The 123749-nt window shown below is 35.2% G+C and overlaps 3 protein-coding genes and 1 long non-coding RNA gene across 10 annotated transcripts; 2 read left to right on the top strand and 2 right to left on the bottom strand.

Moving 5' to 3' along the window:
• Positions 1-11754: 11754 nt before the first annotated feature.
• LOC139816217 (leukotriene A-4 hydrolase-like) lies at positions 11755-15906 on the bottom strand. The gene is made up of 11 exons (XM_071783618.1): positions 15544-15906; positions 14960-15072; positions 14729-14877; positions 14533-14644; positions 14391-14459; positions 13846-14134; positions 13121-13431; positions 12717-12965; positions 12330-12625; positions 11978-12251; positions 11755-11809 (listed from the first exon to the last, which is right to left on the bottom strand). The coding sequence occupies exons 1-10, from the start codon at positions 15590-15592 to the stop codon at positions 12014-12016; spliced, it is 1875 nt and encodes a 624-aa protein (XP_071639719.1). The 5' UTR covers positions 15593-15906; the 3' UTR covers positions 11755-11809; positions 11978-12013.
• A 4457-nt stretch (positions 15907-20363) lies between these two features.
• LOC139816149 (uncharacterized) lies at positions 20364-30746 on the top strand. The gene is made up of 2 exons (XR_011732950.1): positions 20364-20499; positions 30451-30746. It is a non-coding gene; the product is annotated as an uncharacterized lncRNA (long non-coding RNA).
• A 2370-nt stretch (positions 30747-33116) lies between these two features.
• On the top strand, positions 33117-64389 carry Cnn (phosphodiesterase 4D interacting protein centrosomin). 5 transcript variants are annotated; one of them, XM_071782530.1, is made up of 16 exons: positions 36161-36280; positions 37068-37142; positions 44956-45011; positions 53043-53311; positions 53762-53933; positions 54084-54223; positions 54888-55298; positions 55648-55869; positions 55940-56266; positions 59695-59802; positions 60461-61714; positions 61911-62198; positions 62271-62495; positions 62576-62776; positions 63151-63370; positions 63535-64389. In XM_071782530.1, the coding sequence occupies exons 1-16, from the start codon at positions 36240-36242 to the stop codon at positions 63744-63746; spliced, it is 4221 nt and encodes a 1406-aa protein (XP_071638631.1). In that variant the 5' UTR covers positions 36161-36239; the 3' UTR covers positions 63747-64389. The 5 variants fall into 5 exon arrangements, with proteins under 5 accessions (XP_071638632.1, XP_071638634.1, XP_071638631.1 ...); XM_071782531.1 differs by lacking the exons at positions 36161-36280; positions 37068-37142 and adding an exon at positions 33117-33263; XM_071782533.1 differs by lacking the exon at positions 62576-62776 and having other exon boundaries at positions 36156-36280.
• Positions 64390-64575: 186 nt separating this feature from the next.
• On the bottom strand, positions 64576-121187 carry Lim3 (Lim3 homeobox protein). Of its 3 annotated transcripts, XM_071782535.1 has the most exons (8): positions 117022-121187; positions 104603-104647; positions 73060-73234; positions 72070-72272; positions 71575-71767; positions 69739-69905; positions 68409-68624; positions 64576-68008 (listed from the first exon to the last, which is right to left on the bottom strand). In XM_071782535.1, the coding sequence occupies exons 1-8, from the start codon at positions 117302-117304 to the stop codon at positions 67794-67796; spliced, it is 1497 nt and encodes a 498-aa protein (XP_071638636.1). In that variant the 5' UTR covers positions 117305-121187; the 3' UTR covers positions 64576-67793. The 3 variants fall into 3 exon arrangements, with proteins under 3 accessions (XP_071638636.1, XP_071638637.1, XP_071638638.1); XM_071782536.1 differs by lacking the exon at positions 104603-104647; XM_071782537.1 differs by lacking the exons at positions 104603-104647; positions 117022-121187 and adding an exon at positions 74073-75158.
• Between the last annotated feature and the right edge of the window lie 2562 nt (positions 121188-123749).

Raw genomic sequence — 123749 nt, 5'->3', positions numbered from 1 at the left:
AAGCATTTTCCAAAGAGTTCCCGACCCTGGCAATGTCGTATGATTGTTTAAAAAATTAATACCGCTCAAAAACCGAGTATTTAGAGAGAATGGGATGATTTGCTGTACGAAATGTCGCAGTTCCGGTTTATCTAAAATATTTCTCGAATAGTTCTGAACATACTAAAGCATTTTCCAAAAAGTTCCCGACCCTGGCAATGTCGTATGATTGTTTAAAAAATTAATACCGCTTGAAAACAATCATTGCCAGGGTCGGGAACTTTTTAGAAAATGCTTTAGTATGTTCAGAACTATTCAAAAAATATTTTAGATAAACCGGAACTGCGACATTTTGTACAGCATATCACATTATTCTCTCTAAGTACTCGGTTTTTGGGCGGTATTAATTTTTTAAACAATCGAACAACATTGCTAATGTCGGGAACTCTTTAGAAAATGCTTTAGTATGTTCAGAACTATTCGGGAAATATTTTAGATAAACCGGAACTGCGACATTTCGTACAGCATATCACCCTATTCTCTCTAAATACTCGGTTTTCGAGCGGTATTAATTTTTTAAACAATCATACGACATTGCCAGGGTCGGGAACTCTTTGGAAAATGCTTTAGTATGTTCAGAACTATTCGAGAAATATTCTAGATAAACCGGAACTGCGACATTTCGTACAGCATATCACCCTATTCTCTCTAAATACTCGGTTTTCGAGCGGTATTAATTTTTTAAACAATCATACGACAATGCCAGGATCGGGAACTCTTTGAAAAATGCTTTAGTATGTTTAGAACTATTCGAGAAATATTCTAGATAAACCGGAACTGCGACATTTCGTACAGCATATCACCCTATTCTCTCTAAATACTCGGTTTTCGAGCGGTATTAATTTTTTAAACAATCATACGACAATGCCAGGGTCGGGAACTCTTTGAAAAATGCTTTAGTATGTTCAGAACTATTCGAGAAATATTTTAGATAAACCGGAACTGCGACATTTCGTACAGCATATCACCCTATTCTCTCTAAATACTCGGTTTTCGAGCGGTATTAATTTTTTAAACAATCATACGACATTGCCAGGGTCGGGAACTCTTTGGAAAATGCTTTAGTATGTTCAGAACTATTCGAAAATATTCTAGATAAACCGGAACTGCGACATTTCGTACAGCATATCACCCTATTCTCTCTAAATACTCGGTTTTCGAGCGATATTAATTTTTTAAACAATTATACGACAATGCCAGGATCGGGAACTCTTTGAAAAATGCTTTAGTATGTTCAGAACTATTCGAGAAATATTTTAGATAAATCGGAACTGCGACATTTCGTACAGCATATCACCCTATTCTCTCTAAATACTCGGTTTTCGAGCGGTATTAATTTTTTAAACAATTATACGACATTGCCAGGGTCGGGAACTCTTTGGAAAATGCTTTAGTATGTTCAGAACTATTCGAAAAATATTTTAAATAAACCGGAACTGCGACATTTCGTACAGCATATCACCCTATTCTCTCTAAATACTCGGTTTTCGAGCGGTATTAATTTTTTAAACAATCATACGACAATGCCAGGGTCGGAAACTCTTTGAAAAATGCTTTAGTATGTTCAGAACTATTCGAGAAATATTTTAGATAAACCGGAACTGCGATATTTCGTACAACATATCACCCTATTCTCTCTAAATACTCGGTTTTCGAGCGGTATTAATTTTTTAAACAATTATACGACATTGCCAGGGTCGGGAACTCTTTGGAAAATGCTTTAGTATGTTCAGAACTATTCGAAAAATATTTTAAATAAACCGGAACTCCGAGTTTTTGGAAAATTAGCAGATAATTTTTTCAGTGGACTTTTTTTGGCAAAATCAACAGAACTATTATTAAAAAGTATCAGGAACTATAGAACTCGACTGCATGCGACAAGAACTCTTTTTTATTTTTGATTTGCTAGAAAATGATCTGCTACGGGAAGTTAGCAGATCATTTTTTCGATCGACTGTTTTTTGGGTAAAATCACCAGAACTATTACTAAAAAGTATCAGGAACTATAGAACTTGACTGCATGCGACAAGAACTGCCTTTTATTTTTGATCTGCTGGAAAATGATATGCCAACTTCACAGACACTTCCACCACGTGGTAGAATGTTTTACCACGTGGGAGAAAAACATACGGCACATACACGCGTGCACGAACATTAAAAAAAAAAAAAATTGCAAAATTCAAATCGCTTACGTTCGCTACACTTACGCTACTTTTCTTTCAATAAAGAAAGAAGGAGAAGAAAAACGCTCCAAAGCATTTGTAGCGCCACGTTGACCGTAGCCTAAGTGACTAAAACCTTTCAAAATGTATTTTTTAATTTATTTAATGTATCTTTTATCTCATTTTTTGATACAGATTAAGATAGCGATCTAACGATAAGTCGAACAAAGGATCACACAGTGAATAAAGAGAATTACCATTTAACTCGGAACTGAATCAAAAAATTAATCAGAAAAACTAATTTCTATCGATTGTTGTAGGTACTACTTACTGTGTTTATCAACAAGGCAGACTTGATCTTCTCTATGTAAAATGAAAAAAACCATGAAAGAGAACAAATGTTGGGACATGCGCGGTTTAGTGAATGAATACTCCTTCTGTGCAGGTCTACATCTATATTATATACTAGACTGCCAACTCACACAAAATACATGGTCCTGAAAAGTATTAAATCGGAACTCGAAACTCAGGAATTCAGGTAAATTACTGGAAAGCAAAGGAAAGACTAGCTAGAGGGTGGAAGTATGGAAAAACGCAAGCGCAGATAGATACATGTAGCGTTTTCTACTAGAAAAACTATCCAGACAACACATAATACTAAAAAAGGCTAGCCGATTTCACAGTCTCCGATTAATGTGATCCTCCGATTAAACTCACTCTGCATCTCTTTCTAACTGTCCCCCTAGAAAGAGACGAAGAGTGAGTTTAATCGTAGGATCAAGTTAATCGGAGACTGTGAAATCGGCCCTATTATAAGTTCGTCTTGACGCTTTTAGCGCTGTAAGCATCATTTTATCTTCGTTGCACATAGAATATCAAACGAGGATAGAGCGATGCTTTCAGCGCTGAAAGCGTCAAGACGAACACAGCCTAAAAAATAACGAAAAAAATGTTTTTCTTAAGTTATCTTTTTGGTAAAGCAAACAGACGTGTGAAAAACATCTCTTGAGCTTATTGGAAATGTCATCAAAAAAAGATACCGTTTTATCATTTCTTTTATGATGTCTTTCAATAAGAACAAAAGATCATGTTAAAAATATCCTTACGCCCAATCAAAAATAGTCATTATTTTACATTATTATTTAATTGAATCATCAAATTTTTTATCTCTTATTTCTACTTGTAAAAAAATAATTTGTAATTTCTATGCTTCAAAATAGTTATTCTTTGAGAAATATCTCAAGAATGTTGCTAGTTCCAATTTATTCAAGATGTATATTTTAATACAGTAAAGTATAATTTTAAAAAAGAATTTAATTAAAAAAAAAAGAAATAAAATATATCGATTTACATTGCATATAGAGATATCATATTAAAATACCATAATTCACTCTCTCTATGATGACTCGATCTGTGAAATATATGATCGCTAAAGCGGTACAAATACCGTCATGGCTTTCGATGACCCACTCTCATCCAATCTCTCGCCTAATTTGCTTAAGGCATTTTAATCTTTCGGACTTTCTTAGTCCGAGTATTGTGCATGTTGACGAATAACTCATCTCGTTGAGATAATCGTCGTATTTGGTTAAACTTACAAGTTTCGCATATTTTACACACAAATCACATTGTGACAGACAAACAAAACACATGATTATAAATGCGCTTAATTTATAAGTTTTAATAGTAAATAATATATAATTAATAATTTTTTCCACAAACACAGCTTATTATAACATATATCTACTTGCAGATAAGTAGGAGGCAAATTATATTTAACTATTCATAATAGCATAAAATTTAATATTTATATTTATATTTACTGTTTATTTATTTATTTTTATATTTATACATTTGTTTTGTGTATCGTAAAAATTTCTAAAGTAAATTTATTTTTTATATATAATATATGTATAATGATAAAATCAATAAAGTATAAGCTCTGTAATTATATTTGCCAAAACCTTCTAAAATTTTTCTGCTTATTTATTGATCTATTAAATGACAGTGGGGAAATTACGTACAGTTCTTATGGAAATACAGAATGAGTCTCTATAATACTCGGCTAGATGCAACGTAGACGCTTATGTATTGCTGCAATAGATCATCTCAGCATAAGCCGCTATGCCGATCGATAGGTAATTCCCTTTCTTGGAAATGAATGATATTCTTAGTTCCTTTTTGTGATTGTGTCGTATATGAATAGCAATGTGTGTACTTTTCTTCTTACCTCCATTAAATAAAAAATAAATAATAAAAAATTATTCTTCACACACATAAAAAACAATCTTGAATTTTATGTGTTTATTTCTTCACATTTTATTATAGTAACAAAGTAACATATTAGATTCGTATTATGTTTAACACAATAAATTACTCTACTACGATAATTACATGTAATTTCTGTATACATTAATTATATGATATTCTGTATATAAAAGATATGTTTTCTTTTACAAATATAATCTTTAAATATAATAATCTATCGACGATTCAGTGGAAAATTCGTCATGCATTATTGAGAATTCAGCTATCTTCTATCGTTGGCACTACAACTCCTAAATGAAATAAACAACTTTTTAAACTTTATTGAAATTGTCTTACAACACACGCGTGAGAAATTTGTCTTCGCCAAATTTATTTTATAATCATTTTTACATCTTTTAAGAGTTTTCTTTATAATAAAAAAATAATTTTACATTACAGTTAGTAATGAATTACCCATTAAAAATAAAATCAGGCTAATTGTTGCAAAAATAATTACAAGTTTTGGTGTAGAACTTGGTCTATTTTTTCCCGGGTTTTATCCAACATCTTTCCTTTATTACGATTATATGTTTTACGCATCTTCACGCATTTCCTCTTATTCGTACAAATGTCGAAATATAGGACATGCATAATTTAGCAAACAATGTTCAGTAGCAAAGTTCAAAGCTAGTGCAACTTTGTCAGCCCATCAAAATTTAATGCACAATAGCAGCCAAAGAAACCTGTAAAGTACTTGATGCACTTAACATTAAGCAGTTGCGAATCAATTTAACCTTTGTTGTGCACACCTCTCCAAAATTACGTATTGTGCACAGGGGGTATATTATACCCCAGTCACTTAATTGTTTATTACAGACGTACAATTCGTTATTTTGACTCAAACAAAATTGCTGGCTATTGTTCAAAGCTTTCAAAATAAGGTCTAATAGGTTTCATTAATATCTTGCAACATAAAAGAATTATAAATGATATGTTAACTAAAGAAACCGAAAAATGGACTTTTTTCACTAAAAAATGCATAAAAAAGGTCCCGATCCGCATTGTACGTATTAGAAAAACGCGTTTGAAAATACGCTGAAGTCTATTTGACCCCGTGTGCACAACAAAGGTTAAATGGGGATATGCATATTTACTGTATTTTTCCGTTTTTTATATTCTGGAAGAAACAATAGTAAATACAATACAGTGTTTTTATATGGACAGACTCCTATGAAAAGAATGTAGGTTGTTTAATAATATTATTTCCTCAACATTACAGCGTTTCCTATCGCCTGTTGTCACAGAAGGAGGTACTTTAGGAGGGAGAGAACACGATTATCTCAATTAATCTATTTTTGAACTAATATAGAATACTTTATTTCCCACAAGGACATTTGCGACAAATCCGGCACGATAGGTGTAGAAAAAGTGTCATTAAACCACAACTTCCAATCAACACCATCTAACATCTGAAATCAACAAAGAAGTTATTATTTTTAATGTTAAACATATAAATACTGATAAAACTGTTGTTTGTATAATGTATGAAAAAGACGATACTTCCTTTATTGTTAGAAAATTGTTGATACAAGTATTTTTTAAAAACAGTATAGTATTAATACTTCTAAATGCAAAATCATTAAAATAAGATTTAAGAAATGCCTGTCAGTCCTCCTAAAATATTCTCTAGATGACATAAGAAAAAATGTCCCCTCTCGTAAGGCGCATATTTAGTAACTGTATGAGGTGGCAAATCTTCCAAATTGGGTAATAAGCATTTTAGCCAGCCGACATTTTTGGGTTCTTGGACCTATAATACAATTTACACAATACAGTTTCAGAAAATAATCCAGTAAGAATTGAGGAATTGGATATGTGTTTATGATGCATACAATGTAAAATATTATTAATTGATAACATTATTTATTACTCCATTTCTTTTACCTAATCATAGTTAATATCTTACCAAACTATTCAGGTTCTTTAATTTTTCCCTTTGAAGAAAAGCTTCTATCTCTTCATGATACAAAACTCTGCGTTTAATTTTTCTGGAGATAAAAATGCTGAAACTCTTATTTAACCACAAATGCTCATAATTGCAACATGTAACTAAATTTCTTGCCCAGCAAATATATTCATTGTTTTATTAACTTTTTTTGTCCGTAATGAACCCATAGCAATAACTACCGCATAAGATGGTACCGGTATCTCTTGACGGAATTCATATACGTCTAGTTTCGGACCTTTGCGCATAAAACTGTTCTATCAAGCGCGTTTGTGACACGTCTTATAACAAGTCCGAGGTTATTTAAAATCTAGTCATTCAATATTATTTATTAATAACTTACTATACAGTCAAAATTTTTACTCGTTATGGAAGGAAATGTCTACTCACTATCTAATTAATTGAAGGTTTCCTTATTATAGTCACTCTTCCTTTAAGAACTTTTTGATTAAAATCCACAATCAATTCTAAATGAATATCGGTTATACGTGGCTCTTCTAATAATAATCAGAAAGATACAGAAATAAAAAAATATAAGTAATAAATAATAATATATAAATGTAATGATGAGTAATACACGACAAAGAATGATATATTTTAATTAAAATTATTATTAAATTTGCATGTAATATTATTTATAAAATGCAAACAATTTTCAATTCTTTATGCTAGATACAATATATTTCATGCATTTAAAACGAGGCTCAGAATGTCGTCAGTTAATAAGAACTGTGAGATAATCTAATTTTAAAAACTGTGTTTACCATAGAATTAAGTATATGTGTAGCAATTTCGATTTTAAACATCTATTATAATATGAATTCTGCACAAACTTTTTGTTTTGTAATTTTCTTTTAGAAAAAAGTAAATAACTAAATTTTAAGTATTTTTTTTGCTTATTTAGCAAATTTTATATAATTGAAATACCTGGTAATGTGTGTGTGCAAAAAAGTATGGATCTTTAGTACTTTTAGCAGATCTTGAAATATTCATCTTAGGAGAGTGACGTTGTAGCCTCTTCAAACGATTTGCGATAATAGAACTGTAAATATAAATTGGTAGCACAAAAGCACATTATTCTTTTTAACTTTTATCACTTTCTTTTGTTTGGCAACATGTTCTGTTTATTAGAACGTCAAAGTGACCGTGACTTCTCGTGCATAAACATATTCGAATTAGTTAAATTTGGTACATAAATAATAAAACTGTTACATACTTCGGAACTGGTTTTCTTTAATTATATTTTCTTTAGTACGCCTCTTTTTTATTTTTAATACTCAGATACAAATTTGCTTTATTCTAAATAAGCAGAAAGCATAATCGGCGCCCATGGAGTGGCAGCAAGAAGAGGTACGTAATATGTCCTCTCTGGGGGATTTTAGCTTTTTCAATTTAGAATAATTATATAATTGACAATCAGATAACTTTCTATGAAATTTATACAATTAATTATAAAAATCTGCAATATTTTTTAAATATTGTTTAAAAATTTGTTCGTCTGGCAAAGCTTTACATAAGTCATAAATATGCATGGAATTTTTTTTTTTTTTTTTTTTTTTTTTTTTTTTGAATAATCGAACTTGATCGACAGATGGCATTTTATCTTTTGAAGGTTATGAGGAAATTTAATTACTAAAGTATCTAGGGGAGACCAAGATTAGTTTTTTACATTTTTCAAATACTGATTTTTAAAACAATGTTAGCAATATTTTATAATATTGTATACTACTTTATAATGTAGCTACATCCTTTAGATGTAAGAAAAAAAAATATATATATTATATACACAACAAGTTATTTAATTCTAAGCAAAACCACGCAAATGTGACATTACCTCGTACCCAGGGTTGGTTGTCACATGACTCTGGATTGGTTGTCATGTATCTTTCATGTAGAGGAAACATACGACAAATAGTTCCCGTTTTAAGGTGGTTCATGCAGTACTTGCAAGTCAAATAAACAACTATTTTTATTAGTGATAAATAAGTGTGATTTTTGTCCGTAAAAATCAGCATGTAATTAGATTTATTATTTATGACATCTTTAATGTTATACGACCTCTACATTATTAAAATATTGAGACAACAGTCACATTTTTTGTTGTGAGTCGTGTGAATATATGTATATACAACAGCAGCGCGGCAACGTTATGATAAATAGAATAAACAATGCATGTTAAAATTATTTGGACATTTTATAACCTCATTGTATTAAAACTTGTATTTATTCAGTATTGCAGATCTTGATCAAACTTATCTATTTTTGAAGTATTGTAATTTTTGCAGCATAAGCGCTTTAGCCTCGTTTTTCGCAAGAGAGGCTACCCCCCCCCCCCGCGTTAAATTGGCAAAGTTTACGGACATATATCTCCGAAACCAAACGGTTAAAAAATCCGAAATTTTACAGACACACTCTAGGAACGTTAATCTTTCATTTCCTATCACATTTTCCGGACTAACTGCATTTGACCTAAATGCATGAACCACCTTAATATTTTATTAAGGTTAGTGCCAGTTTTTGGTAAATTTAACTTAATAATATATTGCAGCATGAATTAAACGAAAAATTAATCATTTTTATAAACTTTAATTGTAATATAATTCTCATAAACTTAGAGTAAATGAAAAAATAATAATTCTCATAAACTGTATAATACTTTCATAAACTTTAAGTAAATAAAAAAATAATTCTCATAAACTTTGAATCCCATCTCATTTGAGACAACTTACTTCGAACAGTCATTTTGAACAAAGAAAATTATATAAACTATGTTGCAATGACGGTTAACTAAATACAGGAAAAATTATCTAAAACTATAATATTTCTTATGACCAAAAAGAAATTACGACTAGTGTAATTCCAAAAATTGGAACAGTAAAAATAGAGGCAAGAAAAATTTACTCACAACCTCCAATTTTTAAAAAGTGCTCGTAATTATCACATACGATGTTTTTGAAACGAGCTATTTCGTACATCCGACTAACACAATAGGAGCAACCTACACTATAAAGAAGAATATTCCACTTAATCTGTTAAGTGAGATATAAGCTTTGTGACAACTTATCCGTGTGACTATAATAGCCCCGGTCTCCCCTACGATTTAATTTATCAAAATTTATTAAATCTGTTCACTTTTGTGATTTTTTACTTTGGTTCAAGATTAATCAACCTCCTGGAAGTCAAGAAATTCAAGACATTTGAAATTTGCTTTTTCTGAATAATTATTTTTCATTGTTTTGTAAATACTCTATAATTTGTAAAGTTTTTTTAGTTTATACCAAATTAAATATCTTATTTCTTAACTCTCAGTTCTTTACAACCTAAACAAAAATGGTATTCTTATAAGTATAATATTAGCATTCTGCCCTCCCCTTCTCGAAAAAAGTTGTAAGGGCGCCTCTGACAGAAAGTGAATGAATAGGCGATAAAGAAGCTATTTTTCGTATTCGTCTACATAGTGCAACGAATATAGTTAGCTTCCTCGTTAAGTTTTCAACTCCTTGGGTAAAGGAGCCGCTACTACCGCGTCTGTTTGTCGTATTCGTGGGAGAGTTCTAATCACCGAAGAGCCATGTGATATCATGGTGTACCAAAAAATAAGCACTCGACCTTGCCAGGATATGCGCACACACACATAATCGACACGAAATATTTAACATAATAGAGTAACATAATAAAGTATATAAATGTCAAATATTTTATTCAGTGCGTTCACAAATTAATTACTAACAAAAGGTTTGATATGTTGCAGTTCTTCGTTGCTCACATCGCTTGCAATCCAAATACGTACACATAATCTGAAATTATTTGGAAAATATATGTTGATGTAGATGATGTATAATTCATCTATATATAAGAACCCACAAAGTATTACATTCATACAAATTCCGCAAAAAAGATATACTTATATTTTTTATTAAAAATTTTCATATAAAAAACTGAATATTCTGAAAATTATTTCTTTACATGCTCGATAAGAGTGTTAGTAGCTTAGTTAATTGAATATACACGACAAAAATTAAGTTGCTTTAATTAAACGTTAACGTTACGGGCTGCCACAAGCATAAGTAGTTAATTCAAATGGATATTATTGGACCAAATATTTAAATTATTAAAACAATTATCTGATGTTTTTTGTTCGTTAATATTGATGTTGCATCAATAAATTTTATTTCGATAACACTGATGCTGTTGGTACAAAAAATGATGCTGTTAATACAACATTATTTAATTTCCGTGTATATATTGGAATATTAATTATCCATTAAAATGTACCATGCTGTCTTGAATGACAAAACGGAATGTAATATGCTGTCTGCCGGTTCGAGTTCCGACGCTTGTCTGATTGCAATGTTCTTTTGATTTAATAACTTGTCCAGCGGAAAAGCAAACACAAGGTCAGCCATGAACTGTTACGGTCGAGAAGCTTTTAACACTTTGTAAAATAATTTTAGATCGTTTATTCTCTGGTCTTTTTATTGAAAATTACGGATGTAACTTTTGCAATATTTCGTGTGCTTAATTTGACAATCCGTATACTATTCTAGTCTTAATTTAAGTTTGAGTAATGGATTATGCTAATGCATGTAGTCACAAATTTAGTACATTATAAAATTTGTTATAAGTTATAATTATATAGTTTTTACAAGAAATTAACAATCGCGTTCATGAATTCTGCCATTAAATAATTTATAATTTTCATCTTTGCATTTAGTAAAGAAAATTGAGTAATTATAAAGCGTTACGTATGTTGTTATTATTATAAATTAAATTGCTAAATAACTTATTGTTTAGTTAGTTTATAACATCTGCAAGTACGAGAATAGTACTAAAAATAAGATATAACAATTAATTTTTTAACTAATTCATGAAATATAAACAAACGGTTTTAATATGTTATGTAAGTTAAGTCTGTCAATATACCTATAGAATTTTGTTTTTGTTTTTTAGTTGTCAAATAATCAACAATTAAAATGTCGCGTACGCTAGAGTTGCACTCTAAAGTGAAAATAATTCGTGCTGTAACTCGATCCTTTTTTAAATGTGAAGATGCGAAATTTTAGTGAAATTCACAAGGAGCTTAGAAAAGCGATGAAAATCAAGAGACGTGGAAGGATATGTCTCATAGCATTATTCTTTTGCCGGGTGGAATAAGGCCGCACCTGTCAACGCAGACGACGTTTCTTGTGCAAGAATTTTGCCGGGAAATTTACATATATAATTTAAATTTGTAATATATATATATATATATATATATATATATATATATATATATATATATATTACAAATTTAAATTTAATCTATCGTCATGCATCATATTGCGAATTTAACTACCTTCTATCGTTGGCACTGCAACTTCAAAATAAAATAAATAATTTTTTAAATTCCAATGAAATTGTTTTACAACAAACGCGTGGTATAGAAATTTGTCTTCTCTAAATTCGCATTATAAATATTTCTATATATTTAAAAATTTTCTTTATATTAAGGAATTATTTTATATTATAGTTACTAATGACTTACCCATTAAAAACAAAATCAGGCTAATTGTTGCAAAAATCAATTTGGGTATAGAATTTTGTCTATTTCCTCCCGGGTTTCATTCAACATCTTTTCTTTATTTTGATTATACTTTTCCATCATTTGTTTACGCACATCTGGCCATTCGTGGCATTTGTACAAAGATTGAAATATAGGACATGCATAATTTGGCGAACAATGTTCAGTAGCAAAGTTCAAAGCTAGTGTAACTATGTCAGCCCATCGAACTTTAATGCACAATAGCAACCAAAGAAACCTGTGAAATACTCGATGCATTTTACATTAAGCAATTATATATATATATATATATATAAATGAGGATATGCATATTTACCGTATTTTTTCATTTTTGATATTCTGAAAAAAACGATTGTAAATACAATTCAGTTTTTCTATGGACAGATTTCTATGAAAATAATCTAGGGTGTTTAATAATATTATTTTCTCAATGTTACAGAGGTTCTTCACGCCTGCTGTTGTAGGAGGTATATTACGGACATCCAAACTGACCCATTTTTCCGCGAACCTGGAACACCTTCTTTTCCATAAAGACATTTCCGGCAATTCCGGTATGATGGATGTAGAAAAAATGTCATTGAACCACAAGCGCCATTCAACAAGATCTAACATCTGAAATCAACATAGTCATTATTTTTAATGCTAAACATATGAATATTGACAAAGCTGTAGTTTGTATGTATAAAAAGGATGTTACCCCTACTTTGTCAGGAAATCTTTGACGCAAGTAGTTTAAAAAATCTGTAGTGTTGATGCTTTGGTGTGCAAAATCAATAAAATAAGATTGAAGAAACGGTTCGAATAATGTGGGTCCTCCTAATATATTCTCTAGATGACATAAGAGAAAATATCCCCTTTCGTAAGGCACGTATTTAGTGGCTATGTCAGGTGACAAACATTCCAAATTGGGTAATAAGCATCTTAGCCAGCCGACATTTTTGGGTTCTTGAACCTATAATACAATTTACACAATACAGTTTCAGAAAATAATCCAGTAAGAATTGAGGAATTGGATATGTGTTTATAATGCATACAATGTAAATTATTATTAATTGATAACATTATTTATTACTCCATTTCTTTTACTAATCAAAGTTAATGTCTTACCAAACCATTCAGGTTTTTTAATCCCTCCCTTTGAAGAAAAACTTCTATCTCTTTATGATACAAAACCGAGAAAACTCTGCGTTTAATTTTTCTGGAAATAAAAATGCTGAAACTCTTATTTAACCACAGATGCTCATAATTGCAACATGTAACTAAATTTCCTGCCCAGCTCTGTGAGATGTTCCGAGCTAGCGAATAACTGACGTAAGAACGATCTCCTCCAAGTAGAGTCGGCGAAATAAATGTCACGCATGGACATTCTATTTCGAAATGGGCGATACTTGGTGGAAGCACGCATATATCGTATCTACCTAGAGATATCATTTGAAACGTAATAATATAAACAAAAGAAAGATATTGCACTGCAAATCCAAGTGTGTTATTTTTACACGCAAAAGCGTCTAAAAATGACACATTTGATTGACGCTCTTTTTACATGCTTCTCTCTTCATGTGTTAAATTACGTTATTTAATTATATGAAATTAAAAGATAATACGTTCAATCGTGTTAAGCGACGTGAATTAAAACTGCAAGAAATGCATAAGAAGAGTTTCAGCTAAAATAACACATTTGAGTTTGCAGTGTAATCATGCACAAAAGCAAAAATTTATTACGTATATATAAATTTAAATAAATATATCGAAATATTTTTAAACAATTTAAAGAAATTTATATTTGATTGAAATTAAATAACTAATATTAAAAAATCTAGTCAATACTTTACCCCACACATAAGATCCACACAATCTTTCGGCAATTTGCAACATCTTTTCAATTACAGTGCAACAAAAAATATTGATATAATTGGTGGTCTTAAAAATGTTTTCTTCGGCAAATATATTCATTGTTTCATTAAGTTTTTCTGTCCATAATGATCCCACAGCAATGACCACAGCATAAGATGGTACAGGTAAATTTTGACGGAATTCATATTTGTCTAGTTGCGGATCCTCGCGGTCTATATTATGCAAAAGTGCGGACATTAGAACTCTAAAATTTTTTGGTACCGAAATCTAAAAAATAAAACATACAAATACAAAAAATAGATATGTATTTTATTTTAGGTTAACTAAAACAATTTAAAAAAAATATAGACACATTTATGTTTAAAAACGTTTAATTTATTTTTTGCTAATGCAGTCTATCTCTTCGTAAATCTTATTACTTTTATCAATAATGTCAATAATAATTAATCAAATGTCATTGTATCTATGTAAATGAATAAATGCTGGAAACATACAAATACTACTTGTGTTTAAATTCTTATACCTTAGCAGAGTACGTAAATTTGACAGACGGAGTGTCCTGGCAAGGAAACCATCTTCTAGCGTACGTTAACTATAAAAAATATAGATTTTTATATACTCTACATTTATATAGAAAAATATCTTTGTTTAGTTTTGTCATTTACCTTGTTGTTAGACAATAAAAAGGGATGTTTACCATCGGCAGTTTGCGCAGGTGTTAGCCAATATAATGCAGATGAGTATGGATTTGTTTCATATTCAATTTGAATTTTACATCTAAAAGTATCGTATTTGTATTTAATTCTTACATCAATAACTTTTAGTAAATATATTTCTTTAAAAATATCTTATATTTAATACTCAGGATTATAAATAGTGTCGATAGTTGGTGGTAAGTCTACACAAAATGAAATTCCAAAGGCAGGATTAAATGCAATATGATGATGTAAAGGTGTTCCATCAAGCACGTTTGTGATACGTGATATAACAAGTCCGATGTTATCTAAAAACTAATTTTATTCGATGTTATTTATTAATAACCCACTATACAGTCAAAATTTTTACTCGTTGTGAAAGGAAGTGTCTACTCACTATCTGATTAGTTGAAGGTTGCCTTATTATAGTCAAAATCACTTTTCCTTTAAGAACTCTTCGATTAAAATCCACAGTCAATTCTAAATGAATATGGGTTATTCGTGCCTTATCTAATAATAATTAGAAAAATACAAAAATTAAAGATATTATGTAATAAATGAATATGTAATAAGTAAATACGTGACAAAAAATGATATTGTAATTAAAATCCCTTATATAAAAATTATTATAAAAACTGCGTATAGTATTATTTATAAAGTGCAAACAATTTCCAGACACCTTTAGATACTATATATTTCATATACATTTAATTAAGAAGGTGCTCAGAATGTTGTCAGTTAATAAAGAACTATGAGTAACTGTGAATAATCTAATTTTGAATACTGTACATTACTGAAGAGGTAAGCTTTGATTTGATAGCAGCTTTGATTTCAACCGTCTATGAATTTTGTCTATAACAAATTTCTTATTTTATTGTATTCTTTTTTAAGAAAAAGAATACAAAAAATAAGTAAATTTTAAGTATTTGTATTATGCTTATGTAGCTAATTTTATATATTATATATATTTAATTGAAATACCTGGTAATGCAAAAGAGTGTGGATCTTTAGTAGCTCTTACAATATCCATCTTAGGAAAGTGAAGTTGTAACGCCTCTTCAAGCGACTTGCGATAATAGAACTGTACGTCTAAATTGGGCGCACAAAGGCACAGTAGTGCTCTTAACTTCTATCACTTACTGTTGTTTGGTAACATATTCTGTTTATTAGAACGTCAAAGTGACTGTGACTTTTCGCGCATAAACATATTCGAATTAATTACATTTAGTATATAAATAAAACTGTCACACACTTCGGAACTGGTTTTCTTTAATTATATTTTCTTTAGCTTGTTTTTTTTTATTTTTAATACTCAGATACATATTTGCTTCTGTTAAGAATTATTTGCTTCCCGTGCAATGGTATGGATGAGCGTATGCGTGTGGGTATGGAAAGAGCTCAGTTTCGGTAGTCGGGCGCGAGGGAGCAAAGTCCAAATTCCCTCACCTCGCGCTTTTCTCGCGTTCCGCGATATCGCCGGCTTGCGACAAGCGTCGCCCCTGTACGTGCGAACCTTGACAAGAGAAAGTCCACATAATAAAGTACGCGTGTTCTTAGTCTGCAGAGAGAATTTCTTCGCATCCCGTCCCGGGGGTTGTTATACTATCATTATTAATAACAGTTTTATTTTAAAAAAGCAATCATGGACACCCATGAGATTGTCACCCAGATTTTCAATTTAGAATTATTTTATTAATTGACAATCAGATAATTTTTTTTTTTAATTTATACAGTTATAGTAAAAATTTGCATTATCTTTTTAATATTGTTTAAAAATACGTTTGTAGAGTTTTACATAAATAAAAAAATATGCATAGAAACTGTTTTCTTTTTCAGAAAGATCAAACTCGATCGCTAGATGGCATATTATCTTCCGTGGGTTATATGGAAATTTACTAGAATATCTACGATTTAATTTTTCGAAATTTATTAAACCTGTTCACTTTTGTGATTTTTTACTTCGGTTTAAGATTATAATCAACCTTCTGGAAGTCAAGAAATTCAAGGAAATTTGCTTTTTCTGAATAATTATTTTTCATAAATACTCTATATAATTTGTAAAGTTTTTTTAGTTTATACTAAATTAAATATCTTATTTGTTAACTCCCAGTTTTTTACAACTTAAATAAACATGATATCTCTAAGTATATTAACACTTTGCCACCCCTTCTTTTGAAATAAGTTGTAAGGACGCTCACGGCAGAAAGTGAATAAATATGCGATAAATAAGGTTTTTCTTGCATCCGTCTACATAGTGCAATAACTAATACATAGTTAGCTTTTCCGTTAAGTTTTAACTCCTTCGGTAAAGAGCCACTACCACCACGACAATTTGTCGTACTCTTGAGAGAGTTAAGGCCGGAACACAAACAAAAAGGTACAAACAATAAGAATAGGGAATAGTAACAGAATATAGATTTTCAACCTATCGGAAGCCGTATATCAATGCATTCTGTTCTTATTCCCTGTACTTTTGTATTGTGCTCCGGTGTTATAGTCGACAAAGAGCCATGTGAAATCATCATAATGTTCCAAAAAATAAGCACTCGACTTTGCAGGATATATGCGCGCGCGCGCACGCACACACACACACACACACACACACACACACACACACACACACAATCGGCACGAAATATTCAACATAATAAAGTAGCACACATAATCTGAAATTATTTGGAAAATTATACATTTATAGAATATTTCGCGTGGAAAGTGCAGTATGCGTGAACTATTTCGACATATATATATTAGTCATTTATGGCTTCCAATACTCTTACATGTACTTAAACGAGCCTGTAAAACGCGTCATAAACCCATGTGATATGCATAATATGCATAATATGCATAATACCACAATAAGTGATATGCATTATATAAGTATACATACGTTTAAAATTCGCGCACTTTTGCATGCGCGTGCGGCAGCTGAGCGTGCGCATGTGGCCGCAGGGCATGTTGAGTGTCGATTACCGAGATAATTTTTTGTTTTGAAGACTAATAATAAACCAACAAACACTAAAATTAGACCAACAATTATCAGCAAACGATTACGCATCGATTAGGCTTTTTTGAAATTAAAAATAAAATTTTTCCGGCTAACTTAAGACTAATTTTTCTTTTTTAATAAAAAAAAAAATTAGGAACCAACAAACGTTGTAATTAGGCCAACAATCACCAACAAACGACCAACAAACGATTAAAAAAAAAAAAATTAATAAAGTCGAAGTTGACCGGCTTGGGCCGGTATCACAGGGCCGGTATCACACAGTCTCCTTTAACGTGATCCTCCGATTAAACTCAGTCTTCGTCTCTTTCTAGGGGGACAGTTAGAAAGATATGCAGAGTGAATTTAATGAGAGAATCACGTTAAGGTGATCCTAAAGCTGTCTGTAATACCTACACTCGTTTTTAACAATATTTGCTTCGTATAAAAATTCTACAACTTGATGTTACAAAATGAGGGTGTAGTAGGTCCATTCAGTTTCAGTAGACATCAAGGAATATCATACCGTTTGTAGAATTAGGCTGAGACTCCAAACAAAAAAGTTAAACGAAAAGTTACGATAATGTACGTACATTACGTTCACGCGTAATCGTACTTTTCGTTTAACTTTTTTGTTTGGAGTCTCAGCCTAATTCTACAAACGGTATGATATTCCTTGAGGTCTATTGAATGAACCTGCACCCTCATTTTGTAACATCAAGTTGTAGAATTTTTATACAAAGCAAATATTGTTAAAAACGAGTGTAGGTATTAAGTCCAATGTCCACGCCCGGGAAAAAATATTCATATCTGACAGTATATATTTATATATGAACATGTGAAACTTATATATGTTCATATATGTTCATATATAAATAAGATATGAACAGATATAAGTTTTACATGCCCATATATAGAGCATATATAATCATATATGGTTATCTATTGCCATATATGATCAGATCGTATATTATACATGACACAAGATCTGATCATATAAGTTCATATATGGTCAGACATATTATTATGTGTAGCAGATATGACACTATACATAATCGTATCTGGCCTTACATGATCGTATATAAAGAATGTTTGGCCATGTATTATCAGATATAATTATATATGGTCATACATAACTATATCGGCACTGTACATGATCATATATGACAAGACGCGATGTATATATGACCAGACTGGGATATAATGATATAAAATGTCCGGGAAAAATATTCATATCTGACAGTATATGAACATATATAAATGAGATATGAACAGATATAAGTTTTACATGCCCATGTATAGAGCATATATAATCATATATGGTGATCAGAATCATATATGGCGATAGATAACCATATATGATTATATATGCTCTATACATGGGCATGTAAAACTTATATCTGTTCATATCTCATTTATATATGTTCATATACTGTCAGATATGAATATTTTTCCCGGACATTTTATATCATCCCGGGAAAAAATATTCATATCTGACAGTATATGAACATATATAAATGAGATATAAACAGATATAAGTTTTACATGCCCATATATAGAGCGTTTATATATATATATATGTGTTTTAAGTCCGACAAAGTCCATATTGACACGCAGTTTAAAAAACTGAAAAATATATTTAATAATAATTTATATTGTGAAATATTATTAAGCACCCAGATCCACTTCGACCAAAAACGGCATCTCATTGCTTGTGTTATTTTAAATTTTTCTTTTTTTCTAATTTTGCAAAGACACTTAATCTTTTTTAATTGACATATTAATTTTTATCAAATATTTTTATAAACAATGAAATTTTACCTTCGTGAAAAAAACTGTTATATAATATATATTATAGTTCTTATAAATAAATATATTAATCGTATTATTTTGCAAACATAATATCTTATAATTTAAACTGAAAATCATATATAATCATATATGAACTTATATAGTCATATAAGATTATATATGATCAGATCAGATATTGCATCTCAAAGTATCCGATAGATGGCATTCGATGGGATCTGTTTCTCGTATTTAAAATTTGACCAACAGTGTTATAAGAATGGTATCAAAAGACACGACACTGTCTCGCGCTATGAAGCGGCACAATTTTTGTATCAGTTGTATCGTGGAGTCCACTTTTATAATAAAGTGGCACACTTAAAAAATAACTTTTGAAAATATATAACAATGTTCTGAAACTTACTTAAATATATATGTCCAGATTAAACTGTGTCAGTTCGTATCTGATCATACCTGATCATATCTGATCAGATATTAACATATACAATAATACCAGATCATATATACTCAGATCTGGCCAATTTCCATATCTGACCATATATGGCCAATCATATATGATTATATATGATCATATATGAATATTTTTTCCCGGGCGATGCAAGAACTGGGTCCAAGTTTCGGTTTAAGCCAATGAAACTTCTGGTTTTCTGTAAGAGCTGCAAGTTGATTGGCTTAAGCCCGGTGTCCACGATGCAAGAACTGTGTCCAAGTTTTGGTTTAAGCCAATGAAACTGCTACTTTTCTGTAAGAGCTGCAAGTTGATTGGCTTAAATCCGGTGTCCACGATGCAAGAACTGTGTCCAAGTTTTGGTTTAAGCCAATGAAACTGCTACTTTTCTGTAAGAGCTGCAAGTTGATTGGCTTAAATAGAAACTTGGACACAGTTCTTGCATCGTGGACACCGAGCATTACAGACAGCTTTAGGATCACCTTAATCGGAGACTGTGATACCTGTGATACCGGCCCTTTTATAAGTTACGGTACGGTCGGTACGGGAGCCGACGGTAGTAGCAGAGAGAAACCTGAGAGCGGCCATCCCGCTTCGAGGGACGCCTGTCCTAATCTGCCCTCTGAGAAAGTGGACGTCAACTACGGCGTTACGCTCGGTAACGATCAGAGAGAACTCGGGTAACGATACATGGGTTCGTATCCGTGCTATGGTTCGTGTCCGAACTACTCAGATGGAGGGGATGTGGTGGTCGCGCAAGCCCCTCCTCTGTCAGTGTACGCTCGGCACTCGGCAAGCTTCGCGCGGGGAGAGAAGGGCAGACATACGATCTGCTGTTTCCTTCTCTCTTGAGCTGTTAGAGGCCACGCATTTCGGGTATCGCCTCTCGTGTCTCGACGAGTGCCGAGTCTCGAGTTGGCAAATCGACGATGCGCTATGTTACATTTATGTTTATATTTACGAGTTTTAATTGTTATATTTATAAATAGTGCAATTATATTTACAAAAAAATTGCAAATTAATAAATAAAATTTATTATACATAAAATCGCGTATGATCATGTACTTCCGTAGTTTTTGTACCGTTAAAATTAAACATAAAATTAATTAATTAAATAAATATTTATAAACATAAAAACTAAAATTCGTAAATGTAATGTATAGAAATTCCCGTTCTGGCCAATATGCTTTTTTATCTAGAAAAAAAGTCATATTAAAAACATTAATTTTGGCATAATATTTTTTAATATTTAAATGCATAATAATAGTAAAATATTAACTATCAAGAAAAAAAGGTAGTTTATAGTGTTCTTTTTACTCTTATTAAATTTGCCAAATCACGAGCACCAAAAGAGGGATATTGGATTAAAATAAAAACAATTTATTATACAAATAATGCACACGGTTAATGTTTCGACTATAGTTAGTCTTCTTCAGAACGGATTATTACGAAAGAAGAAGATAATAAATATCAAGAAACATGATAATTAATGTTCATTTTAACATACTAAAACATTAAACATTAGTCTAAACTAAAACATTAAACAATCACCTATCAATATAAACAAAATAAACAAATAATCTAATTGAATCACAAATATAAAAACGCCGGAATAATCGAATGAAACCATGGCAAGATAAATTTATATTTATATTGGGAAGTGGTAAAATCTCTTCCGTCAGTAAGAGAATGTAAAAAATTATTAACGGGGGTATTTTGATTTAAAAGATCTTAAAATATATATTTTGCAGGAATTTTTTATAGGGAAACGAAGAAAGTGAATAACGTTAAACTTTGCATGTTTATTTCACCTTATTTTAAATTTTTATTTTTATTTTTTAAGTAACAAAAATGCTTTTTTATTCTATTATATTATAGGTATTCTGGAAGGATAAATGACAGACGGTGTAAATAATTCTAGCTGCATGTTCTATAAGTATCTGAAACGCAAAAAGCCAAAATTTTTTATTCAGAAGAAGTATATGTGGCTTTATATCGTCTGAACTAAAACTAAACCAATATTTCCATTCTAGGCAGCCTTTTTATCAAAAATATTATTAATCAATATTAAATAAACAATTTACGGTCTGAGCTTGGATTTTATAGTAACCTAATTATATTTTTTATATACTATATTTACATATTTTTTTCAACCTTAATAAACTACGCGCCGACTAAGGGCCAAAGCACATATGACAATCGTAGTCGTGGACGTAAGTAACGCACAAGCTTTTGCGTATCCTAATTTGTCAGGTCGAAGACTACGACTGTCGTATATCGCTACGCCATGTTATGTGCTTTGTTTTTTTTTTTTTTTTTTTTTTTTGTTGATCCGATGTCCACGTTGCGGTACCCAGGAACTAGCCTACAACCCGCATATAGCATAAACATAAATAAATATATAGACAAGTAAATCTTGGAAGTACGTTTCATTCCAGAGTGTAGAGTTTGGGAAAAACTTGCAAAAAAACCCATGTCAAGCAAATTTAGTAGGAAAAGAAGGGAGTGAGGGTGAAAGGGAATTAATATATCAAAGAATATATTACATCTAATTATGTAAGAAATGCTTGGGCAATCTACATCTTATTCTCATAGGAACATCTCCAATGTCGTAATTGCCAACGTCACGGATAAGCGGATTATCATGCTCCGGATTGTACGCTTTATTAACCATATCGGTAACAACTTCACTAACAGGCTGAATTTGAGCCTGAACATGAAGGTCAGCGACCCGCGTGCTCCGAGGCAGATCCAGAATAATTCGAAGAAATTTGTTTTGCAAAATTTGCAAGCGTTCAAAGTAGGTTTTGCCTACGGGGGCCCACACAGGAGCAGCGTAGAGCAAAACCGGTCTGGCACAAGTCTTATACAAAAGCAGTTTATACTTTAATAAAAGATCGCTCCCTCTTGCGATAAGAGGGAAAAGCCCCTTCATAGCGCCATAAGCTTTAGAGACTCTATCACTAACCGCAGGACCCCAGCGAAGACCCGTATCTATTTTTACTCCCAGGTATTTAACCACCCTGGACCATGGAACGTCAAAATTTCCCATCTTAATCAATGGAGGCAGCGGGAATACCTTGCGGGTAACAATAATCGCCTCAGTTTTCTCATTGTTGATGACCATCCTCCATTCCCGAAGGAATTGAACGATGGCATCAACATGCTCCTGCAGCCTAAGGACAAGTAACGCCGGACACCACGACGACGTGTAAACGGCGGTGTCGTCCGCGTACACTGCCAAGCTGGTTTTAGGATTTCTAGGTATATCATTGATGAAGATGTTAAACAACACGGGTCCCAGGATAGAGCCCTGCGGTACCCCAGTAGGGACATCAAAAACGGAAGACTGACCCCCCTCAAAGCAAACAAAAAAGGAACGATCCTGAAGATAAGAACGTAAAATCTTAATAATAAATAAAGGCAAACTCAAGAGATTTAATTTATATAATAAAGCCTTATGCCAGACAGAGTCGAAGGCCTTCTGTATATCCAACAGCACCATGGCTGAACTGCGCTTTTTATTAATTTCCATTGCGAAAGCCTCCGTTACTCTGAGAAGCTGCTGAACAGTGGAATGTCGTGGTTTGAAGCCAAATTGTTCATTGATTATAATTTTATTTTTATAGAGAAAAAAATTAATTTGAGTTAACAAAACCCTTTCATAGATTTTACTGAGCGCGCTCAATAGGCTAATTGGCCTATAATTAGCAGGAGAGGATTGAGATTTGCCAGGTTTAGGAAAGGCAAGAACTTTGGCCGTTTTCCAACAGGATGGAAAGTAACACAAGCGAAAAGAGGATAAAATTATGTAGTAGATTTGCAGGATAATTTTAAAGGATGAATTCTTAAGCATAGAGGTGGTGACTTTGTCAGAACCGGGAGCTTTATTGTTAGGGAAAGTTTTAATAATATCATATATTAAACGGGGAGTAATAAACTCAAGATTACAGTTAGGAGAGGAATCATCCAAACTATTGACGAATTCGTTAACCACAGCTTCATGAGGGGAAGTGAGTCCGTCAGCGTCCTGGTAAACTTTATGAAAGTTTTGAGCCAAGAGCTGAGCTTTTTCACCGGGGTCGTAAGCAAACGCGCCGTTATCCAAGGAAAAGGGAGGCGCAGGAGTTTTATTTCTTTGGGGAGATTTAGTTAAACTCCATATACTATTATCACTAGTTTTGGCTCTCGATAATCGTTCAGACCACTTCTTGTTTTTAGCGTCCCGTACCATATTGTGAATAATGGATGTGAGAACATTGCGATATCGCTTAAATTTTTCTAGACCAAAACGTTGAAATTTATGACGATAGTAATTACGGAGCTTAATAAGTTTATTAAGATCCGCAGCCACTGTAGGATCATCAGTGATATAATTTAAATTATAGTCTAATAATTTAGAAGATTGCCTAGACGTGCGACAAAGGAACTGTTGTAAATTATTTATACAAAGATTAATTTCAGATTCGTTAGATAGATTATAAGTTATTTTCCATTTCGTAGTAGAAGATTTAAATTTTTTCCAGTTAACTTTATAAGATTTAAGAGATTTTCTCTCGATGGTGGAGTTATTAAGAGCCAGCATGATAGGAAAGTGATTGGAGGATAGGTCATTTAAAGTGAGACAGGAATAGTTATTGTTAACATTTTTAGAAATGAAAAAATCAATGTTCGAAGGATATTTGCATGGGGCTTTATGGGAATAGGTTGAACTGTGAATCAAATTAAAGTTGTTATTATTAATAAAATTAAGCAGATGAATACCTCTACTGTTGTTCGTAAAATTATTCCATGAGCGATGCTTGGCATTAAAATCGCCACCAAGCAATAGTTGATGGTGATCTTTAAAAACATCTGTGAGAAGATCAACATCAAATCTAACGCTGGGAGAGATATACGTTACACCCAAAGTAAGATTTAGACCGGACAATAACCTGATCAGCAGCAGCTCACAACCATTCAGAACCGGAGCAGGCAGCGTATGAAAGCGCAACGAGTCGCTGACGATAATGGCCAAGCCCCCACCCTTAACACGCGGGGAATCTAAGCGCACAATTTTATACCCCGAGAAATTTAATTTGGTACTGGGATGCAGCCAAGTTTCCGTGACCATAGCAACATCGACATTGTTGGAGAGAAGAAAATGGTGAAATTCCGCGTTTTTATTATTTATGCTTGTGGCATTCCACAAGCAAATCTTAAGAGGCTCTGTGAGCGGAGGCATTTCAAAGGCTCTCCGCCGCCTCAACAAACGCCTGTAATCTGCTAAGGCCATCGGAGCAGGAGGCCAACTTTTTGTTTAAATCTCTAATAACTGAGAGCATTGTTGTAATGTTCACTAATTGGCTAAGTTTCTTAATCTCAGAAACAAGGTCATTAAAATTGGCCACGTCCTCCGACGCATCAGGGCGTGCATTATTATTCAAAGCCTCAAGGTATGTTTTCGGAGGTAAATATTGAGTAGGTTTATTTATCTTAGGGGCAGACGAGACATTTGAAAGCAAAGGAGCCGTTATATTAGAGGAGGGGAAAAGAGCGTGCAAGTTTTTATTGTTAGCATGCGGGTTGTTTGCCAGATCAGATGGTCGATTCAAGGCCGTTCGCTTCTTGAGGAACTTCAAATATGACGGGCATTGAGAGTAACTAGCCGGATGATCCCCGGAGCAATTCGCACACTTGGCCGGTGAGTCCGGATCCTTCTTACAGCTTGAAGTTATATGATTTTCGGCACATTTGACACAACGAGGCCTTTTATAGCAATTCGTAGAGGTGTGGCCAAAGGCCTGACATCGGTAACATTGTAGTACTATTTTTCTATTAATGTATTTATCCCAGTAGATCTTTGAGTAAAAAAGGAATCTGATTTTCCGCAATTGAGTCAGAGAAAATTTAGAACTCAGGTTAATTTTGTAAGTAGCATACAGGCTATTCTCGTCATTCAACATCGTGCATGAGTTGATCTCTATTCCGAGCTTCTTTAATTCGTTTGTGATCGTGAGGTTAGGGATGTTAGGCAGACCCTTTAAGGTGACCGTGGTCGTTTTCTCCTCCGGCAGAGAGTAAGTGTGAAAGGAATATTTACTAGCAATTGCAAATTTCTTAAAAGCCGTGAAGTCGTCGATTTTGAGAAACTGGATTTTTACTTGATTTCCAAGGAATTTTACATGGAAATTCTCTCCGACATCCATTTTTAGTGAGTCAATAAAAGCGGTGTAATTCGTTATCCTCGAAGCAAGATAAATAGGAGGAGGCTTCCTAGTTGCTTTCGGTATGGTATGAGTCTGATTCGTCTCATCGCTGGCTTGATGAGCCTGCACACGATTACTTTCGGGGTCGGAAGCATGCAGTCCCGAGCAGGACTCCCCGGCCTCGTCATTCAAATCAACCGCATCAGCCAAAAATTGAAAGCGATTAAAGGTAACAAATTTACCTAGATTATTGGTGTCAGTATCCTCAATGCGAGGAAGCTTATCAGTTCCTGAGGATGCAGTCAGCGCCTCAGTGTCGAGTACCTTTCGCTTGAGCGAAGATTTCGTATTCAGCCTACCCTCCGAGTTGGAGGGGTGTCCAGGCGGGGAATCCAGACTCTCCTCCACGACGATGCAGAGGCCAAGAGCCACAGAAGTCGGGGAAGGCACCACCCGTACAGGAAAGTCTTGTAATGAGCACTAACTCAAATATCAGACGTGACGCAGCGAACTAGAGTATGCCCCACCGCAGCTTCTATGTGCTTTGGCTCTCACTTGTCAGACTTATAACACAGCTCCTATTAGAGTAGTAAAAACCCCTCACTCCCCTCTAATTAAATCGATTTAAATAATAGTAAAGAATTTACTACTCCAACGGGAGCTGTGTTGTAAGTCTGACAAGTTATGTCGGCGCGCAGTTTATTAAGGTTGGAAAAAATATACGTGTAGTACACAAAAAATATTATTAGGCTATTAAAATCCAAGCTCGGACCGTAAACGGCTTATTTAATATTGATTGATTGTATAACGGTCACATAAAACGGGGGGTCTTATTTCTCTTATATTATTAAAAGTATAACTTTTTTTAAAATTTTGTTAGTATTTTATTAAAAGAAAAAACTAATAAACGTATAATGTTTATTCTAGTTCAGACAATAACCACACTTATTCTGAATAAGAAAATTTTTTGTTTTTGGGTTTCTGATATCTATAGAACAGCCAGAATCATTTACTCCGTCTGTCATTTACACCTTCTAATGATCAGGATATAACATAGAAAAAAATAGCATTTTTCTTACTTAAAAAATAAAAATAAATTCTTAAAATAAGGTTAAATAAGAACATGCAAAGTTTAACAATATTCGCTTTCTTTGTTCCGCTATAAAAAATTCCTATGTATAAAAAATACTTATTTTTAAGACCTTTCAAACCAGAATACGCCCTTAATTTATTGTTTGTTATTAATATATTGTTATTAATTATATACATATAAGTATTAGAAAGCATATAATATAAAATAATTTCAATATTCAAATTATTGTAATAATAATAAAAAAATCAATTATTTACATTTTCTTCTGTGTGTGTATGCGTGATGTTATTGACAATATATAGTTTCTTTGCACGTTTACATTTCTTTTACAGATTTTTTACACGCTTAATTTTCACAAGTGTGATGTCAAATACAGACAAGATTTTTGTTTATCTGTTATAAGCGTTATTTCGAATGCAAGATTTTAATAATCAAACGTTTTTAATAATCAAACATTTTTAAACTGCAAACGAGGGACAAGCAATATCATCTACACAGCATGTAGCCTTAAAATATGATGATTTTTTCTAGCAGCACTATATAGCGTATAATTTGTCCGCCGACATTACGAATTTCTTCTGCAGCAACACATAAAATGTTGAACAGTTTCCTCGAATGGTTGTAACAACGTCTGTATGTCCTTGCATTATTAATTCATTAAGGTATTGTTCACATTCTCATTCTAAAATAATAATCCTATTAAAAAATGTTTATTCTTCTTTAAAGAAAATGCTGCCTCAAATGTTATTCTTTCAAAAAATTTTGACAGACTTGGAAGAAAGAGTTTATAGAGACAGAAACTTATCTTAACTTTTAAAATATATTTTAAATTTCTTTAATGCATTTAATGCGCGTGTGAGTATGAAAATGCAATTTGTTTTTCTAAATATGATAAATATTATTTTTTAAAAGCTTAATGACAATAATAATTAACGGCAAGACGTTTGTGTGTGATAAAAAATTTACAACATAAAAATACACAAATATATATAATTAAATGTAAAATATGTCTGTTTAATTAATAATATTCACGATGTTTAGAAATACAAATTGGATTTTCATATTCATACGCGTGTGGCCGGGGCGTATTAAAAAAAGAGGTGTGGCCTCGGAGGGTTAATGATGCAAGAGCATATATGCAGACGTTGTTATAATCATTCAAGAAAACTCTTCAATATTTTATGTGATTGTTGCAGAAGAAATTCGTAATGTCGGCGAATAAATTATACGCTAGTGCTTCTAGAGAAAATCGTAGTTATTTAAGACTACATGCTGTGGATGATATTGCTGGTCACTCGTTTACAGATTGAAAATGTTAAACGTTTGATTATCAAAATCTTGCATTTGAAGTCACGCTTATAACAGATAAATAAAAATCTTGTCTGTATTTGACATCACACTTGTGAAAGTTAAGCGTGTAAAAAATCTGCAAAAGAAATGTAAACGTGCAAAAAAACTTGTCAATAATATCACACACAGTAGAAACTGTAAATAATTGATTTTTTTATTATTACAATAATTTGAATATTGAAATTATTTTGTACCATATGCTTCCTCACACTTATATGTATGTAATTAATAACAATATGTTAATGACAAATAATAAATTACAAGGGCGTATTCTGGTTTGAAAGATCTTAAGGACGTTCTCCGGAAAATCGATTTTCTCTAGATTTTTTTTAAAACTGTAAATATACATTAATTTTTAGGTGTGCTTTATGCGTCGTATAAATTTCAGTACCTCTTACGGTATTAAAAATCGAGATATTGAGCTTCAAAGTTTCAACTTTTAACATGGAATTCCTATTCCGAGTTATTGTAAAACAAACATTATAATGAATTTTGAAAAAAGGTTTCTCTAAATGTTTTTGAAAGACTAGTATATGATCCATAAAAATAGAAATAATATGCGATGAGTGTCAATACCCTTGCGGTACGCGTTTTCGAGAAATACTTGTGTAAAGTACGCGATTTGATGAATTTTTCGCTCGGTTCAGGAATGACAGAAGAGGAGAGGGGACAGTTATTACTTGGCAACGCCGCATGAGTTCTCACGCGTGAAGTTAACTTCTTATTTTTTAGTTGTTATGTGTAATATTTTGTATATAAACAATGAAGGGTCAAAGCACATAACATGGCGTAGCGATATACGACGGTCGTAGTCCCCGACCTGACAGATCAGGATTACGCCAAAGCTTGTGCGTTACTTTTACGTCCACGACTACGACTGTCATATGTGCTTTGGCCCTAACTTTAGTAAAATAAATTTTTCTTTTTAAGCATGAATACAAGTTGAGCACGACTGGAGCCGGAGGTTTTTAAAAATAGGTATTTTTCAGAAATTTTTAATTAGGTGAACGAAGAAAGCAAATAACGTTAAACTTTGCATGTTTTTTAAATCTTATTTTAAAAATATATTTTTATTTTTTAAGTAAGAAAAATATTCTTCTTATCTATGTTATATCTCACTAAAAGACGTAAATAAGAGATGAAGTAAATGATTCTAGCTGTTCTAAATATCAGAAATGTAAAAACCAAAAACTTTCTTATTCAGAATAAGTGATGGCTATCGTTTGAGAACTAGAATAAACATAGTTTATTTGTTTTTTTTTTTTAATAAAATACTAATAAAATTTTGAAAAAAGTTATAATATTTTTAATAAAAAAGCCGCTTTTACACACACAGAATAGAAATATTGAGTTCAGACAATAGCCACACTTCTGCAGAATAAGAAAATTTTAGCTTTTTGTGTTTCAGATACCTAGAACAGCTAGAATTATTTACACCGTCTGTCATTTATAGTGACCAGGATATAACAGAAAAGAAGAGCATTTTTGTTACTTAAATAAAAATAAAATTTTAAAATAAGGTGAAGAAAACATGCAAAGTTTAACGTTATTCACTTTCTTTGTTTCCTTACAAAAAATTTCTGAAAAATATCTATTTTAAAGATATTTTAAATCAGAATACCCCCGTTAATAATTGTTTACATTCTCTTCCTGACGGAAAAGATTTTATCACTTCTCAATATAAATATATGTATATCTTGTCATGGTTTCATTTGATTACTCCGGCGTTTTTATATTTGTGATTCAATTAGATTATTATTTATTTTGTTTATATTATTAGAAAATTGTTTAATGTTTTAGTCTAGTAGACTAATGTTTAATGTTTTAGTATGTTAACTTAAACATTATCATGTTTTAATATTTATCGGAATTTACGTTGCGACTCTCAGAAACTTGTTATTTTATTCTTTTGACGCACTTAACATGTAAGTTCTCACGATGTACTTGCGATATGTCTCCCACTTTTTCATATTTTATATCTGACATACTTATATTGACATATTATTTGTTCTAGCGTGGCGTTCGCATGATGTGGTTTGGGCGCAACGTCTTGCGACGCATGATTTATTGTTGCGTATAATTATGTATAATCTCACTTGAGAAGGACCCAATCGGGGTCGAAACGTTGTGAGACGAATAAATACTTAGAAATTGGCCAGTTGAGTCGCTTAATCTCGATTATTTTAATATTTATCTTCTTCTTTTATATTCATAGTAATCCGTTCCGAAGAAGACTAATTATAATAAGTACAGTCGAAATGTTACCCATGTGTATTGTTTATTTAATAAAGTGTTTTTATTTTTATCCAATATTCTTTTGTTGTTGCTTGTAATTTAGCCGTAATTTGGCCAATTGAACATGCATAGGTAAAATAAATTTAATAAGAGTAAAAGAACATTATAAACTACAATTATTTCTCATAATTAATAATATAATTATTGGTATGCATTTAAATATTACATGTAAATATTATTATGCTAAAGTAAAGGTTTTTAATGTAAGACTTTTTTAGATAGAAAAGCATATGTATAGAACCGTGATTTTTATACATTACATTTGCGAATTTTAATTTTTAAGTTTATAAATATTTATTTATTTAATTATATTTGCAATCTTTATATATTTATAAATTTCTAATATATATACATATATATATTTATTTATAAATATAAAAATTAAAATTTGTAAATATAAACGCAAATATAACGTATAGCGCATCGTCAATTTGCCAACTCGAGACTCGGCACTCGGCGAGACACGAGACACGAGACGCGAAACCCGAAATGCGTGGCATCGTGGTATAGCCGGCGCGTGCTAACGGCAACGCCGCGCCGGCAACGTCACAGCTCAAGAGAGAAGGAGACAGCAGATCGTATGTCTGTCCTTCTCTCCCCGCTCGAAGCTTGCCGAGTGCCGAGCGTACACGGACAGAAGAGGGGTTTGCGCGACCAGCATATCCCAGCTCCGGTAACTTAGCCGGTCAACTTCGACTTTATTAATTTTCATATTTTTTATCGTTTGTTGGTCGTTTGTTGGTGATTGTTGGCCTAATTACAACGTTTGTTGGTTCTTAATTTTTTTTTAAATTTAAAAAGAAAAATTAGCATTAAGTTAGTCGGAAAAATTTTATTTTTAATTTCAAAAAAGCCTAATCGATGCGTAATCGTTTGCTGATGATTGTTGGTTTAATTTTAGCGTTTGTTGGTTTATATTAGTCTTAAAAACAAAAAAAAAACGAAAAATTATCTCACATATTAAAGTAATCGAAGATTGGCAGATAATTTGTAAGAATAGTTCTTGCTAAGAAGTGGAATATAGACCTGAGATACATATAGTACTTATTTATTGTAAAAGACATGAACATTAGGATCTATATGAAAATTGTATGAAATAATAAGGTTCTTAAAAAAAAATGACGTTTTGTTACTTCAAACAAATCTATAATTTTTACAGTAAAACACTTTCCACAAGTGAGAAACGGAAGCATACATTGGAGAAGTAGGTTTTTTTTCAAGAAAATTCTACTAGGAAACGTATATTCACGTATGAATACGAGAATTCTCTTCAATTTTATGTACATTCAATCAGGTTGAAGCTTATATTCTTATAAAATAATATATATTCTTAATGATCACACACATAAATAATCTTTATTTATAAAAATACAACTTATTTAAATTTCAGTTCTTTAAACGCAAACATAATGCGCATATCATGAAACACTGTATCATGTTTTTAAGTGATATCACATTTAGGTATGTATGATATACTTTATTCTATCATTTTTTTTTAGCACATATGGTAAGTTTGACATTTATTTTATACGTACTTTGACAATTAGGCGTCTTGAATGAAGAGTTCATGGGAAGAAAATGATAAATTCATAATTAATCCATTTTAAGCACAATTTTATGTTTAAAAGTAGAACTTATAAACTTATACACCATGTTTCTTGATCTTTTCGCGATTTTCTGCCGATGTTAAGGTCCGTATTCATGGCAGTTTTATAGATGTTAGCCTTAAATTGATAGAAATAAAGCTTAAGTCGTAGGCAAATAAACCAATCTTCGATTACTTCAATATTTGAGATAATTTTTCGTTTTTTTTTCGTTTTTAAGACTAATAATAAACCAACAAACGCTAAAATTAGACCAACAATCATCAGCATACGATTACGCATCGATTAGGCTTTTTTGAAATTAAAAATAAAATTTTTCCGGCTAACTTAATGCTAATTTTTTTTTTTAAATTTAAAAAAAAATTAAGAACCAACAAACGTTGTAATTAGGCCAACAATCACCAACAAACGACCAACAAACGATAAAAAAATATGAAAATTAATAAAGTCGAAGTTGACCGGCTAAGTTACCGGAGCTGCATATCCCCTCCATCTGAGTAGTTCGGATACGAACCATAGCACGGACACGAACCATGTGTGTACCGTTACCGAGCGTAACGACGTAGTTGACGTCCACTTTCTCAGGCGGCGCGTCAGTATACGTCCGCTGGAACGGAATGATCCCGGTGGCCGCTCTCAGGTTTCTCTCTCTGGTAGTAGTGATATTTCAGTCGATTGGCAGACCTGAAGGACCGCGCGACCACAAACGGACGGTTGGCAGAACCGAGAGCGCCGCGACAAATGGTGCGGCCGCCTCACGAAGCATCGTTTTGAAAAGTAACGGCGACGCCGAGCGGCTGAGTTGACTACGCGCGTCACGCGTCTCGACGCTCAGGATACGGTGTGATAGGATGCGGTGAGCCTGCCGGAACGATTCAACGATGACGGAATTCGAGGAGACGCTCGCACCAACGGCGGAGTTCGACATGTGAGTAAATCACGCTGGCAGTTTCGACACTCTCCGATCCCCCTTCGCCTCTGTTCCGTCGACCCCCTCCGCGCGTTTGCTCGCTACGAGTGCTACGACTCGCACGTGGGAGCCCTGCGTTTGTAAATATAAATAGACACATATATTTCTGCCCTCTCGCTGCTCTGTGCGATGCCGTTTCTGTCAAGACGCACCGGAGATTCGACTCGTTACTCGTGTGAATTACGATAATAAGTGACGTCACCGCGTTCCGTATTCCGTATTGTTTATAAATCACCCGGCCTTTGCCTAATCGATATTAATGGGTCTGTCGCTTTTTGAACCATTATGTTATTTTTCTGTGAATTCTCTTTGTCTTTCTATCGCCTTTTAGATCCTTTTTTATCATCGTATGAGTGAAGTTACAATAAGAAGTTCTCTCGTATCCAAGATAGAAGTTACTTGAGAACCAAAGTGTGATTTTTTACAAAATTAATATGGCATTTGATTGTTCGAAATTTGTTTATAGATAATTTTTTTGTTTACCTTACAAAACAATTAAAAGTAAACAAAAGAATCGAACAAGTTTTATCTGACACGAGTATCCTTACAAGTGCGGTTTTCTTTTAATTATATATGAATTACAATTGTCTATTATTTGTTCATATTTATCCATATAAATAGCCGTTATTTTTTATTTTTTTCTAGTTCCAATAATTGGAAAAAGATAAAAAGTAAGTTGAACTAAGATTAAAGTTAATCCACATTGACGAAAGGAATGTAAGAAAGTAAAGTGACATTCAGACGTTGTCATGTCACGTAATTTCGCAACATGTATTCCACAATAAAATCGTGAATTCACTCACTGTTTGCATTTAACAGTGGTTATCTCCCTGCGGGGTTAAGGATCATCTTACATATCTCAGCGGTTATCAATCTCTCGTCTGTGCGCCCGTCTGTCGATCTCAAAAGCAGCCACAAACGTCAAGGGCGACCTCAATCAGATTTCTATTAACTTAATTAAAAGATTAATTCAACCGAAAAAATTCGCTTACAGCGAAATTTCTGACTACACAGTTAACAATTCGTCGTCTTTTCTAATCTTAAAGATACTTAGGTAGCTCTACCTATGTTGACGAAATAATGTATGAAATAATATTAGTTGATAAATTAATCGCCGATTAAGTTAATCGGGATATGATCGAAGTTGAGCACTAAAAATAATTTTGTGAAGCTAAAATTACAATATTTATATTGTAGAATGTAAGAAAAGCAGGTACTGCATTTTTGCTTAGATATACTTGTGTGTACTCATAGAACTGCCGCATCTGCAGTTTTCTAGTAGTGGTGTTACGGAGGAAGTGATACCTTTATACAGGATGGACAAAATAAAGTGTGAATTTTTATCTCCAAAAATATTGTTTCTAGAAAAAAATGTTTCAAATAAAAGTTATTTGATTCGAAGGGGGACACGTTATTTCGATGTGAGTCATGTCATAGATGTCGTTTTCAAGAAATTTTAAAGGCGACTAATTTCTTAAATAGAATTTGATTTTTTCTTTAAGATAAAAGTTGCAGATCTCGTCGAGCCGTTTTTAAAACACTATAATAAATCTCTCTTCCGTTAAGAATTTCCTGATATTTTTTTTGTTATAATATTTTGAAAAAAAAATTTTTTTTAGATAAAAATTTGTTATGCTTTATTTTGTCTACCCTATATATAACGGTTGCAGCTACGGTTTTTTTGTTTAGTCCAATGAATTCCTCGAGAAGTGAAAAATGTCAGAATCAATTTATGACTCAAAATGTGAATTTTTGCAGATAACGGCCCTTTTCTTTTAGTAGGGCAGAATCACACTTGCAAAATTGTCATAATCGTTCGGCTGAGAAACCCTGACTCCTCGATCGACGTTAGATTCGTTTTCGTGTGTGTTTTTACGACCTTCCGCACTCCCCGTTTTCTGCTTCTGTCATTCACTGTTAGTTCGTCCGGGGCCCTTCGCATCTGCCCCTCTCGTTCGTCCTCCCGCGCTGTTTCTCCCCCCTTTCCTCGCATGCATGTGTGCGTTGCTCTCTCGTGGAGTCCCTTTTCCCTTCCGTTCTTTGATCTGACAGTGTAGCGGCGTTTACATTGGCTAGATTGCGTGCTGATTTACACGTTCGTCGATAACGGAGAAGGCGAGAAGGCCAGGGAAACTCGTAATAAATACAAATCGTATTCTTGATCGAAATTTACGAATACTCGTTTAATCACCGAACGAACAAATTGTAATTGATTTTGTTATCTAAATATAGGAGCAGCGAGATTTACTTTAACAGACATAATCTATTGTCTTTATAGAAAATAATTAAATATACATAAGTTTAAGTCCTACAAATAATGAACGTTCTTGAAAAAGAAGTCGTCGAGAAAAAATCGATTTTCCACAAAATAAATAGATATTATTTAAACCATATTGCTGGTTATTAAAATAGTATAAGTATCTGTCAAATTGTAGTACATATATGTTTAAATATAATATCTAACATAAGAAACAAGTATTTTAAAAATTAAATATTTTAAAATTGAATTTTATCTAAAATAGAATCTGAAAGAGATAATAAACTAGAAGCTGAACATGATTTTTACACACAAAAATGCGTGGAATAATATTTAAGATTTATGGCACTTCACATTCTTTAAGTTTTCAAGTTCCTCAGAGATTTTGCATTTTCCCCCGAAGTCTCGCCACGCCGGAGAAGTGATGCTGCCTCTTGCTTCTCTCCCCTCTCGTTATTCTACGGTCGACACGGCGCCGCGGCGCATCCCTCGCGTTTCCCCTGTTGTCCCCCGCGCCCCTCGCCTCCATCCCTCTATTTCTGCCCGACTCGTGTTGCCCGCCGTCAGTCGTTTTCGGTGCGTTGCGCGGTGCGCGAGTGACGTTTCGTAACACGATCCTCGTGGTACGTCGGAGGATTCACCGAGCGCTCGAGTAAAGGGAGTTGGACCGACTGACGATGCAGGACTTTACGTACGCGTGGATCGCGTTCAGCCCGAGGTATCATCTCGTCGAGATAAGATAGCGAGGGCCTCGTCACGTCACAGTCACGTCTCGGAGTCGTCGAGGAGAAAGGATTTTCATCCCTCTGCGGAAGGTCGCGCGCGACGAGATCCGCGGTCCATCGTGCGTAGATCGCGTGAATCGTCGCAGGATCATCGCCGACCGGTGACATCGACCGCGAACATCTCGCTCTTGTCACGCGACACGCGCGAGATCGGATAACGTCCGTGGGGAATTGTCTGATGCGTCATCTCGCGCGAGAGCTGATTCCATTGATCGGTCCAGCTACGCGCGGAGGAGCATAGTACGTTCGCGCTAACGCCGCCGCCTCTCTCGAGCAAGAGCGATCCCGAACTCGTTGTATGCTCGTCTCTCGCGCAACAAAGGGTGAGACGAGGGGACGGGGGGTATGCTTCGAGGATTTACGCGAGGATGTGAGTGCGATTTTGGCGGTTAATCGTCGCGGAGGATCGTCGTCGTGGTCCACGAGGACCTGATTTCCCCCGAGGAACACTGTCGTGTCCCCCGAGTCGTTTTTTTTAAGGGATAAAAGACGTTAGTATTTTTAGAATTTTAGAAGATATTGTATTTGTCGCGGAGAGTTGATTAGTACGCGTCTCATCTTGTTTTCGAGATTTTTTTTGGGGGGGGAGGGTTGGGGGCTCGAGCGATAACCGTGACATACAGTGTCGAGGATTTAGTGACGTTCACGTGGACAGATCACGTGTTTTCGCCTCGTGATCGTTGCCGAATTGCTGCGGAATATGCTTCTTGGTGGCTGCAGATATTCCATCCAGAGTCAGAATGTGCCGTCCACGAGGACCGGCGGCGCCTGGGGTCCTTATAATTCTTTTCGAAAGTGAGTGCCGTATATGTAGTTAATCCGATTGATCATTGATTTATTCTTTTGATTATCAAAATCAGATAGCCCAGTAAGTCTCGATATATTATATTTTTATTATTTAAATTTGCAATAATTGCTTCTATCTGTCTTAATGATTTGAAAAGACATCCTAGTCTTATCGTTAAGTTATAAAAATGTCTAACTTAGATTTGATGTTTGCAGAGAGAATTTTAATGTTACAAATATTTAATTGATGTATTCGCGAACAATTAATTTTTTTTTATAAAAAAAATTAAAATTTATTTTTCGAAACAGTTTATCGCGCTAGAAAATTAAACATACCGTGTTTTTATTGTCGAAAACGACGGATATTAGGTATACTTTCGCTGCGTCGAATGTATTATCGGCGTTAAAAGGGTTAATGCAGGTTAATGACGCTATCTTGCCTTCTTTGTGCTCTTTATCGCGTATCTTTTAACGTGCGTGCATGTAGCTAGCGTCTATTTTAATATACTTGCATAGTCTGATAAAAATTAATAGTGCATCATAGAATTTGATTATAGTTTGTACCAAATACAGGAAATATTTTTTAAAAAATTATTTGACGATATTTTATGACGTAGTAATATAATTATTATTTTGATTGTTATTTGATTATTATTATTGGCCAATTATTGAGAAATTATCGCGGTACTTTTACTTCACATTCAGAATGTAATAATTTTTTTCTACCGTACATAACCATCAGGACAGTCTGTCAGTCGCTATTGTATCGCATAGTGCATATGCATGAGATAATTTAAGATACATGGCATTAATCTACATCATACTTTAAGTATTATTCCGATATCTTGCAATGACCCCGAAAGAGACCCCTTCGTTTCGACACCCACAGAAGTCAAATAATTGAATAAAACATTGAGTAAAAAAAAACGAAATTATTGCCGTAGACAGCGGATAACTTATTCATACGGGCACATAGTCGCGACATCGTATCGTAAATAAAGTTCTACTGACAGGATCCAGCTAATTATTTAACTGCTCGGTCAATTCGTTTAACGAACCGTTAATTGAGGAAACTTTGCACGGCTGACACCTACGTGATAGTTACATGTATGGTAACCCCAAAGCAAAAGTCTGAATTATCTCGCATGAAAATACATCACATTCGCTGTTGTTTATTAAATGAATATTCTTATAGGTATTGCAACAAAACAATTATTGAGGTAACTTGGCAGAAAAGTGAGAGACTCGAGCGATATTAAGTACCGCGTATATTTCTCTTCGATCGAGCCAATATTATTGTTAATACTATAATTGTTTTACTTATATAAATTATTTAATATTAATTATATCAACGTCAATATTAGCTGTGATGAATGACGATGATTTACGTTATACATTCAATTTTAGCTTAATGTTTTTCATGTTTTATTCTTTCACTTTTCTTGACTTCTGCTGTTAGAGATTTTTTATAATTTAAAAAAAGGATGAGAAAGTTAATGTAAATCACTTAATAAGATGGTCTGTAGATTTCTTTTTGATAATGTTCTAATTATTAATATCAAAGATTGAGACGCGTGCCCATTTCGGTCCATGTGGCTGCTGCTACAACCGACTGTTATACACTCCGTATCGATTATCTGTTACATCCACCATGTTGTCAGACGATGATAACTGATGGTGCGCCCTTTCATCAACTATACTTCCTCTTCTCCGTGTGCTTACAAGCGATGCCTTTGTCTAGATTCTATTTGTCAAATAAGATCAATAAACAAATGTTACGAATTGCTACTCATTTTTTTAAACAAAACTTACATTTTAATATGTCGCATATTTTTTTATATATATATTTGATTTTTAATTTTATCTTTATTACGAACGTCCAATTCATTATTGTTATAAATTCTGAAACGATGACATGCAGAAGATCTGTAAAGTTTTAAATTTAAATTAAGCAAAGTAAAATCAGATACATGAAATTAAATAAAATTAAGTAAGATTAAATTGAAAATAATTAAAATTATTTACATTAGCAAGATATTTTTTCTCTAATACAATGGTGGCTCTAGTAATAGTAACATTTTTTATATAGTTTTGAATATAGTTCGCAGCAAAAGATATTAATTTTGGAAAAATTGGAATTAAATTTCGACAGATTGTTTCACTCTTCACCGTAATCTAAACTTGAATCATCTCACGATATGTCATACAAAAGCACACAAGTGAATCATATCGTTTCACGCAACGCGTATAATTACAACAGTGAACGAACTGCGTTATCGCATAATGCGCGCCTTGCATTTGTCTTTGGGACCCTTTAACGTCATCCGACACGCGTGTCCCCGGTAGAACTGTAAAATTCTGAGAAGTCCGTATCCGGAATGGTTAAACCTGGGTGTAAGGGTAGTGCTTAATATAACGGTGTCGCGGATGCACGCAGGAGTAAAGTTGAAAAGCCGCCAGTTGTGCACGTGTCCTCTGCATCCGCTGCTTGGGCATGTGTTAAAGAGAACTCAATTATCAAGTCGGAAAATTTCCTGAGCTGATAACTCAATAGGATTGATTTTCTTTTCATCATTATGTATACAGTATGTACATATACACATTGTAATATTTAAATACTGCAGCTAGAATATTAATGATAGTTTACAGATAACTAAATAATTTTTTAAAAATTAACACATTAAAATTTCAGAAAAAATATTTATATGTTTATAACAATAAGGAAATAAGATAAAAGTTCTATTTTTCTCGGGTCTGTAGCGCTCACATTAGCGTTTTGCTTACCGCAACATATAGGAGGAAATAAGATCCGATTTGTTTCTTAGAGGCCTACAAAAATAGCTTGAATATTATGTCATTCGAAAATAATCTACTGTTCGCGCCATTATTTGCTTTTTAATCTTTTATCCCATGCAGGCTTTTTATTACAGCAAGTTTTTAACGTGAGATAGATACAGAAATATAAATAAATAGAAGTTTATGATATTTAAAGTAGAAATATGTACTTTTTTTGAAAAATTCCATTAATTTACTTTGTTACACTTTATCACCTTTATCACCTATCACCTATTTCATTATTTTATCGTGTTTTGTTATTTAATTTTCTTCAACACCTAGGTTAATTATCAAAATCCAATAGAATATCCAATAGATATTTGGATTTTAAAATATCTATGATAATGTTGACGCATAAAATAACTTTTATGAATATTTTCGCGGAAAAGGCACTATAGTAAGCACGAGTACAAGTAATTACGAACGACACATGCGCTATTTGTATATCGTATACATTTGAATTCTCTCTTACGTAACAACCATATGAAATTGTGACATTACCTTCCTTATGTCTACCACATGTCTTTTATTTTCTAATTATAACCAAAGATTATGCACGAATACGACACACCCAATATGCTTTGTAAATGCAAGCTATTTTCTTAGTATTGTTACATTATAATTTGCACAATAATCTTGCCATATAGTAATCAATATTATATAAATATAAATAATTCTATTTGTATAATATCTAATAGTGTATCTGTAGAATAAGTCTAATTTAGATTTTGTAATTGGCAATTATATATATGTTGCCAATTGTATAGCAGCTGTGATTCTAGTTGAGATTAGACTCGTGAGTCTCGCTCTTCGGGGAAAGTGTACATTTTCCGTGATACCCATTATAGATCTTCTCGCATCGTGATCTTTAATGCTCCTGAGCACATTTTGTCACGGCCCTATATTACGACCGTGTGTTTCTCTTAGAATATTGCCTTTACTACGAAACGCGATACTCTTTGCACGGATCCTACTGCGCGTTATGATTCGCGAATGCTTCCCATGGCGCAGTTATTTCTAGCTTACGAGATTCGGTAGACGCTTCGCAAAAGAATCTGTAAATTGCCGTTTTTTGTTTTAGGGGAATTGAATGATTTTGTACATAAGATATTAAGAACTATTCTTAGAAATCTGCAAGTAATATTAGTATACTAAATCATGCTTAAGTAACGCCTTTCGATTTTTTAAACATTGGCTTATTATTTTTATAATTCCTTAGTTTTTTTATTTTTAAAAACTACTCTTGGAACAAATAAGAATATATGATAGAGAATATTGAAAATTATTTAATAACTAATAAATAATTTCTTCAGTTTTAAGATAACTTTTGGGACCTATATTTTACACATTTTTTGTAGATTATTTCTAATTTATTTTATTTTCTTTAATTATTATAACTGCCTTGTAACGTTTTCAATTCTTGCATTTCTTTATTATCACATCTAATTTATTTGTTATAAAATAATTATAAATTAATAGCATGCGAATGTAAGAAGATATTACTTTACAATTAATTACTTTGTATAGTTTTACCTGAAAAATTCTAATTGGAAGAAAGTCGTTACAAAAATAACATATTTTTTGCTTATTTTATACTGTACTAATACTATGATAAATAGAGGTTTGACGAGATATCAAAGTGACTCGAGCAGTCAAACATGAAGCTCTCTTACGATAAATAGTCTGTGTGTTATCTCCTGATTGAGATTAAGAAGTTTATATATACCTAAGTCTAACGAAAGGTAAGTTTATATATTCAGTTTTTTCTCAATGGAAATTTTGTATCAGGTTTATATATATTTACAGAACAATAAGCTTTCAAATAAACTATTTGATATAAATAACGCCAAATCAATAAATTAAATTTTCAAAAATTTTGTAAGCAAAGACTACGTGAGTCCCCTTATCGATTCTGTGTCACTGTGTGCTTTTAGCTTGTATTTCACACCTATATTATCATGTATTTACTATTTGGATATGTTCTTCCTGTTTACGCGAATGACGGAATCTTATGTGCTTTAGATTTTTATGTACTTTATTCCGCGATGGACTTATTTTTACACCGTAATTCGGTATTCATTATATTTTAAGATCTACATTAGTAATTATTTTCATTGCAAAATTATAGTATAAATATTTACTTTATGATAAAGATTCTCTATAGAATATGATTAATCTTTCGCAGCGATAGAACGTAATGTATATTAAACTATCGAAGTACATGTACACAGCATAATATATAGATTTTTTAATAATTTTTGAATAATTTTTTTTTTAATGAAATTTTTGTATTGAGTCATCGCTCTTTAAATGATTTATTGTATTAATCTTTAATACGAAGTATTAGCATTAAGAGATTGAAATTACTGCGGATTTCGGTAAAGCATAACGCATCTCGTTGAAACACTGAGAGAAATTTGTTGGTGATTAAAACTATACTCGTTTTGTGAGACGTAGCATAGTGAACTTGTATGCGATATGTGGTTCATACATCCAAAATTCTGATAACGGCGTCTTAACGCGTCAGTCGATATTATACAGAGACATTTAGTTATAGGTATCTAGACAGTTTGGTAATCTTTTCTAGACGTGTGGTACCCAGCCGTGTGATGCCGCGAGTCATTTGTTTCTCGCTAAGACGCTTTCTTTTCCGTCTTACTATATAGTTACGAACACAAAAGTTCATAATGAGCCGGCACTGGTTTCTGACATTTACCCGACATTAAGAAATATTATATCATATATCCAATTCAAAATTTTATTACTCTTTTTAAACTGAATTTGTTTCTTAAAATGATTTTTGAAAAATTATATATTTGCGCTGGTTATGACATATGTAGACTATATATAACGCTTACATCAAATTAAGAAGTAGTCTACCACGTAAGGCAGTTGGCTCACGATGCAGATGTCCCGAGGTCCCGAGTTCGAATCCCACCAAGGTAAGTGTGTTTTTCAAATACGAGAAAATATTTATAATCATAGACTGCATCTTAAGAAACAAATTTAGGTAAAAAATAGTAATAAAATTTCGAAATAAATAATTTTTTTTATGTTGGGTGAATAATTATACTAGACAGTTTGGTAAACATATCTAAACATTGCTGTAATTATAATCAGACAATGCGCTTACCAGAGAGTTTGGTATTATTAACTATATAGATGTCTTGTTACACGATTATTCACTACACTGTTTGGTAAACTGATTTTGAATTCTGGATAGCGTCACCAGAAATTTCTCTCAGTGAAGGGAAGGTCTCACGGTCTGTATTGGAGAGTGGGGCAAAGTGAGCACTTGCAATAAATTTTTATGTATTTATTATAAAACAATGTAATTTTTCATTTTTATTATTATTATCTTATACATTCCAATAGAAGTTTTAAATGCAATTATTATAACTTTATAATAATACATAAAAATTGATTGCAAGTGCTCACTTTGCCCCTATTGCCCTTATACATGCCCACTTTGCCCCACTTTCTTCTATTTGTTTATAAGTCTAATAAAAACAAAACTATAATTTTTAACCGCGTTATTCAACTGTTGTAATTCTTAGCTACTCTTACGATCTCTTCAAAGACAATTATACCAATTTTAGAACATCTCGCATATCCTTCTTGGATATCGTGCATCGGCTCGTTGGTGCGATTCGTCATGCAGTATAACGTAAAGGACGCGCGAAGCGTAGATTAATTATCCATTTCACGTTTCGGAAGACGAACTGAAGAGAGTGAGAGAGAAATAGAATTTACGTGAAATCTAAATAAAACCTTACTGGAAACCCTGTGGTTCCCTGCCGCTCTTTCGTCGCCCGAAAGAGCTGCGAGACGGCTCGGCTGCAGTGAATTAATATACTCTCGTAGCAAACACTGCGTCACCTTAAACTGTATCAGTAATGACTTCTAGGCAGAGCTTGGCAGGCCCGAACGAAATAAATTCCGCATAAACGATTACTTAATTTCACACAATAGGCTCTGTTCTGCAGCCATTACGAAAATGACTTGTTACGTTTCGTTATTACGTACTGAAAACTTTTGATGGAAATATTTTGTTAGCGTCAGAGTTTTTTTCTCATAAATACTTAACAATTATCTAATTGATTTTATTCAGTTGATAAAAATAATATACGTTTACCAATTATCATGGAAAATACATATATTTACAGAAGAATATAATGTGAGATTAATCAAATACTAATAATATAAATTATAAATTATTTATTTTTAAAAATAGTTTGTAACGAAAAATGTTACATTAAAATTCCTTCATACACGATTATGTATACGCATTGTAGTTCTTGCAATTTAGATATATAAATATAAGTTTAATACATGACAATAATACATTACTTTTAAATCTTTAATTATCATAAAAAGTTGCGAGCGCGATGTTTCGAAAAACTGCAGGACTATTAATAACTAACGTACTATTAATAATATTGGCAGGCAATCCTTATTCGCGCTCTTCGTGCTCCTGTAAATCATTGTCTACTCGCTTACGTGTCGAGGCTGGCTTTGTTATGTCAGTTTTTTGGCTTTAAACGTCCCATCGGAGTCCTGAAAATAGAACCCTCGATGCTCACTTTGATCCTTTTCAAACGTTTTGTCGTTTTATCTAATTCGGTCCTCGTTATATCTCACCAGAAGCACGTACCTTCTTACCATTTTTGGTTTTATTCCGGAAATAGCTACTCATTCACCGTTTTTCATTAGTTTATTCCATTCCATTCCAATAACGCTAAAGTAATTTGTCGTATGAAATTTGTTCTTTTCATACGATTATATTTCAGTAACACTCTTTTGCACGTATTAAGCATTAGAATCATTTAGTATATTTATAAGAAATTGATATAAAGAAATGTCCATATATGTATGTATTTACTTTTTACTGTATTCTATATTATGATCAAAATTAAGATGTTTTACTTATATTAATAATCGAATAATATTGTGACTAATTTTTTATCTATATTCTATTTTATTGCAGCACCAATATGCCGTTGCAGGACATCACATTGAGTCAAACCCTGCCATTGACGAACGGTGAGTAACATTTGTATAGGTATCTTGTCAAACTTAAGTAACGTGATATAATTGGTAAATCTTTATTGATACAATAATATTATGCCAGTCTTTAGCATAATAAATTTGTATCGCATTAATTATTTAATAATAACCAATTATAAAATCTCTAATATTTGAGCTAAGATAAAAATAAAAATAAAGCTTAAATGAGACAGAGGAGAAATAATTATAAATCTAAGAAGCGAAGTTCCCCAAGATCAGATAATTAAATCTTTTAAATTTTCCCTTCTGTTATCTATTCTGTGTGTGTCGTGCTTCTTCGATGATGCGTACAATTAATATTTCTTTCGCCGGGAAGAGCGTTCCTAAGAATAGCCGGATATAATTTTACGCTCTATAAAGGCGAAGGCGAGGCGGAAGATCGTAGCGATCGTATAGCGAACGATTACACTCGTATTTATTATTTACGACCTTGTAGCGGAGATTATATCATATATCGGCAGATATCTCGACGGATCGGTACGCCTCTTGAGCGAGTCGTCATCGATATTGCAGAGCACGATAGGGTGACTCGATTATGTGACTTTTTCCCCTGCACGCCTACCTTTATTGGTCATTTCCCTTAAGTAATTGAATCCCCCTCCGGTTCTATTCCAATTATGGTTGCAGATGTAACGTGCATGTGATGCTGTTGACCACACTTTCAATTATACTGCTCCTAGATAGCTACAATTTGTCCCGATCGCGAAATATTAGAGTTAATCTATTTTGATAGGCATTTATCTCTACAAGAATACATAAATTTCCTTATTATTTAACAGCAAATTATGGTGTTTATTATTTTTTATATAAATTTATTTGTAATAATAATTTAATCATTAATTCAATACTCTTCAAAAAAATTCAGAATTCATTAATAGATAAGTTTTATCTGTTTCTACTCTTGAAATTTAATTGAAACTCCCTAAATTGAAAATTTGTCAAATTTTTAAATCAATCTTTACTAAAAAACATTTAGGCAAAACAAATATATAGTTACAGAGAGAATAAATGTAGATTAAAATTTTGTCGGAAGCAATAGAATTCGAAAACTCAGATTATTTTTAATTTACAAATATTTTTTGTACACGTTACTATTTCTACCTAATTGAATTTCACGGGTTTAATATCCAAATTTTTGATCGGCGCGCTTTGCCCGTCCAACACAAACATGAACTATTTTCGACGCAGAATCCATAAAGCGCGTTTCTCAGCCCACACGTTAAATATACCTTTTGTGATCAGACGCGAATGGATCTTTTAAATTTAGAATAACCTCGGTATTAAGATGCATTATTTTTCTTCTAAATCTTCTAATCGGAATAATTTTGGAATGAGTATATCTCCAGTTTTTATATTCAAGATAACGCATATATCCTCTCCGTACTTCCCATCCGCTCTCAAACAACGAACATTTGCATTCGTCCGTTCAGAGGCCACGTGAAAATGCATAGGAGGTCGCCGCTAATTTGTGTGCCGCAGTATACAGTTCGTTACTCCCATTCGCATGATCTGCATTTTCCGCCGTTAGCCAGCGATTGTTCGGCATTGTTATACGGAGATTCCGTATTGTGTATGGATCAGGGAGAATATCCTGCATCCCGCAAGGATAACTGTCCCGCACAGTCATTTATAGGCTTATATTGTTAGCGAACCCACGGACCCGAGTTCAATACACTGCAAATACTTAATATACCTTTGCGCATTATACACTTTTATACATAGACATATTTTGTGAGCCATAGTGCGATAAACTTTTGAGGGAAAGTGAAGTATGATGCAACCTAATTTAAGAATAATGAGAAGAATGAGAACAGGAACAAGATCTACGTGTTACGCGTGTTTGATCTGGATGGAGCAGGATAGCGGAAGCTAAAGCTCATTTTTTATTTATATTTCTTAATTAAAAAGAAAGATATACGTAAGCACGTGACACCATGGCCGCGTAATTGTATCTCACGCCGTGGTGTGAGGCCAACGAACTTTCTCGCTCGCGGTTGTACTCGAGCGAACGACGAGTATAGTAACCGTGCGTCTCGCACTATGTAGGTACTTATCTGCCAATTTTTACGCTTCCGCGATCTCGTTCGTGAATCTGTCCAAGAAGACCGTCACTTTCGGAGAATCTGCTTGGTAAGAGTTGGCCTAGAGATCGATGTACAGAAAACTTGCGACACTATGTAAATTGTATGTGCTGCATAAGATTAATTTTTAAAGTTACAAGTATACTAGCAGAGATAAATTTAGCAATACAATATGAATTTTAATGATCAATATAAATTATTTTAATAATTATTTAGTGATTTAATTTGATCTTTTCTCATATGGATTTAATCTTTTGATTAAAGTTTATGGATATTATATAAGAAGGCACTAATCTTAAATAAATAATTCAATGAAGTGTTGCTAATTTTTGTCAATGATATAATCGAAAATTAGCCGATATTGATTCTCAAAGTTTTTATCTCAAATGTTTCAGATTTAAAGGGTTTGAAAGAGCATAACTGCTCGACCCAAATTTCATGATTTGTTCCACGTCATCGTAATAATCTAGCAGTGCTTAAATTATATCAATTGGACCACATCCGCACTTCGATTCGGTTCTCGAGGGGATCTAAAATGGTAAAATGGTCAAGGTCGAGTTGCATGTCGCTAAACGAAATTAGTGCATATAGGATATGGATGTCATTAATAACATTAGCTAGTCTTCTAATCCCGACCGAAATGATTGTTTGTATCATTGTCTGAAAAATGTCTGCCGCGATCTCGCGTTACAGGAAGCGAGCATTTATTTCGGGGGTCCAGAAGCGTGTTCGTGACGACGTGGTAGGGGAAGAAGAACCACTCGAACGGTACAAACAAAGTAGCGAGACAGAGCGTGTATTTATTTCTGAAACACAGGAGAAAAATATAATTCCGCATTTATTTCCACACTGAGAGAAAGGTTTTGTTATTATGCGTGACCAACCAACATTTTTTGCTGCGAGAGCTAATTTTGCAATAATAGCAAAACTTTTGTTGTTATAGCAAAGTTTTGTTTAACTTTGCTATTCCCACAAAAGGTTTTGTTATTATTGCAAAATTAATTAGTTCTCGCAGCAAAAATATGTTGGTTGTTCACAATATAACCTTTTTCTCACTCAGTGCAGCTTCCTGTGGTTTAACTTGCAGAAAGAGTATTTTATTTTTAATTGTTTATAATTAGAAAAATGGTTTCCTATGTTTGAGAGCATATAATTCTTATTATCATTGGATACTCAGCGCAAAGTTTTATATTTATTGTTATTTTCTGCATCGTGCATAAATATAAATTCTTTAAAATATACTTCATGAATTTTTACAATGTATTAATTTAGAAAACTACGAAAGCATTAGTATTAAAAGAACTCTGGGAGTTTCTTTTAATACTTTCATCAGATTTCGTTAAGTGACGGGTGGACCCAGTTATAATAATGATGATAATAATATGGATATGTTTAAGTTATAAAATACAAAAGTAAACAACATTAAAAAATCGAGAAGTTAAATGTTTGTTTCCAGAAAATAATCTGAAAAACTGTAATAATAATCTGTAAAACTGAACTGTTCTTCCTAATACAAGCTTTTCTCTCTTGATTATTCTACACGACGCTTTGAGTTATGCAATATCCTGTAAACTGAATTTTTCAACGTGACATCACATGCTTGGCGATGCAGACGTGTATTTCAACAGGATTTGTATTTCTATATAATATGTTATGAAATCACGCATGTAAAATTCATTTCTTGACTGATCGTGAGATGAACTCGATTTCACGTTCTGCAATCACATCCTGCCGATAAGCAGACGCCTAGTCTATTAGGGTGTCACACATCGAGTGTCGTCGAGCCACTAACACGTGGCGTCGCGCCCTACTAGTAGCCGGGCTCTCGAAATAAATTGGCAATATCGTTTGTTTCTAATCTAGGTCTACCGTAGGAATTATTGGCCCGTTTCTCGTTACTCGGAGATGAGCGAGCCAAATCCTCAGCTTCAATTTCGCGCTTTTACGAGAGAGAAGTGCCGGTCGTTCTAAGCCCAGCGCTCAATAAGAAACTATTTCGTGGATGATAGTAATGTAGGATGACTCATATATATTGTAATGTGATCATTGTAATGTGCCAGATGTAATGTATTAATAGGTATAAACTGCGGTATGAGAACCCTAAATAACGTGTTCAAAAAAGCAAATTTTTTCATGAAACTAAATTGATAAGTTTATTTTTTAAATTATGTTATAATTATAACAATTTATTTTGCTTTTTTATGACAAATTATATATAATTTGTCTATAAAATTAGTAAAATAAATTTGGTTAATTTTGCTTAATATCTGTCCGTGTTTGATCTATAGAAAGTCTATTAATTTATTTAAACTTGCATCGATTTTCCTATCAGGATACTAATAGTTTATTATTACTAGACCAATAGTCTAGAATTCTAAAATAGAATAACAAAAGTGATGAGATACAGCGCATTCGCTTTCATAAATATTCTCGTCGAGGCGAAATCGGGAGCAGCGTATAAGGTCTTTGGTCGGTGGTTGAGATTTTAATTGCCGTTCGGGGACTGACCAGAGATCGGAGATCTGGAGAGAGCAACGAGTGGAGGCCCGCGGAGGCTGACCTGCCAAAATAAAGATAGTTTAAACCGTTCTGGCCTAAATGTGTCATCTATAAATACGTGAGCTCGCTCTCTCGCTTCGCGGTATCTACTCGCTGGCGTGAATCGATATTACAGTTGCATTTCTGCCGAAAATCGCCCATTGCGAAAACAACACGGCCGACCGACCGACCAGACAGGAAATAGATTTGTTTTAGTGGGCGCACAAAGCTTTCGCGTCTCTTCTGCTCTTTTAAGTTCCCCAGGCTTTTTACGTCGGCTATTAAGACACGCGATGGCCTCCCCATCGATGACAGCTGAAAAACGAACTTATGCTTGACGTTACGACTGTATTAACTTTTGCGCCCATAACGAAATCCTCGCACTCGTAAAAATACCTTGCCTCGAGGAAAAGATCTGTCTGGAAAAGTTATTTTCTTTTGTTTTATTTATACGTTCATATTTCTGCATATTACAACGCGGAATATATAATTTTAAAGAATGTAATATTTATTCTCATATAGTACGGTACAGTATAGGTACAATGAATATGATATGAATCGGATTTTAACGAAAAGACGTAATTAGAATTAGGATGCTGCAGCGGATAATCTTCGTCAGCTGTTATTCAACGCGACAGCATGATATTTTGGCTACGAATAGTATGGAGAACCTGTACATCGTTAATTAGGCAAGATGAATCATTCGTGTTCTACCGGAGACGTTCCACGTCTACATAGCTTGTACATAGCTAATTTCGATATAGATTTGTCGCAAGCTTGCGATTATTGAACCACGTATTCATGCAAACATTTTAAATTGCTTTATATACTCTGGTATTTATTGCAGAAATGGTATTTTTTTTATTCTTAACTTTTTATTTTCAATCCTGAGCAGATATAACAGAATCTTTTATCACACTGTAATATAAAATATTGCTGTAATTAATAAAAATAAAGGAATACAAAAATCTCACATAAAATGATTTAAATTAATCTCTTATAAGTCTTTTAAAATTCTTTTTTTTTTTACTTATTTATATTTGCAGATTTCTTTGTATCGCAAAATTAATAAAAATTTGTAGAAAATGTCAAATTTGTGAGAATTATCCTCTTAAATGCCGAAGCAGTTTACCGCGAGTTAAAGGGCAGGATATTTCATTCACGCGTTTCAGAGGCGATCAATTGGAAAACGCACGTGGACGTCCGACCTTCGTGAAATCCATCTATATACGACACCTCAAACGCGCATTTAGAATATAATTTTAACCACAAGTTATAGCCTTGTGTCTTCGGTGCTGCTTGTTGTTCTGTCGCAGTTAGTGTTTGTGCAGCCGTCGGGTGAGTCTCCTTTGTGGTGAGGCGAGATGTCCCGCTCGGTCCTGTTCGCGATTTCGCTACGTTTAAAAATGTAACGACTTCAAAAACGCGCTTTTCGTGGAATGGGATGCGGTAGGTCGCAGCTGATCTTTTCTTCTCCCAGGGAATCTCGAGAGCGAGCCAGTAAGGATCGAAATCACGTTCGGTATGCTAGATGTTGAAGACTCATCTATTATCAATATATTATTGCTGATTAGAGTTGAATCGTTGTGGAGCGTGAGACGTGCACTGAATATTGATTCATCCCGATTTTGTGATTGCGATTGCTGTTAACGATACATTCATAAATTGATGCGATCAAGTCGTAGACATATTGTAGCGAATTGTAGCGCGACTGTTTGCTTTCTGTTTGCTATAGCAATTACTAGCAAGTGACAAATGAGGATAGCTCTAAAGATGCAATAGTATCTTCTCTTTGAAGAGAACGGAGAGAAGAAAAGAGAGAAGAAACGATCATTAACTCTTTCAAAGCTGAATGTGCGAGCTCACTACTGACCACTTACAAATTCTCGCAATTATCTGGTCTAGACCGCGTAGAGAAATTTTTATACGCAGTTTATTATAATAGTTATTTTTAACGTAAGGTAAAAATAGCCAAACTTGTTATTTGCATTTGAATATATTTCTTTTCGTGCTCTAAAATTAATAAATTTATTTATTTATTTATTACGTTAAAAATAATTTTAAAAAATAATTGGCTTATAAAAAATATAAAGAGCATAGCAATACTTATTATTATAGAAAGTGATATATAAATATTGAATTTTCTTTAAAAGTATAATGGGAAAAATATGTTAGTTATATATGCGCCAGATTTTCTTGGATGTTTGGCGCTCCGAGAGTGTTAAAAAAGAAACTTTTTGGCGCTCGATGATGCGCCAAAATAATTTAATTTTAAAGGTGCATGGCAACGGCGCCGCCCGATCTTGCGAGGTGGATTTGGCATCGGTTAGATCTGCCTAGACAGACTGAAAATAGACTGATTGATTCGACAGATGCTTATCTGAAGAATATTCTAAAAATAGCACAACGTGTGTGTGAGATTTATTTAAAAAAAAAATATATATATACATATATACAAATTATAAGAATCGTTTATGCTATATTATACACTGTTGAAAAAGTGCGGAGAGTGATGCTATTAAAAATCGAATTTTACAGATGCTATTTTTGAAATAATTTCCCAGACAAGCGTTTAATAAACATATGTCAATAATTGTTTAAAATTTATAGAAATAATAGCTTAAGAATGTTTGTATTATATTTTTAAGAAATATTTTGTTAGGAAATAATATATTTTTTAGAGAATATTTTCGTAAAAAACTAGGCATTGAAAGTAACTGAATGATGTTCTTTTATTTGTATCGTTTTATTTCCGACATCGAGCGATCGAGCGAGGAAAATCGAGTATTTCAAGATGATTAATTTCGGGTTTAATGCGGCACATGTGGCATATCGTGGTTGCTCAAAATTCATACGGATTCCATCAGCACGTGTCGGAAATAATGCGGTCAGAGTTGGGAATTCGTGATTATTCGAATGACAGATAGAAAATTGTGCATGAAGGCGAAACTGGGATTACCCGCACCAGCTTTGCACGTGATATCGTCGCATTGCTTTCTTTTAAGGTACCGCGTGCAGGAAACGCATTACCGGGCCAATTTAACGTAAAGGATATGTATTCGAGGAATAAGTGAAGCAACAGATGTGTTAGTAATAATTATATGAACACCGTATTGTATAAATAATTTATAGTTTAGCCATTTGTTCGTGACGTCTTAAATTACGTTAGAAACACGAGCGTATTAAATAATAATTTTACTTGGGTTCATTTAAACACATAAGAAATATTAATTAAATATACATGTGTGAGCAGAAATTATTATTTATATCTACAGAAGAATGTTTAATAATTTAATAGTAAAGTTCTAAAGTTCATTGCATATATTGTGTATGCATATACATATATTTAACGAATTTAAGTTTATCGACAAGGAAATATCTGTTTCAGGTGAAAACACAAGAGCATATGGTGAAAATTCCTCCGAGGACAAAGACGGAACGACGATGGCGCGATCAGGAGATGGTGGAGGAGGCGGTGGAGGTGGAGTCGGTTACGGTAGAACCATGAAGGAGTACGAGGATGAATTGAGCAATCTGAAAAAGGAGAACTTCCAGCTTAAGTTGCGAATTTATCTGTTGGAGGAGGGAAACCCTGCAAGAAATGGCATCAGTAGTTTCTCCGACGAGGACGTAATCAAAACGAACGTAGAATTAAAGGTTGATTAATATTCAATGTACTAAAAAAAATAATAATATAGATGTTTCTATGTGATAATATAATCGAAAGAACAATTCTTTTTGAAAGAATTAATTGAACGTGTGGAATAAAATTTTTTCACAGTAGTTTTTTTGCACTTTTGTTTTCATGAAAGAGATTTAAAATATTTGCCAAATATGTTTGAGGTTTCCGTTTAACAAATTTTGTTGTAAACTATCTTTGTTTATATTTGTTTCTATGACATTGTCAATATCATAGCTTGTTTCGTCTCAATTCTTCTAGCTTGTTTTTATCATTGCAAGTTGTTCACTTTAGACGCGAATTTTTCGAAGGAAAAATTATTATGAACATAATTATGTATTATATAAGACCTGTAAGTCTATATTAATTATTGCGATTTTATTGTTTATTGTGTTATTAACTAATCACTGACGTTTAATGGTATTCAGGAAGAGTTGGAGAAATTGAGGAAGGAATTGATGGAGAAGCAGGTCCTACTTAATCAGGCAGCTAGAGCTTTTAAATTATATGAGGAACAGAAAGCAGCGACTTCTCGTACTCAAGATCAATATCAGCAATCGCTTGAAAAAGAACGAGAAAAAGTAACCAAGCTTGAAAGAGGTAAGAGAACTTTTTTGTCTCGTTTTGTCTGCTGCCTGATTATTGTGCAAATATTCAAATTCATTTTAGCATGTAATATAAATTTTATTTATTCTAATAGTTATTATTATTATTACGCCTCTATTATATAAATTCTTTCTGTTACCCCAGAATTAGCAGAGTATCGAGAAAGGGAACTAGATACATCCTCGTATTACAAGGAAACATTTGGCATCACTCCGGAACAGGCGTTAAAAAATGTAGAAAAGTTGCGACAGATGGAAGAACTGGTGGCTTCCCTCGAAGCAGAGGTATCCCCGTATAAAATATACCTTAATGATGATTAACATTGTTAATAAACTCTGTTTTATAAGAATATTTCAACTCTATCTTTTTAAGACAAAAAATTTAATCAATAATATTATAAATTACTTATTAACTCTTAATAGTAATAAGAAAAAGTTTAAATATATAAAAGTTACGTATATTTTCTAAAAAATAATATTTTTATATACATATAATACCTTTAAACAGAAAAATTACTTAAAAGTGGTTTAATACATTATAAAAAGATGTCTAATAATTCGTATTAAACAGGATTTAATTAATAATTTATTCGGAATTTTATAGACGTTCTTATTCTAAAAATGTCAGTTCCTCCAGTTTATGATAGTCTTTCTAAATGAGAGTAGTATATTATCAGCTTTTGTTTTTTTTCCTTGCCGCGAGTTGAATATTGATCATTTCCACAGTGCCGAAAGAAACTAGGAAAAGTTAGGAAATTTTTATTACGCGATGACTTGATTTACGCTATAACTCGAATTCATTGACAAAACATATAGTTTTATGATACATGATTAATAAGTTCTACGTGCTTGTTTGTTCGATGTTTACGATTGTATAATAATGTCTATAAAAAGAAAATGGCACGCGCGAGCGGGAGAATTTATAATATACGTGACGTTTGCGGTTTAGGTGAAACAGATAACCGGCAGTCTGGAAGAGGAGCGCAATTGGGCACAGGAACTTGAAAACGAGAGGGATCAGTTCAGAGAGCGATTAGACACGGAAACGCGGCTGCGGGAGAAGCAGGACAATGATCGAGTGCGACATATCGAGGAACTGTGCGATGAAGTGAAGGAGCTGAAGGACCAGTTATTCAAGAAGAATTCAATCGTGCAGCAATACGAGAACGATCTCGCCGAACGGGACAGATTGCTTAAACAGAAGAGCACATTGTTGGAAGAAAGGTGTCAGGCATATGAGGAGATCAGCCAGGTTTCCGAAAAAAGGAAAAAGCAGATCATTCAATTGAGGGCATCTGTAAAAACACGCGATGACGCCCTCACAGAGATCAACAATAAGCATCGAGCGTTGTTATCACAGGTGAAGTAAATCGATTTTTATTTTTTGAAATAAGATATATATATTAGTGCTAGGAAAATTTATTGAATCTTGAGACATTAATCGTTTTGATACAATCATAATCTGGCATTACTATTCTTTTTTTTTTCTTGACGCTAAATATCTTATTCTTTATTTTTGACGTTATTGATAATAAGTATACATATAATAAATCTAGTTTTAGAATAAATGATTCTAATGAAAAATATATACTGATAATACAGCTGTAGAAGCTCTCAAATTTATCTGTGTTAAAAGTTACATACCAGGTTTTTTTATTATACTTATATCTATTATATCTGTTGTAACTTATATTTATTGTACTTTGTAGTGCGAAAATAATTATGGCAAGCGTTCGCCGCCTAGTAGTCCCTCAGCTTTAGTTTCGTTGACAAACGATTATCTATCACCATTTACGGGACAGAAAGTATCTTATGTACAAAGTACAACAAAGCATGATGGTTCTTATGATTGTGAATCGAGTAAAGAAAGAGCGACGAGTTTGAGTTCACCACTCGGCAGAGATTCCAAGGAACTCAAGCATCTTATAAAGGTTAATGAAATATTTATTGCCTGTTTTGCTACAAGGTAATCTGGTCTTATCAAAAAGAATTTAATTGCAGGAACTGGAAGAGAGGGACAATAAATTAAAACAGCACGAAGATACTAGAAAGCAGTTGATATTAAAACTGTGCAACGCCCAGAAGCAGGCAGAAAATTCAGAGCAAAAATTGAAAAAGCTGGAGGTCGAGTATAAGAAGGCCATTAGAGCGATACAAGGCTTTATGGAGCGCGAGAAACACAGGCGAGATACGGATTCCCACCAAGAACGGCAGATCGTGGAACTAGATTCGGAGTTACGCAAGAGAAGAAACAGCCACAGTCCCGTCTCGTTGAAGGATCTCAGCGTTAAGAACGTGGACGATATTGAAAACGATTCCTGCAAACAGGTCAATATTGCGATTCATCTCTGATCTTGTTTGCCGATCTCTACGTTTCAGAATTGTACATTTGACAACTCAACCTTTTGAAAGATTTATGCGATGCTTATCTTTAAATATTATTTTAAATCCTGAAACGTAGAGACACGCTTTGATTGCCGAGAAGCACGATTGAACAGCTTGAAATATCGGAAGTTTCTCTCTTCTTTTCAAAATCGCTAAATTCATCTAACTTCTGTTTCTCCTTTTCTGCTCTATGCCATCGTTATTATGATTGCATGATTTTTGTTGTTTTTTAACTATCTCGCTTGACAACCGCTTTTCTTGCAGTGCATGAATGAGATTTACTATGTAGTACTTTATTTTAAATATTTTTGACTATATCTTGTACTTTTCACTTTTTATTTATACAAGGTAATTTTCTATTATTTTTTATGATATATATGATGTAATCAATGCGATGTACTAGATAAATTTTAACAATTCATATTTTGGACATTGTTTATTGTAGTTTATTTCAGCAATTGTATTCAAAATATGTCATAACAGACACGATTACACTTTATTGTACATAGGAATTTGTGCATTTGTACAATTTTATAGTTCATTTGCACAATATTAATGTTTTACATGTTGCAAATATTTAATAATTAACTTTCAAATTAACTGTTTCTTTAGGGCATAGCTTTTTATTAACGTTTCAAAATTCTCACGATAGCATTACATGATTTTTTTCTAATATATTTAATGGTATTTAATTAATATAATAAATAATAGGACTCTTTTTATAGAGTCTACTATTTCTGAGACATGAAATCTTATAGGTATATTCACTTGAGTTCACTGCATTGAGGATAAAAAAGTCTCTGAGATCCTTTATAGTCTTCACTGTAAAAGATTCTTTATTAGAAAAATGTATTAATTGTTTCAACATCTTTTTATACTCAAATATAAAATATCAAATGATATGTCAAATTCCAAACAAAATTGTAAAATTGCATCTTTTTGTTTAATATTTATTTATATACTTTAGTGATTTGCTTACATATTTTTTTCAGTTATTTATTTAAACTTTCTTAAACCTTATAAACTTCCTTAAAATGTAAAAGAACAATTTTGCAGAGTTTATATCGCATATAGAAATTTGAATTATTCCATCTAAATTTATTAGAAAAGGGTGTCATCAATCTTAGGATATCTAAAAAATTGTGTAAAAGTAATAGAAAAATATCAGCATAGGATTAAATAATTAGAATCCAAAATAAAGGAAAGAATTTGAATTCTATAAATATCTATAGAACCAACTACTGCTTCCTTAATTTTTCTTATTACTTTTTATTTCTTATTACTTTCATATCACATATCTCTTTCATAATTCTTATTAGTCTTCTTTTTCTTTTACTTTTGTCTTATAAAACTTTGTCGTGCGCGTTTTACAATTTCTTGTCAATATTTTAAAGTTTTCTAAGGAGCCTGTTGGTCAGAGAAAGATTTTGGAGGCATTAAACGCGACTCTCGTTTGGTATCTCGGGAATACCGTGCGGGAAGACGCGGTCGTCGTCTATTAATAGAGCCGCCGCCTCTTCTCGCGACTTCTTACGGTCTATGCATCGCGATACGCGGCAGTCCTCATACGAATACTTATCTCGACCGATCAGCCGCCGCGACCCGCGGTAGCGCCGAACGAATAATATAATACAAAGAATACAACAACACGAGATAGATCCGTCGCTGATCGTCCAGCTATCTCGACGATATCACGAGAGAACGATTCGCGTTTGTACGCTCCGAAAATAGCGCGCGATTGCTAACTCTTAACGTAGCATAGCGGGAGGAAGTTGTTACTTTGCTCTACGCGTCGAATAAGTTAAGGGAGCACAAAGAGATAGCTAAAGAATTTGTGAAAAATAAACAAATTATATATTAAAAACAATTTAAATAGAAGAGTGAAGAAATGTTGTTTGTATAATTGCGCTTCATGGAAACTGTAGCGATTCAAAATTAGTAATTAGAACCAGATGCATAGGTAACTTATATTGGCATAGTTTTTACGCTAACGGATATTCACCAGTGCTGATCGCACTAGCACTGACGTAGAGTATCTATTCGCGAGTTGATTGATCAATCGCTGCTTTCGTTGCTGCTTTCCGGTTGAGTTAAAAGTTCAACGACAATTAAATATGTTCTCTTGTCTGTGCGTTTCAGTGCGAATGGAGGTAGGTATAGTGTCAGGTGTTGTTGTTGTTGTGAGTGCTGTCTTTTTCAGTATCTTCGTCAAAGGGTACTTGTCGTGCTTAGCCAGGCTTTATACATTTCCTCTCTGCTTTGCAGCGTGCTCTTTCAGCCGTACATATTACAGAATAATCTGAAAATGATTTAAATTAAAAAGTTAATAAAGTCAATAATTTATTGAGTTATTTGGATAAATATTTTTTATTAAATACTTTTGATGGATTAAAAATCTTAAGAAATTAATTAACATACATTTTATAATATGCAATTTTACATTATTCGTGTTCTATAATTTGATTAGTCTTATTGTTGATATCAGCATTTTTAAGTTTATATGAATATAGAAATTTTTAAAATGTGTAATATTGGTGATGGAAAATAGACAAAATAGATATTTGATGTTGAAAATGAAGAAGACTAATAATCTCGAGTTAAAAAGAAACAGATTCTCTAAATTTATTAAGTAATCTATGATTTAAAGAGCATTCTGTTCAAACATTTAATTTATACATATATTCATAGCTTATTAAAACATGCATGTCCCATATAATACATTTTTATTCACGTAAACGAAATCAAATAACTCTGATATGAGTTTATCTTTTTTACTAAAATAGTTACAATTTTAATTTACAATTGTAAGAGTTATTTAAGTACGATTGTAAAATTAACACAAAACAAGTGATGATTTATGACAACTTACATGACAAATGTTTTTAATGATGGAAGACTATATTGCTTTAATAAGCTAAATCATATTTTTTTAAGTTATTTTGTTCGCAAATTATTAAAGACGAGAAAATTTGTTATTATATTTTTGTACAGTAGAAGCAATTATTCTTGAAGTTTCTTTTATTAGATAAGTCTCAGAATGGCATATTTATTTAGCAAAGAAACAGGAGAAATTATAAGAAATGTGTTTCCCTTTTAGGCACCGGCGATTGTTACACTCGTACCGCCGCGATGTTGGTCTAAGAAAACGAAAAGTTAAATTATTGTAACTGTTCTCCTGCATAAGAATGTATAACTTGCATGTAATGTCTTTGCATTTTTTTCATCACTTCTCGAAAGCTTGGTTCTTACATTATACACATGAATTTTATATTTAATTGTAATCAAAATTATATATATTTGAATAAAGCAGTTTTCCAGTGAACCTAACGTTTTGAGTTTTATTGATATGGAACAACACTTTATGCTTGCAGCAACGTTTCGAAGAAATGGAAAGCAAGATTAGCGACCTGCGAGACCAAATCGAGACAATAAAAGCTGAAAAGAATCTCCTGGAAAAACGGACGCAAGTCGAGTTTAACGTATGTCATAATGCAAATATAATTTCTTATTTATTGCAATTTTATTAATTATAATTTGCAGTTACGATATATTTGTATGTACATATAATAATAAAATAATAACTAATCTCATAAATAAGTGAATGACATTATATTATCGGCTTTTTAATTGAATTTTATGCTTATTAATTATATTGTGTTCATTATCTTTTATATTTCTCTTTGGTGTTTACATAACTAGCAATTTATTGCATAATTATGCAAATATAAAATAGAAGAATTCAACAGGAAGTATATTATATTTTATTTTAAATAATAATAACGTTAAATAGAATATTGATTTAAAGACGAAGCGCTAAATGTTAAATTTAAAAAGCAATATATAAATTTTATAGTATATTTGTAGTAACTGTAATGATATACTTAAATTTTTTTGTTATTGTTGTAACATCTTATATCGTTTATTCAAATAAATTAAAAAAGAATACATAATTTACACATGATACACTAATTTTAATTGATATCTATGCAACAGACATGATAGTACAATTTTTAATTTATTACATTACTATATTTTTATTTGTATATTTGTTTTTTAAAATAAAACAATTTAAAAAATATAAAATTATAATTTATTTTGGTACAGATGAAATAAACTTATTTCTTTTTCATTTTATAGGAATTCCAAGTTCGTCTTCTTAATAAGGAGCAAAAGATTAAGGTCCTGGAGATGGAGAAGCAGATTGTTACAGAAGATTTGAAAAACAAAACTGCTCAACTCGATAACCTCAGACATGTCGACGAGATGAACGGTGTGGATGCAGTTACCACCACCAACTATCGTGACGATACTCTGCGAAGGGAAGATCTGCTTGAGCAGTTGAATCAGCGAAACGTCGAGGTCGAGGAGAAGAATCGCAAGATTGAACAGTTGACGAAGGAATTGCATGCGACGACTCAGAATCTGCAGATGTTGATTAACACAGAACTCTGGAGCAAGAACAAGGAGATCGCCAAGCTGCACAATCATATGACAGCATCGTGTAGTCATGACAGGAACCGTAATAAGCCCGAGATTGTCCAGGAAGTTGATAGCAGCTTGCAGTTAACAAATCTGATTCACGAGTTGAATGAAATCGGTGTTAAAGTAAATTTCACGAACGACATTGTTCAACTCGATTACATTAACGGGGACGAAACGGTGGACGTGAAGACTTTAAGCGAGAGCGTTCAGAGGCTGACGAGTCAGCGAAATGATCTCGAAAAAGAAGTGGATTATCTCAAGTGGCTGAAGCTCGTGTCGAAGCCCGACATCGCCGCGGAAATCGATGGTTGTGGCAACGAGACGGAACGGGCGAAGAAGTACTGCGAGCTACTGCGCACGCATCTGAAGGACCTGGTGAAGTTCATGAAGGAGATGCTCAAGAATACCGATCGTGCGGACACTATTGGTAACGAGCACAAGAAGATCGTGCTCGATGTTCTGCTCAGCTCCAAAATACTGTCGGACGATTTTGTGCGCGCTCTTGAAGGTATGAGCGTGGAAGACGGTGGTGCGATCGTGAACGATAGGATCGATGGTTCCGTGAAAAGGAGTCGGTCCGACAACGTCGTGGAGACGTCGAAAAATCAGGCGTCGCAATCGGATTCAGAAACGTTCTCGGAACCCGATCGGACCGTCTCCATGGCCAGAATCGGTCTGCAGGAAAAGCAATACAAGAACCTGAGCCGTCCCAGATTCACGAAGTACACCAAGACCCGCAGCGACTCCGAGGACTCCGCGGATTATGTGCCTTATCATAAGACCTATCAGAACGACCTTGATCTGGACGCGAGCCACCAGATACAGGAGCTGAAGGAAACGAATAACATGTTGTATTCTGAACTTAGCGCTCTAAGGAATGACTTGAACACAAAAGCTTCTTTCGATTGTGTAAGTGTATTTGTATATTTTTAGATCATTAATTACCCATGCTTATTAACACGTTAAATAAATATTATTTTAAAACTAATTTTTAAAAAGCTAAATTATAAACTTTTAATTAAAAATTGAATTAATTTGTGATATAAACATCCCATTAATTTAGGAATTTATAAATGATTCAATTTACAAAAGCTGAATTTTATAGGTAATCGATGAAAAATTAACGCCATTCATCACGAAGTTGGAGAAATCGCAAAGGTTTTGTGAAAAGTTACAAGTTTCTTTGGAAAAGAGGATACACGAGTTCCATACGTTGAGAAAGGAGAACAAGCAGAATAGCGTTCGCAAGATGCAATTGGAGAAAAAGATCAACGATGTCGAACAAATGGCGAGCGAAATTACCAAACAGAAAGCTGAATTTTTGCAGTACAAGGAAAACACCGATAGAAAGACTACGGAAACTCTTTTGATACTCAATAAAGAGAACGAATCGGTGAGTGCGTACTGCTTGTTTACACTGGTTATAAAAATGGTTACAAAACTTTAATTATCTGATCCATTTCAGTTGCGAGCGAGAATTAAACAGCTAGAGGATGAAACGGAAACCGCCAAGACAACCATATCCACTCTTAGAAAAGAACTGGACCATCTCACTCTTTCGCATAGTCAAATACTCGTGGAGAATACCAAGTTGACGAACGACAAGTTAAGACTTGAGCAAGATATAAGGAAAATGGAAAATCGATATGACGTGACTGTTCGTTCGCTGCACGATAAATTCAGCAAAGAGGTAAGCGACTCTGCATTAGTTCATGAAAGTGTTTCCCGGTGTGTGCCATTACTAATATGTGATGTAACGTCGTCGCATAGATATGCGATCTCAATCAGATCAACGAATCGCATAGAGCAAGAGTGCAAGAACTCGAAACGGCGAATAAAGAATTCAGGAGACACATGGCGGTGTGCGAGGCTAGCGATTCGGCGGCGAGCTCGAGCGGCGTATCGTCGATACCTACGGACGCCACGCTCAAGCAAACTTGCGATATTCTGCAGGAATATCAACCTTATAACGTTAGTTCATTTTCTAGTGTTGAATGTAGCTGTTGTTAAGCTTCATTTGTAGATCGTATTATATTAAAAATGGACAAGTGCAAGTCGCGAATTATAATAATTGATACATATCATGATACTTCAAGAATCTAACAATTGCATGTGACGCTAAATAGCATGCACACTTTATTTAATTTAAATATTGCACATTAAAAATAAATTGCTGTTACATTTATTATTTTAGCATAAAGATTTATGTGATTGCATTTGTGATCAGTTTATATTATAATGAGATATAATGAGTTAAGCATATTTTATAATAAATTTTATATCGCGCACTTCTTCGTTTAAAACATTTAAGTTTCCGTGATCGTGATTTCTACAATTTATTACAGGTCTCGCAATTTTGGCAACTGACGAATTACTCTGCACTCGGAGGACGCAGTAAATCCAGTTGTTCGCCAGATTTGGGGATAGAAAGCGACGCTGCCGTTAATACAATGAGACCTTTGAAAGACACATTAAAAATCACAGAATCTATGACTAACTTACTGAGCGACGAAGACGGTAGTAATCACAGAGATTCAAACAGTGAAAGTCCATTACCGATAGAAGGTGCGTTTCAAAATGTTTTAAAAAACTTGTTATTAATCTCTTCTCTCTTATTATATTTCTTATTTTTGAAAACTCTTAATTTAAGGTTAATTAGTCTTATTTAATAATACTTGTTTTTTAATTTACTTTAAAATGATAAGTGATTTTGTAATTATCTTTTACAGGTCTTGAAGAGGTTGAAGCTTTGAAACAGGAGAATGAAGCATTAAAGCGAAGACTGATGAAAACTAGGAAAGCATTGGAGGATACGTTTGAGCACTTATCGGCCTCAAACAAGAACAAGAAAAATGTTGAAAAGGCGATAATAAAGCAACTTATGGTCACAAGAAGTATCCTCAAAAAGACGAGGACATACGACGAACCTTCGGACAACTAACAGAGATTACAGACTGAGACTGATTAAAAAAATATTATGCACGAAGTGTGAAAAAAGGGAAGTAGAACATAGGAAAGTTGTTACTCGTTGAATTGTGTTTCTCATAGATTAATTGTTCATTCAATGTATCGTGTTTTATCTGCGTTTCTCATTTATCTCTTCTCACATTTTTTTGAGGTGAGAGAACTAACGATACATATCGGTACAAAAAATTGCAATACTCAGTAATACTGTAATACTAGGAATTACGTGTTACAAAATTTTTAAACGGAAAAGATTTCTAAGTGACAGATATTTTCATACGAACACAGAAATAAACTGTTTTCAAAGAATAAAAAAAAAACGAAACGAGAGCTTAAGATGGATTTGTATATTGAGATTTGTATATATTTATACGGGATACGCGGATGATATTTTTGACATTTTTGTAGATTTTCTTTTTTTCACTGTGGAAAAGACCTTCAAATGCTGAATACGGCGCGAATGCCGATATTAGAGTCTGTCTTCGTTTGTTGACGTATTTTGCTTTATGAATAACAGAAATTCGCAATATGTGTGTATATATAATTAATAATTATCTCATATATCGTTATGTAGCATTTGTACATAATCACCACGAATAAAGTGCCATTGATATGCAGGAGTTTATGTGTTAATCACAAATGCATGTTCTTGACGTACGTCGTGTTAATTATATTACGTTTAGCGTCTCGAATTTCTGTTCTGTTCTCCTTTTCGCCATCGATGTCCTATGTCTCCCGAGGCGGTTTATTCGCCGCGTGCGAATAAATACTTGAGAATAAAAATGAAAGACCGTGGCACAGCGAGATTAAGATTATGATAGAATTTTTATTATCACTCCATGACTAGATAATAATATAAAGATCCGTAATAACTCATAGTGATGTGAAGTGTACGAACTGCGCCAGACACGCGAATTCCTTTGACCGCACATCCGGCGAGGAGCGGAGAGAAATACTGTACAACATTAATCTTTCTTATAAGTCTAATATACCTTTCTTACCGTTTTTCCTTCCGTTCGCGATAATCCCACCCGTTGGTAGAACGTATATGAGAGCATGTAAGACAAGGGGAGGCGTGATGGGGGATGGAGAGAGCTGGGAGCCAGTACCGAGATATATACAATTCTACAGTGACGTTTTTGCGCTTCTATCGCTGCTGCCGCTCGTTTTGCCAGCATGCCATTTAATAATAATATGAGACCATATTTGGATTAATCAACTTATTACTGTTCCATTTTATTACGAAATTCTGTTCTATATTACGAAATTATTTAATGTTGCAAAGTGCCACTAAGCGTGTCTCTTTTAATATACTCAGTGTATTACGTTTATTTAAAATCTCTGTAAAAATCTAAAATTTATTTTTGTAATATTCTTAGTAGAGGTAATATAATCTATAAAAATATTAGCAGAATTATGATAATACATAGTAAACTGAGATGTTTTATCGTGCTTGTAACTTGTGAAGATGTTAAAGATGACAGTTAAAAAGATACAAAAGGTACAAAAGATATAAAAGATACAAAAGCAATCAACTTGTTAATCCAAGCGAGACTCGTATTACTATTGCATGCATTTTGCCTAAGATTTATCGTACATTCAAGTCGTTCAATTTATCTCTCTCCTGTTTTGATTATCAACATATTTTGCGACTTACGAGAGAACGATTTTCCAATTTCTCCTCTGTATACACAATGACGAGTCACAAGTTATTATTAGTCGACGGCTTACGTGACCTCGTGGTCAATCAGCAGCGAGGTGCAGTTCGAAATTTATAATTTTGATCATTACACAGATCGGCGCGCAAAAATAGCAATAAGAATGTACAAGATCGCGCAATTCTGCTCGAAGATTGTGCTTGACTTTGCATTCGCTTTTCAGATTTCGAATTTGTGTCAGATATAATAATAATTAAAGCGTGTCCACGATGGAGTAATACGGACAATACGTGTCTGAAAAAAAGCGTTTGCAAGTATGTCAATTAAATTGCAAATATTGTTTAACGTAAACATCACTGTGCACGTTGAGACTTTTGCACGTCAATCTTTCTTACGCACAATTTCAACTAGCAAAGAAAAGTTTTCAATCCACATTATTCGATTCTGAACAAAAGTATTATTGTACAATATATGTATAATATTAAATTCGGAAAAATTTCATTCACACGAACTGTAATTATATTATTGTTCACTAAATTAACATGATTCAATATCTTTTTTTTATGTGCCAATAATGCAAATAATTAAGAAGTAACAACTAAAATCGGATATCCTGGATTGGATCAACTTTTCCTACAGGTTTAATTCGTACTATTTACAATACACATTTCAAGATTCTAGCGTCACACGCAAGCAAGATAAATCGTCAAAACGCATGCCCGATGCCCGATTTTCAGAATTTAAGTCTTCGATCGAAGATTGCTCGAACAATGATAATTAAATCAAAATAAATTATTTTATGTTGATCGGATATCGAAGAACATTCCTTGCTTCTTCCATTTGACGATAAAATAGATCGACAAGATATAATCTTGTTAAAAATTTAGAGATTATACAGGTACTTTATCTCAGCACATTCTAAAGGAAGATATAAAGAATAGGCTTTTTCTACTCGTGCAAGAAAATAGTTTGATTATTGTATATTAATTCTCTTGAATATTTGCGAAATTTTGAATTTTATATGTAAGCTGTAATATCAAATTGATGTAAACTTATCAATTAGTGTATTCTTTTTAAAAACTCGCACTATGAAAATCGGGCCTAGAGGCAATGGTATGACCATACGGATGATCACATTCGTCGTGATGATGCGAATTCATTCAGATAGTAATCAAATATCCGTATCCGTCATACCTCAATACCTTAGAAACAAAATTTGCACGTGTCCCGTTACAAAATCTTGATTTCCACTCATATTCTGCAAATTGTCTTTCGGGCTCTCAACTTACAGACTGAAAGAAATTAACGAACGGGCTATCATATAGATCACGACGAATGGATCCGCGAACAGTCCGGGGCACGTTTAACACTACTTCCTATTATTACTCGACAATCAAACTCCGAGAAACGAGGAACTTGTACATAAATATATTTAGATTAGTCGTAGTATCGAATGCGAATCGTACGTATGCCGTGAAGGCTTCGATACGGCCGCTCGGATGACAAAAGATCGTGAGGAGGGACGGTGTAAAATACCGACGTAGAATAACTTGTGGACTTGGACCATGTGAGACGTTTGCAAGCGTCGCGCAATCCGTCGTCGCTGAAGATACCACGTCGTCTTATCAAAAATGATTTTTTCCGAGATTTTTCTGGCAATGCTTCTGTAGTCTATCCGGAATTTTAGTGAACAGTAATTAATTCAAACTTGTCTTACCGCCAATCGAGTGACAGTATAAAAGATCTAAGACCGAAGAAAGCGATTTCTATTATCAATTCAAATATTGATAAATCATTAAGATAATTATGATTTAGAGTGTTCTAAGTTCTACATAAATCACATTGTTCTAAAATAAAGTGAAAAATATTGTAAATACACATGAACAAAATCGTAATTACACAATGCAATAATTAACGATATGTTTTAGAGAGATAACAATAATCTTTTTAATTTTTAGTACATGAAAAAATCTTGATATACTATACTTTTTCATAAAGAATAAAAAATAATAATATACATTATATATACATAATATAATTATTTTATACAAAATATTCCATGAAAATATACGAAAATGTGAAATTCACATTCTTAATAAAAAATAAAAATTCGTTTTTCGCTTTTAGATCTTGCACACAAAAAAGATTTTAGAACGTCTTCGGTCAAATAAAATCAGGCTTTGTCGAATAGGTTTAGAGAGCGATTTCTGAAATTTACGAAATTTATTATTTTATTCGAAGAAACGTCTTCGGGGAAGACGACGACGGCGACGACGACGAGACCGGCATCGACGATCTCAGGTGAACGCCCCGCTCCGCCAGCACGTTATTCTATACGGTATTTGGCGACGCGCGGTTTTGGCGGGTTATGTGGCGTAATGGGAATGGGAATGAGAATGATGGTGAGCATGCGGGGGCGGCGGTTCGCCGAGCCAGGAGTCCGGCGACGGTGGGAAGTCGGGGTAACCACCGCCACCGCCGCTACCACCGCCGCCGCCGCCGCCACCGCCGCCTCCGCCGCCTCCGCTCGACTCGTTACTCAGATCCGACGCTGGTCCTGGCACCATGCCGCCTGGTCCCCCTGGAATCATACGGTTTACGTCAGTCGTAAAGTTCCGATTCTCGCAGTAGAATAGTTTAACGCCCGAGAGTTCCTTCTCATCTCAAACCGAGCTACAGTGTATTGATCACCTAGCGAGCAAGGCTGTTTGTCCGAAATGGGAGGCTGAGGGCTGAGAAAATTGACAGATTTGCGAGAATCCAGATTGTTCGGAAAGCCAAGAGAACTAAAAAGAGTCGGGATCTCTCGACACGGTTGAAGAAACGAAAAGAAGTTGTAGGAACTCAGAAAGTTAAAAGGATTAAGGAACGTTACAGATTGGAAGACTTGAAGATACAGAGAGAACTGATATAGTCAAGAGAGTCAAAAGCGTATATTGTCTTTCAAGAGTATATTGTATGGTAATTGGCGTCAGGCCTACCGAGAGTGGTGTACACCGAGAGACCAGCGTCCGGCGGATACGGGAACTGGGGTGGTAAGGACGGTGATCTGGACGTTGAGAGATACGGAGGTGTCGTCGCACCCAGGTACCCGCGGGGCGGTCCACCCCCGGCTCCGTTGCCACCGCCGCCTGGACTCGCGCCCTCGCCGTCCAGGCCCATGTTCACCACTGTTCCGTAGCTGTCATTACTCAAGTCTGCAAAAACAAATCGTTTTCTTCTTAAGTCTCAGACTAGCGCAATTAGATTAGAATGTATTATATAAACCCTTTGTTAAGAGAAAATATTCATTTAAGCTAACCCAGACAATACGCAGGTCTCAAATCGGGATGTATAACGTCATTAAGACGTCTTAATGATGTCTTTAAGACATCATATATCCCGATTTGGGACATTTATGTTCACTGGGAATATTCTATTGTTCTAAGACCTGCGAAACTAGATATAATGATACAAATCAGGACATTAGAAATAGATATGGCTAAAGTGGTGCTTTCCGTCACGCGTCGGGAGCTATCGTAACGAGCGATCATTCTAACGCCGTAAGTTGGAAGTCGAAAGTCAAGCCAGCGACTGGCAGCATCCATTGTGTCTGGGTCTCCCAGTACCCAGATGCTATCCGAGGGGAGGACGATCTCCTCAAATATTCAGGAGATCGCGGAGGCTAACTGCCGGCTCACCGTGTCCGAGATTTCAGGAAGATTGCGGGCCATCCTTGAATTTATGCTCGCTATTACCTGCACTTACTCGAACGAGTAAGTACCGCGTATAACACACCGCTCGTCTAGATTATTTCGGAAGCGGCTGACGCGATTATTATGAATAACTTTGATACATAATTATTTGAGGGAGGAACGATAGCTATTACCAGTTATATAGGCATATTTTTATATCACGCTGTCACATTTGAAGATAAATATTTCTTATTATCGTTATCTTTTTCCAATTGGTATTTAATTTATATTTAATTTTTTTTATCTTGATAACTAAATATTATAAGTATTAAGATATAATATATTTTCTTGCAGAAGTTAGCTGGAACTATAAGAATTTATTTTTGAAAAAGACAATGAAGCAGACAAATTCTACTTGTATTCAACTAAAAATACTTTTATTAATCAAAATTTTAATTTGCTTTAGAAGTTTAATTTTAACGTTGAAGGAATCGATACATTATAAACTATAGTATTTATAGTTGAAATGAACTGCGACATACAAGAATTGCGTAGTCTATCTTTCAGCTTTTCTTGCCTTTTTATTGCCATCTTTATATTTGTGTCAACAAAATGATAATGCAATAATGCAACTCACCGTGATGACCGAAGGTGGAGTCCAAGTCTACCTTCAGCTCGTCTTTGTCAAGAAGCTTATCGTGTCTAGGCGAGTGACCGCCCGCACCGGCGCCTTTCATACTGCGAAAATATTGAGACCACCTCGTCCTACCAGCATCTTTCTTCAGCCTCTTTTCTTTCGCCCTCCTACAGAGACCATAATGATAGTAATTAATAACAATCACTAATAGCTACATTATAAAGTTTTGTTTCTAGAAACCTCCGAAGGTAAGATCATTAATTTTAATAGAATAGATTATTAATAAAATTACCAATAAAACAGTTTCTAAATGCTTCTAATGATTCGACGAAAGATAGGTTTATATTAAAAACCTTAATTATGATTATGAAATTATAACTTCATTTTGGGATATATCGTTGCGCTTATAATCATTAATTATTTTTTTGTAGACAATATTTAAAGATTATTGATACACTATGGATATCATGCTACGCTAATACAAATATTGAGAATATAATTTAGAATTATTAGATATATCAAAATATAATAATGGTGAAATTCCTATTTTATCGCTTTCAGTATCACGCGTTCAATGGATGTTGATACTGAACGCCGATAAAATCAAGAAAAAGAATAAATTCTGGGACGATAAACATTTTACTCGTTGTGCTAGGTGTTCGATTATTTATGATAAATACTCATATCTCGTATAACGTCTCGTACAAATTTCTACTTTCCATTATCATTTCGCTGAATAATGAACAAATGTATCTTATCTCGCGGCGACAGTCCGACATTAATCTCGTATTACGTCGAATATATAGATGTGTAAGTTTTCTGGAAAATTCTGCACCACACGTGTGTAGTTTTATGAATTTACGTGTGTTATACATATAGTATATTTATCTGCAGTCATTGATAGGCCTTATTTACTTATCCTTGGGCGTTATTTTCACGGGCGCGCGCGCGCGCGCTTTCTAACACCGTTCGCATCTGATAAGCGACGGAGGTCAGCGACTAGAACTCTCCTTTTTATACAGATAAAACAATTTTTCGCGACAAATCGTTATACTTTAGTAACAATATCACGTAGTGCCACTTGAGCGATAAGAGGGAAAAATGTGCATCCACCGTTACAAAGTACAGTACTTTCAGATATCATGATCTCGGGTACGTAGAATAAAGTTAACAACGTAGACATCAATTTCATTATCATAATCTTTAGTTTATATTTCTGGGATTTATTTAAATTCCCATTCAAATTAAGTGACATCTCTACTTAGTTCGTGTCGAATTATGTATATGACGCATAATTTTCGAACAAGAGTTAATTCGGAAATTAACTTTTATAATAGGAATTAATTTCTGCTGTCGTTAATTAAGTTATCTAACATGTTTTATTGTGTTGCGGAAGAGATGTATGTATTCGGAGTGATGTCTCTCAACATCTCTGAATCTCTCGATTGCTTCCACGAACGGCTTCAGAAACCATATCAAAGGCCACGTCAGACGCTAATGCAGAAAAAAGAAATCCTGACGATAAGCCAATGCTTCTCTCTTAATTTGATTTCATCAGGATCCAAAATTAACTTTTCTCATCTATAACTTCTTTATTTAGTATATGAATCGCGTTCACACTGCTTGTCATTTATACAACGTGTAATTTTAGATGATACATTTAATCGGACTCTATTTCTTCCGAATATTATTCCCGTCTACGTTATATCGAATACAAATGCGCACATACACATAGTTCGACGAATTGTAATATAAGGTATCTCTACGTGAAGAGCTCGGAGAGAGAGAGAGAGAATATGGGAAGCCCTGTAAGCTCAACTATCCAACTTTTCTTACCTATTCTGGAACCAGACTTGAACGACGCGCATGTCGAGACCTGTGTCCTGAGACAGCTGTTCTCGCACGTGCCTCGCCGGTTTCGGACTGGTGTTGTACGCCAGCTTGAGAGTTTCAAGCTGCTTCGCCGTGATCGTCGTCCGCGGCCTCTTATTAGGTTGATCACCGTCTATACTTCCCCCATCTGCCAGTTCTAAAAGTCCCGTAAATTACGCATCATACATACATATTTTGGAGATCTCTATTTAATTAATCAATCAATAATTTATTAACTATTTTAGCTTCGATTTTTTGTTCACATCTTTTCTATCATCAAGGAAAATTATAAAAAGTCGAAAGTAGAAACTATTTATTTAATTTTAAATTAATGCTAAAAAAAGAATTACTGTAAAAAATTACATTCTGAATAGAAGATTCTTCGAAAAGGAATCCTTTCTTATGAGAATGCTATTTTGGCAATTTAAAAGGTTACATATTATAAAAATCACTTCTTACCTTTCGCCTTCGCCTGTTCGTAATCAGGCTTGCAGACGAGTTTTCTATCTTCCATGAGATAAAATTCATCGCCGGTGTCCAGTTGCCGGGAGCAAAGAGCGCACGAGAAACACGTGAGGTGGTAGACAAACTCCTGCGCCCTTCGTACCACCTGCGAAGGCGCCAACCCTTGGCCGCAGCCCGCGCATTTCGTCCCGAAACGCCTGCCACACCAACAACATACAATATTTTCACATTACATTCACACATCAATGACAAAACTATATAACTATGGACATAACATTGTCGCGATTCGTCAAATCCGACAATCGATGCGAATGCAAGTAACGATATGCGCTTGCAGTAATCATTACAAGTAATAATTTCTGCTTACTATACATAATTATTTATGCAAATATTCTTTACTTTATTTTTATTATAATTTTAAAGTGTAATTAAAACAAAAATAATTCTGTGGTAGTTTAATATTTCAAGTAAAAAATCAAGGATATATAAAGAATGAAGGATAGAACGAGAGAAAATCGGTTTAACTTTTCAAAGAAAAGAAGCAGAGTGATATCATATATATCTTACAAATAAACGAGGAAATACATGCTACTCTTCCGGAATCGATATTGAAATATCCTATGTACATGTTTTGAAAATATATATAATATTTTTTTTGCCTTATCATAGTTCGTTATTATCACGAAAGTCGAACAAAGTATTGCGAAAAACGCCGAAAAGATTTGTCTATTATTTTTTTTGTAAATTTATATAGATTAGATGGTCTCATAATCAATAAAGACCAAAAATAAAAATTAATAAGAATAATGACCATGCAGTAACAAATATTTTAGATAAACTGTAATAAATAATCTCTTCATGTACAAAGATAATTTCTGTATGTATATTATAAATATATTAAAAATCTACATGATCTACATAATATTTAGAAAATATTTGCACGTATGCAAGTATAACGTCGTGACAGCAATTATTGGTGCTTACTTGAAGAAGTCATCTTTGCAGAACACGTGGCCGTTTCTCGCGAAACATTTGTCGGTCAATCTGGCACCGCAGTCCCGACACGTGAGACACCTTGCATGCCAACACCTCTCCAGGACCCTTAGAACGTATTTATCCAAAATAACTTCCTGACATCCGCCGCATTTTGGTATCGTGGCTGCAACATATCAATAACGCAACGGATGTAATAAGCAGCATACAAAAAAGATATACTTTTCATATTATACTTTCATATACATTTATACTTTTCATATTTTGTATGTTAATATAATAATAATATATAGATACATAATATGAAAAGTATAGACACATGAGAGAAATAGTTTTATACATTAAATTTATTGTCGTTACTTTTATACAGTTTATTGTAGTTTAAATTTTTATTAAAGAATATGATATTAATAAATAGTATCTAATATAACATGAATATCTGCAATAATGTCAACGCTCTAGAAAATGATCAAATTAAATCAATGTTTCAGTAGTTTTAAAATATCGAAATAATAATTAATAATTCTTTACTGTATAATACAGTATAAAGTTTTAACTAATTTATTAATTCCCTCTTTTCTTTATTATTTGCTTTAATGAAATACATCTCAAATTAAAGTACGAATTCTAAGTATTAACAATTAAATGCGAAGCTGTAATGTCTATCATTATATTGTTTAAAGCCAATTTTCGTAAATTTCGAATTTTAGAATTTATTAAGTAGAATTAGAAGTTAATCTACATTAATAGAAATGGACATGAGAGATTAAGACTTCTAAATCGGGATATTTTTCGCAATATTAATCCCCCCAATAGAGAAGGCTGCTGCGTATTATTTATGCTAACAAAATGGCATGATTAAAGCTGTTCTTGCTCCACCTTCCTCGACAAAATTAAGCTTGCAGGAGCTCGAATTCGAGGAATGTTAGATAATCTTGCAATAGCTTCTCGGTGTTCTCTCTCTCTCTCTCTCTCTCTCGCCTATCGTCCGTCGACACACTTACAATGAAGGATCGTTGGGATATGCAGAGGCAGATGATCGAGCTCGAAAGTGGGCTGATCTAGCGGATATATATCGCCTTGCGATATCGTGGAGCCAACGCTGCCCGCGCTGCTGCGCTGTTCCTGGCGAACGCTCCGCGATTCCGGGCTACTCTGCGGTGTTAGGACGTCGTGCCGTTGCGAACGGTACATCCTTTCCAGAGGATGAGCATCGCACCCCAACAACTCCAGTCTCATCTTAGTCATAACTGCCACCGTTTTCCGCGTGCATGCAATCACACTCGCTGCGCTATTATCTACCGTGCTCCCGCGACTTCAGCGAATGCAACGCTCCGTACATCAGAACATATCGATTCTTCTTTTCTTTTTTATTTCGTGCGTGCGATCGCGAGTCTCTTTATCAAGAAAGCGTTGGAAGAAAAAGAATGCCCACTATCTTCCTGACGGTTACTAAGGCATGATAGTAAGGAAGAATGACATATCTTTGGAAAATCCAGACGTCCTTGTCTTAAAGGCTGTCGAGTGGAATAACTTCAAGCTTTCAAACGAAAATTTTCTTCGAGCAAATTCGTTATTAATTCTTGGAAAAAAAGAGGACATATATTTCATTAAAACTCTCTTGCTTTTTCTATTAGTTTTCCAAAAGCTGTTGCTATAAGTTCCTTATTAAATTTGCCATTGGCACTTAATTCATCTTGAGTGCAGTTCGTTCTTTAATCAGACACTTGAAGTTCACGGAATTGTACGAGACAAGTTCTTCAACATGCACGACCGGAGTATCTTTTTGTCAGAACTTCATCTAGATCATAATTATGGATAACATCGACGTATTACGAAGGCTTGCAGCGAAGCTTCGATAATCCGAACAAACAAGTCTAACTATTCGTCAAGTTTATCTTATCGCGCACCAACATTTCTATTAATACCTCGGCGTAAAAGAAAGAGCACACTCGTCCCGCGACGACAAGTACAGGACGAGGGTACGCGCACGACTAGTTCGCCAGCGACGATGTTGCTTGTGCGCACGTGACACTTGTGGGTGTGGCGACTGATTGGTGGGGCGAGTGCCTGGATTATTGGGTGCGGTCGGCACCCACGCCAGCGTCTGGTAGGTGCCGATTGGTGGGACGCCCGACCGCCCCCCAATATGGCGCACGCCACCAACGCTGTACGACTTTGCCGGGAACCGCGTTGCCGGGGTTGCTGTTGGGGTGTCCTCAGCGTGGCGCGGAAGGTGAGAGAGGACGAGAGGATCTGGAAGAGCGAGGCGGGCCGACTATCGTCGTCATCTGATGGTTCGCTGATGGTGGACGATATATTAAACCTTTATTCGGACGGAGAGAGTGTCTGCAGTAAGACGCCGACGAATGTAATCCGATCTTCCGCGTTTACCGTCTTTTATTCGTGCGTTGTTGAAAGTTTGATCGTACGACTGAGTTTTGACAACGAGCATTTAGATCGATATGTATAGAAGTATATTTTTATTGATATGTACTATAGCAATGCTGATACTCAAGGAGAACGTCGTTTAACATTATTCATTGACATGCAGTGCATTAGAAATATAATACTTAATTTTTATTAAAAAATGTAATTTTTCTCAGTAAGCAATTTTATGTTAAATTTAACATTTTACATGTCCCAATTTATACACTCTAATTTTTATGTTAATTTAACAGAAGGCAAATATATGTAAATAAGTAACACGACAAGTAATATGTGAAAAATTAATACAAAATTGTAACACGTAGACGCTATCTGGAAGGAAAGTTTATGTTAAATTTACATATCTATAATGTTAAATTTAATTAAAATAAAATGTTATTCTTTTTTTTCTTTTTCTTGCAAAAAATAGGAGACAGCGACATGTAACATAAGAAAATGTCGATTTAACAGATGGAAACTCTCATAGAGAAAGGAAAGTAACGCAACTTGAGTTGTTCATTTTAACATAAAATATGTCATCAAGAATTCGTGCATTTTCATAAAAATTGTGTTAGTTTAATTCTTAAAAATGTTGAATATTAACTCATCGCAGAAAAGTCAAAATTACACAATGACAATATGTTACATTAAGACCAGGGTATGTTAAAAATTTCACACAAAAATTTCTATACAAATAGAAATCTATATACTCAAATACAAAATGTTTTTTACTGTGTTATTAAAATATATAGCTCTATAAAATAAGGGATGTATAATTTTGTTGTTTATAAAAAAATAGAAGTATGTCATTCATACTTCTATTAGAAGAAGAGATACCTCGATATTCGATATTTGTGGCATTATTTATTAAAATAAGTAGATGGAGAATTATGTAAAAGCATGATTAATATAATATAGAGAAAGAAGCGTAAAAAGGAGCGGAATAGGATAGGAAACCTCATCTTGCCGGGTATTAAAAATCCCCGAAAATATATTGTCTACGTTTAATAACTCAACGCGGCGGCTTATTAATGCGTCGCGGCGGCGGTATTCATTGGAATTGTTGCGCAAAAGAATTCGAGAGTCATCCCTCGGGAGTCCCTTTGAGCTGCTGATTCTGCCTCGATTCGGTAAGCAACGCGCGGAGCGCGCCGAATAAGGAAGGATAACGTCTGTTTCCGAGCGAGGAGCCCGGGGAGTGAGAGGAGAAAAAAAGGAGGCGGAGAGGGAAAGAAGGCGAGAGGACAAAAGGAACCGAGCGAAATTAAGAACGGTCACGGGGATGAGGGACGCCATTTTATAATCTTGCCCGGGATCATTTGCGTATATTTCTTCTGTTCTTCTCGCCCGCCCATCATTTCTGTTTCTTCCTTTTTATACCCTTTCCCCTAAGCCCGCGCGCACGTCCGACCGTATACTATACGGATCGATTGCACGCGTATACATAAACGCGCATTAGATCGTGAAGGCTGTAGCTGTGATTATGGGATGGTTCCTTGATCTCGGTTTACTTTCAACCAGCGGTTATTCTTTATGCTTATAATAGAAAATTAAAAATTACAAGATTCTCGTTAATGAAAATGAGTTAATTATTAGTGCGTGATGAGCTTAATTCGTAAAAGAAACGGACGTTTCGGCTCCGCTTTGAGCCATCTTCAGCGCACAAACGTACGTTACATATGTTAAAAACTTAATGAATAATCACGTTCTCAATAAGGCAACTCAGCATAGACCTTATTGAGAACACGTATTCATTAAGTTTTTAACGTATATGTAATGTTTGTGCGCTGAAGATGGCTCAAAGCGGAGCCGAAACGTCCGTTTCTTTTGAACCTTATGTTTTACTATAATTTAAAATAAATTACGAATTGTTCACGCACTAACAATTGCGTTATATTCTTAGTGTCCAATGTTTAACTCACCTCATGCTTAATCCATGAGATGGACTAATATAAACTCGTCGAAAAGCAAGAAAGTTATAATAAAGAAATGATATTCTTGTGGAATTTCTATTTTAACATATTTTACAATACACTGCTTGAAAATTTGTATTAAATATAACATAAATTATCACATGTCCCAAACGGTCCACTAAAATTTTCGTGTTAATTTAACATAATATGGATGTACGTATTAAATGGTAACACACCGATACTATGTTAAAATATTTCAACAGAAAGGAAATGTAATTCTGATCGTAATTTGAGTTAATTATCGTTAATTATGTGTATAATTAACATAACTTTTATGTTGAAACTTACAATCTACACTCTTTTTTCTGTAAATTTTTATTCCTACTTTTGTTATAGAGTAAAATCAACATTCTTTTTCTGTAAATTTTAACACATTTAATAAATACGTTTTTTAAAATTATTTTAATAATTGTACATTTTAAATTTGTTAAGTTCAATTAACATATATAGCAGGCAGTTAAATTTACACATGTATGTGTTGATTATTTTACACAAAAATTTTAACAAGGATCTTTTTTGACAAAACTACAAAAATTTCCCAACAGTGTAGAAATATATCGTAAAGAAAAAAGATTGATCTTGATATTGCCTGAATAAAAGAGGTGTATTGATTCGTATGAAATGTCGCCAATATTAATTCATTTTATATTTAATGTGTACTGTTAATACATTATCGTATATGCATGACAATTGACAATATACAAAGCAACTTCGACTGAAGGATATAGAATACAGCAGAGTGATTAAGATGCAAAATCTGTTCATTTAACTACAAATCCATATCACTTATTCATGTCGCTAATCACTCTACTTATTTGTCGAAGATTCCATCTGTTCGCATTTCAGCTGTGATTTAGGTCAATTTTTCTCGAAAATCCATTTGAAGCGGTGATTTAAATCGATCGTCTTTACGGGCTCGCGGCTTTTGCCGTGAAACAGAGGCGCATGTTCGCGCAGGCATATTTCACGCGGTGCAGATACGTCAAACTCGCAACTCGCATAAAGGCCTGATCGATCGAAGTGCGATATTTCCCTAATGCATCGCGACGATCGTTAAATTTTCCACCTGACCACGAGGTAACAGATGGCACGGCGTTTTCTATGCGCATGGTTGATGCCCATAAAATCTGTCATGCATACGCGTCGTTGGCATTACGTCGCCCAAAAGGGTGTACCGCCGAAAGTAAGCCACGCGGCAAATGAACGTCAGAAATTGTCCGATTTGTATATCAAAGTATTGTGCCACGCGAATGCACCAAATATATGCCGCACATATACAAATCACAGGGTGTATTAAATATTTCGTAAGGAAGATTTGAATCGTTATAGCTGTCACATAGAATAGATTTTGATATAGTTTGAATTCTTTTGATTTTTAAAATTCTCAATTCCGCACGGCAGATGCCAAAAAAGATTATAAATTTTGTATTTGCATATAATTATTTTCCCTAAAAAAGAAGCAAAAAACATAGAGACTAATAGATTAAAGTTTATATTTATTATAGATATTATAGATATTATTTAGAAGTACATATAAATAAAACAAAAAAATACTAATTTTCTATACTCCATATTATATTAAAAATTCTAGATAGACAAAATATTAATTGTACAATAGTGATCTTTTTGAGATTTATAATTTTTCCCAGTTACATTCTATTTTATATTAATAATGTTTAAAATTATAATCTTTTATGTGAAATTGAAATAAATTAAAAACTATAAAAATAAATAAATCTGAAAAATATTATTATTATAGGCTACCAAAATCCAGCCCGACTGAAAATGGCACTCTATTTAATTTTAGATCTTTTATAATAATGATAAACTAAATTTTCAACTCCATGTATCAAAATATGTAAAAGTTCTAACTTCAAGCTTAAGATTTTCCTGTCTTATCTATGACTGGAGTTCTCCGAATTTCTGTAAAAAACTTGGAAAATAATTTCTATATAGGACTAACAAAACTTTATAATTATGAAATATAAAGTAGGCTTATATTTATAATTGTACAAAATGCCGTATATATTTAATTAATAAGGGAATTTAAAAACTTATTGTCAAGTAATGTTTTCGCCAACGATACAGTCATCGATTTTTCGCAATTGCCGACACGCCATCGATTTTCCTTTCACGAATTATGCTCGAGGTCTTGATTTCGACGATGACGACTTTCTCTGAAAATCGGCGACGGCGACGGGGGTGTCTTTGCGATTGCGCGACCTCGTGACTTTCGTGGGCGTCCTTCTACCCGAGCTTCGATCACGCGAGCCCACCCTTTGTCGGTTCCGTCGCATATATACGTCGACACGCCTCCAGGAGTCGTCCGTCACCGTAAAAAGCGTCGCCGCGGGGGATTGTAGGGCGAAAGCGCTCGTAGAAGGGTGTAGAATGCGTCGAACCACTCGATTCGCGCATCGCTATACCTATAGTTCGCGCATTTATCGTTGTGCACGATAGGTATATAAAGTCTCCGCTTTCATGGGAGAATTTGTCCCAACCCATGAGCGTGTTATTTGTGAGAAGAAAAGACGTTCAATTAATTTAATATTTACAACAAATACATAATGCTTATAGTATTGTATGTTGTATTTACTTAGTATTTTTCGCGCGAGCGCGTCTTCTGATATTTATCTGTTATTTATTTTGCGACGTATATATCTATGGCATATTAAAGTTAAATATAGGTATATCAAACGCCATTATCTCTCTCGTTCGGACAAAGGCTAGCTTTCATGTTCCATTCAATTGGTTTCAATCTTCGCCGGAAAATACCAGCTGGAATCAATTGTTTCGGTTCTAGGCTTACAATTAGCGAACGCAGAGAGGCGACCGCTATGAAATATAAAGGTCCATATATACGCGGCACATTTTTTAATTTAACTTGTTTCAAAGCCAGCCAGGAGGAGAGAGAGAAAGAGACGGGTGGGAATGGGAAGACCCGCGGGGTAGTCTAACTCAGGGGATACGACTGCATATAATCGAATTTGCACCGGGGAGATCTCTTTCTCTATGGGCGTTTCCATTACGTTGGCGGGCAATAAATTATGCTACCCTTGCCGCGTAAATAGATTTGAATTTATGCTGCCTGCTTTGCCCTACTTACGCATATGCTTTTTATTTCTCTTCCAGCGAAGCGGCGAGCGTATTGGCGATTCCTTTAGCAAGTTGTTTAGTTAAATCGAGTCGTTGGATAGTAGACGCAGCGTTAGGTATATGCTTCGTTAGAAGAAATCAGTATACGAAGATATTATCATCAAATTATCAGGTATAGTAATAATATTAATAGCACATCCATACGTGCCAATATAATAAGCTTTTATAAAATATATCAACAGTCTGCAGAAATAAATTGTGTTATATCTTTAAACATTTTTTTGTTCCCGAGCTGAAACGTTTGAATATATATTTGATTGATGAAATCGCTTAAGTTTTTTTTTACGCACCGACACCTGCGTCCGACTCCTATATAGCCATTCCTGATCTTCATTTTATATTTCGGGAGTCCAATACTCATTATATTTTAAACATTTTTTTGTTAACCGTTCTAAATTCGAAGTTATTTGTAATATTTAAAATCATTATATTACTGTTTTTTCGACACGTACATTTTTTATTTAAATTTATTTTACTTGAAATAATATTTATATTCGCACGTTTTTAAAAATAATATTACTTGTACACTATAAGTATTTAATAAAGTTTTAGATTTTTTAATAAATCTTTAAGGGCACGATAAAGCCGGACAACATTCTATTTTAATAAACATATATTGTCCGAAAATGTTATCTTAAAACTTTATCAAAAAACCGTCTTAAAGACATCTTCAACAACTTCTTAAAATAAGATGTATATATGAAAGTTATCTTTTACAAAACATTATTTGGATCTGGTATAGCAATTTACACTACCAACTGTATTATTTATTGATTAGAATATAATATAGCTTATAAAAAGATGTATACTGTTTGTTAAAATCTGATTGACAAAATCCGTGCCAGTTTCGCGTGTGCACAATTTAAGAGGAGAAGTATCTACTTGCCAGAGCGCTCTAATTATTACACTTCGAATATGCAAACATAAGTCCAACACTCTAAACCCCCCAGAGAAAGTTCGACTTCCTCGGATCAAGCGCGTAGGTAGACAATGCGCGCGACTCCACAGATGTGCCATTGTGCCGGGCGTCCACGGTGATGTCGGCGTTGAGGAAAAGCGAGTCTGGTCGAAGGTGGAACATGCCCGGAGCGCGCATATCCGCACCGACGTGCCGCGGACGAACAAGGAAGAGCGAAACGCGGAATGAAAGGGGCGCTCGCGCGCGTGGGTGCGCCGACATGGTAGAACAAACCGTGGGCACCCTCTTCCACATCTTCCCCCCTTCCTCTCCCAGTCCCGAGCCGGGTTCGTGTATGTACCTCGCGAGAGAGAGATCCCCCTCGCAAAGCCCGACGACAGCCCTGTTACCATTGTCGTTTGGCTCGAGCGAGAGATCTCTCTCAAGCGTTTTCGACGATTAAATGGACTTAAGCGACATACGGGGCGCGCATTTGCCCGTTACACCGAGCCCGATGCACTTGCGCGCGCGGAGAGAGACCTTTCCACCTCGGTTCACTTGCATTTGCCCGCCAGGTAAAACACGACTGGACACACACACACACACACGCGAGAGCGGAAACCTGGGCGGATAAAGGGCGGTGAAGTCCATTCAAAGGTTCCGGTGTTTTGACTTCATTCAACTGGCGTTTAATGCCTAATGTTAATTACGATCAACATTAGCGTTAACTCCAATCGATTCTGATTAACGTAACTGCTGGAGTTAAAATTAGTCAGTATATGTAACTATAAGTAGTTAGTATTTATTTGTCAATCCTCGTTAACGTTATTGGCGAACACCGCACTCGGAATTGTGACTCGTTGACGTGAATGATTCCGATATTAAGCAATTCTGCAAAGTTGCCAAATTTCAACGTTGCCAGCTTCAAAAGCAACCCGACGATTTGTATAACTTCGCGAAAGTTTCGTGGCTGGAATTTAGAAAAATCTGCTCATGAATACAAGGATTCGCGCGCCATCCGGGCGCGCATGGCACATCGAGCGAGGGAGAGATTCCGGCCGGCAATAAAACGAATCCGACGTGTCTAACCAACGATATTAATAAATCCAATATCTTCCGACCGATAAAACGGCAACCGAGCCGTCGCGCATTCGTCTCCGTGCCCCCACCGTCCGCGTGCCCCCGGTCTCATAAACAGTTGGCCCGTTCGGAGTGCGCCAGAAATTGTGCAAATACGTATAAAATACGCACAATGTGTCCGCGGAGCCGCGTAATACGTTGCGGCTCACGGACCTTCGATAAAAAGGCACCAGACACCGAATCGCTCTTCTCCGAAGTGATCGGCACGCGGTCGTTTGTCTCGAGAAAATTGTCATTAGTTAAATTATTGTAAGTCATCAATCTTGTACACATTTTGCATATTATAGTCCACTTGTAATATATTTAATCCAATGTGCTTTATCTCAAAGATAAAGCATCGGGGGGAAATGTTCTGTACATTGATTCAGTTTACTATTATGTACACGGAACAACTTTGATCCACCCTCTTTGGCGATGCCGATCGAAATCAGGAGGGGGGCGATTAATCGCGCTCGAAAGAGAGAGAGAAAGACGATAATTCGCTCGCGCGCGGACCTGAGAGACCTGTCAAATCACGGCGCCATCGGCTATCGTCATCAACCGTGTTATCAAAGTAACGGGGTTTACGCTCGTAAAGGTACCGGCGCAGAGCAAGTGCCATGCCATGCCACGTAGAATAACGAGGGTTCCCTCGCGTGAGAGGATGGTACCCCACACGCATTATTTATGCGCGCCGCCCATTGCGTGTCGTGAGATACACACGCGCGCGCGAGAGCTTCGGTTCACGCATATGGGGACATTAGCTACCCCATTAAACATTTTATCCGCCGCGCTTCTCCGGCGCGGCGGGGGAAAAAAGGACGTGATCGTACCTGGACGATTCGCCGGCGAATCCATCACTCTCGCCGATATGCAGTGGGGTCCGAATGACGCTTGCGAATTGTGCGCAATCATATCGATACGTCAAAGTTAATCAAAGATTTGCAGTTTCTTAAAATGTGGCGGTTTTATTTATATTTGGAGTAGAAATTTTATACCTTTATAGGAAACTTCTTAAAACTTCTCTTTTCAGAAAATTAATTTTAAATATAAATACATTTTGAAAGATTAATAGGCGCAACACTTTTGTTGGGTGATTTTATGGAAGTGTGATAATTCCCACGTTAGTCTAGCATGCTGTTAGACAAATTTTATTTGTTAATAAAAAAAGAGGAGTGTGAGACATATTTAAGTGTCTCGTCCAAAAAGATGGACGATGTTGCGCGCGTTTTATGCAAGTACTTCAACCTGATCTAAATGGATTGTATCTGATCGATGACGTTCTCCGTTTCGATCGCGGTACGCATTTTTACTGTCGTTCGCTTAACCCACTTCGGCGAATCGTAACGCTCGCGATCACATAATAACGTGCATTATAGTAGAAATATCCACACATTCATGCACGCATGCATCCACGCACGTTCACACACGCGCATCCGCATGTGTGTCGTAACGTCGCTCGGTATATGTACTGCGGGTTAGAACATTTAGCGAGTACATTAAGGAAATTGCGTGGACTCTTTGCACCGCGCCCTCTGCCACAGACCGCCTCTCACACTCGCTCGTATTAAGCACACACGAAGGAAGCGTTAGCGACTGCAGGAGGTGGTCTTTTCCGAAGCATGCAGTGTCTCTCAAAACCTTTGAAAGTCTAAAGTACAATGAAGAAACTATAAAAGGATCCGTGCGATGCCTTTTCGTTTTTTTTTCTTTTTTCATTAAAAAGTGAACATTTATACATGGCTCTGAGTGGATTAGTGAATAGCTTTCGTCGGATTCGTGCTTTTTAAATCAAAATATCGAGGGAATAATTTCAGAGTTAGAAAAAAAACAATAGAAAATATAAAAAATAAAGACAATAAATTGAAGAAATAGATAATAGAATCTCTTACTTTTATCATATCTAGATCTTGCCCTTACTTTCATTATTTGAACACTGGCTTTCCGTTACTTATGCGAATACTTCTATCATCGCTGGTTCCACTTGAGAGGCTCTGCCCTGGGCCGCGAGGAAACCGTGCGTTCGCACCCTTCGGCGCATCAGTGTAAGTAAGGTGGCGCGGATAGAAAAAGAGAGAAGGAGCACGCTCTCGGATGCTGTAACACCGAGTGTGGATACCGAGCGCACGCGTGAGGGCGAAATGAAGGGAGATAACGGGCAGGAGGGGCACAGAGAGAGAAGATAGAGGGCCAATGGGGCGGAGAAGAGAGCCGTGGATCCGAGGGTGGAAATGGGCTGCTCTACCAGACCCCGGGTGAGACAAGTAGGGTCAAGTGAACTAAAGCGAAACTACCGGGACGGGGGTGTTAAGGGGACAATATACCGCTCTCGCGCTGGGAGAGGGGGAGGGGGGGGGGTGAGTCGAAGATGGGTTTAATCTATTACCGGGCGACTCGGGCCAAGTGGCTTCTTGTTACACGCTCGTTTGGACGAGACAGACTCTCTCTAAACCGATCCGATGGAAAACCTGGCAGTTCTAACGCGGACGAAGGTAGATTTGACGTCCCGAAGGTTTTGTTACGTCGGATGAGAGAAATGCATGTTTCCACGAAGTTCTTACGAAAGCATACGGTTTATTTATTACAAGCTTGTAAAAGATAGCCTGCTCGATGACCCAGTACGATAAATTAACGTAATTTAACTTATTAATTCTTCGCTTCTCTTCAGCGTGTTCATGAATTTATCTTCTTTTTATTCATAACTTGTAAATATGCATGTATTCCAGAATGGTTCGAAATTTTATTGCTAAAATTTTTAAAATATATTATTAAAATAATATACATGCATGTGTAAAAAATCAATGATGACATTTTGCGTTCGTTCAATGGTGAAGTTTGTTTTCGCATTCATTCATGGTACGTTGATTTAATTTTCGACTCGCCGGAAAGGCAGATGTCTTTAATATCTTTATTATTTCGCCTCCTTCCTTTTCTGATTGACGAATTATTCTCACCAGGATTCGTAAGCGGAGCGCGACGTCACTGCTCCTATACGGGACACGTTATTTCCGGAAAAGGTCAACGAAGCCGGAAATCAAAGGGCCGCAAGGTGCTCGACGTAGCGGGACGTTATTAATTTATTTTTCTCGGCTCGCCGAACGCAGCTGCTTTTACGACTTCGCTTTCACGAGAGAGAATGATTTGTAATTATACAATATTCCTCAGAATTAAAATATTATTTAGATATAATGTTTTTATTATTTAACTTGTTACTTAATATAATATTACTTAAGTGTATTCTTTCACGAGATTTTATCATAATCTTATATCTTCAGCAAAAGTATTTTGCTGTTTTTTTAAAACTATTTAACATTTTTTAAATAAATATAGAAGTTTTACAATCAAATTTAGGAACAAGCCGATCAGGACTGGATCTTGGTTGCCTAATATAATAATATTTCTGTGTGTATTTAATATTACTTTTTTCTATATATAGAGACTTTTATTTTATGTTAGTTCTAATTGCACGATATTGTTCTTACATGTTTTCCCTAATAAAGGGCATTTTCATGTTGTAATATATAAATTGCAGTATTTTTGTATTAAGCAAATATTTGTCGTCAGATGACAGCTCTATTATGTGCCCAAATTAGTAATTTTTAATTTTTTTTCGGTTTTCATGTAAAGTCAACAAATGTCCTTTACATTTTTGTGCGTACTTTAATCGTGTAAATTTAAAAGAATTTGGCAATTCTGTAAAGCCAATTCAAAGATATCGTTTTTTTTTTAAGTGTCGGTAATTACTGCCACTATATAAGCTTCCCTTAACCGATTATTGTAAAAAATATCACTTCAGCCAAGATTCGAACTTGAAACCGCGCTTAATCCGTGACGGGTGTCTTACCAAATTCGACCACTGAGGCATGTGGTGATATTTATCGCAATAATCAGTGTTTTTTAAGTCCGACAAATAATCGGCGCGCGTTTTATTTGGTTGGAAATATGTGTATTAAATACACACAGAAATATTATTATAACCAAAATCCAGTCCTGACCGTAAACAGCTTGTTCTTTAATTTAATTGTAATATTTCGCTCCTGTTTTACTTATTATATTAAGTTTCGTTTCAAAAATAACACGTAAAAATATAAAAAATGCAATTGTTTGTACGTGATGTAGCAAGCTAATAACAGTATCTACTCCGTCATACTGAATTATTTCATCAAATTAGAGAGAAGTGGTTTTCCTATTAATATAGATAAACGTATTTCCTATCGATTGATACGTTTTCCTTATCACAGATATAGAAGCCGATTTCGGATGTATAACTGTAGCATCGAAATCTGAATTCCTCAAAATTATACCAACCCCCTTCCTTCTTTCCCCATCTAATACCCTTTCAATACCAAATTTAAATTAGCTTTCTTGCATCTATATATCTAGCTGCATTTACAAATTCTTCTAAAAAAAATTGTGTCAGTTATACACATTCCTCGCTGTTAGCAAATATACTTAACTGCTACGAAAATTATAACAAGCGTATAAATAATGTTCCATTCAATGTTCCATTCAATCTTAGTGACACGCGGATTGGATTTGGCGTATAAGATTTGCCAGGATTCATCGCGGAACCTCCGTTTCGAGGGCGCACCGCGGGCGAGTTTGTCGCGCGAAGCGCGTGTAACGACGGATTCGTTTCGATTCTCACATTATATCACCGGCGCACGTCCCCAGAGATAAGTAACAGGCCGAGGGAATTCGCCTGGGAGTTATGGGAACGGCACGACAAACAGCAAACCCAAGAGTATCCGATGTACGCGCTAGCATATTGCGCCGGGGAAGCCCGTGGGGTCTTCCGTGTTAGGAGTCGAGGTCGAGCGAAAGAAAAAGAGAGAGGGACAAACCGTCGCGGGCAGCGGGAGGTGGATCCGCTCGTAGGGTAGGTTCGAGCGTGCATGCAAGCGACGTTACCGCGGCCCATTGTGCTCGCAATTGTTGCCCATAATCATGCGTCGCACTTGACACGCGCTCCAACGACGACACCCGTCGATGAGAGTCAACAACAGGCATTTCAGCATCTTTCACGATTAAATCCCGTTCGCGCTTTATTACACGTGTATATAGCGAAATCAAATTCTTGAACTATGTCGGAATTTTAGAAACGGTTTTTCAAAGGATAAAGATGTAAAAAAGGTCCAGTGGCAAATTCTTAATTTTGGTGCTTTGTCTGGATATTTGTCTACCTAACTATAATACGTGGTTAATTATATGTTTAACTATGTGAAAATTTCTTACACAGTTTTCCAGATCAAGTGTTCAATTTCTGACCATTTTATTTTTAATTGACCAGATTCAGAAATTATTAACGTTGATATTTAAAAAAAAACAAAGGATATATAAAAGGATATAAAATGAATGAATAAAGGTGTACGTGCTGGTAATGTATTACAAATTTAAATAAATAATGTGACAAACGTTTCAACCTGTAATAAGGTCATCTTCAGTGCGATATAACAAAAACCGTCGCTTACAAACTGAAATCGATGAAATATCGGAATTATAAAAGTTCACAAGTCATGTACGTAGTATACCAAATTGTCTGGATTAAATCTTTTTGTATAGAGTCTCTTGATATGCCATTAAGATTCTAATTCAGAAGTATATGAGCTCTCAATTTGACGTACCTATTTAGTAAATAGCAAGTATTTGCATCGAATATTTTACATTTTAGTTACGAAAATATCGATTGCAAAAAGAAATGTGTCAGTGAAATCACGATCCAATGTAAACTATGCTCGCTAAAAACGGTAAAACCGAATCAATCCCTCCGATGCTGCATGGCATTATTTTACTTTTTCTCCATAGAGCAACTGCAGGATGCTGTAACACTAACGACAACGCGAGAGGCAGGAGCTTGAGAAATCGGCGGTATCTCTCGCAAGACTCTACATCCGCATCAGATGTTTACTTTCTGCAAACTATATAGACTACAGGCGTGCAGGACTACAAGGGGCGAAATCAGTGAATCGCTGTAATCATCGGGTACATCGCATGCCGCGCGCACGTTTCCGCACGGCGAAATAGCCGACGCGGGAAGGCCCGGCCGCGCGCGCGCGCGCGTTTCAGGGACTAGAGACTCCTGAAACAAACCAACCCCCGGAATTCCCCCGGGAAATCAGCGAGGCATGAGACTTCGCCGGGTCTCTCGGTAGGTAGGTGGAAAGCCGGCGGCGCACATCGACCGAGCGTGCACGTGTGCCCGAAACACGCGTGCCAGCTTTTACGAGCGTTGACAGTGCTCCGTAGCGCACCCTCGTTGTTGCTGCTGCCGAACAGCCGCTGCCAAAGCCAGAGAGGAGCCGAAGGTAAAACCTGCCCTTGCCCGCTAAATTCTCGTCCTCCAAGCGAATCGAGCGAAGATTTGCACTTCGCGAAGAGAGTCGCACGCGATGAAGACCATTTGGAAATATCTCTCTTTCGTGGAGTAAGTGCATGGAGTTACTTCAAATGCATGAACTCTTTTTTTTTATGTGAGAGAAACATATATATAAAGATTTTATTAAATTTGTTCTAATGAAGTAAAGTCGAAACGTTAATTGCGGTTAATTCTTTTGTTTAACAAACTTGTCTTATCTTTAAACTAACATGATTTTTGTGCTCGTAAATTGACCGTTTGACTTTTTTACATAGCTTTATTTTTATCATGCAAATGATTTTTCTTTTTATAAAGGAAATAAAATCATTTGTTTGATAAAAGCTAAGCTTTTATAAAAAACATTTTGACATGTAAGTTATACTATTTTTGACGCGTAAAACTAAATCATATATTAATATAATTAAATCATATTTTTTTAACTGTAAAATTAGCTAATAATAATAATATCCAGGATTTCTTAATTTTATTAAATTAATTAAATGTTACGAATTTTTGCTGTAGATTATAAATCCTTTTCATTCTAATGTCTATCAAAAAAATTAAATATTTTAACATTCTGCAATCAACGTGTTAGTGCAAGGAACAACGTGTCATGCAGTGCATCGCATGTAACACCGCAATATCGATGCAGTGTTAAAAGGTTGGTGTGTTTGTTTGTTGTTGAGATACGAAGTGTACGCGCCGATCATAGGAATAGTACAGAACGAAGTAAATACACTCTTGTAGGGATAAAAACGGTCGGCTATCGTTCTGTTTGCATCATCATCCTTTGATTTATCCGGTGGTCACGTAGTGGACGCGCTGTGTGCCGATAGAATCCGAGGATAACGATTATTATCGGTTCCTTGCACGCGCCGTTATTTGCTGAGATTAGTCGTAACAGGCTTATACGTGATTCGGACTTCCCAATTTCGATAATTGCATACAAACGCGTTGAAAAACGCATTTGTTTCTAAATTTTGTTACAAATTTAATTATATTAATTCTACAATAATTCTTATATAAGTATAAAGAATATTTACAAAGTATATAAGCTTATGTATTAATATATATATTTCAGAAAATGTAGAAAACGAGAGAGAGAGAGAGAGAGAGAGAGAGAGAGAGAGAGAAAGGCATTTATAAAATTTATAAAATAGTAATACTTTTCATTATATCTATTTCAAATCAGTTTAAGTGCATTAATCATGCTCATATAAAGAGGATTGCTTTTAAACCCTTAATCCCTTACATTTCATTATTTAATTAAAAATCTAATTTGCATTTCCAATTGTGTTCTGACTGAACAAATTGACGATCGAATTGACCGATCGAAACTGTATTTATTACGTTCGTATTAATTACGTTTACGCTCGAATCCGAAAATGATAAAAAGAAAGAGTCACCGCGAAGCTATCGTGCCGTTTCATCGAGGGCGTCGCGTCGCACGGAAATCATTTGGACCTCCACCTGTTACCGTTGCGGTGCGTGCTGAAAACCTGTAGGGATGAGCTTCTCTGAGTGCTATCGATCGTGCGGGATCAATGGATACAATTATCCGGTCACGTGTCGGGCTAACGGCGAACAAGTAGCCAGAGAGGAAGAGAATGGAGCCGGAGAGCGCATCCTAGCTCTCGTCGGCGTCGGTCCTTCGGCGTCCGCGACATTGATAAATGTCGCACGCGTGACGCACATTCTGTCGCCGGTCGCGTCTCGTGGATTATTTGAAAAAAATTGTTCACCGCACAGAAAAAAAAGAAGTGTTAAATCAAAACTTATATTCTTGTATACAATCAAGAATCTATAATCTTCTTATAAGAATTTCAACTTTTTATTTCAACTTTTTTTCTTGATTAAACTATAAATAAATACCTTCATTTAAACAAGTTTTCTTTGTTTAACGCAATTTATATCTCAATTCAAGATTATAAATTCTTATTGCTTATGTACAAGAATATAAGTCTTGTTTTAACACTTTTTTTTCTGTGCGATCCTTTCTCTAAGAGACAGAGCAAGTATTCTCTTGGAAATAAAATTGGTGTCCATTAATAGACAGAGCATATTTATTCACTTTACCGTGAATCGGATAACGAATTAGAAAGGAGCTGTACAATTCTGTTCATAAAGAAACAAAGAGAACGCAAAAGCGTAAAATGTTCCAACAGGGAAAACCGAGAGGAGAGACAATGCTGATTTTTCCAAAAGTGAGCCTGAGAGAATACTTTAGCGGCATTAAGCCGTTAAGCGCACTTTTGTTTTTTTAACGTCCGACATGACTTTTATCGTTAAGAATTCTAACAATTAAGCAACAATATAATTTGCTCTTGCAACAATGATTTGAGATTGCTGATTCTGATTACCGCGTTATAACGGTAAATCGTAATAATTACGGGAGCGAACTGAGAAAATTCTCCCGCGGGATACCGCAGCCTGATAAAATCCAGATCGTTCCCTCCGTTCTCGAGGGATGTGGGCTCTCACGATCGGCGACCTAGTGCCGAATCTCTATCGACGAGCATGGAAAAGGACCGAATCGGACGGAGATTCGAATTTAATAATGAAACTTTGCTCTCGCGGTGGGGTAGATCGTAATCGATGATCCGCGGAAGTCGCGATTCAATTACGCCAAATCTTCTCACGAATAGAATGGAAGGTACAAAATTGGATATAGACGTCAATATTTCATTTATAACACTTATATTCGACATGTTGAATTGTTTCAACTGCTATAACAAAATTAATTACAAAGTTAATTCAGTTAGTTGGAAAGCGCACTGATCTTCAATCTCAAGTTTGTATTTCTTTAATTTTTATGCAGTAATAATATCAATCGATAATAATATCTTTAATTAAACGATTATATCTTTTAATTTGTAACAGGGCGCGCGCAATGTTATTCCACATTATAGGTAATCTAATATACGGTACATAGAATGATATGAAAGATTAAAGTACCTGAAAAATAATTTGAAAAGCAGCTATGGTAATAGGAGAAAAAAATTTACCAATTGGATATATAGACGTCAATATTTGATTTATAACGTTTAAATTCGACATGTTGAATTGTTTTATTAATTGCTATAACAAAATTAATTATAAAGTTAATTGGAAAGTTTATTGATCTTCAATCTCAAGATTTCTTTAATTCTTATGCAGTAATAATATCAATCGATAATATTTTTAATTAAACGATTATATCTTTTAGGTAATTTGTAACATGGCGCGCGCAAATGTCATCCCACATTACATAATCTATATCTATACGGTGCATAGAATGATATAAAAGATTAGAGTATCTAAAATAATTTGAAAAGGGGCAGCTAACAGGAGAAAAAATTTTCAGCAACATTATCTTTTTAAATTAGAATCAAAGCCATACGGTCCAAGCTTAGATCTTTGACAGCCTTATATTAATTTTCATGTGTGTGTGTGTGTGTATATATTTTTTTTTTCCAACTTATTTAACTGCGCGCCGATTATTTGTCGGACTTGAAACACAGCCATCGTTGGAACATTAATACCCGTCTCTCCCCCCGGAATTAAATCAACTCGATTTAATTATCTAAAATTTCCCTCGTTCCGTGAAGGGTGTCGTACCAATTCGACTACCGAGGCATGTGGTAATGCATGTAGTAATATTTATCGCGATAACCGGTTAATAATAGTTTTCTTTATTTAATTTTCTTTATTTAATTTATCTTTATACAATTATCCTTTTACATCAAAATATCCGCATCTTCAACGGCAATAAAAACATTTCAATGCACGCCTTGAAAAATATTCTCCTAATATATATTCCGCGTATGTACGCTGGTAATATTTTTTTATACGCTTCATTATAATTGGGGGTTCGCGTGCGTTTATATACAGGCGTAACGATTTCGCTGGCGTTCATGCCTCGGCAGGTTGGGTAATCAAGCGTAATGCTTTCGGGCTTCGAACGTATACGCTCTATTTGCACCACGCATCATAGCTACGGTAATAACGTCCCATGAGGACCTAATGTCGAGTCCGTGCTCGATTCGAGCCATAATACGAAGCGTGCGTGCGTGTGCACCATCGTGTGTCACCCCGCGCTATGTCGTGACGCGCTACAGATTTTTCTTAACCGTAAACCTCAAGGAGACGATCAACATACTTTCGTGAAGCGGTCTCATGATTTTAAATTTGAATAAACAGCCTTCATCCTAGCGCGAGACCATTTTTTCCGAGAGATTTTGAATGAATTCAACGAGTTATACTCTCATGTACGAATTCATTAACCAACTTTTCGTTGAAGATTAGAACGTTTTTTTTCACAGAATTTAATTAGATATATCTATTATTTTGCAAGGTTTTTTTTAATTTAAATTTTGTGTCCCTTAAAATTCTATTATAATAAAAGCCTGTCTGAAATTACTGAAAAATAAAATTTCATTATCTAACAATAAGTTTAAAGCTTGTTTGCATTTTATAATATGTGCAGATAAACATAAAAATAATTTTGGAGACTAATCGTTAATATTCGTATGAAAAAGAATCTCATATGTAAAGAGCGAATTCTTGTATGATTTATTTTTCCTTATTAATCGAAATCTAAATTAGTACGCCAGATAAAAGTCTGTAAACACTCGTTATCCGTAATTATGGAAGATGTATAATAGTAATTACCACACAGCATTCACACAAACGCCTGTTACGTGAGTTGAAATATTTTTGCAATTTATAAGCTTTTAGCTTTTCGCGTTATATGCGGAATGTCATTGTTGCATGTATCGGGACACACGTGCGCTGTAAATCATACATTACGATCAATTAAAATAATTACAGGTAAGTAGCTTTCGTGCAGCTCATATCGGATCAATCTACACGTAACGTCGCTTTTTAACTTGTTGCATAAATATAAGATAGGACATGCGAGGATCGTGTTGTACTACTTGCGAAAGCCTCTCGATACAATATGGATACTTCCGAGATTAACGATAAGCATAACGAACGAGAATCGTAGTAGAAAAATTGTACTTGTTAAATAATCGCATAAGTTTTGATAGTTTTAACTAACTTTTAACTTTTAACTAAACGGTTAAAGTTTAACAATGCCAGCGGTTGCCAGCTTGACAACCTTTAATAACTATTTATTTTAAAAATACACTAGCTATTTCTTTTAATTTGCACACTTTTTTAAGTTTTATTTAACCTTTTTATGAATTGATAGAGTTTATTAGCACAAGGGTTTTGCAATCGACGCAATGTCAAATCGATGTTGGCTTTGGGAGTTCAGGCTACATGGTCCATCATATGGACTTCACATGAACCTTTAACCTTTGATCGCATATAAAGTTGGGACTAATTAACCAAATCTTAATTAAAGAATTATATATTAAATAGGGGTAGAACTAAAGAATATAACAGAATTAGAAATAGCCCGATATCTCATAATTTGAGAAAGTTACAGCAACCAAGATATCAAATCCGTACATACGCACGGACACATTTTATAAACATGTGATTTTTCGACGTTTTAGAACATTTCCGAACACATTGGCATAGAAAACTGCAAAAAAATTTTTCACAAAAACAAAGCTTCCTCTATGAGAAAGCAAAAATATTATAACAACATTATAACAACAAAAAATTAATATATTACCATACATTATTTCTAAGTCCAAATTACAAGGAATTTTGAACTGTTGCATTGAACTGAAATAAATGTCGGAGTAACATTTGAAAAATATTCGTTTGTATAATATTTTTCAAATGTGTATGTAATATTATTAAAATACCCGCAAATTGCCGCTACTCAGGTGATAGTGTGCACCGCGGAAAAATGGGATATATTATAACGAGAAAGGGTGGCGAGAAAACTTTCACGTCATTAGTCGATTGATTATTATTGATGAGATTCACTTATTGCACAACGAGAGAGGTCCTGTCCTAGAGGCACTGGTAGCAAGAACGATACGAAACATCGAAACTACTAAAAAAGATGTGCGTCTTGTCGGCCACATTATATACCCAATTATCAAGATACTGCAGCGTTTTTACGCATTAAACCGGAAACGGTACTGTTTTATTTCGACAACAATTTTCGTCCTGTAGCTTTGGAACAGCAATATCGGCGTCATAAAAAAAAGCATTAAAACGTTTCCAGGTGATGAATAAGATTGTCTACATGAAAACCATGGAACAAACACGCCGGCGTGTTCCATGGTCTTTTCGTAGACAATCTCAATTGTTGTCGAATTTGTTTATATATTTAAGTCGGCGCGGCCGAGCAAAGCGCGTTTTAGCCTGCGCGCGGTTAATTAGTGCGGTGTCATCTCGGTGCATGCGGCCACCACACTATATCTGACTTTATAATTATTTTCAATTTTGTTAATAATTAAGCTAATTTTATTTTTTAATGGGTAAGTTGTTAGTAACTAATTAGTATACATACGCAAGAGTTATGTTTTCATGTTAAGATATACATCTGTCACTCTGCTACGCTAAGAATAATTTCAATAGAGACTACATTTTGTATTTATTTATGATTACGAGTTAATTCCTTGTAAATACTATGATTAAAACAAATTTTATCTAGCACTTTAAACTTGTGATTAATGACATAAACATAATCTATTGACCATAATTTTAAGTTGTAGAATAGCATACGAATTGTGAAATTATAAGCTCATGTAAAATACTGCAAAAGTTGCATTCGTAATTCGATCTAATTATTTTACAAAGTGTTGGAAGTTTCTTGATTGCAACAGTACGAAGCTAGTCTTGTGTTTGTTTTTTTTGTCGGAAAAATTGTTTAAAAGGGCACTCATTGCACTCATTGTTAGTTAGATGACACGACACAAACTGGCAGGCAGCGCGCTATTTCTCGTTTCGTAACTAATTGGAACACTGTCAGTGCATGCAATAATTAGTGCCAAGCGTACGATTACGATTTGGCAGGTCGGCTCAATTATTTAATTTATTAATTAATTATTCGTAATGATATCGCGATGTCTATTTCACGAATCAGATTTGTACGCGACACTTTTATTAAACGCGAAAGATAATAGACGGAAATTACAAAATATATACCTAATTAAAATGCTTCCGTGCAATTGTTAAATCTTTACGCGTATTTTAATTAAAATATATCTAGTATTGCGTACTTATTTTTTTGACCTTTCAACTATAACTCGCGGATTAATTTAAAATTCTGAGCTCGAAGTTACCGTCAAATAAGAGTCCACAGAATGCATGCGGTGCATATTGCACGTATAATATTTAATTGAAAAGTAGAGAATATATTCGATGAAAAATTATTGCACAAAGGATTATAAGAGTTTATTGATCACAAAAATTCCAACCTTGTGTTTGTTTCTCCGTCCAATAAGTGGTCATAGATCAAAAGTACGTTGCAATCAGTCGGGCGCGGCGTCACGACAATATTATTACTTATAATTAAATAATCACGTAAGGTTGGATAGTTTTAATTATCGTCTGCTTATAGATATTATCTTGCAATATGTTGATATTGCACGATTCTTCGAACGAATTTTAATTACCGTGATGCAGTCTCACAATCAGTATCAACGCTCCTGAGCGGATGAATTACATTCTATTTCTTAAACTTGTAGATATTAGACTGACTGATTTAGGGCTTTCCGCGCAGCGAGCCGGATTTAATCACTCCGTACGGGATCCGTTCTTCGCGATGGAACAAAGGCGGCATTTGAGTTCGGCATTCGGGCGAACATGCTCGTCCATCTGTAAAAGTCAGCGGCGTCTCCCCGTGCAAAACGGAGCTTCCTAGATTCTAATCAGGGGCTGCGTGTACCTATTAGGGACATTCATTGTGCGTGGGTGTACCGTGAATACGACAGGGGTAAGTCTCCCCCTCGGGATAGCCCCCATCGAAAAGCCAGGGATCTGACTTCGCTCTCTTTCTTTTTGTGTTTCTCCCTCTCTCTCTCTCTCTCTCTCTCTCTCTCTCTCTCTCTCTCCACGGAACCGTCACTTGTCACGTATGATTATGTGCGCGATTCCCTTATTTTTAATCTACATACAAACACTATCACACACACGACGCATGCGACCAGCACGGGGTGTACATGTTCTATACAAATATACACATATAATATAGTTTGCTGACTAGCGATACAACCGAAAAAAAAAACAATGATTTCTTATAAGAATAAGTGCGGAAGAGAGAGAGAACAGAAGTTAGTTTTATCCTAAATTAATTGCAGTCAAAAATTTAGGATTGTAATTAGCCAACGCGGAAAGAATGTTAATTTCGGTTAATTTAATTTAATTTTGTTTTTCTAATTTTAAATCAAAAGACTTTATAATTGCTAAATTAATGTAAAAGACATTAAAGAATAAAGTCTTATATTTAATGTATGCAAATGGCGTTCAGTTTTTGTTAATGAAACTTTTAGATGTATAAATAAAGATCACGTTATTAAGTTTTAATTGTAGCAAAAGAGAGTTAAAAAATAATTATGATGAATAATGAGCGCACTAACTTAATAGTTTTATTCACATTTATATCTTTTAACATCTTATATCTGTACATTTTATAGTGTGTGTTACTAAAATATTTCATAATTTAATCTTATAATTTCTAATGAAAAGGCGTAACTACTTTTATCGTTCTCTTTTATCTCTTTTCCTCACGCAAACATACACACCCCTTCAGGTAGCAGCGCGACATGCTGGACTCACCGTCGGGGTTAACGAGCATCAACGAGCATCGAGGATCGCCCTGCGTAAAAACATATATACAGCGCGACGTCCTCGTGCAGGCTTCCAGAAGTTATCGGGCTACTTCCGAGGCAGCGCTACCGCGGCGCGCCGGCCCAGCTATCTTTCAATGATCGCGCATCTGTCGTGCATTTTGGTGAATCACTCCGTTCCGTGGAGCGCCCGGACGGGCGTTGCTCCATATTATGGCTTCCACGGTCCGCGGGTGTTCCGGGATATTGCGTTCCCGATATAGACCAGCCAACTGACTGGCCGGGTCAGCTGCGGAAGCGGTGGCTCGTGCCACCGGCGCGCAGCGAAACCATAAGGCCCGCAATTATGGGGTTTGCGGTCGGCCCCGCGATGATTTGTCGGCCTTCTTCCTCGGTAATTAACGGGATGACTTTCAACGGCGGCGCCCGCCGGCGACGCCGCGCCGAGAATCTTCCCGCGTGATTTTTTCGCTGTGTCTGCCGTCCACGTGAAGCCTAGGATCTACCTAGCCGATTTCCCATACGTTATATACGTCGGCGAATTCTAACGAGTTAATTGGACGGATTTGATATGAATTATTGAATAAAGTTTCTATTTTTGGATACAATATATAGACTTGTTAATAAACTCTTGAAATTTTCTTTTAAGGAGTCTATCAAGGATCTTGTTATCTCTAAAATTTGCTATCTCTGATATTTTTCCAGAAAACACATTGTTACATTTTATGTAACTTATTCTGTGTAATTAATGATATTTAAATTTAACCTAAAAATATTTTTAGAAAGTTTTTACTATATATTTATATATTTAAGGGTTTATTTAATTTAAAAAATCTTTTAATTTTTATTAGTGTTATTTCGCAATTTTCCTGCCATTTTAGATATATATTCTCTATGATAGATAGGTAGATAATATAGATATATATCCTTGCATATATTCTCTATACAATCAAACTTATTTCCCGTTTTACTGACAACATACAGCTTTCATTTACGTCCAAAGCATCACCGTGCGTGTTATAAATATATGAAATTATAGCGAGACGTTATTGTAATGGCCACTTCCCACCAGGGAAATTAATTTAATTGATGTTATCGAATGTTATTGAAACGTTTTTTAAAATAAACGTTTATTAAACGAATTTAACTGCACGTCAATTGTACACGAGCGTATATGTATCGTTTGTATAAAAAATTTATGTTTTATTCGACTGTTATATAAATCGGTAAAGCGCCTCTACCGCGCCCGCGGCGGAAAGGGACGTTATGAAATTTTATTCCCGCTGGCCGGCTCGAATATTATTTAGCGCGTCGCTTTTGCTGTTGTGTTTACCAAAGCTCTCCATTCTGCGACCGCAGAGAGAGAGAAAGAAAGAGAGAAAGTGGAGAGAAAGAGAAAAGCCTGTGCCTCCGCAATCGATATATGAAGCACCGCGGCACTCCCCGGAGAGAATCGCGATATGTATTTTCAGAAAGCGCTTGTACGCTCCTCGAGCACTGCACCCTCACCAGTTCGCGGAGCTTCTGTTTGCACGCGGTACCTTTCATCCGTGGCTGTTTACCGTTTGATCTTATTATTTCATTCGTCTAAATTTAAACACTTCACCCTTACGATACCCGTGGTTTGTTTTCCCGTCTCGCCGCCGCGAGACGACGTGGAACCGGATTGGAGGGGGCTCGCGCCGTTCACCCTCCGAGGAGTTCTTGGCGGTGACGAATATGGGCAAACTTAGCCCGAAACTATAACTTTCTTCCGCCGAATGTAAAAATATTTAAATTAAAAATAAATTATCTAGATCTATAGGCATTTTTTAAAATTAAAGCTTTGCAAAAAATGTTACCTGTAATTTAAAGAGAAGAAGAACTGATGTATATGATAAATAGGTATAAAATAAAAGCAAAAGTTTAAAAATTTAATCGGAGACGAGAAACATAGTAGCTGTTTCCCGAACAATAGGGCAGATAATCGTTTTATGCAAACAAGGTAAAATTATATATTGTAATGAAAAATATGAGGAAAAACTCGTAAGTGCTAAAAATCCGTAATACGTGATTTTCGCATGACGAAAACCACAAAGGATGCAAGGTAGATCAAGACTGTCACACACCCTCGAAAGCGAGCCGGTGAGTTTAACCGCGTTACAGGCTGGTATAAGCCAAACCAAACATTGACATGTTCAATCATAGCGATCTCTCATAGTCAGCTAGAGCGATGACGGAGGAAAAGGAGAAGGTGGAGGAGAAGGAGGAAGAGGGGGGAAAGGAATGAGGGAGGCATGAACAAGCACATAGGATATGTAAGGCCAGATAGAGATAGAGAAAAAGAGAGGGAGAAAGAGAGAGAGAGAGAGAGAGAGAGAGAGAGAGAGAGAGAGAGAGAACCGCATCGTACACCATCTGGCCTCTGACGGGGGGTTGGCACTAAGGGGTAGAAATTGAAATGAAAACAGGGCGCTACCCCAAAACCGTGCCGCGTCTTTGCTATGGTTGTCAATGAGGGCTATTAGGGGACGATATGTTTTTCTTCTTCACAGATTTCCTCTGTGACGCGTTGACTTCCACCTAGACCCGATGACAGGAGCGATGATTGCTCGTCCATGACGAGCAGACGAGACCGGGAAAGAGCGCGATGATTATTATTCATTCTCGTCTCACTATGTAATTGACAAACGCAAATAGAACGTCGAAAATAGTATAAAGTATTATTCGCTATTGTTCAATTCAAATAATGCTCTAAATTACATAGTTATAAAGTATATAAGTATAAAAACATCTTCGAGCTTTGTGTTTGAAATATTATCCATTAATTTATGTCTCATCTTATTAAATTAAAAAATAATTCAAAAGTTTACGTTTTGAAATTAAAATGTTTTAAATTTTTATTTTTACTTTGTACAAAATGACACAAAATTCTTACTTATTGTATCATGTCAGTATTTTTATTAATAATGCAGAAATACATTCGTCATGTTAATTTTCAAAATATAGCCACTCATAAATCATCGTGTTTACCTAATATCGATTGTACGTCGATCTTTCTAACATGATCTGATAGTTTTTAATACGAATTTATGGATAACGACGTTGAACTCCATGATAAGTCTACGCGGTGATCGTAAATGATGTACGCAGAGTTCGTTTATTGCTTTAATTGAGGTATGCGGGCAGTGCTCGAATTCTGAATATCTGCGGGTTATTTTCATCATATTGTTATGCATCGATTGACGGGTATAACGATACGCATCTCGTCTGCGAACTGTATAGAAATTATAAATTATCTGACGAAAATTACGAAATTAATGTTCATTGTGTATGCATGTAAATTGGCCAGAATATTAAATGTCATTATGTATTAATGTCGAAAAAATATAAATTTCGTATATTTAATGTAATCATATAACATTTGTACATATCATTGTAATGTTATAAAAATGCAAAAATTTTTAAAAATTTTATTTGTGATATTTCAGTTGGAACATTTAGTTACAAAATCTGAGATTTAATAAATCTAAAGTTTTACCCATTATCGACATTCATTATCATAATTGTAGTATTTATATTTCGTATTTTATTACAATATACTGAAACTGTACATTCATTATATATATATTTGGCTTCATATATATCATATTTATACATTATGTTCGAACACCCTGGGAATATCGTAAATCGAGGAGCTGCGTTTATGCATTTTCGATCAAGGCGAAAAAAGTGCGAATAATACACGTTACACGTGGTAACGATGTTCTGAATAGTGCTCGAGCTGCCTCGACGAGCACTTGGCGTAAGAGTATTGAGAAGGTCACGTGTCGACTCGTGCATATACCGGATGTCATGGTTTTGTCGTATTTAACGCCTCCTCTATGGTCTATTCACTTCGCGGTAAAAGCATGGGCGGTTCCTTTTCCGCCTAAATAATAATCAACAACGTTTTCAAAGTGCAGAGGCCCATGCCATGAGAAACGAACGTATGCGATAACGCTGGTGAATAATTGACGCCGGACAACAATTGAAACAATGTTCGTTTTGATATAAAAAAATTATTATACATACCCCCCTTAAGAAGAAATCTGAGAAAAGAAAAGAGAAAAAGAGAAAACAAATTAATAAAACTAATTATCTGTGTAATTTTAATAAAAGTCAGGAAAATTTTCAGAAATTAAGATGTTTATAAAAAATATAAGTAATAAATTATTTAAAAATGTTAAACAGGTCATCCTCTTGGTAGTTCTATGTGTTAATAGATATGCTCAATCTCAGAAAAATTTAACTAAAAATTAACTAAATTTTACAGTTCTTGCATTTATTTTAATTAATTGTAATTTTTTGTACATACACATATCCTTATAAATGGCGTGTTAAAAATCGATGTCTCTTCATTTTTAAACGATAATTTTTTAATAGGAGAAATATGTTACGATGTGGCCGTGCGATAGCCGGCACTCCTTCACGTTGACACACTCGCCGTTACCGGCTTATTTCACTTACGCGGATAAGCGGACATTTTCACGGACGATTACGTGACGAGAGCATGGGAACTGGGCTACGGAATGCTTCGATTTAGTGCCGCCATAAATCTACGCGTGATTTGCAATGCGTGCCACGGACGATCGTGTGGGATCTCTCTCTTTCTCTCTCTCTCTCTGGGTGAGCGTAGGAGTGCCGCGTCAAGTATTGTTCCGGGCGCAACTATTTCGTCTACAATAGCCCGTTTGACAAAACCGCGAAGCAATGACCGTGATTGATCACGGTTTTGATACGGCATCGTTTACGAATGATCACTGTCGATTACGCGCGAGATAAACCGTCAGGAATTGTTATGCTCGATGCTTTTTTAAGTGTAATCTACATTTCAAAAAAATATATATTTTCCGATAAATGAGAAAAAAGAAAATGCATTAAGTCAGGAGAAGCCACGATGAGTTTACAAATTTTTGGATTTTTTTGCTAAAAGTTGATTTTAAAAAGATTTGATTTTTCTATAACGCCAGATTCTAGTGTAATTATGTAATTATTTTTAACAATATAGATTCTGCTATGGTCTACTTTTTTTCTGCGTTCGTGACTCTCATTAATGCGTTCGACAAGTTACCGTTTCACGTTTTAATGATATATCGTTCCCTAATGATTTTCTGATCTTCCACAATGTTATCGTGGACATCATCCACTTACGCATCGCCGGGAAGGGAGGGGGCAATGGGGTTGCCGAAGAAAGTCGACTATGGGGGACTAGAGACGCAGAGATAGATAGATAGATAGATAGATAGACAGATAGACAGATAGCTATAGATCGAGAAGAGAAACGGTGCGAGCGTACAATTATCCTAATGGAGCCGTGAACACCAGCACGCATTATCGATTCGACGTAAGCACTTTTATACTGACTCTCTACGTAACTCAAGCTACAGTATATAACTTGGCGCGACACGAAGCGACTTTTTTTCGTTGTATACGTGAATTCGTAATTCACGCGTTTCAATGAGCTTTTTTGTTGCGACCACTTCAAATACGTTATTTTTCAACGGCCTCTTTAATTTTAACTTTCGTTACTTTAATTTTCAAATTATATTTATTTATATTCTTGATCTATTTTTTATTTGTTTCTGCCCAAAGAAGTCTTTCTTCGTTTTTTTTTGTTATTCCTCAAACGCAGGGACAAATTTTATGATAGAAAAGAGACATATTCGAGACAACAGACATATTCGAAACGAAATGATACAAATCATACGTTTTTAATCAGAAAGTTCTTTTCTTTTCCTCCCCTCCCACAGAGAAGGTCCCTCGTTCGAGCAAACTATAAAGTCTGCCGCGAAGCCATCTAAACGATTATTCCCAATTAACGGGCGGCCCACGAAAATCGGCAACAAACCCAGCGGGAAGGCGATCCTCGTACATCGGCGCACACGAGAGACGTCGGAATGAACAATCCACTCGTCAGTACGTGCCACGTGCTCGCACGTGCCAGGAACGTGCCGCGACAACTGGTGCCCCGCTCGCGCGTCGCGCCATGTGCCTCCGATGAATATGTACCACCCTGTACGCCGGAGGGGGTGACACGCGCGTGTTGCTTCGCAGGATGAAGGATTACACCGTGAGCGGTGACTGTGTTGTGTTACTTTTTCTCTATCTTCATACAAAGAACGGAGTTCGCCTCTCTTCAATCTCGCGACGATTCCTCCTCTTAACAAAAATGACCGGGCAGCGATGCTCCTCAAATTACAAACCATCGGAAATAAAGCGTCCTTTCTGCAATGCATTTGTATTTTTATGGGTATGTCTCAAGTAAAAACGCGTTACGATCGCCCGCATTCCGAGCGAGTATTATGTTTTCAAGTGGACGACGGCTTTATCGACAATAAAGCTCTCGAGATGTAACTTCTAATCGACAATACTATCCCGTGACCAACTGTCGACACTTATATAGATCGAAGTTGAACGTGTTCTGGATAACATATGGGACAGAGTCGAATGTGTCTCGCACTGTGTATTTCGTGACCCTTTTCGCGACAGACTACTTCAAGGATTGATACCATCATTTCGGGCTTTCTCGTTTGCAAATTGACACACTTTTAGCTTTCCCCTACATAGTTTATCTTCCACCCAATTTTCAACGTCCAATTTTATTTTTTTTCCCAGTAAAGAACTGTCTTCGGTATTTAAGTGGAAGCGATATAATTTTAGTTAGATTCAAATTTTGACGCAAGATAGATACTTGTATTTATTTCTAACGAGACAAAAGCGTAAGACACTTGGCGCCAGCTCAATCTTTTAGCATTTATAGCGTTAAGGTTTAACAATAAATTAAAATAACAGTTCAATACCTAGTTTAAATTTTTTAAAGATGCTCCTAAGAAATACTTATCGTAGAAAATAACATAAAAGTGTCAAATAAAAAAAAAGCACTCACATTCTTCCTTGATAGTAAAACGGCTTGGCGTTTTGACCCTCCGTTCTAAAACAAAAGAAAAGAAAATGTAAACAAATTGAAGGGCTAAATTAAAAATAGTTTCCCCTATCAATATGCAACCAAGTTTAAAAAAAAAAAGAAAAACGGACGGTGCCACAATGTAGTTGTTACTTTAACAATAAAATAATAGCAATAACAAAATTTTGGATTTAATTAAATTTGCTAACAAGCTCTTGCAGATCAATTTAAGTTAAAATTATTTTATGCTTGTTAATTGAAGTATCTCTTTGCTTCTTGTCGCACGGATTACATAAAAAAATACTCTATAAAATCCTCAAAAAAATCAGTTTACCGTTACTATTCTGGGATTGCCAGAGATCTGAGTGCGCGTCGACACTGAATGCGAACACAGTTTGCGTATCTCGGGGTTGTAGGCGCCATAACTTTTTTTATAGAACATTGTGTGCGTCACTAACATTTTAACTTGCCTGCACTTTTCTCATGGCAGGGCAATACATAATTTACTCGCCGCTATTACGAGCGAGTTCTAACATATTTCGTGCGACGTGATATTGCGATTCACCACTCTTTTAAACGCGAATTATTAGATTACTTATATACGCATGATAATCCTTATCATATCATGGTTCGTATCATGCGTATAAAAATATTTTGCCAAGTGATTTTCACGCATGCGAATTAATCATATTGTGCTTTATACGATAATTATATTTTTTCGTATGTATATTGTGTAATTTACGGATCGATTCTGATTAATTGCAAATAGCGAATAAATATTTGATCGTTAAAAAAATATTTGAGAAATCGGACAAAATAACGATATTGCGAAATAAAATATTCCGCTGAAAAATTACACAAGATTTTTCTTTGCTAATAATTATTATAACATTATTGTAACAAATTCTGACAAATACATTAATTTGGATTTTTCAATGAAACAAGAGAACAGTAATTTGCATATAAATTGCAGTAAAAATAATATTTTAAAATGGATTTTCCATATTACAAATAATTTCTATTTTATATTAAAAATTTATATCGGTTTAATTATATAATGATTTTTAATGACCTTTATATACCTTCTATAGTATCCTGTTTTATTTATGATTTTTATGTATATCAATAATATATTCTGTTATCTGATCTATTATCAATTTATAAATCTAAAACTTCACGCGCGAGTTTAAAGTCGTCTGATATCAATTCTCAAAAAGTACCGCCGATAATCACATTCTTGTTAATCAGGCTCGCAATATGTCATAGATGGAAAGATCCGTATAAAAGTATTCATGCATTTAAGCTCTACTTCCTCAGTTCTCTTTTTCAGTTTCTTTGTTGTCTGTGCATATTGTAAGATCACGTTTATTGACCATTAAAAACATAGTTTCTGCAGATTTCAAGTGTGTTCGCCGCTTCGATCAAACTTCAAAACGAGCGATTAACAAGAACAATTAATTGGATTATTGATGTAAGTATGTAAAACTTATTGTTCCAATAAATAACTGTGTTTTAAGGCCGACAAATAATTATAATCTGCGCGCAATTTGAGTGGAAAAAAAGTATAAAAACACACACACACAAATTTTATTAGGCTATAATGAACCAATTGAATCGAAGATGACATCTCTAGTTACTTATTGTTGAAAATCACTTACCACTTGAAGTTTCACTTATTATTAATAATAATTAATATTTTGATGTCAGATTGCCATCGAATTAAAAAAAAATGTAAAAGTAATTCGTTGATTCTTTGTAAATCCGTAACGTCACATTTTCTTTCTTTTCCGCAAATTTCGTGTAAGCACACTCGACATCAAATTGTAAAAAATAAAGAAAATATACCTAAGATGAAATTAATGAGAGTTCTCTGCGTAGAAGAGTTTTCTCTCGGAGAGATAATTTAAGAGTTAAGCACAAAGCTATAGTTTCTTTTTAGAAAGTTTTTGTTTCTTGCGGGTATATATACAGGAAAACATTGGAAAAATAGAAGTTTTAACTTTCACACTTTTGTAGCAAAGATATCTAAATTAATCTAGAATTTTTTTTAAACATAATGTATAATGTATTATCTATCAAAATCTATTATAATACTTTCAAATCATTCTATATATCAACCGATCAAGATTTATTCATGCATTATAAATTAATCAAAGTTAATTCCGAGTTATACGTATAATTTCGCTATTGTTGAAAAATTTGCGATTAAATGATAAACAATAAACGATATTTGATAAAATGTATAATAAAATTGGAACAGAACCAATAAAATTATATAATTTTCTAGTAGTTATATATTTTTACACATCTGGATCTGTAATATTAGTATTGAGATAATCGCGATATCTTAATTTTTTTACTGTATTCACTGAAAATTATTATTTTTCTATTCAAGATATTTTTCTTCATGGTTTCAAAATCTTGTTTCCTCCCTCAAAATATATACGTATCTATAATTTAAATCAAATAAAAACCCATGTGACTTATATCTAAATATGTTTCTGGATTAAATGCGTGGCGGAAAACGTGTAACATTTAGACTCGTGTCCTTTCGAGTCCACGCAATCCCGCCGTGTGCCGACGACATAATCGTAAGGTTACATAAACGCGGCCTAAACACCATTTAGTTCCCATCATGAGCCACTTAATCTCCGATCGCGTAAACTCCCAGTGGCAACAACCAGGGAAGGGAACCAACAATGCATTGTGAAAAGAAAGAGAGAGACGCATGTGATTATGTTCTCGACAAACAGGAGAACTCTCTGGTCCCGCAAGAGTCACGTGGCGCCGTAGAAGTGAACACCATTTCTCTCCTCTTTCGGTGTAGCGCTTCACGGAAAAACTTACCCTACCCGCGATAGGCGATCGGCGAGCACGCCTCCAAGAAAAACAACCCCGAGGCCTCGGGCCTGCGTTCCCACGTATATACGCTAACTCAATCCCAGTAACGGTTCGGATTACACACCGCTTATATTCGGAGTACATCGCCGAATCGATACACATCCAAAAATTCAATTTCTTAAATAATTAATACTTAATGATAGTTTATTAATTTTTAATGATCAATAATAGTGACATTTTAACAATTAGTACACTGCTAGATAAAGACGCAGTACTTTTCATTGAGAAAATTATCTTAAAGTTTCTATTTTATGTTACAACGAGGTGAATGAAGCTGTAATTAACTCAAAGCATTCTGCCATGGGATAAAATAAAAATTACAAATGTCCACAATAAACAAAGAACTGAAAAAGATTAAATTTTTTCTGGATATACGAGGCATTTTTCATATATTCAGGTCATGAACCTTTATATTCTATTTAATTTTAAATGAAGTTTACTTTGGCAGAATTTTAGTTCATAGCTTGATTGAAAACTACAGTATGCATATAATGTTAAAATATTCTTTTTTAATTCAATGAAGTTACACAGTGGATTATGCAGTATATTAACAAACTTAATAAAATTTATCTGTGTAACATTCTTTAATTAGTGATAAGATAATTTATACATCGATAATTATATATAATTGTACATCGAACGTTTCGGTTCTACTTGAGCCATGTTTAAATTTTTTATATCACGACTGTCTTTTGAATTTACTATTAACTCGCAATTCTATCGACTACCTTCTCTTAAGACTTACCATTCGATATTTTACAGTTTTCTTCTCACGTTTCTTGGATTCTTTGGGCTGTAATCATTAGTCAAAATTTCACTCGAATCTCATTCGAAATACACTTTTTAGGCCATTCAATGTGAAAGTATTTGTGGCTCGACGAAGAACGTGAGATTGCTTTATTTTACTTGTTATCGGATCGTTGAAAATGGCTTAAAATAGAGTTAAAATCGATGTATAATTATGCATTTTATTACTAATTAAAGAATGTGACACGATAACTTACGCATCGACCGTTGCACTCTCAATGCCTTTTTTTATTTATTATTTGTTTAATTTTATTAATAAAATTTAAATCCTTAGTATCTATTTACTTTAATAAATTTTTTTTTATAGAATTGTTAAAAAAAATTGAGAGATATCAAAGTAACTTTCAAATAAATTTTGCGGTGTGCTGTTTAGATAAATTAAATTTAAATATAAAGATTATACCTTGGATTATACATAATTATCAGGAAAGTGAAGCCAAGAAATAAATCCCATAACAATTGTTGATAACAATTTAATAGCTTAATCGGCTGTTCCTTTCGATAGAACGTTTATAAGCAGACTTACGCTTTGTTGCTCTAGTTTGAAATAACTCTTGTTGCTTTAGTTGAAGTATACAGTTCTTAATCTTATCAAGAATCGCTTGCTTCTGCCTGTTTACAATCAGAATGACATACTAATAGTTCTTATCTTTTGACGTAATTCGTTCATTGAAACTAACATTAAGATGTTCTAATTCGCACTGCGTTTTTTAATAGACATCAATTGTGCGGTACAATATTTATAAAAATATTTGTACACAGAAAAAACGGTTTTGCTGAAGTATTTAAAAATTTAGCTAGATACAAATCTGAAAATAATTTTGTTGCACCATCAAAATAATTATAATAGGTCGCTGAAGTATGATAATAATACTGCGCTGTAAAAAATTTTAAAATTTTAGCAATCAGTTTGAATGTTCTACATAATTATTTTGATGGTGCAACAAAATTATTTTTAGAACTGTATCTAAACTGTATTTAAACTGTATCTAGTTAAATTTTTAGATACGTCAGCAAAACATAGGCGTTCTTTCTGTGTGAAAATAATGTGTTCAAACAATCGAAGTGCAACGACATTTTTAAGACTTTTTAAAAACAGTAATTAAATATAATTAATTTAAATACGATACTAATACTATTAATTACAAAGTAAAGAATTAAAAGTAGAGATATATGTATATATTTGAAATTCTTCGTTATTAAGGATCATAATTTCTCCATATCTTTTCTAAAAGGGATAGAGATTACTTTTAAGTGCGTTTAAGTGCGTAAAAAAGATGACGTTGTATTATGACACGGCCCAATGATCCCACGACTATCTTTAGACGTTTTCTCTTACCGTTCGAAAAAAGACAGCTATCGATCAAACCTCGATTAGTCGCCGATCCTCCAAGCCGGAAATGAGTTGACCTCGGGTTAGCCACGCGCGAGAAAAAAAAATCGTAATGCCGTAATACCCCCGGGGTGAGATGTAACCCGATGCGGGTGGCGGAACACGAGCGCGCGTGTACGCGGGAATTGTTTTTCAGCCGGGAAATATTATATGCCGTCGACCTTTCTTCGTCGCTAAAGGTTTTTGCGTCGTTTGTTCATCGATTTGACGAGACATTTTAGCGTGTAGGCATAAGAATTACTGAAAACGTTATAATCGTTTCTTTAAATAGAGATAAAGAGATGATTAAATTAAATTAAATTTTTCTTTATATAAACGCGGAGGAATATAGTGTCTCTTAGATCCTTATACTCTTATTCTGCGGGTACGATCAAATTATGACTTATAGTGACGCGGATTGGCAATAAAGGGACGATAACCGGTATTTAACGACGTTACCAGATCGATCTATCACAACGCGTGGTCACTCGGGGCGAAGTCGTGTTACGAAAAGCGAAGGAAACGAAAGAAAATATATAGGAAAAGCCCCGGTCGATGCCTTCCCAATTCGGCGGTTCTCCCGAACCGTGCCCGAACCATAAAAAAAAAGGTAGCAAAACCGCCGTTACCGCAGGAACTTTCGAACTTGGAAAGCAATTTCCCTCTCCCACTTAGGCAACTTTTTTCAGGAAAAATGGAGGCAGGCAGAAGGTATTGCCGCGATTATAAAACATGTGAGAAAAATTGCCAGTATTTTTATTCCATACATACGTATTTTGACATCGCGAAATATGATCAATTAATATCGCGTCCCCTATTTTATTGTACTTTGTACTTTGCTAAATAAGGTATTAAAAAATTTTTACAATCAAACACTGTTCGAATAAATTAAAAGAAAATTTTCAACGCTAATGCAAGGCTTATTAAACAAATTGTTACGCGCAAGATATTTTATTTTTCCGATTCCGATTGCGATTCAGTCCATCTGGCGAGAAGAGGCATTTGCGAACATTATTCGAAATGCAAAATTTGAATAAGCGACGTCATCTCGCTGAGGAAGACAAAAAAAACTACAGGAACTATACTTCGCAGGCATCGTAAAGTGACGCGAGGAATTTAAGCCCCAGAGGGAAGAGCTTCTCTCCCAGCCGCGTAATACGATCAACTCGTCCAATCATCGGCTTTGGCTACCGCGAAGCGCTCGGAGACGTTCTCCTCGTGCACAACCACGCGCATATACAAAGAGAACGCACGCTCGTATATGTATACAAGTAAACGTGTATTGCACGCGCGCGCGCGCGCGCGTGTTAGTGCGCGCGATTATACGGAGTAGGAACCTTAAGGTTCAGCCCTTTTAGAGCGGCAAAGCCGATCCGTCGTCGGCAACAAAGGTACCGACCTTCATCCTCATTTTCCCACCGACTTCTCTCCACCCCTATACACGTGAATATCACGGGCTACCCCGTAACCGGTCCGCCATTTTCTTTTCATCCCCGTGCCGACCAGCCCTCATTCGCTATGAGCCGTCGTTTCCTATGGTTACCATTTCGCTCGGGGGTTGGTTGACATCGTCATTGGAGCTTTTCGCCCACTTGTCAACGTACGTTTCTGACAATATTTTCATAAAAAAAAAAGAGACAATTTTATTTTGCGATTTTCTCTGGTTTATCCCTTGTGTACGAGATAATATCCAAAGCAATGAAATTATCCGTTAAATATTTCAAAGAGAAATTATAGCAAATAGTGATCAATTTTATTTAAAATATGGAATCTATAATGGTCTTATCCCTATCATGATTTTATCCTACCCCTTTCTGCTTTTTCAGCTCTGCTTCTTTTGAATTAAAATGTATTTCGCTAGAATTATAGTTAAATTATACCATCGTTTAATTCATTTTACATTCTTCTAGGACCGCAAGTGAAAGGAAGCAAAGAATTATTACATCGAGACAAAGTCACTTCTTAGATACAAACGGCTTAGATATTAACTTCTCAATGTGAGAAGTTAATAGTTTATGTCATAATGATGACTTTATAACTGATATAAGTTCCATTTAGGATTAGCTATGGATCTGACAAATTATGCATTTTTGCGCAGAGCCTTTAATATCATAAAAAAATCTACACAGCAATATACGACCTATCACATTCGTATTAGACGATCAGACGATTGTTACGTAACATGAAGTCCTCGGTTGAGTTCTGTTTTAAATTTTTCCGGATAGCGTTCGCTGCGATTAGCACAACAGCACGAAAATTATAGGCCTGTTCTTTTTAGCTGAACTTCTTGCACGCGGTTCATTTTTCCTCTTTACTTTTCACGTTGGAGAGAAAAAGAGAAAAGATGAACTGTGCAAGAAGTTCTAGGAGCTAAATAGAATAGACCTATTGGCAACGACACACACACACACACACACACACACACACACACACACACACACACACACACACACACACACGCGCGCGCGCACTCTCTCTCTCTCTCTCTCTCTCTCTCTCTCTCTCTCTCCGGGCTTTGACGTGGCTCTGACGCAATTTACACGGCTCGCAAGTTTAGCTCTAGGTCGGGTGTAGGATTTAAGCGCCTCGTACGTACGCGCCACGTCGTGCCCGAAGCAATACCGTATATCGATTGTGGGACGGCCGAGCCTCCGAACACATTACATGATTAAACCGCCCCAATGGCATAGCAACCGGCCTTGCAGCACTTACCTTATTAAAATATCCGCCACCCTCGCCGCGCCCTTTTAACAAAAGCGGAGCCGCGAACTACTCCGCGCCGCTCTCTTTATTACCTAGAAACGCTTTAGCCGGCCAGAGGTTGATCGGTTTCTCTGGGTCGCGAAACGACCGGTTGGAGTCCACCCTTTTCGCGATAGGTGTTAATCCTTACATCGTGCTTATGACGCTAATAATCGGTCCGACTGGATTTGAAGATGTATTCAGTTTTTCTTCTAACAAGTCAATTTCGAACCACGTTCGACGCTAAATGCGAAGATTGGAATTCGGAACGGATCTCGGAGAAAATTCGAATCTTATTGTAGATTAAAATAGCAAGGATATCTGTTTTAGACAGATTCTTGCAGTTTAATCGAAATTGTACGATAAATGTTTTCGAAATAAAAGAAATTTATTAATTTTAGTAACATTATATGTATAGATATATATATTAAATTTATATTTAGAAATATGTTTCAATTTAAATGTTAATTAGGAAAGATAATCTATAAAAATTATTATTTCTGAGTCGACATAGTCGAAGAACGAAGTTGAGAAGCTCTGAGTCAGTCGTTACCCTAATTGATAAATCAAAAGAGTCCCAACAGCCACGGGTCCTAGTTCCTCGGTTATTCGTAATAAGCGTAAAATATAACTCACACTCTCGAATCCTAAAAGGGTTACGGGGTCACGAGTCTCTGTTTATGGATGGCGAACTTAATTATCGCTAAACTCGCGCGATCCGCCGTGAATATTCATACGGAAAATCGGTCGTCGACTCCGCGTTACGTCGCTGCCGCGAGGTCGTGTCTTCCAGCCGCGGACATTCATAATTTAGGAAGCCATCGACCTTGCTCCACTCACCGAGATCGACTGGATGAATAACTCAGAGGATAAGGTGAGGTGCGCGTGGCGGAGGACGAGGAGGAGAAGGAGGATGAAAATGGCGGACAGTGATGTGGTTAAGGTGAGATGAGTAAAAGCCGAGCAAAGATCTATAAAGTCTAACATCACCCTCAGCTGATTAATATTTATTTGATAATTCCTATCATATGTATATGAGGAGCTAAAAGGCCTAAAAGTAAAAGTGTCTTTTTTAAATAACGTCATGATATAGTGTCTTACATTGCATTTCCTTTCATTTCACTGATTCTCGAATCGATTTGGAATCGTATTATATGCTTAACAGAAATAGTAAAGCAACAATTTTCGAATTACAAAGAATAAAAAATTCGAGAAATTTCAGAAATGTAGAAAAAGATAATGAAAGACTCGCCCAGCACCTGATAATCAATCTTACTTTTCATTCAATTATTATATAAAAAATTTAAAATTCGTAACAAATAAAGTCTTACTTCGATACATTTCCGATACGAATGTGTTTTGCATCAAGAAGCAACGTTTATCTGCAATGTCAGAAAATAAAGTGTGCCATGCCATTGACAATTTACATTAAAAATAGCGGATGTTATTCTAGCTGTACACAAAGATGATATCTCGTGGCCCTGAATACAACCGATCAAATGTAGTTTATTTCACGATAACAAGATATGAAATATTTTCCACGTCATTTCAAGATCGTATAAAGAGAGACCGTTATTGAATAAGACAAATAAGGTATAATATATATAATACAATTGTTAAATAATATAAATTTAATTTAGTTCTCGTAAAGCGAGTTTTTATCTTGTAATAAAACAAATGTTAGATTTTAAAAAATATGTCAAAAATGTGTTGAAAGAGAGTTAAATTATTTCCTATATATAAATAAAAAAAAAATTCATAAATTTTATAGACTACACAGGCACTTATTGCATTCTGCAATCAAAAGTTTGTAATATTGTAATTTTGTAGAACTATCGTATAACATCGTAACGTTAATATAAGTTGATTAAACAGCACTGCACCTAATTATACCAACTTAAACTGTATACCATATGATTAAAGTTTATTATAACCAAGTAATTTAAGTTTATATTTGTATTTTTATATTCAATTTTTTTAGGATTAATTAAATTTAAAATAAATTACATTCTAAAATTATATACATATGGACGACAATTTTGCGATTAAATTAAAATATGTAACATCTAATTATATAAGTCTAATAAGACCAAGATATTCTGATAAGAAAAAGAATAGAATCTTGTGCGCGCGTACAATCATAAATATTTTTTATAATTTGTATATATTATTATTTTCATATGAGTAAAATTATATTCAGACGATTTACGGCAAGATAAATATTTAATATTTTTAAGATAAAAAATTCTCAAAATGTTTTTCTCTCTGTGTGTGAATTATGATATTGATTAATATAATTTTATAATAATAAATAATACAAAATCTAAAAAACTCAATTGTATATTACCGATCTGATGTTAAATTTATGAACTTTTGTTTTTAAAATTAAGAAAAATATATTATATTTGCAAAGAATTTAATTAAAACTAATTTTGATTTTAACTATAACTTAATATGAAACTGTTCGCAAAAGACTTCTTCAGTATTTAAAGTCAACTTTGGTCAAAGACATTTCGTTGCTGGGGACTTAAGTGCTGGTAATCAATAATATTTGACGTCATTTTGTTAAAATATCGTACTGGCTTCACTATTTACGACGTCATAAAATCGATAAAGAGAAACAATAAGACGGTGCCATGGACGCGATAGCGAATTTTTAGATAGGGATTATTAATCTTATCGATCGCCGATGGAAACATTATCAAAAAGCGGCCACTGTTCACGTAATGACTAAGCGAGAATTTTAAGGCAGTTTCGATATTGCGCGATATCGGAGTCATTGAGTGCAGAAATTATGTCAAACGATACGCATCGTAAATTGAAGAAGCTAAGTCACGATCGGAGTTACCATGACCGGCGCAATTGTCCAAGCGTTTACTAATTTCCGCCGTTATAATCATGGCGCTTCGGCGCATAAATTGTTTTCGATGTTAATTTCCATTTTACAATTGGCAGTTGTATCTCGCGGATAAATAAATACCGCGGATGAGTTTCCGAGTCAACGAACGTAACGAAAAATCGAGCGATAATAATTAAATGGAGTCTAATGTTTACGCTGATAATGCATTTCATATTTACATTTCATATCTCAGCAGAAAATGGTAAAAAGAGAATGTTTATTTTTACAAAACCACTCCTCGGATATGTTTAATTGTATTACAAAGATAAACATTCATTAATAAAAGTATCAAATCGCGATGATATAAATTTAAATGATTATTAAGATTTACTTTAATAGTATAATATTATTTTTTCTTTCAACTAGTACACACAAATTAAAAGAATATCGATAATCTTCATAAGTGTGAAAATTTACGTTTATTTTTTCCACAAGCGTCGACATGTTGAATAATCATCGTGATAACTTAGACGTAACAGAAAAGGAGTGCTCAGCATATAACGCGCATTTGCAACGATGCATCACCGTAGGACAATAACTTTTTTAATGTATTGCTTTGAAGAATAGATATGCTTTTGTGTTAAGGAAAACGAGAATTTCGTGCTGAAGGAAATAAAAATGATCTTTCCACAATACAGCTTCTTTAACGTCGTCTATACACGCGAGCATTGCATAAGTTACATTAGCAATCTTGATTCTGCCCGAAAATAATCTCTGATAATATTCGCAGCTATCGGTTCGCTGATATGTCATTTTAAGATTAACGAGTTATATAAAACTCTAAGTGTTTAATAATTACATTTTGAAAGTTTGCCTCTTTTTTATCATTGGCTTCTTTATATCTCTTTTTGGAAATATTTATAAATGCACTTTAATAGCAGTTGTTAATTTTTAAATGTATATAGAAAATTGACTAAACCGTGAAAAATCGCTATTATCAGAAAAAATTATTTATATGAAAAAAAGCATCGATTCATGCAAATAATTTATTTTCTGGTATAAGACAAATGTTTTCTAAGTTTTCAAATAATGTAATAATTCACAAATTAATAACTGTTAAAACGGAGAACTTCACAGAAGTAAAATACAATTTATATTTTTAGGGACAAAATAAATTTAAAATTTTACCACCGCACGGCTTTGACATGTTCTTCGACATAAACGAATAACGAAAATGCCGTTTAAATTGTATTTTACTTCTGTGAATTTAACGCACAAATATTTTTTAGATTCAGCGTAGTTTGGGCATTATGTCTGACTAATAATATTTGTGAGTTTCTATACGCTTGAAAAGGACCGAAACCTGCAGTCGAAACGTAGCGTTTTGTGAACAATAAAATTTGCCAGTTGGGTCGAACATAATCCTTTTGCTAATTGTTAATAACTGCTATTTTTAATGACATATGTATAATATCTTCTTTTATGGATAATAATAGACATTGTCAATCATTTTTCTCCCTAAGGAGATCCGCGGTCCCAGAGCTTTCACATAAACATGTCACCTTTTCCCATTCATCTTTCAGACTCATTATTCATAATCGAAAATTTAATTTCCTACAATAAGCAAGTAAGAAAATTAATGACTTCTAATACGTTTGACAATTTCTGAGGCAGTCAATGTTGCTTCCGTAAATCGTTGCTGCTTTCAGAAGGTCTTCCATATAATTTTCTTGCACTCACCTTCTAGATTCTTGTTTCTCGCGAGGAGCGCCAGCAGAACGTCCTGATTAGGTGCCGCGTCGGCCAGGTCCTCGTCCTGATGGGTCGGCGGCAGGGTCGGTCCCAGCGGCGGCATCGCACCCGGCGGCGGACGCGGCATCATCACCGGCGGGCCGGCGGCGGCCCCGAGCGGCAGGGCCAGGCCGCCCGACGTGTGGTGAAGGGAATTGTGGGCCGCTATCGGGCCGCTGCTGGCCAGGTTCGTCGATAGCGTCGCGACCGGCGGCTGCACCGCCGCCGACATCGATAGGTCGACGCCACCCAACAGCACCGGACGACAACCACCGGAAGCACCGCTGCCGCTCACCGCCGGGAGGATCCCGCCGCCCCCCGGCAGCGGTGCGTACGGCAAGTACAGCTCCAGTCTAAGAGCGAGCTCGTGCAACCGCGTCGAGGAGCAATTTCCGGCGAGACAGTCGCCTCCTTCGCTCGATTAGTTCACTGAGACCGATGATTTGTTTTCGCGTGGACGGCGAGATCGACGACGCTGGACAATGTCGACGATTTCTATCAAGTTACGACGCAGGTTGATGCTCCAGATCGACTGCAAAGCGGTGAACGGTGACGGGGATAAATTCGTTGCAATCGTTGCACCCTGGAGATACTTGAAAGATGATTCATACGGAATACATGCGTTCGGTTTAGGAGAAAATTAACGGAGTAGCTGGATAGTTTCTTGAACTATTGCTCGACGGAGATTTTAATACGGATTATGCGAAAGCGGTTCGCCGCGGGATTTCTTGAAGTGAGAATCTCTCGCGCATAGAAGTATACAGTCGTGCATCAAGGCACTTTCCTCGCTAAAGATGAAATTATTAAATTTCTACAATATCTCCAAATCAAAGGAAGCACGTTTTAGCTGCCATGTTGCAGTCGGCGAAACAGCAATGAGAAGCCGCGTCTCTCAGGAGATTTGCTGTTTGTATCTTCCACCGTCATTTAAACATTGCACGATGTATAGCTATTGATCTTTAAACTGTCTCTTGAAGCTATCGAGCTCACTTGATGTACAAGATATCTCAACAGGAGATTATCCCGAAACAAGCAGCGTCCATTTAGTAGAAAATTCAAGCACGATAGTTCATAATTGGACAGAGAATTTCTCAGAGGTCTGCCGAAGCTGAAGAAGACTATTAACGCCGCTTCGAAAGCTCACCGATTCACTCCCACTTTTTTATCACTTCGTTTGCTATCGCTAACACGGTGCACTGAGGAAACAGAATACAGTTCTTGTGACACTCTCGCAAGCAATTTTACTTTTGTTACTTCTATTAGATAAATTAAATCTTCTCGATTCTGAAAACGCGCTCCGAAAATGCTCGAACGAAGGAAGCTGCACAAATAATTATTACGTAGTGTCTTCAACTAAGAATTCGTACGCCGATTTCACCTGCCTATGACGAACGATCGTTTTGTCGTCTTCGTCGTTCGCTTTATCTTGAAGAGGACTCTCGAACGCGGCCAATTTCGTCGCGAAATTCGTGCGATTGCTCGTAAACGACGAAGTCACGAAAACGCTTCTCTTGCGCAAAGTTACGCTCTTTGCGCTCGGGACTCGTTTACGAGCTCGTTGCACGAGACTTGAATGGGCTGTTTGTAAATAGTTCCACCTATACTACCATCTACAAGTCGGTTATTGTCAATGTTCTCACTCGGTTTTCGACAAGTGTATGCGATTTTCTAGACACGATTTCTTTTCGGCGTACATGAGGTCGAATTTATGTCGTCTTACGTTTCTACTTTGACACACTTGTCAAAATCGTCTCACGTTAAACATTCGGCGTACGTCATCTATTAGTTGGAGTCCGAGTCTTCGTGATCACGATATCTTCGTCTTCGGAGTAGAACCTTCACTTTTTGGATGTCAAATCACTTGCATTTGCTGTTGCTGGCGAAAAAATGCAATTGGACAGTCATATATTACGAACAATGCTGAGGAACGTGAATCACGTCGATAATTCGAAGTTTGTATCACCACCTTCTATATTTCTCTTCAACACTTTTCGCGATATGTAAGATGTTTCCGATCAGAGATCGCGAAGTTTATACCGCTTCCTTATACTTCGACCAATCTAGGTCGCTTCGGATGGTAGGTACAGTGTTTTCCGAGTTCTTTCTAGCTTGCGATCGCGTCGTGCCGGGCCAACGTCGCTCCGATGTCTTCGATTGGGCCGGAAATCGCCGTCGCCGTCGACGCACCGCGCGTCTTCCGGCAGGGTCCGTACGGGCTTGCAGCCAACCGCACACTTGTCGATGCCCCCGAGAACCGACGGATCGCCAGCCGCTTATCGGATCCGCTCGCGAGACCCGGTTTATCTCGTAACCTTGAAATACGTAGCACCGATCGCGCCGATCTCGCCGGGCGTCGCGATTTCGTTACTTATCCTTCAGCTTCGAAAGTTACACGTTACTCGACGACGTTGACGTTTTTGAAGAAGTATTGAACACGAGAAACCATTTACTCGAGACGTTTGTTTTATTTTGCAACAGAACCACAACGATGTTCTTTAATTTGAAACAAATAATCTTAAGGAAAAGAATTTGAAGTTATTTCGCTTAAAGTTAGGATGCAAATGAAGCTTCAATTAATAAAAATGCATGCTTGCACATTGCACCATTTTTCTATTGATCGTGATAAGAAGACAATAATCTTTTGAATATAGATTGTATTAAATACCAATGCTATATTCTTTTTTAACTTTGTTTCTGAAAATTTCCTAATTCCCATTATCCCTTTGCCAACAATTATATCTGTACACGTTCTTTACATTTGATCATTCTACAATCACATATTTCTCGTTTCTCTAATATCGAAGCTTCCCGCGGCTGCATTCACCTCTTATCCAAATATTTCCTCGATCTTTTTTTGCAATTACGCGATCACACCAATTATATCTCGATCAATATTCCACGGAGCGGCTAAAATTTTCTTTCAACGCCAAGTATACTCGATCGTGGTTGATAAAACTGGAAGCCTCCAAGTCTCTCCTGCGGGACTCGATCCCCCTCGAGACGCATCGAGTCGCAGTATCGTTGCCCGCGCCGCGCGGATCGGTAGCGAGACGCGCGGTTTTTACGCGCGTGTCGATGTAAATCTCGCGTCGTGCCCGACGTAAATCGTCCGACCGGCCGACGCGGAGAAAAACGCGATGGACCGCGGCCGATCTAGCCGGCCGCCGTTCCCCGTCCGGTTGATTCGGCGATTCGGCCCGAATATGCGGTCAGCCTCGCCGGCCGTCGGTAAGAAACGCCGAATTCCGCGGCCTCCTGATCGCGATCTTCGACCTGCCACGTTGTCCTGCCCGTTTTTTCCTTCGCATCGGTGAAGCGGACCCGTCCCGATGGCTCGGCCCGGCTCTACGAGCGCGTTCGATGACACTCCTCGACGAACGTCGCTGATCGTTCCCGCTCGGCTCGATATCTTCGCATCTTGCGTTTAGCAGTTTGACGCTTGGATATTGATAATCGCGGTAGATTTTAAGTCATGCGAATTAATGACGTCTCGTACCCACAGGTATAACTGTCCTTTGACAATCTTCAGATTCCGATGCTCTTGAGTAACATAAAGAACTAATTTGAATCTTGCTTAATTGCTCACTGATATATTCTTGAACAAGAAATGACTATAACAAGTATATATTAAGCTGATCATCCAGCAAGATCATCCAGCGGATATCTGATGCACAACGGTGTTATCCCAGAGAGTCTCCTTGAGTTGTCCCGTAAAATTCACTGATACTGAATTTATCTACTGATTTTTCAACAAGTCGTCATCCGATTATCCGATACAAGCGGCGATTCTTCAATTTCCAACGTAAATACTGCTCGCTCGAGGAGAGTAGCGGTGGTAACGATCAATCGGCGAGAGACGATACCGTATCGATATGAAAATTTTGAGACTTTATCCCGAGGTTTCCTTCGAGCAAAACTCATCGGCACTGTGGACACAAATTCGGTTTCCGATCCCTCGACGAGGATCGTGCGACGCAATCGTGGAATGCACGCGATTTGATTAGCAGGTGCCGCGGTACTATGGTGCCGGCATCAGCCTCAGCGCACACCGGAGGCCAGCAGGAACCCGGCTCACGGAGGGCACGAAGGACGCGCGGAAGGTGGAGAGGTGGTCGTCGCCCGAAATCGCGTACGCAGCTATCGGAGGAGAGGTTGCCACCCTACCCACCGTACTCGGCCACCACCGAGACCACCGCCGCCGCGCCGCCGCCACCTCGAACACCACCTCGAAGAGGGGAATCACCGGTGGGGGAGCCGTCGGCACGCCTGCGCCCCGCGCGCGCGTGACGTTTTGTGCCCCCCTTGCCTGCTCGCGGCGAGGCGGAACACGTGGGGAACGCATACCGAGCTACGATCTCGCGCAAGATTTCGTAGATGGTTTACGATACGAAAGCCAACGGGGCTGGCTATCTCTTGCTCGAGCGCGATGGACCTCGCTTCCCGTTTGGAGGAAAAAAGAATACGGCCGACTGTGATTGAAGATGACCGACATACGGGTGCGAATGTTAATGTTCGGAAGTTAATGTGCGTGAGATGTACAGAGTCTCATTAAGGGTACAGAAGAAAAGCCTTGGATAATTCAATAAACTTTCTTTGCTTAATATTTTCAATTATATTCTATTCATAATAATTTGAAGTTATGTTCAGTATAAATAACAATTTCAAATTTAAGCGCAATTAAATTTGTAAGTAAATAATGAAGTATATAGGTAGATAAAGACATAGATACGAGTATTAGGGTTTTCTGATTAGTATACGGTTTAATTTTTTATATTTTTATCGTTTAATAATATATTTACACAAGTGAATAAATAATTTTACTTCATAATCATGGAATATCAAAATGAGTACATATCTGGAGTTAATTACGAAAACTCAAGGATATTAAGCTGGTTTTGAATAGCTCTGTGTGATATATTTAAAATAATTAAATACTTATTATTAGAAAGTAAAATAGTTTATTATTAACGATAAAATTTATGAATATTTGATTTAATTATTGACTTTAATAATATAACAGCTGTAAAAATAATTTCAATGTTGACATTAATTGCAAATATTTCGCTTACATGTAGTTCTTTTTATGGAAAGACCTGCAGAAATAACTCGAATCAAGATGTTATATAAAGTATCATTGTATTTTAATCATAATATATGCTTGGCAAATATATCTAACAAATTAATAATTAATATTAATTGCTCTTATAAGAGATCTGCGAAGAGGTTTGTAATGTTATTTTTAGATTTCTATTTCCAAATTTTATATTTACCGCGACTGTATTTTATTTCTGTATACGGATTTCGCGATATAAACGAGACGATGCGATGGGGAGGAAGATCGATGATGCACGTACGAGCATGACGTTTATAGCGGGGTTATCAATATCAACCTTCTACCGGTTTTCTATATAAAAGTTACTATAGAGTTGAAAAAAAGAATGACAAGAGAGGGAGAAACGGATCATATAACCATTGGTTATAACATTTTGTTTTACGAGTATAAGAAATTAGTGGTTTTCTCAGCAATTCGAAAATTTATCAATATGAGTACTATGTGTGTATACCTAGACACACACACACGAACACACACACAAAATAATATGTGTGTGTTTTTAGTTAAATTGCAATAATTATTATTAATCTTATATTTAATCTGCATTATTAAAACTATGGGTGTTAGAATATTTCTAGAATATGCGCAGGAATAATTTAAAGTATAAGAAATATCGCGGGCGGCCCCGTCTATAAAAAGTTTGAAAAAAAAATTCTATATTTATATCAATATTTTATTCATTTATTGTATAAACAGTATACCTCAAAAGAATTATATCTTAAAAATAAATGAAATATTAGAATCTTTTGCAATCTGTATGATATTCACATTTCTTTATATCTTTCAAAATATATACATATAATTGGAGAATTAATATCTTTCCAAGTCTTAAATTTATCTTAAATACTTTCAAAAATAAGGATTATGTGTTACGTATATTTTTTGTTTTAAGTTATATACGTATTATACGAAAATTTTTATTAAATAAAAAAATATGCATTCAAGACGATTTGCCAAAAGAAAAAACTTTTCACTTTCTCAACTTTTCCAAGATTACAGTCGACGTGTAGAATCTACACAATGAGAATATCCGAGCAAATGCTTTAACCCATTTACATCTAACGCGAGCGATAAATCATACGGCCATATTATTAATAACGCGACCGGCAGAAGGGGCTGACAGGGCGGCATGAGGAAAAGCGTGTCCGAACTTCCGCGGGCGTCGAAGGTTCCGCAAGAAGCACACGGAACGGGATAGTATCAAGCGCTAATCAAGACCGATGGTCAATAATGGCGCCCACGGGCTGGCTGGTCGGCCAACCCAAGTCCAACCTACCTACCCCTCGGGCGCCGGGCGTGTACAGGGTGGTTTAAGCCACCACCGTCGTAGTCGCCGCCACCGCCGCCGCTGCCGCCGCCAGCACTGCTATACCTCCCACTATTCCGCTCGACAGGGGTTGATTCTGGCTGAAGCTGGAGAGCGAGACATATTTTTATTGTAGCTAGGTGAATCACTGCTACGGGGCATTTCTCCGTGTGTTATCTAACCCGGCTGCTTGTCTACGCGCACGCTTTTACGCGCGCGCGGTGGACCTGATTATTTTGTATTTCATTCTTGTTGCTG

Source organism: Temnothorax longispinosus, chromosome 7 (assembly GCF_030848805.1).
Source record: "Temnothorax longispinosus isolate EJ_2023e chromosome 7, Tlon_JGU_v1, whole genome shotgun sequence".
NCBI lineage: Eukaryota > Metazoa > Arthropoda > Insecta > Hymenoptera > Formicidae > Temnothorax > Temnothorax longispinosus.
Note: the sequence above shows the minus strand (reverse complement) of the source record. Positions and strands in the feature narration are given on the sequence as shown.

What these genes read in the sequence shown, in the direction of transcription:
- LOC139816217 (XM_071783618.1), bottom strand. Translation starts at nt 15,592, where the DNA reads ATGGATATTGTAAGAGCTACTAAAGATCCACACTCTTTTGCATTACCA. An exon ending in AACCTTCAACTAATCAGATA is followed by an intron (nt 14,878 to 14,959) that starts GTGAGTAGACAC and finishes GAATAAAATTAG; the next exon opens with TTTTTAGATAACATCGGACT. An exon ending in AATTTACGTACTCTGCTAAG is followed by an intron (nt 14,135 to 14,390) that starts GTATAAGAATTT and finishes TTTATTTTTTAG; the next exon opens with ATTTCGGTACCAAAAAATTT.
- Cnn (XM_071782530.1), top strand. Translation starts at nt 36,240, where the DNA reads ATGCAGGACTTTACGTACGCGTGGATCGCGTTCAGCCCGAG. An exon ending in AGTAACCAAGCTTGAAAGAG is followed by an intron (nt 53,934 to 54,083) that starts GTAAGAGAACTT and finishes CTGTTACCCCAG; the next exon opens with AATTAGCAGAGTATCGAGAA. An exon ending in ATCGAGCGTTGTTATCACAG is followed by an intron (nt 55,299 to 55,647) that starts GTGAAGTAAATC and finishes TGTACTTTGTAG; the next exon opens with TGCGAAAATAATTATGGCAA.
- Lim3 (XM_071782535.1), bottom strand. Translation starts at nt 117,304, where the DNA reads ATGTCGGCGGCGGTGCAGCCGCCGGTCGCGACGCTATCGACGAACCTG. An exon ending in TTTTACTATCAAGGAAGAAT is followed by an intron (nt 73,235 to 104,602) that starts GTGAGTGCTTTT and finishes GATATGTTGCAG; the next exon opens with CCACGATACCAAAATGCGGC. An exon ending in CGAACAGGCGAAGGCGAAAG is followed by an intron (nt 71,768 to 72,069) that starts GTAAGAAGTGAT and finishes CGGGACTTTTAG; the next exon opens with AACTGGCAGATGGGGGAAGT.